This window comes from Clavelina lepadiformis, chromosome 2 (assembly GCF_947623445.1).
Source record: "Clavelina lepadiformis chromosome 2, kaClaLepa1.1, whole genome shotgun sequence".
NCBI classification, from domain to species: domain Eukaryota; kingdom Metazoa; phylum Chordata; class Ascidiacea; order Aplousobranchia; family Clavelinidae; genus Clavelina; species Clavelina lepadiformis.
The window spans coordinates 15,544,854-15,671,979 of record NC_135241.1 but is presented as its reverse complement, the minus strand read 5'-3'; the positions used below and the strand labels follow the sequence as shown (position 1 = coordinate 15,671,979).

The window sequence follows — 127,126 nt, the reverse complement described above, 5'->3', positions numbered from 1 at the left end:
CACCACCCTCGGCAGTTAAAATAGTTTTTGCATGTACTGCTTAAAGGTTTATTTTGCTGGCAACACAACACATTTTCTAAAAGGTTTTTGTGAAATGAAGCAAACATTTTTCTCCTCTACCTGTTTCTCGCCTTTCTCTCTGCCAATTGCACAATTTTTTCTCCTGTTGAAAAAGCCGCATATGGGTTAAGCATCAATTGAAACCAAGCTGGTACTTTCAACAATGCCTGGCAGCAATGCAGTTAAAAATTTCCCGCACAAGCGTGTCAGTGACCCATGTTGGCTTCTACACATTGCATGGTGATTTCGCTATAGAAAATATTTTTTAGGAAAAACATTAAACACAATGCATAGTGGTATTTTAACAGGTTGATTTTAATACTTTAGGTAATTTAACAGGGAAAGCAAACAGTGGAATGATCTAGGCCAGGGATGTCCAACCTTTTATTATAGTGGGCCGCATTGTCACTTGAAATAATTCAATGGGCCGCAGAACCTATTAAATTTCAAGAAAAATGGGTGCATAAAGTACATACTTTTGGAGTGAAAATGACTAGCGGGCCGCACAAAAATCTCAGGCGGGCCGCAGGTTGGACATCCCTGATCTAGGCTAAGAATGATTTAGCTTTCTAAATAAAAGTTCAAATATTTTTAGTTAATTAACCAATATGCCATAAATGGTGATATGGAAGCAAATAAACCAGCAGTAAAATAAATTTGGCAAAGTTTCCATTTCTTAGGGAATTCTCATTTTCAAGACTGCAGGCGAATGGAACACCCCATTAAAATCTTATAGATCCCCCTTGCTTGACCATTACATGTACTGTTTTCTGTGACGTTCTAACACTGAAACTAACCATTACCTGCTACCAGCAGCGCAACTAGCGAAAACCATTTGGGGAGGAAACAAAATAAAAGATACTAATTCAGCTTTGTGTAATTTGACAGGTCGAGTAGTTCGGCACTTTTCTTTCATCCCTAACAATTTTTTTATAAGTCCAATTAGGCATTTAGTGATGAATTGTGCATAAGTCAGAGCATATTAAGTGATGTATGAAGTAAGACAACTCAAGTGATAACAGCATTTTAATTGTGTGAGTTTGTAATGAGCGCATTTTGATGCGGAAGTAGAACTACAGTGGAAAACTGTTCAACTCTGGTTCAGGTTTGCATTGGATGCACGCATTTACTCCGTCTTTGCTTCGGGTTTAGCAAATCTACTAATGTATGGTTTGCTTCTGGTTTAAATAACATTAATCAGCTGCTTACTTTGTAATCTCTTCAATTATACTGCCCAAGTAACACTTCGTTATGTCAAAGACTATCATCAGATCAGGTGTGAGTAGTTCTTAGTTAAGAGATTTAAATTTAAGTGTATTATGTACAACTAACGAAACGTTTTCAATTACGAGAGCAAGTCAAAAATTTTCCACACATTGTTGTAGAGCACACTCTCGCTTTTCTTTTTGGCGCAACTCTTTTTTCGCGTGCCGACTGCTGTGTCATGTGATCATGTTCAGCTGATCTACTTGTTTGATCGGTCTTTACTACAGCTGTTGGTTTCAGTTGATAAAAATGGCCGCTCCACTAGCACAATGCACCAGTGAAGAACAACTTTTTGACTTGCCCTCATACCTTCCAATGAAGTTACTGCACTTTGAATTGGTTACGGCCGAGAAAGATTCAATTCCGGTTTGAGTTTTTGCCTCGATATCTTCAATGGTTTGAGTTCATAAAAATTTAATATATTGAGTTCTGGGTTCTGGTCTCGGTTCGGTTTCCAAAATACATTCACTCAAACCGTTTTAAGTTTCTGTACTGGTTCGACACCTGGATTTTGGTTGTGTAAATGAGTGTATATGGTTTTAAATACTGTATGTGAAATGGACGAAGTCATTTTAATTGTGTGCATGTTCTTGTGTTATTACATATTTCGGATTGCATATTTCGGCAGTTCACCTAATTTGCCATTAGAGGTTTTGAATTAACCAAATTTTACCAAACCAATTTAACTACTGTATTTCATTTCTATGTTGAAATATCTGGCACTGGACTCTGTCATTTCAATTTGTAATAAATGAACAAGGCAAGTTCAGATGTAAATTTATACCACGGTAAAATAAAGAATTATGGCGCCTGAACTATTTGTCATTAACTGCCATACTTTTCGATCTAGCTCATAGTTATATTCATTAGATTTAGTATAATCTCTTCATTATTTCACAATGAGTGACAAAGTTGCCACCACAGAGAGTGGTTCTGATTTGATAACTATCTTTGTAAAGACTCCAAAGGACAAGGTGGAGTTCTCAGTACCAAGTGGAATTCTCATTAAAGACGTATGGGATTGTTTGAAATATATACTGCATTATTGTCAAGTGTTTGTAGAAAATGTGTATAATTCTTAAACTAATAATGGTCACAAATGTGTTTACAAAGTTTTTCCATTGTATTGGCAGAATTATAAAATTTTTATTGATAAAGGCAGATCATGATATTCATATCATTGTATATTATTGCACGACATGATTATCTTGTTTAAAATCATCGCTTGTTTTTCTCCAGTTAAAAGTGAAAGTGTCTGAAAAGTTCAAATCAACAGTTGAACAGCTGGTCATAATATTCTCTGGCAAAATTCTGAAGGATTCTGAAAGCCTAAATCATCATCAAATAAAAGATGGACACACTATGCACCTGGTCATCAAATCTTTGCCCAAGAATACTCAGGCAAGCACTGGCGCAAATTCAAGCACAACCCAGACCTCTAGCTCTGGTGATCAACGGCAGCAGCAGCAACAACAACAAACTAATCCACAACCTGCTGCAAATCCATTTGGTAATGGACAATCTCATCTTGTTTGTATAGGTCATTGGTTAGAATGTGAGCCACAGTAATTGAAACAGCCAGGTTATTACTCAGTGGCGCTACAGTTCCCTTAAAGAAGGCATTTACGACACTTGCTTCTGTGCAGTGGTCCTGTTGAACAGTTTCAAACTCAGACACAGCCATAAATATACTCAAAAAACAAATAAAAAATACATTTGTTGCAAAAGACACTAAAACATGATCAATAACCAGGACTCCAGTGGCAGTGAGGAATCATACCCAAGTTGTGAATCATGTGAACACTTTTCTTCAGTCCAAAGATAAACATTTCGATACCATGTCTTAGTTGTAGCTTTAAATTTTAGTGTTTAACTTTCTCTTTCTTTTACTGTTTTTTAAACTTGTCATTTTGGCAGAACCAAAATTCTCACTGTTCATGACTTGCTTGGCCTATTTCAACACTAAGAATTTTTAGGGTATAATTGACTAACATACATGTGGATGTCTGACTTTCTTCATATTTTATAGACTTGTTTTCTGGCCTGGGCTCTGGACTTGGATCTTTTGGCTCAGGAAATATGATGGAGATGCAACAGCAAATGCAAAGAGAGCTCATGTCTAATCCTCAAGTATGTGGTAATTTAAGAAAAGAAATAACTTTCTGAAATAGTTATATTTTCTGCTGTGTTGCCAACAGAGCTTTTACAATTTTACAAACTAGTAACAAATTTCAGGCACTACAACAAATAATGGAAAACCCATTTGTGCAAAACATGATGTCCAACCCTGAGATTTTGCAGCAGATGATGGTGAATAATCCACAAATGCAACAACTTATGGAGGTGGGGTATCTATATTTGTTGTTCATTGCAATAAAAATCTGCTGTTACCTATAGGTTTACCACTTAACTATTTGCACAGCCTTATTTACATTCTATTCCACTGCAATTTATAATTCTATATTTGTACTTTTTTGTTGCAGCGAAATCCTGAAATAACTCACATGCTGAACAATCCCCAGCTAATGCGACAAACAATGGAATTGGCTAGAAATCCAGCAATGCTACAAGAAATGATGCGAAACCAAGACAGGTTTAAATAAATAATTATACCTTTTTATTTTTTTTGTTCAATAATTTCTTCCAAGGCAATTAAACATTTATTGTTTTAGAGCAATGAGCAATTTGGAAAGTATACCAGGTGGATACAATGCATTGAGGAGGATGTACACTGATATCCAAGAGCCAATGCTTAATGCTGCTCAAGACCAATTTGGGCAAAATCCATTTTCTGCATTGGTGGGAGACGGTTCAAACTCAAGTGATGGTAAACAATACTCTTTACATCAATCTATTTAATAACACATCAGATACATATATCGACTTTTCATTGTATGTGCTTTTATTTATTTGCTGTTGAATTTATGTTGGAGTTTGGTTGAAACAAAATTATTATAAAGGAATGTTACTGTATATTCTATAGGTAGGCTTACTGTCCTTACCAGTATAGTATTTGCGTAAAATACACCATTCTAAATAATATTATCATATATATGCTTTGAATTTTCATATTCATTTTGTCAGAACTGTCTCAACAGTCAAATATAACTGTTCAGAAAATATGGCAGAGAAATGCTGCTTTTCAATTTTTAACCAAAATCAATTATAGAAACTTTTTGTCTGCGATAAAGTATTACACTTGTCCTGTTGTCCATGTATATGCTTTTGAGGTGTATTTTTTACTATCAGCTACAGCAACAACTCAAACAATTGAGAACACGGAACCATTGCCAAATCCATGGAGTTCTGGAGGTAGAAATGCTTCTAGAACAACTGCACAATCTTCAGCAGCAACAACAACAACTAGTACTGCTAATAGCTCATCTACGGGAACCCCTGCTGCAGGATGTATGTGGATATATATATTTGTATACTTGCACTATAACTATGATTCAGCAATCAAATTATTTATAGTTTTCTTGATCACTGCTTTTTATTTTTTGGCCAAATTTTAGAATTTAATTACTTTTGCAACTTTGGCCTTTAGGCCAAAAATATATTAAACTAGCTAAGTATAACGAGGCTAAATTTTGTATACAGCCATGTTCAACACCCCGGCCATGCAAAATTTAATGCAGCAGATAACAGAAAACCCAAGTATGATGCAAAATATGATGAATGCCCCCTACATGCAAAATATGATGCGAAGTATGAGTGAAAATCCTGACCTTGCAAACCAGGTTAGTAAGAGTGTGTTTTTTGTCACATACATCAACATTCGACACCATTTTTAAAGTATCCAAAAAATTGAAATACCACAAAAATTATATTTTGTGCTAGATTTTTTCACAAAACCCCATGTTTGCTGATAACCCACAAATGCGAGAGATGATGCCAGCCATGTTACAGCAAATGCAGAGACCTGAAATGCAGACAGTTTTTACCAACCCAAGGGCAATGGAAGCACTCACTCAAATTCAAACTAGCATGCAAACATTGCAAAGGGAAGCACCTGGATTATTTCCTGCGTAAGTGTACGATTGCCGTAAATAGTTATAAGCTTTGTAAAAAGTAACATATTGTACATTGTTTTTACTTGCAACATGAATTTCTGTAGATTATACCAATTTCTGTGTTGTCATGGTAAATACTGATAATTTTATCCTGCCCTAATGCAATGTTTCACCTGTAGTGAAATGATGCTACGTTGTGTGTAATCTTAACTTACTTTTTTAATAATGGATATGATGTAAAATATTGGTCTAATTTACTCTGGGATAAGTCACTACTATATTCAGAATTAACACTAGTTTGCGAGCAGTCTTGTTATTAAGAAAGAACAGCAGGAGCTTTTACTTAGCTGTTATACAGAGAAATTATGGTAATATCAGTAAAGGTAATATCAAACTTTATGCATATACGAGCTGAAAAAATATCTTTTTTCTGGAATCTATCATAAAACAAAATCTGGTGCTGTTCATAAAACCAAAACATACTCTGAAGAAGAAGTTATCCTTTTTTAATATTTTAAAATGTTATTGATCATTGCTGATCAATAGTTAGAATTTGTTCAAAGTTATTTGCCAGTCTAAGATTACTAGCTGAAAGTTTACACAAATAACACAACTCATACCTTATTGAAGAGCCGAGGTACTTGGACAATTCCCGGGTCACTATCATAAAAAGTGCTGCTGATTGCTGTATAATGAAATCAAATTTTTTTGGATAAAAAGATTCGGTCGTGAAATAGAGGCGCAGCCTCAACATGCCCTAACAGAACAAGAAATTCATGTAACATCTGCCAGGCCTCAGTAATAATGTGCAACAAATGGTATTTAAAGCCATTTTACTTCAACAATGGTTTCTGACCAAATATAATTCAATTGAAGCTTTTTTGCTATATGCAACAATTGACACACTTAATTGTTCAAGGTAGTTATAGTTTAAATCATGATCATCCTAGTGTTTACCAATTTTATAATAATGAACATTTTATTGGTCGGTCATTTTGACCTGGCGTTTTAAGAGCAGCTTTTAAAGCAGCAAAAGAGGGTATAACTGATTTATATTCCAGTGTTTGGCATTCTATTTTATTATCTGTTTATAATCTTGATTAAGTGGGTGTTTGATAAACTGCGAGTTGGTTGAGTCTGGAAGTTTGCAGTCTTGTTGCAATATTCCCTTTGCCTAGCTTTTTAACCCACTCAGTTAGTGTCATTGGTGGATATCGATATTATAAAACCAAATTTTTGATTAACTGTTTGATAATCTAGACTTGGAAATACATTCGGAACGAATTTATCGTCTACAACCACCACTTCATCCACCACAGGCTCCAGTAGTACTACTACTGCTCCTACCTCAACTTCAACAACCACTTCTTCTGCAACTCATCAAGCCCTTCTCAGCCAAATGATGCAAACTTTAGCAACTGGTGGTGCATCCAGGCCACAAGTAAGATTTTCAAAATTATTTATAAGAAATTTGAAAAACATCCGTTTTAGTGGTTATAGTTTGTTTACTGAATACAAACTGCTATACAAATTGCTTGCTATTGTACCAATATGCTATGGCCCAAAAAATTGTAATTATTAGAAATTACTTTTGCCGACAATTTAAAAATATATACAGTATATGGGAATAATATTTACGCTCAGTAGAAATAATTTACTTATCCTGAAATCTATTTCGAAAACTGTGAATTCAATTGAGTTGAATTTAATTTCCAAAAGGAGCCACCAGAAACTCGTTATCAGGCCCAACTGGAGCAGCTTTCTGCAATGGGATTTATCAATCGCGAAGCAAATATACAAGCACTCACAAGAACTAATGGCAATGTAAATGCAGCCATTGAACTTCTACTGAAGTGAGCATTGTGACTGAATTGATTAATTTTCTTTGAGTTATTTTCAATACCGTGATCTCCTGCTTTAGTACGCACTTTGTTATAAAGCCTTCATCCCAGATAGGTTTGGGAAAAGTAAAGAAAATTCAAAAATCATGCGTTCAACCTTGGCAGCAATTTGTTAGTTGTAAACATGAAAACAGGCTAAGTAGACATAAAAGTTTGAAAAATCATCTTTGCTTTACATCATACCATTGTTTCCCCAGAGTGATACACTTTGCAGTCTAGCTTGACATATATTTCTAATACAAAACATGATGCTTCTTAAACATAAGTGGTGGTTTTGCCTGTGATTTACAGCGTGACTTGGCAATTAGTGACTATGGTGCCAGCTAATAGCGAAGATCGGCCAAAGTCCCAACCCTAGTCCTTAACTGGCAGATTACTGTATTTATATTGTGATTGATTCACCACAACTATTATTATTTGTTATACTATTTCCAATTATAACTTGCTACCACTGACAAATAGATCATTTTCATTTGACTTAAGTTTCTTTGCACATGGCAGTGAATAACATATAAAATTTGTCAGTGCCCGAAACTAAAGGCGTATACGCTAAAATATGCAACGCCGCGGATCCTGGTCGATTCAAGAGAAGCTGCGGAGAAACCACTGCCCATATATCAATGGGATGGGCTGTTGATTCTGACTTCAATTAAACTATGTAATTGCAAATGAAAATTTCCACCATTTGTATAGTTGGTGTTGATATTTGTGTATCATGACTTGTGTTTTACTTTGATTCACATTTGTTAAATGTGCAAATTGTTTTGGTTTAATTTGCAATAGTTTGAATTTTTCTTTCCTGAAATTGTTTTCATAAATTTGCTGTGGAATTTTCCAGGCATCGGGTAAGGATGAAAAAATATATATGGTGTTTGTTTTAATAGCAACATTAGTTTAACTGACGTTTGTCGAATGTAACAAGATGTCCTGCTTTATTCCTTAAATCTTTCTGCTGTAAATCTCTGTTAGGAAAATTGAATGTTTGAAAATTGAATTGTTTTAATACTTTGTAGGTTAGCTTCTCATACAGAGAGGTATGTTTGTGTAATAACGGATAAATGCATATTTTGTGCAACTTTATGCAAGAAATAGTAAAAAAATTACGTTTTTTGTAATTACTTTTTAGCGCCATGCTACTGTACATTTGTTTTGTATGTGAGTACTTGCATTACTCCATTGTTATATTTGTGAATAGCATAAAAAAGTCTTTGGTTCTAATTTGCTGGTGAAGTTTTTATTTTTGTGCCACCGTATTGTGCCCGGTTTTGCAAAGTTGAGCATTCTTCGTTGATCTGAACGCAGTGTGTTGTCTCGTCAGTATACGTCATCAAAAATAGTAAATGTTATTCAGCCGTGCGTTTTACAATCATGGTCAAAGCTTACTAGATTTACATTTTTCTTTGCTAAAAAAGAATGAGGTCAGCGCGATTCATGAGTAAAATACCGTAGTCTCCGCCTGAAGAATATTGTTGAGAAGTGGTCAACTTTCAGTACAAAAAGGCGCCACTGGGAGTTTTCATCATAACTTTTGTGGACCCATTGAAGGACAGAACCAATTAAGTTAAAAGGGTATTATGAAAACATATGCCGCTCAGGGCCATTAAAAACAGTTGTAGACTTTAAGAAAGAACTTGAAACAAAAACGTTGTGTTAACACTAATGTTACAAACAGCTGTACTTGTACACCCTTGATATTATCTAACACTGTATTACTACAAAATAAAATAGATATGAAAGTAGTTTTTTATAACAGTCCATTCTTACGAGTATTTGCAAAAACCGATTTCTGTGGATTTTTTTTGATAATATGGTCGTGATTTAAATTTTATCACTCTTTTAAAGAATTTACACTACAATGCTCTTGCCCACAGCGGTAAACATTGTTTTAGCCATCACGTGATTGAATTTTTTTCGATAGGTGACGCAATAGACAATCGATAGACAAACTGATCCCCACAACGAAACGTGATTCCATAACTTCAACTTATACAGCTTGGACTAAGTGCGGTGTTGCAATCTTGTGACGGCGTTGTCTTATCTCTTGTGACAGTTATACGATGCGATACGTCTATACGATAATTATGTCATAATTCCAGTTGCGCAGATGTTGGGCTACTTGAATTTTTTTGTGTTCTTGTTTGTTGCAGGTTTAGCCTATAGGCTAGCGTGGTCAACGTCCAGTGTTTGGGTTGTTTGTAAATGGTAATTAAGCTAGCTACCGCCTATTTGTAGCTCGGACTTAAAATCGTGTCACAAAATCTGTCGAGAAATACACATACAAAGATTGCTAGTGCAATGAAATTCTGTATAGTTTTATCTTTTGACAGTTATAACTTGTCTGTAGCAGTGGAACAGATAAGCAGGGCAGAGCCAATGACCTTTGCCTTTTAATACTGGGCTTCTACTACTTTCATTATTCGAGTCTTTGCAGGTAGTAAACACGATTCTTCTAACTGTATACCAAATTTCAAATCTCTACGTTCAAAACTTCAAATTCCATTGCATCAAATTCACCATCCTCAGAAAAACCTGATTTTTAAGCCTAAAATGAAATTTTAGTATTCAACCCAGTCCAATCCGGCAAAACTGTGATATCTTACGTTAAAAAAACAAGCTAGAGAGCCTTTTTTCACACAATTGCTCATAATTCCTCCTTTATGTTTCTAAAACTTTTTGTGGAGCTCCTTTCTCTGTAGTTTTTTGACCACTTATGTTTAGCTACTAGTTCATTAAAATAGACACAATTTAGTTACATCCGGTTACGCCGGTTACGCTGGACTGAGTGTCAGGTAAAACAAATCCACAATATGCATGCATGCGGAAGATGGTAAAATACCGAGGTTTTTTTAAAGATTTTAAATTTTTACATTGATCCGTATAAATTTTGAAATAAAATAAATAAGGCATTGCGCTGGTAAAATGTCTGTTTTATAAGTTATAAAAGCAAATTTTGGTGATCTTGTGAAAATAGTAATTATATATTAAATAATTATATATTTTAAAAAGTTAAATGCATTTTGTTCCAGTTCATGTAAAACTTGTATTAATTTACATAATGCCATGCATAAGGCCAGACATCTGATCAATAATTACAAAGATTGCAGAATAAACTAACAACATATTTCATAAAGAAAGTGACTATTTCACCGTAAGTTAGTCATGCAGCTCATTAAAGATATGCAGTTAGTCTAAATTAGGATAATGGATAAGAGTTGATTTTAGCTATTACGGGTTTATTTCTTCAAAGTTAGATTTAAATTAAAAGTTAAAGTTAGGAAAGGCTTCGATTACTATGTCATATAAGATCTAAGTTAGCAAGAAACTTGTGAAACATAGCTTCAAACAAGTGTTTTTTCGTGAAACAGTGAAGTTAGAAATTAAAAAGTTAGAATTCTTTTTTTTCAGTTTTTGTTTTATTTATGTTGTTTCTCTTTATGCCTACTTTGCTATGACTAAAATGTTGGCATGTTGTTCTGCAATTCCTGACTTCCAAATATTCTGTAAATTGCGTCTGCCAGTAGGATTAAAATGTTGATCTAAGTAGCTACATATTGCAAATTTTCGTGGGTGGGTGGTAATTACTTCACCCCTCTACTGTTCCTTGATTTGATACATGAACCGACGATATAGGTGGCTCAGAAGTTCTTCTATATATATCATATATGATGCTCCTACCCAGCTTCAAAAACCACAAAAAAGATGTTTTTTTGAAAGGCACAGCCTGCACTACAGGAATACAGAAGTGGAAAGCATATTATGAAGTGCATATATCACTTTTTTGCCATCCTATGCACACACTCAAAAAACTCTCTCGCATACGCTAGTTAACTGCGTTTAAGGTGTTATTGCACACCAACTGAGATGAAATCAGTCTACCTGCACCTATGTATAGGTTATTGTTTTCTGCACACATCAAATTTGGCCGCTGTTATTTGCTGTTATTTGCGTGAAATTTGCTTAACTTCTGATGAAATTTTTTATTTGCAGCATTTAACAGAGGTGTATATATGTGTATATAAATAAACCATGTCAATGGTTACTACAAATCGAACACATCGCAGAGATAAATCTAACAGCAGTCAGAAGCAGTCACACGTGAGATGATTATCATTTTATTTTTACATTTCAATCTAATGTTTATAAAGCTAATGTGCCAGGGCAAACCCAAACATAACTCAGAGAATATTAGCATATTAGAATATTACTTGAGTATATACAGGAATTTTAGATTTGTGATAAAAACCATATGTATGCTACATTTGAAAAATAGGTGATACAACTATTTCAAATTAAATACAGATGCAAATCCACAATTTATGTAAATAACCCGCCCTGGAATTTAGAAAGTTAGTCGCCTATGGGCTTGTGTTACTATAAGAATACTTGTTTCAAGCCCTGCCAATGTTTTCTGTGGCATAGACAAACACAAAAAACAGAATACATGGTAGCACTCTAAGAATTAACTTGAAAACCTAATTTAAAAGTAAGTTATCTTTTGGCAAGCTACCATATACTCCGCCTTTTCTATTATATACTGATGTTAACACGCTTCAGCTACAAACAGAATTAAAAAGTGTTCATTGTTTATTGGGTTTTCCATTGTGGAATTTGTCTAATTAAACATCAAAAAGCGAGGCCGTCACCTGTTTGTGTAATAATTATCAGACTTAACAATGTTCTTTTTCTTATTATACTTTGTGCCATGTCTACCAATATTTGTACGATATAGGTATAATTAACATTTCAATTTTCTTATTTAACTGGCCATTGTTTATGAAACAGACATTGTAAAACTCCCTATAAGTTTATATTTAAGTTTTTGGGTTCCCGAAATATGACAGCATAAAAAATCAGTTTCGCACAAACTGAATAAATTTGTGCTTGGCACATTTCTAAAAAGCTTGTAGGGTAATCATTGAAGTGTATTGAAATAATACAAAGTTAATGTAATCTTTCTTTTCATTTTAGGCGAGTGCAGAAGATGTACGACTAGCTCAAATCATCAATCCCAATGAAAGAGATGAGGATACTGAGATGCACGATAATGTTGCAAAGGTATGATATGTATAATATTAGTATGGAAGCTTGTATTGCATGCATTTTGCCAAATTGGAAAGTTTGCCCTTTTTGAACAAATGTAAAATCGTGCATCAAAGTTCAAAAGCAAGATACTGCATAAAATAGATAGAGCATGAATTTAAAATTTTCCAGAATGCAGTTTGCAAACTTTCCAATCTGGTGCTTTGACACTCAAGTTAGAGATGCAAAGGATGAGCCACAGTTTTTTGCAGCACATAACGCACCTTGTCAAAGTGAAAGATCATCCAATTTCGCTTTACTTGCCTACTAGGCATCCAGTTGCTGATGTGGCTACAGTTTTTGTTGTCACATCAATAACCAGCTGCTTCATTTAATGTTTGAACAATGAGCATCCAGTGCCACTGCAAAACAATGGCACATGGTGGCTGTCTGGATGGTGCCATTTTTAATGGTTTTCCCTGTGGGTTGCCCACACAAAGTAATGACTGTCTTGGCAGTAGTGTATTGTAATTAATGAAAAAAATTATATCAATTTGCCAACAGGAATAAAAATTTGGAACAGAAGTGGCAGAGATACAAAAATTCAAAACTTTGTAAAAGATATGTTAGATAGAAATTATACAGCATGTCTGCATTATCAGTTTTGAGATGACACACAAAGAATTAACTGTTATTAACTGTATTTATGTCAATTGTTAACAGTCCCACGGTTTCACAAAGTTTCAATCCAACATTTTCCAGGGACAGTCAGTTTTTAAGATCTTAGATGCCATCTACTCAAAAAAGTTAAGGATATTCTCTGAACAGCCAAATATTTTATGTGGCAAGCTTTGTTTCAAAAAATATATGACATTAAGACTTCATTATTTGTACACTAGTTAGTAATTTTCAAAATTAGTGTTGGTCTGAACTCTGAAGATTATGCCAATATTCTTTTTGCAAAATGATGAAATAATCGATGGTTAATGTGAACACTAGACTTATTTCATGTCCCTATTTGTTGGTAACTTATTGTACGTCTGTTTTGGGGGGAACATGGCTCTTACGTTAAAAATGTGACTGTGATGAAAGTAAATGATAGTAAAAAAATGCATCAATGCAAAATTTCTTGCATGCATATCTCAGAACAGGCCCAAAATCATGATGTAGATGAGAGGGAAAAGTAGCTTGCAATTACACTTTCTCACTTTAATAAAATTGTATTTCTGGACTCGGGTTATACACTTTGATTTTACGTACAATGAATCAAATGGACTTGAGATTCATGTTCATGCCTTACATGTAATGCACTACATGATTTATATTAATTTATAATGCAATACACGTGGCAGTATAATGCATTCATTGTCGTAAGCGTCCCAAATAATTTTATTTTTCCCCATCCCTACTGTTCAGTAATTGTATTGAAGTGCAACTTCTGGAGATTAGCTCATGCGAGTCAAAATATTAGATGCAGCACCTATGACATCAGCTACCTATGTATGTATGTATGTGTGTTGTTTAATTTATGTAAACAAAGTGAGGTTTTTACTACGTTGGTTGAAACACAAAAACTACATCAAGTCATCATATTCCTTAAGTTGAGCTATTTCAGTAAGTTTGTTTCTATGATTGGATACATATATGTATATATTATGCTGACTTTATTTTGGGCTTTTAGATCATTGAAGTCACAGGAACAACTGAAGACAATGCACGGACTGCACTCTATGATGCAAACAATGACACAAACAGAGCAATTGAACTTATTATAGAAAATGGATCTGTCGATCAGGTATTTTCTTTTCTAGTGTTGTCAAATAGCTAGTTTGGATAACATGTTTCATTGCAGTCAAGATTTTTTGTCAAACAGAAGGTTTGTGTATAGTGCATTTCATTTCGATTAAGAGTATTAGTGTGGTAAAGACATTTTACATCGCTATAATTGTGACCTTAAATATACGTTTAAAAAAGTAGATGACTATTTAATTAGAGAATTTAATTACTTGTTGGCAATAAAGTTAGATGGTACTACCAGTGCTGTGACTTTTGAGACTCTTGCTATTTCAGCAACTGAAAATTTTGCATTTTTCTTTTTCAGCAAAGTGAGTGGGAAACAGCAGGAAAGAAAAAAAACAAACAGACACACACTTCAGTTAAAAGCGTGGATACATTTGATGATGAAATTAAAGATGATACATTGCCGGCTATTGGCAACTGGGAACGTAGCACTTCCAAGGGCAGAGGCCGGGGCAAACCTCGTAACCGAGGTATTTATTTATTGGTTTAAACATTGTGACAATTGGAACCCCTGTATTTAATACCATTTAGAATATTTGTTTCCTCACCAAAAGATGGGTTTCCGTTTAATTTCATGTACGTGTAATTCCATTCCAAAAAGCAAAGTGTTTCTATAATTGCATAACATGGTCAATTCTGCCTACTGGCTGGAAGTGTTCATGCTCACAAAGCAATAATATATGCACCTAAAACATATGGTGATGAAATGTTTTACCTGGACACATAATGCTTTTTTGAAAAGACAGGCCTTTTCAATATAGAATTTGTAATAGATATGATGTTAATTTTTCTAAGAGATCTTTTTGTTGTAGAATATTTGCTATTTAAACTTTTTAAACTATGTAAATCAAAACTGTAGGAAAAAGTAATGACAATGATAGACGCAATGATGAAGACAGCAGGGGTGGATTAGAAAGCCGAGAACGTCAACGAGGGGGAAGAAGGGGAAGAGGTCGAGGAGGATCTTCGAGAGGTCGCCAACCCGGACGAGGACAACGTCGATTCCCGTGAGCAGTGTGTTTGTATATTGCCAATGCAAAGAGAACTCTGCAATCATTTCAGTTGTATAAAGGGATTAAGATTGCTAGGATAGATGGGTGTTGTAATCACATACCAAATGTAGTAGTACTAGTAGAAACAAGCGTTCAAAACTCAGCTCAAGCTCATTGAAACATATAATTGAAATTATCTTATTGCATATTATAAATGAAAGTATTATAATAAGTACGAATAAATACTGGATTGGTCAGTTAGTAAGATTTAATACGGAAAAATATATTTCGCCAGGAAGTGGCATCATCAATTTCAGGGTATTTTATATAAATGGAATCGCTGCGAAGTTAAAAAAACATAACTTAGGCAAACTGTGTAAAAAATAAATATTGAAAATTGGTACTAAATAAACTAAAATTTTGAAAAGGTCGAAAAGTGAGCACTAAAAATATATATAAAAATAAATACTCTATGGAGCCACCATGCATATTGTTAGTAAGCTTTTTATTAGTTTTAACGGTATCATCCCAATTTCATGAACAAAATCCTATTAATTTTTCATGGGAATCTTTTATTAACTCTCAGGAGATTTAATCAAAATTATGATGAAAAAAGTGGCAAAGACCAGAATAATTTTGATGACAAGTTTGGAAATTTCACAACAAGCAACACAGATCAAACGGACCCATCCAAGTTGTGGGCAACTGAGGATGAAGATTGGGGAAACCTGGAGGTTGTTCTTGAATTGTTAAGAAAACAGACATGTTGTGGTGATAAAAATAATTCACATGTAAAGTCTTTCATTCTGTTATTTGTACTGCAAAGGTGGGAACATGGTCAAATGATGATGCACAGAAGAACAAAGATAAGGTAAAAGATTCTTTTACTGAACCCTGGGGTACAGGCAGCTGGAATGATGACGTAAGCCAAGTTTTTTACTACTTTAACCCTAGAAATCTATATCTGTTGTATTGTGTTACATATGACCTTTTTTCTTGGAACAAGATCTTTCATTTCTTTTACAAAATTTTGAATAATGGCTTTGATTTAAGTTGCTGGTGTAAATTGTTGTTACTATCTTGCAGCACTCGTCACATTGTTCTTAACCGAAAAGTGGATATAACACCGTTTCAATGATTTTTTTTTCAATTTTGATTGATTTTTCACTTTCAACTTTTGACATGCTATTATCTCTGGTTTATCTTGCAATAGCTGGCAGAAACAAAGGTGTTTCAATCCCAAAACACCCAAATTTCAACTTCATCTTTGACTAGCCCCCTGGCTTCTCAGCAAAATCGCATTCAAAATTCCACCACAGCACCACAAATGGGTGAAAGAATTGATCTTGGCGCTCTGTTTAAAAAAAATCACCCCGGTAAGTTTTGTCCTGTCATTTTCAACTGACTATGCAGAATTGCTAGGCATGAATTGTATGGTTAGTAAATTTTTATAAATTTTCAGTTTATTTGGACAAGCAAGTTTTATGCTTAATTTTATATAGATGGTGGTAATGTGTATACGCAACAAATAAACAGTGGTGCATTAGGACAAGGAGCATTGCCATTTAATGGCTCGAACCAGCATACAACATCAGTTATTCAACAATTGCAGCAACAAGGGCAGGTTAGGTTATCCTACCTAATAGAAGTTGATGTAATCACATAATTGGAATAGTGTTTGAAACCTTTTTTTTTTACGCAGTCGAACTCGCTATTCAGTGACACGAAAGCTGTTAATGACTTGGAATCCCAGTCTTCACGACTTTTTGGTCCATTTGAAAGACAGGTTAGCAGCTCATCTGCAAATAATTCCACTGCCGTAGGACATTATAGCTCCCATGGATCTGAAACGTACGTATCTTAATTTTAATGCTATTGTACTGTTCGTTAAGAGTAATTGGCTGTCTGTAGAGCTGGACATAATTAAGGATTTGAGTTCCGTGATAACAGTGATGTCATATAATTTTGACGCAATTTTATGTTTCATTTATGACGTTTCAAAGAAAGTTCTCTTCGCATTACACCCTTGTGCCAGTGTTTTAGGCTGAAAGATGTCCTTGTGTGTTTCCCTCATTTTAAGCACAATGCTTGACACGGCAATATTAGTAAACATTGATCTTACATATATTAGCTTGATAACCTGTGCTTCTTCGATTAGACACAGTTGAAAAGTCTTTATAAAAGACTTGCTTAATCGTAATTCGCAGTTACATAAATATGTAAATAATTTTAATTACTTCCAGCTTTAGTTGTTTGTAAATAGAATTCCTTTGAGGCTTAATAGTTGATATGTTTTGCAAAGGATGGAGAACTTAAATTTTAAACAAAAAGCTGGAAACAATTTTCCTGCTAGAAATTTAATGTGTATGTCTATTACTATGAGTTCTTGCATTTTGATTTTGTACAGGTCCTACTCACAGTACAATGGAAAGTTAATGGCTGATAGCAGTGAAGGAAATTCATCATCGCTTCTAGGATCATTTGGGGAACAGTTCAAATCTGCAGAAGTAGCCACTTCCAACAGTATGCTTGACCAAATACCAGGCTTGACAAAGTCCGCATTCACATCTTTAAAGCAGGTGAGATGGGTGCAATTAGCACTTAGCAAGTATAATTAGCACTCATCTGATAGCCTGTCATCATCAACACAGCTTGCAGCCTATTACTTGTTCATAACTTTTACATACAATAATTTCTTTACCTTTTACACAACTTTAACTCCCATTTTAAATGTTACTTAATACTTTCGCAAACCTGAAATGTGAAGTTTTGTAGAATAATGATTCCTTGGCTGAGTAAAACTTAGTGAAGTTTATTAAATATTTTTATTTATTCAGTGTTTACTTGTTTATTATTGAAAACTTGTCTGTTTGTTTGTTACTCTGTAGAACGATTCACAAGGTATTCCACCAACGACTTCAGCCTATGACAACTTTTCTCAAACACAGGCTAGAGAAGCCACTGAAGCAGTAAAAGCTTCCGTAAGTAAATGTGTAACGTACATAAAGGGCTGCAAACTACCAAAATCATTTAATGTTACCATTTAATTGCATTGGAAGCTTGTTATTTTGAAGTTGAAAGTACCAATTAAATTGCTTCAAGTAAACCAAAGTTTCGAGTTACTTAAAATTAGCGGCAAATTCCATAAAATTGTTACTGGGTCATAATAAATGCAATTGTAGAAATAAATTGAAGCGCATTTTTCTTAATTTTTTTTTGAACTGAGGATTGCAGTGTGACAATGGCATTAAACGTAGGCCTACCTTCAACTGCTTTAGCAGTTTGTGCCTGGTAACCTCACCCACGGATCCGCTAGCTTACTAAGTTGTCATAAAGTACCGTAACCTTTCTGGAGTCTCCTTGTTGGTCCAACTGTTTTTTTTCCGCTTAGTTCAGCAATTATTTACATGCATTTTAATTGGTGGTTTACCAGCACCATTTAGGATGCTTTCAGTTGTCTGAAATTTTGAATTAAACGAAGTCAAGTTAACAAGCTTTCACCGTGAATAACTAATACTTGAATAACTCTCGTGTTCACAAACTTGAGAATAAAAACGAAGAGAATTTCAAATTTTTTGTGTGGTTTACTACAGCTTGGCTTACCTCCCATAAAAGCTGAGTCGTTGGATCAATCAGAAACACAAACTGGATCAACTAGTTTATCTCAAGCTGATGCACTTAGCCATAGCACATTGTCATTTGGTGCACCTCAAGTTGTTCGGCAACCAAAGCAACAACGCAGAAAACCTCTTTCCTCAAAGGTAAAATTTGCTATTGAGCATTGCATTCATTTTATTTGTTATTTTTCACCACCAGCGGTTGTCTAGTGCAGGGCTTCTCAAACTTTTTACTTCTGCAACCCCATTTTAGAAAAGAAATTTCTATGCGACCCCTTTATGGGTAGCCTATACGTTAATGATACTAAAACAATAAACGTCCAATTACAAATCTCAAATGGTATTTTTGTCTTCGGAAATATCATACAAACGCACACAATCCACCACAGTAACAGTAGCCTACAGTAATAAAAGAACCGCGTAATGGAAACAGTAAATTGAATAAATAATTAACGAAAGCAATTCAATTTATAAGAATTGAATTTGTTTCACAAACCCAAAATTACAGTTTTCGACCCCAAACGGGGTCACGATCTATGGTTTGAGGAACCTTGGTCTAGTGTATATTGCTGGATCGAACAGTAGTAGTCAAATAACAATAACAAGTCACGATGTTGCACCTCAAAATCTTGATTTGTGCTTTGATTTTCAGATACCTGCTTCTGCTGTTGAAATGCCTGGTGCCTGTGGTGGAAGTTATCATGAACTTTCTAACTTTGATCTACAATTTGGTGTAGATGATAACACGTCATCAACTGCTGCTAATGATTTTGGTACAACCAATGGACCAATTTCAACACCTGGTGTACCAGGAATTCAAAATCGCCTCTTCAATAACAAGTAAAGTCAAAATGTTTTCCGTTTTATAGAAGACTGATTTTTTCACCTTTTGTGATGTGTACACTGCTTAATATGAAATTTTTCTATTAAAACTAATAGATGATAGTGACAGATCATGATTGATGATATACTCGTTGTATTGATGTTTTGCAGTATAATATCATCCCAATCGTCTGTGGTTAGCAACATGTCCTCTGGTAATTTAGAAGAGTCTTCAATCTTTTCTTCGCAATTGGCAAGTCAAAGTCAACAGGTATAATATATTTCTTTTTATATGTTGACTGAAGTGAGCTAGTCAGTTATATGATAATGTTCTTTCACATTTTTTTCAATGACTATTGCTGCTAATTGTACTATTTTCACAGATCAGGACAAGTCTGGCTGACACCAGTTTACAGACACCAAGCACGTCTACCTCAGTTTCACTTCATGGTTCCCAGAGATATTTAGAAAGTAGGGGCGTAATATATCAAATTAAATAGTCATGTTTACTTTGTATTGTCCTATTTTGTGTATTGAGTACAAAATAACGGATACTCTGATTTGTTTTACTTAAATTAACATGAAAACTTTCCCATTGACTTTGGTTTATTTATTCAAACACCATAGCATAATCGAAAATTGTGATATTATAAATAGTAATTGCATGCAATCATGCATAAATGTCGTCTTCTAGGCATGAAACAAAACGAACCTTTGCGTGGACCTCCTGGGATTGCTCATCCAAAGTCCCTGTCGTCTTCCACTACTTCAGTTGGTGGTTTAAGTGGCAGCAATGGTCCGCCTGGTGATCTTTCATCATCAGGAGGTTCTTTTGCATCTAGTCGCATGGTTGCCGGTGGTAACATTTCATTAGGTGGTTTACCCCATGAATCCACGATGGAGCAGACACAGAGGTATGCGTTCAATTTATCCAGAAAGACCATTGGAGTGTTTCAGTAACAAGTCTTTTATTATATCTTACACGATATTATACTCCCTTACATTTTAGCAAAATGGGAAATCAATCTCATTTATATTATACGTCTACTTCATTGAGTCAGCAGTCACAGCAGCAACAGCAACAGCAAATGGTATCCGATCTCTCAAACTCTGCAGGTAGATTTTCACTTTCTCCAATAGACAATTTGTAGCTATTTTTCACACTTTTGAGGAATAGTAGAGCAATTGTTCAGTCAGTGGCATCTGCATTATTATTACAAAATATGCAGTTTTATAGATGCTTTAACAACTGCACAAGTGCAAGATAAATACATATTTTTGTTTTCTATCAACAAAGTGATGCACTACAGGGCAAGTGACAAGAAAAATATGTTGCTTGTAGTAAACAGCGTCGCACAATTGAAGATCAGCAAATGTTACCCTGAAACGATCGTCTTGTTTAGATTTTTTTGATATATATATAAAAAAAAACAGCCATAGTTGTTCATTGTTATTGGCAAAATCTTATCTTGTAGGCCGGAGTTTAAGGTCACCAGTGACAACGTCCAATATGTCAGGAAGTTTGCAGGCTTCTCCCATGCCCCATATTCCTGGTACTCCTTCGAAAGATGTAAGTAGTAGTTAGTTTTTAAAAACGTAACTTGTTTTATCACACAACCTCTAACCAATATTTTTTGTTTAAGTCTGGATCATCGTCATCTGCTATGTCTTCCCTTACAAGTGGTCTAGCACAATCTCATATTACTCCACATGTTGGAAGCACGCCAACAAAATTACAAACGTCTTCTGCTTCTGCTCCTATTAGTATCCTGGGTTCGTCGTCTTCTATGACAGGTGGAAATGGAGGTTATGGCTCAATGAATATTGGTTACAAGTACGTAAGCAAAATTGAAATAACTCGAAAGGAATCCTGTTTTAAGAAAAGCTTTTTTGTGAAATATTTGGTAATTCTTACAGCATGGCCTCATCTGGCCCATCCCAGCCTTCTTCCACACCAATAGCAGCTTCTCCAGGAAAACATCTTTCAAGTAGTGATCTCTACACTTCATCCGGCCTATCCTCCTCCTTGCATCACAATCATCAACAAACATCATCATCTGTTCCTAACTCCATTGGTTCAGGCTTAGGGAGTTCGATGTTACCCATGGCTAGCACAAGTATGTTGTCTAACTTCTTTTATCTTTCATGTTTTTAATGACGCTCAATTGGGTGCAAGTACCTTTTTAAAGATAACATCTTCCAGCTACAGTGATTTTTTTCTTCATTGTTTTCATAATGGAATAATTTCATCATTTTCCAGGTTCAACAAAAGCTTCGACACAGGTTAGCTCAACTTCAAAAGCTGGACCTCCAAACCTTACCCTTGGAGTACCACCTATTTTACCTAATCAGTATGGAATTCCTATGGGCCCAGGTTTAATGACTGCATACACTGTAAGTGTATGACTTTAGTAATACGAGCTATATAACAGGTGGTAAATGATGTAATGTTGGCTTAGTAAACTAAGGCTATTTGACTGGATGATACAACCTGAAGGGATATGCAACAACTGCAATTACATGACAAATGAATCTTTGAATATAATTTATATCCCCAATTAACATATTAAACCTATTTTAATTTTATTCTTCAGCCAGAGGCATTGTTTGGCTATCCTGATTCCCTGATGGCCATGCAATCTCGAGTGCATCAATTGGTAAATTAATAGTATTAGTTTTGACAATCAAAATCATAAACTGTTACTTGTAATTATAGCTGTGTATTAAAAGTACAAGTGATTACTGATGCTATATCACAGCCAAACTACTACGACATGTATAGCACAGGAAGTCAATCTGCAAACAATAATACATTAAATCGAGAATCATCCTCAAATACAGCCAGTCAAGGGTAAGCTCAGTTGTAGATCCTTCTTTACCTTTCGTATATTTGTGTATTTTGGTCATACTTATGCAAAACACTTTTTAAGCATTGTATGATTAAATTGAAAACCTAAAACTATACAATGGGTTTGAAGAAAATTTAGCCGTGGTGAACCAACCAGTCCTACATCAGTCATCGGAATAATTGGTTCTGCTGGCTCTGGTATCGCGCAACAACCTGTAGCAACCGGTCAACACAGTGCTCAAATGAAAGGTTTGTGCTATTCGTGAATTCCACAAACATTAGACTATTTTATTTGAAAAAATCGGCTCTGCTTGTCAATGCAATTGTTCAAGTGATGATATTTAAGACTTTCGCTCTCCTGACTGTGCAGTGATGTCGCAATAGTCTTCTGATGAACATTTGTAAATTGAACATGGTTTGACATGTTAGTAGCCCTTTTATGTCTTGTACCTGTTCAGTATGTTGTGATATCAGTGTAGAATAACTTTCTGTGCCTGACTCTTTTACCACTAAACGGCATGCTTTAAAACACACATACCTATTCTATCCAAATTCATCATCAATGCGAGCAAGGGCAGAAAAAGTATAATTATTTCCATGCTTTGCTTCAGTTTCTCAAACTGGCACACATCAGGCACAACCATATGTGAACCTGCCTACTGCGGCACCAGCTTATCCTGGATATAGTGGCCTGTACTATAACGCCTTCCAATATCCGCCGATGTTTGCTGCTGCAACTGCGGTAATTATGATTTTCATGATTTTGGCTGTTCTGGTACTGTATCTGAGTCCAACAATTTGCACTGTATCATTATTCTTTTTTGTTATCAAGATTTAAAACTTGCTTTAAACAATTGTAGGTTCCAAATGCAAAACATCAGGTGAATGCCACAACAGCATTTCAGCAACCGGGTAGTGGATTTGGTAATGCTTACTCAACAGGTTTGTAATGTGTTGATATCCTCGTCCTTCCCCTCCAGCATGTAACAGACATGGTATCGGTTAGGTTAATACTCAAACAATGTTTCATTTTCCAGCGTCAATCAGTGTTTCTTCAGCAAGTAACCTGCACGATTTGCAAGGACAGGGCTACACGAAAAGTCATATGGTAATTATTAATTACGTTCTTTTTTTGTTCCTGCTTCATTGATGAACGTTACTAATTACAAAGTTATCTGCTACAAGTAACCAACATGACATCCTCAATAAAATTTACCATAAATGCAATACTTTTGCAGCCTGCATATGATAAACAACAGGCAGCTTTTCACCATCACACCAACACCCCACCTCCAGCATTTAATCTTCAGGTACAAGTAGACCTTACTACTTCAGCAATTATTGAAATTGTGTTTGTTCATTAATATGTTATTTTCTAGACGCTGACTGCAGCTATGGCTGCGGCTAATACTGGAGCAGCTGGAACAGCAGGTGCTGGGCCAGGAATGAGTCCATACACACAGGCGCCGTTTATGACAATGCTCCCAACTCACCAGCCGTCTCAAATCCATCTTCATTTGCCTCAGCACGGTGATGTTGGTCAAAGTGTTGGATCACAGCGATCGCAAGTATGACGTGTATGTAACAAGAGCGGTGAAAATGTTGCAACTTTATCTGTGGAGCAGAACTAATATATCCGAATCCTTAGAGAAAATATTGCAGTGGATGATTTCTCTCTCTTTTCTGAATATTTTTTCGAACTCTTTACGATTGCTTTGATATAAATCATGTGGTCACAATACTTACCAGTTTTCAATGTTTTAGGCTTCCAATCAAATGGGAAAGGCAGCAAACAAAGGACCATTTGGCAACACAACTGGCCCATATTGGGGCAACTAATTCGCAAAAATGGAACTTACCTGCCTGATTTGGGTACTTGTCTATCTAATTCTCAGTTTGCTGTTGTCGTTTGAATACAATGTGATATTCCTACACCACACCTACCATCTTGTTTAATTGTGCATTTACAATTGTACATAGTGGCATTTGTCGGTGACAACAGTGTAATTTTGTAAGAAAACCTGTTAGCACACTCTTTTGTAGTAATGACTGTGTTTTGTTGTCTTTTTGTACTTCGACTGCTTATGTTAGCGGCATGTGTATTTCAAATAAGCTGGTTGTATCGAGCCCTGCAACTACATATAAAGTAAAAAATCTGTGAAATTGATCTATTTCTATTCTTTCCATACACACACGATTTCAAGTGCGCCTTTTCTATATTAATATAGTGAGATTGTGTGTTTTTTATAATGCGCCAATTGTGGCGGATATTAAATTTTCATTTTCTTGTTACTTCCCATAATCATTTGTTGCCGAATTGTCTATAATAATCCCTTATTTGAATGAATTTTCCCAGCTAGTCTATTCAATGGTTGCTAGTTCTATAGCAAACATAGGTACGAGCTATTGTCTTAGTTCGGATATGTTGCGTGCAACACAAGAGTGTGCTTGTATGAAAAACATTGACCAAGACTCTTGTCATAAAATGTCCTTTTACGCATGTATTTATTTGGTTAAGGTGGCAGTGCAACTGGCTATTTCTAGGTTTTTCTTTCATCAGTTTTCCAAGTGCTATCGCACACTGATATCTGTACATGTTGAATGTTGTGAACAACTCTAATCTCTAGGTATATTTGTGTCACCTGTACATAGAAGGTTGTTAATTTCTCACATTCTGCAAAATGTCAGATTCCAACAAATTATATCATGCAGGCTAGCCACTGTATTACTCACAGCCGTAAAAAATGTGAAACGTGTTGACAGTGAACACTTCGAATTTTCTTGTGCTAAAATTTGGGTATATTATAAACAGGTTCCATTCATTTACAGTGCTTGTTTGTAGTCCTTTCTTGCCAGTTGAACTAGGCCTTAAGTTGACATTTGTGTGTATGTGGTACATACCATCAGTAATTGTTAAAGTTGCTCTGGTAAGCAATTTAACTGATAACTAGTAGTGGGTGTGTAAAAAGTAAGTTACACCAGTTTCGATATCAGAGCATTTTTATTGTAGTATTGGCAAAAGCTTTGATTGCCTAGTCAGTGTTGGGGAAAAAGGAATTGGGTTAATTTCATTACTGGATGACTTTAATTTGGCTTCATGGCCTACAGCGCCATCATGTTTTGAAGTTGTGAAAAAGCAGTCCCTTAATGTTTTTATGACGTGCCAAACGCGTTTTGCCTCTTGTCAAGCTGCTCCTATAAGCAGAGATTTTGTAAACCTAAGCCTAAGTAGTTTGTTCTATAAACCGATGACTGGAACTGGATAAACAGTGAATTTCACTGTAGTCTGTGAAATATGTCAATTAATCAGCATAATGGCAATTATTATCTGTTGATCAATTAGTAGACCTTGAAAATTTTTTGCTGAGTTTTACAAAGTTCACATTTTACTTACTATAAAAAAAAATTGTAATCAAACTTTGTTGAGTTAAGTATGGATGTAAATATCATGTGGGTGCAATTCCAAGGGAACTCTACAAATCACATACCTTTACTTAGCATAAACTACACAAATGTTATTTGTATTGGGTACAAATATAGGGGTTAGTTCAATGAAATATTGAAAGTTTCTACCTAAATAGTGTGTAGTAAGTTAAAAAGCAGATGTATGCAAAAAAGAAGTAGTCACAAACTTGCAACATTTCCAATACTTCAATAAAATTACCTCAAAAAAACTTTGTTATTTCTGTAAAACAAAGTAATGTATTGAACTGAGCTTAACACGATTCTATGTAAACTACATACACAAATTATTTTCATTTGTAAGTAGGAGACAGGGAGCAAAAGTTTTCTTTACAGAAATAACTGGTAATAACGTCATAAACATCACATGCAAGAATTGAAACAAAGGCTATGCTGCGGCTAACTGCGTATCCAACAATGTGGTTCGCGGCTTAACTGAATAAATTTCTTTTGTCTGCAAGCAATGATCACAAGCCCATAATGCAAGTTCTTCCATTTTTAAGAGCTTCAATGCACTTTCACTTAGTCCAACACAAGTTCTGTGGTACCATTTATTACAGCTTGCTATGCAGCGTACGACATCTTCAGTCGGATAGTTAATCTCTTTTCTGCAGCTTTTGCAGACCTGTGGTAATTCGGGTGGTATTGAATGAGGTGCAACAGCAACAATGGAGTCTAAAGTGTTAGTACTATTAAGTGACTGTTTATCACTGCTATCACTGGAGCTCTTTTTTCCTTCTAGACTTGATTTTTTCTCTGATTTCTTTCGTTGTTTCACGTTGCCATCCAGGCTTTTTGGGGACTTGCTTTCACCACTTACATTTTTATTAGAGCTTGTTGATCCTTTACGTGCTGATGTAGGATTTGGAGATGGCAACTGCGCAGGAGGTCGTGTAAGAGCTTTCATCTGACCTGTATTCTGAAGCATGTGTCCTTGGTTTCCACTTGATACCATATGATTTGGGCCCATGTTTGTGGAATCATGCATCATGTTTTCTGGAGCTCCAGGCGATCCAAGTGGGCCTATTCCAGGCCTGATATTGTTGACAGCCATGCGATTTGATCCCCTAAAAGGTATTGGTCCTCCAAGATAATGCGGACGGTTCATGCCATATCCATTATTTGGAATATTTTGGTTATATGCCGGATGGGATGGAATGTTGTTGTTTGTAGCCATGGGATTTCCCCAACTGGGAGCACCTCCTGCATTAAAAGGCCTCATTCCTGCTCTGGGATTCCATCCAGGATAACCCGGACCCATGCCAGGAGACTGACCAGGCATTCGCATCATTGATTGGTTTGGGAACGATGTCATCATTCTTGGTGGAGGATCGTCAAATGGGTTGGATGCTACTAGATGTGTTGCTGCTGGGTTCGGAGGTGGAACAATATCACCAACTCCAGGAGAAGATGAAGTAACATCTTTTGAGGCCGAGGAACTTTTTCTTGACTTTTTTGATTCAGACGAATCCTTTTTCTTGGGCATTTTTAACTTTAATATTTAGAGTTTCAAACTTGTGGAAATCTGTAATAACAAACATTTTCAGTGGCACTGAATATTCACGGAATGGGATCAGATGGATTATACTATATTAAACCCATACATGCCAGAGTGCTTTCCTTGCGTTTTACGCAGTTGAGATAACTAACAATTTTGCACAGGTACAAATTACCCTCTAAATAAAACATAAAAAGCAGTCTGGAATACAGGATAGATGAGAAAAATAGGCGAATTAACCAACGTGCATTCCACCGTAAGACTGCATTGTTCAAGAAACGCATCAAAGTTATGTGAACAGTTAAGTTTTGTTAGTAATAGTAAGACTGAGATTCGAGTTATTTTTACATGGTTTGACCTAGATTTGTATGTAATTAATCTTGAAGTTAGGTTAAAACTTAAATTTAGAAAAACACTCCACAATATACATTGTTGGCTGTTGATATACAACAGATATAACCCAAGAAGAAAATTATATTTTAATTGTAAATTGCAGATGTTTTTATTACATAATGATCTTTGACTAGCCATGGTATATGCTTAGATGAAAGGTGAGCGATGTGCACCAGGTTGCACCTTTAACACACGAATCTAATTTGCTTTCTCTGGAGCACACACACACTTTTTTCAAATATTTTTTAAAAATAATATTTTGTTTGCTTTTGGCAAAGAGTTTTAAAACCAAACAGTGTGCAATTTCAATGCTGGAACACGCAGTGCGACTGCAGAACAATGGCACATGATGGCTGTCTGGTTGTTGCCATTGTTAATCATTTTCGAGTAGCCCACAGTTGAAAGTAGGGTTAGTTCGGATATCAATAATTTTTACTATCCGGATAATGGATATATCCGTATATTTAGAATTTATCTAACCGGTTAACCGGATAATAACTGCTAAGTGAGACAATCGATTTCACGAGGTTAGCATGAAAAATGGATTGTAAAATCATTACACAGTTTTATTGTAGATCTACGTAGTCGTACACGCGCAGTACGAGCGAATACGAGAAAAATCACGCAAATTTAATGTTCACTGCTTCTGCAACGCCCTCCTTATAAAGCACAATGCATCAATTAAAAGAATCATTCATTATGCTTTCTTTGTGACGTGATAGTAAATTTCACTCGTGCATTTTACGAGTACCGTAGTTGAAAGTATAAGACTAAGACAATAGAAGTGTGAACAAAGGTTTAATTGCGCTCAGCGGGAGTCAGCCTCTACGTAACAAAGAATGTTCAAACTTACTAAAAAGTGTAAAACGCATTAGCAACGATACTCTTTTAGCCGGTTAACCGGCAGAATTATATCCGGATATCAGATAGGAAAAAAAACTGCGGTTAATCGGTTAACCGTTATCCGGATAATCCAACCCTAGTTGAAAGCTAACACATAACGTGATGCCTTTACAGGAAATGGTGGCTATTAGGAACCTAATAATAATTGATATAGGATGAAACAAAAAAAGTTTATTATGAAATGTAGAGCGAAGACAAATCTCTGTTTTTCATGTACCATAACTTATTCAAGCACGATTTAAGCTTTCTTGGCTTTTCATGTCCATTAATGCATAATATTATCAACTGGCGTTTCTTATCTTTGCCGCGCCAATAATAACAAATAGAATGAATGAACAAATGAAGGTCATGGATTACTTTTTAGAAAATGGCATCTAGGCTTACAATATTGTATACTATCTGGTATACTATACTATGTCAGCTAGTGCCTAGCCTAAAGTAATGACTGTCTTAGGGTTATTAGATTGTAAATGATTGAAATCAATGGTTATCAGCTTGCCAACAGAATTTTGAATTTAGAACAGGTAAGGCAGAGATACATATAAAATTAGAATTTATTAAAGAAAAGTTATAATCAGAAATTTTGCAGCATGTCTGCATTATCAGTTTTGAGCTGTCACACAAAGAGTTAATTGTTATTGAGCATCTTCTTGAGTTCGCATATTGCATTCTGTGTAAAATATGCTTTCACATGCTGAACAAGCCCACCATAAGTATGATTACGATCTGTACAGGAAAATACAGCACACGGATGTGCAAGAGTAGAACTCGTCACACCAAAACTTATTCACGTTTATGCTAACCTTTACTTAATAACAAACTGAAGCTTCAACTTTCAGTACGTGCTGTCTCACCAAAGTTTGTGTCTTTGCATAAAAAATATCTCGTCAAAAGCTATGAAAAATAAGTTTGGTAACTTTATAGGACCTGCCCTACACTCTACACAACAAATCGAAAAACTTTTTCAGCTGTCCAGAGGACACGTATGTCATCCCTATTAATATTGAAAATACACAAACGGCAACGGGGGGCAGAGAGCAGTTAGTGAACCTTTAAGTTGGTAAGCTCATACAGATTGTACACTGTAGTTAGCCTATTTACTCGGCCTGCATCAAGAAAAGTTGGGTCTAGTATACAAGTGTACAACGACGGGTTGCCTTCGTATACTAAACTCTAGCTACTCAAATTGTAACGTCATCTGGTTGCGTACTTGTAGACCTATACTAGACCTGATATCTTATCTAGGCCTATATAACAGATCCATTAAATTTTATCAAGTTATGGAAGTAAATAAGCAATCCAGTGATACGGCAGGCTAATGCTTGACTTTTGGTTATTTTGGCTACGGTATAAGGTTGGGTTAGCAAGTGTGCGAATTCTGCTAAAAAATCAGTACTTCAATATTACTAAGTGACTATTTCAACGTAAGTTGGTCATTCATCCCATAGTTAAAGACAGCCGGGATCGTAACCAACAGAACGACTGCTGCTGTGCTGCAGCCTACTGTTTTCCTATAACGCCCTACTGTAGGTCCTTTCCGAAGTACCGCGCCGTTTTTTTGGGTGGCAAGATTTTTTTCGATCCCCTATACCAGGGGTGTCCAACCCGAGGCCCGCCGGAAAGTTCTGAGTGGCCTGCGCGGTATTTGTCGAAACCACTTATATTCTCAACTGAATCGCCTACGTAACTTATGGCGAACTTACATTTCGAGAAATTGGCGTTAATTGTTTTTTTACTAATTTCTGACAGCCACATGGAAAACTCGCTTCGTATTGCTACATCGTCCATCTCAACGAATATTGCCAAACTTGTTAGAGAAAATCAGTGTCAAACTTCACATTAAAATGTCGACGTGTAGTAAAAACTTTGTTAAATTTGCTATAACTTGGTATGTTTATTGTTTTTATAATTGTAAAAGAGGATAATACGTATTTCTAAGATTAGAATTTTGGTATGAGGGTTTTAATTAGAAATTAGCAGTAAACACTCAAGCGGCCCGCGCAATCATTCATAAATCGCATGTGGCCCTTTGGCGAAAAAGGTTGGACACCCCTGCCTTAAACCTACAGGTTCCTTCACCTACCTACACCCTGATAGTTCACACCTTTCTCGTACATGCAAATCTATTGTCTATAATCAAGCATTAACATACTTTCACATTTGCTTTTCCGTTTCAGACCGAGACCAACAACTACGTAAATTACACCGGAAATTTACGAAGCTCGGCTACGAAAACGATCTCTGAGAAGAGCAAATCGAAAAAAACAAAAGGAAACCGCGCCGTAAGCTTTTAGAATACGGACGTAAGCCTCAGAGTGGTATAGGACTCCACTCGTCATGACATTCTCTCTACTACTGTGACCCATAAAGCGTATAGCTAAAGATCTACAAGGCATCCTTAATGTTGACTCTACACTCAATGTTATCTTCCCAAACCAACCTCTAATAGCTTACCGACAACCTCCCAACCGCAGAAATCTCCTGACGTCGAGCAAATTACCCGACATATCTGAAGAAGTGGGAACATTCCGCTTCCGATACACTAGATGTCAACTGTGCCCTTACGTCTGCACAAGTGACCGAGTAGTCGGCCCTAATGGATTTTCGCATTTCACTAGACTAGTGGAAGATTTCAATGCAACAGCACTAACGTCATCTATGCCAAGTCTTCTCATACTTTTTTATTCTGCGACCCCATTTCAGAAAAGAAATTTCTATGTGACTCCTTGTTGGTTAGCCAACACGTTAATGATATTAAAACAATAAACGTCCCATCACAAATCTTAAGTGGTATTTTTGTCTATGGCGAAATCATACGAATTCACAAAGTCCACGAAAGTAACTGTACCGTAATTATCATTCGATATCTCAGACAGACAACATATAGTAAACAATTAACAGCACAAAATACGTAGCTACTTTCTAAAAATACCTGTACTTCTAATTCTCGTGTGAAGGTTACAAAAACTTTTATTGCTCATGTATCAAGCCAATTTGTTTCACGGCCCCAGAACTACATTTTGCGACCTCAAACGGCGTCGCGACCCATAGTTTGAGAAGCCCTGATTTATGCCATCTACCGTCTACTGCCCTAAGGCAGTTTACGTGGGAGAGATAAGATCAACCTTGAGGAAACGATCCACAGGTCAGAGAAGCGATATCTGTCATGAACATTGCAACCAACCGGGCCATAACATCAACAACTTACGCGTCACACTATAACGAAAACTAATTTCTAATAACCGCCATGGTAGCGGAATTGAGGAACAACGCACTAATTATCTCTTTAATTGCATTAATGACAGCCCAGAGATGCCGGTTTTATGGGACTTTATAAATCAATATTCATTTTTTGATTTTACAGTAATACAGCTTTATTCCTATTTTCTTTTTATTTATCGACTGGTTTTATTTTGTTTGATTTCGTTACGTCATTATTAAGTACCTTGTGATTGCTTAGACCAGTGTTTCTCAAACTTTTTGCGATCGCGCACCACTCATTCGTTTTTTTACTACACTGCGTACCACCTGGCTCCTGAATGACTTATTTTACTCAAATGTACCGGTATTTATAGTTATTACCGTTATTACTAAGTTATACCATAACACCAATGAATAGCAAGAAAACACAATTTAATTTGATAGATGCAACTGTTTCCTCTGCACAAGCTTAATTGTCTATCCGGGGCAACACATTACTCACAGCACATCGAAAATCATGTTCAGCGGTAGGCAGTACCACTTAAAAAGCTCTCGCGTACTGCTACTCGAGAATTTTTTTGGGGGTACGAAGAATGCTCTGACCTGACAAAGGGGAACGAGTAGCAAAAAAGGTTGGGAACCCCTGCTATAGACCAGTGGTTCCCAACCGCGGCTCCAAGCTAGCTTTCTTGCGGCTCTCAATGACCCCTGAAAATCCCACAAAAAAATAAAAAATCTATTTGTAATAATTAGGGCGATTATTTTTTGACTTGTCAAAAAAAGTATAAAATTGGTCAAATTTTATAGCGTTAGGTCAAAATTGTTTACAAATGTTTCATTTTACATCTTACAGCACCACCTTGTAGTCTACTTCAGGGCTTCCCAAACTTTTTTGCTCGCGACCCCTTTCAAACTTCTGAAGTTTTCCGCGACCCTTCACGTTTAAATTGATTAGCAGTGCGAAATATACCTTTGTCATTAGTGACATTTATTGAGATGCAAAGACTGAATTCAAGCAACCAGTACTCAAAGCCTACTTACTACTTTACACATATGTAGGCCACTGGAAACAAAAAAAGCACACACATTTATTCAGTGTGATTGGTGCGACTGCTTTCTGCTACAAAGCAAGTCCAGCCGTGGCTCAACATCTGCTAATGCTGGTCTCAAAGCGGTTTTAATGTTGATTAGGCTGGAACGATATTTTGTTTTGATTGTATTTTGTACTTCGTGTAAAATTGGTATACGCTCTGCGACCCCTGACGTTCGTAACGCGACCCCTTGCGGGGTCGCGACCCCCAGTTTGGGAAGCCCTGGTCTACTTTATACTGTTGTGAATGGTCGATTGTCTAATTATTGTGAATCATAAACTGCCTCCTGAATCCTAAACCACAATTTCGCCTCGCTTTGACAAAGTTGTTAAAGCTCAAAGCCAATGCCAAGTTGGACATTAAATTGATTTGTGTTATTTTTCTTGTTAGTGTTGCTATTCGTTGGTACATGATTTCATGCTTTAAAATTTTCGTTAAAATTACTTGAGTGTTTTCATGCGGCTCCATACGTACTATGAAGTTTGAAATTCGGCCCCAACACCAAAAAAGGTTGGGAACCACTGCTATAGACCCTTTAAGTTAAACTGAAACGTCATAAGGCATTGTTAACGTAACTATTTGCCGGCTTTGAATTGTCTGGTACTCTGGAACCTTTTGTATTCCACGTACCCCAAAAAATCTTTTGATGTGTTGTCGCACCCCCTATAAGCAATGTTCCCTCTAAGCTGCGCGCGTGCGCAAATGCGCACTGCTGACTCGGTCTCCGCGCACAGAAAATCTGTGCTGCGCACAAGAAAAAAATCCAACCTTAAATTGAAAATAAAATAAACGCATAATAATGGCCACAGTGCGCACGTGGAACGTTTGATGTTGCTCACAGTGGTCCAAGGGACCGCTCAGGGAGTTAGTGTGTTTGCTCAGACTCGTGAAAAATTAGAGGGAACATTGCCTATAAGTAGTGATGTATTAACGATTGCATTGATGGGAAGACAAAAGTTTTTACAAACTGGGACTAACAACCCCGCCATCGACCACACCGGTCAAAATGCTGGAAGCGCAAAAGTTTTGGTTTTTCACGCACCAAAATTCGCTTTAAAACGCCGTCGAAATAAAATGTATACTCATATCTATATATACAATAGCGCCAAATAATTGCTAATCCCGAGGTTTCGCACTCCTGGTTAGGAACCACTGCATTAAAATACGCTCCACCGAAAATAAACATGGAAAGATAATAATTAATTAATGCAAATTTGTCATTTCCAGCGGTAGTTAATTTTGAGAAATTCCTGGTGAAGCCACTTTTGCTTTAACTCAGCTCCAACGGCTGAATTTTCCACAATGATTGTTGAAAGCCAAATGAGAATATCCATAAAAGAGAATACCTAACGTATGAGAATAAAAAAGCTGGCGTGCAAGTTGATGAATTTTGTGCATTTGTGTGTTACACTTCTCACTATGGATTATATATATCGGTCTATATAATTACAACCTATAGCTTAAACCCAGTCTGCAAGTACATTGCAGCCGCCAACCTTCGCTTTATAAGGTACCAGTATCAAATAAGGCCCACCTAACACTTTTTTGAAAATAACTCAAGAACCACAAATGAGAATAGACTGAAAAATCGTATTTTATTAGTGAGGGTATATGACTACAACATATTAAAACCACAATACCTGACAACCCCCTAAAAAAATTTTATAAAGAAATTAAAAATACCAAAAAATGGACCTTATTAGGAGCATTATAGGCTCCTAATAAGGCCCACCAATTTTGTGAGTATTTTGATTCAAAACATAGCTGAAAAATCGTATTAAGCAAATAAAACAAGACAGCAACCACCAATTTGTGCAAGACAACGACCAACAAACGTGGGTTGAAAACTTAAAGGAATGTGACCCATCAGCATAGGTGCAGCAGGCGGGGGGTCACCGGCCCCCCTAACCGTCATTAAATAGGCAATTTTTGGGCAGTTCAAAATTATTTGAGCAATTTTTGGTACTTTTTCTGGAATATTTTGTAGCAAAGACCTTTTTTCTTTTTTGGGGGGATCAACCATCAAGGATCTTGCATGGGCCTTATTAGGCGCATGTGGTATCCACGAAAAAAATGTCACATTTTTATTATCAGAAAAATTTTAGCAAAAAAAAGTGCATTATCCTTTTCAATACTAAGTTGGTTGTTACATGAAAACTTCAGCCGGCTGACAACAGTTCATTTAACCGGCCAAATTCTCACTTACTTTTTTTCTAAATTAACAAAACCACCTTAACTGCAAATATCAAATTTTTGTTGTGCTCTAGCGAATCGGTTGATCACGTGACAAGGATGAAATCTGGTAAACCATCATGAATTTATATTAGTTTTTATACAGGGATAACATTTTTCATTTATTTGCACGGGTTTGCGAAATATGAGCAATGGGCCTTATTAGGGACCGGGCCTTATTAGGCTCAGGTACCTTACTCAAACGTTTTCGTCCACTTTGGCCAACAACGGTCCCGACCCACGACTACATTTTTTATTAACGTGTAACCGCGTGTATTTGTCCCATTTGGCCAATCCAATAACTTACACGTAAAGGTTTTCACTTAGTTCAAGTGCTCACGTGCCAATGGCCCAAAATGTAGCTCAGAGAGCCCAACGCTTCTCTTGCGTCTGAGTCACCAGCCAAATCGCAAGATTGTGTAATATGACTTTTGGACAACTTAAAATTACGTTTAAATTTATTTGTGAAAGTACGGTAGCCTATATATTTTATCGTTATAATACAATATGGCTATACAGCTATTATTATATACGTAGGCGTAGGCTATATAGCTAACTTATGGCTAGAGCCAGGACCGGCCTTATAAGCCAATGTGATCGATGCAACTGCGTTGGGTTCCTCGCTTTGCATTATACGGTTACTCCAGAGTCCAGAAGAACAGTTTTGATCGCTTGCGTTTTCAACAACGAAAATGGTGACAGCAAATACTTCTTTCATAAAATGTATTAAAATATCAACACTCAATTACAATATACAAAAATATAGCTTAGGCTATAGCATGATTAACACAAATTTTCTTTGTGTGGGCCTACAAATTGTTTGTTAAATTGTAAATCAACGTTTTTTTCAATATTCCACCTAAAAACAGAAAAAGTATCTAAGTTATTCTTCAAATGTCGTGAAAATGGTCTAAAATGTTAGCTCACATGAGAGTGGTTCCAAATTAAACATACACTCCATAAGCGGTATAGCTAACTTTGCATTAGGAACAGTGGTTTGATTTACCTAAACTTCGAGTATTTTATACACCTCATTTGCTTCGGGACCACCTGTTCCATTGGAGAAGCACTGTGTGGATTCTCCATATTTGTTGAAGGTTTTAAGTGCATTTTTTGACATGGCACATTTACCTCCATCCTAAACGAATAAAACATAATTATCAATTATTGTAACATGAGTGAAGACTACATTTTTCGATATTTTTATAATTTAGTCTGTCAACAACCTGAATTATGAAGAGTTGAAATAGGAGACATTGCTAATAAAGATTTAATGTGCACTAGCTGACTAGCCTATAGTTTGCTATGTCGTAGTTTATACAGCCTATTTCAGCGTAGTTAATAAGTCTAATTATCGTTAATGCAAATTAATTTAAAATGAACGACCAAAACAAACCTGCAAAGCGAAAACTTGGTTCTTGTATAACCTGGCTAATAAGGAACATTTAAGCAGCGGTACAGTTCTTGTCTTATAATCGCCGTCCAGTAGCAACGAAGTACCTTCGATAAAAGCAATTGCAGGATGTCCAGGTTCATCTTTCCAGCAGCCTAGTCTTTCGTGTTCATCTGATGAAAGAAATAGCTCAGATTAAATATATACAATAGGTTAATTGTCATTCAATCAGCATCAGTATAACTTCGTGTCAGCTTGGTCGCTTATAGTTTAATTCAACTATGTTATTAGCAGGTTTCAAGTCACTGAGGAAATTTACCAAAAGTAAACTATCCGCCAACAAGAAAGTGAGCTACAAGCAAATGCGAAATAAACATTTATATGTGTCTTCATACCAAGTTGAGAAACTCTTTTGGAAAAAAGCTTTTTTGCAATCCGTATTTTTCAAAAATTTTACAAAAGTAAAACAAAGTCTATAGCCTATTTGAAATATCAACTTTATTTTTCAGGATAGATATAGCCTATCCTATTTCCAAAAATGCGAATAAAAGAAAGCTACGAACATGTTTACTTTTACAATAACTGTATCTTGTTAGTTGATTTAGTAATTTATTGATAAAGCATTTCCAGTAGTTACATATTTAGTTAAAAAATTTTAGTAACAAACAACAGTTATTTACCAGTCTTTAGTTCCTCCTTTCCACTTGTAATACAAACTAGAAGTAGTGAACATACCACAAAACGTAACATTTTAACCGTGGTATTGCGGCAGCTATGCTTATAACTATCTCTGTTGTTTAACATTAATTTATAATGTATACTGTTGTACAGTTTAAAACAAGGAAAATCAATAATTTAAAAACTTTTTGCAAACACTGCGACGTTTTAACGTGACTATTGCTAACTTTAATGTCAATGCTACATGTATATCTTATTTAACCTGTAGGGGAGAAGCTTCAGCTTGCTAAAAAAAGTGCGAGCAAACATTAAGGGTATAAAGTTTGTCTAGACAAACAAGGGCGTCAACGCAGTAATTTATACCATGAAATTCACTTGCAACTTACCAAGAAGTCTTTATGGAAAACATTCTTTCTTTTTTACGACCTTAGTATGTTTGGCAATAACTTCGTAATATTTGCGCAATTATTTTTAGTTTTTTTTTTGTAACTACTTAATAGGCCGTAGGTACCTGTAATTGGCAAAATAAACTGTGTTTGCCTAATATGTTTAAGTTCCTTTTCACGTCAAAACCGAATATTATCTATTATAGCCTATTATTTAAAGTTGGCTGATGATAATCTCAGAGACTGGAGAAGTATGCTTCAGAAATGAACCGCTTTAACAATGAAAAAATATGTAAGAAACTAGTATAGGAGTAGGTTTATGTTTCGGTAATCCATCAACATTTTATTTTCACATGAAATGAACCCGATATTTTTTCCAGCACCAAAAGGTACATTTATATGACATTTAAATAATTTATTTTAAAAAAAAGGGGAAATGCAAACAAACTTACAGTAGCCTATTTCAGCGTTTCCAACTAGCTATCTTTGAAATAATGTAGTAGTTTTATAAAACCATGCGTTGTCATGGTAAGGGCCAAAACGTTTAAGACAAGGCTGATGATGATAAAACTGATTATGTGATAACGAGAACAATAAACGTAATAGTTCAGAGAAAGCAAAGGGAGAAATTTGCGAACTTTGGATTACTTGAACAGCAGATTGGTAATACATCAACCATATTTGATTATTTTCCAGTCAAAATCGGAATATTGTTCTGATCTAAGATGACAAAGCTTAGCAGCAGATCAAGAACTGCTAGACCATCTGTAAAATCAAATTCGCATATAGTACAACAAAGGTATTAACATTGTCCCTTAAACGGAATAAAATTCCATTTACAACAGTGCTTGCAATAAAAAGTGTTTTGTTTAAAATATCAATCCTCTGTATCACGATGACGTCAAGTAGTCATCTACACAATATAAAAGTCGATGTTTCCAGAACCGTAAAGCAATAAAATACGACAAAAAAACAACTGTGTGACGTATATTTCAGGTAAACGAACAAGAGCTTTCCGGTAGAACACAATTTTTGGAAAATAACCTCTTGTTAAAATCTGTTTTGCGCACTGATGAAGTGCTAACGAAGAAAATAAATTGGGGTGTTGTTTTCACCTACGATTACTAAAAAGTCCAAAGGAATGGTGACGCCAATGCACAACTATCTTGTTTGCTTCAGACTTTTTTCCAACGTGATCGCGCGCTATGTTGTCTAGACTCTAGAGTAGACATTTAGCAACCGAAGCATAGAATGTGTTTGCAAAAGGTGTTTTATCAGTACATAAAAGGTTACTGCCTACCTGATCTAAATACGAATCGCTCGCCAGCTAAGTTGATGAAATAGAAGTGCTTTACGTTTATGCTGCTTGGCTCTTGCGAAATCATTTTCCAGTCTTTAGTATAGTACTACGGAACATTTATATTTCAGGTGATATCAGTGTGATCCAATTTCGACTGTGCGTGTAAACTGCGGGCTCTAATTCTCAACTTACTAACCTTGAGCACTGTGACAGTGCAGATAAAAATTGTTTGTAACTGAGCGCACACTGTGGCCTAATTTATGCAACGTCTGACCGAAATTATCATCTTAACTAACATTGGTCCATACTACATGCTAACAATAGCAGTTTATTGACAAAATTACTGATCAAAGTTCATATATCATACAGAGAATAACAATAAAACGTATCGGAAACAATTCCGAACTTTCGAAATACCAAAACCATGTACTGATGTTTGCGCATTCATATGAAATTGCGTGTAGAAGCTGGTAGTTTAAATTACCTGTCGTTGATTACAGGTTTCGTCATAAGCACATTCGAGTTAATGTTACGTGCTGCGGAAAATGATATTGCAGGTACAATAATAGTCTTTTATGGGGGCATGTTTTCTATAAATATTACACTTTTCAATGTTCAGTCTTGGATATGGTAAATTCCAGTTGTGCTGATGTAGATCTTTATTTCTTGACGATATCAACGTACGGATAATATGCCAACATCAAGAAGCTTTTGTATATTACGTGCAACCTCTGGGTTCTTTAGATGCCTTTAAAAGGTACACGTTATTAAAACAGGTAAATAGGAGAAAACTATGATCTAGCCTAAAAAACTTGAAAATAGATAAATAAAATGTGCCATGAAAGAAGCTGGTATTTGCTTAATACAACGTAAGCACCGAGTCTACGGTAGTTTAGTTGATACGGTATTTAAAAGGTTTATCCTAGGACTGAAGACAGCCTTTGCACGACTTAAATTGGGCAATGTTTCTTCACCCTTTGAGCCTAGTTAACACGCCTGTCTGCGTGCGAACCAATAAACATCACAAAGAAAGTTTTAAAAACAAAACCTTTACCAATCGTCAGTCGTTTATGAAAATTACGAAGTGATTTTGCTTAGATAATGGTGATCAATTTAAACAGAAAGAAGTTGTTACTTACTCCTGCAATGCTTTAGGATCTCGCTGGATTTGGTCAAGAATCATTTTCATAGCAGGATCTCTCATAATTCTTCCCACTTCAGGATCAGACATCGCCCTCTTTTGCACTTCTTCAGGGTTGTTGCGATTTTGGTAATCATTCTACCAACGAGAAAGATAAGGTAAAAAGATGGATTAACTCAACCGGAACAAAGAATTTATGCATTGAGTACACAATCTGCTGTTATTTCATAATTTTAAACACACCTATCTACAAATATCCCTTTTCTTCATTTCACTACCATACACCAACTAACATGTAAAATTTAGGTTATCCTTTAGCCTCAGAAATTTGGGTAATCCTTAGGCCTCAGTCTCACTACAGCATATAATCGGCGGTTAACTGATTTTTGCTCTACGAGTGGTCAGTGCTGACTGGTCAGGAGAAAAGTGTTATATAACTAGTTGAGGTAACATTAGTTATAGTCGCAGTGCCCCAGTTGGAATTAGTTAGTTCCGGCATGCAGCTTTGCTTGAAACAGGAGCAAGCCATCACCATCACCATAATGACGTTGCAGACAAGACCAAAATACGAAGTAAGTAAGTAAGAGTACTTGTGTACAAGTACTGCAACCTAATGAGAGAGCCTGGTCTTTTATTTATGATTGAGATCATAAATAACTTCTATCTGAAGCAAACAGGTAGCCATAATGTGTGTAAAAAGTAGGTACAGAAAATGTATCAATCCACTTAACCACACATGTTTACTGGCCAACTAAGGTCAACAGACAACTAGTTACCATATATTGCCAAACTGGTGAAATGCTCCCCTTTATAAATCACTCCCCATTGAAATGAAACACCAGGCTACATTCAATTGAAAAGTAGCAAAACAAATAAATATTCAAATAACAATTTTTTTGACGACATTATTAAATTACATTACAGTAATTTACACTTTTAGACCTTCTACTATTGTTATTATACAGTACTTGAAAAATGTAGATTGAGAAAAACAGTAACAATGACAAAACAATTGATTTTACCCGTAACTGAAAACCAACGTCTGGTAAATAACCCCCCATGATTAAACAGCCAGAGTCACTGTGACTTGCAAAACTGACGCCAGATCGGTGAAAGTGCAAAATGCAGACTTACGTGTAAACATCTTCTGCAACCATCAGTTGCCTCAGAGTTGTTTGGATCAACTTCGAGTGCTTTTTGGTATGCATCCACAGCTCGCGAGAACTCCTTCATGGCCTCCAATGCTCCACCTTTTCGGATGTGACCCTTAACTAAACAGTATACGTAAAATGACAAGATGATATGATTTGATGATCACAGGGTCAGAGTAAAACTTGGTAATTTAAGTACAAATTACAGTACAAGAAAATAATTACAAGCTTACCTATAAACATGAAAAATGTAAGATGTATAAAGTTTGAAACAGTAACAACTTGCATTAAGAAGACTGCTATGACTTACTAAAATTAGGATCCTTTTGCACGCACTCATCACAGTCTTTTAAAGCGAGTCGAAATTCTAATAGCTTCATGTAGCATGCAGCTCGGTTCGAATATAGGGTGGCGTTGTCTGGGCTTCTCTTGATTGCTTCATTATAGCATTTCAAAGCTTCAGGATATTTTCCTACAAAACATATAATCTAAACAGTTGGGGAATTTACAAAAGTAAGGCATTTTTACAATACAAAATTAACCTGAGGATTGAATAAAAAGAAGTGAATCACATTACTGCTAATGCAATCAATGACATCAATGGCACTAAATTTCAACCAGGTAAATAAGAGAAATAGGATTAAAAGTTATTTTATATTGTCCAGGGATAAAAATCAGAAATGAATTCCTCTTCGATTAGACTTGCAGTGGTATAGCAATTCACTCACCAGCATTGTAGAAGTCATTGCCCTTCTTCTTTTCCTCAAGTGACAATTCTGGATTAATGTAGGCTAAGCGCTCAGCTTCAGCCATGGCCTTCTCACATTGCTGTGCTTTTGCAAGCACATCTTTTGTCCGTTGTTCAGCCAAAGATTTATCAAAAAATTGTTTTGCTGAAGCATAATTCTTCTCTCTCATGTAAGAATTTCCGATACGAGCAAATGCCCTAAAAACATTTGTAGTAAGGCATTTGTACAGGCCTTTAGCTGGTCAGTAGTGATGGTTTCTCTACACTTTTGAAATAAGGTTTCATGGCGGACTCAGGTTGAAGAAACACAAGTTGAAATAATGTGCAGTGAAGTTAAATTAAGAGTTTAATCCAGCTATGTCCAACCAAACAATTTTAACCAGGCAAAAATAAGGTCATTTAATAAAGAGCAGGGCACACATCATACAACTTATTCCACTTGACTAAGTTTAACGCAAAGTATAAGTGAAAAAAATTTATGTTTTTAAATAAAGCAACTTTAAATAACTTGTGCAATACTTGAGCACATTGTTGAGTATGTTATCAAAGTAAGCAATGTACAATACTTAAGAGCTCTACACACCTGCAGAGGTGTGAATTACCACATCTTTTTAGGTATTATGTGTTAGTAATGAGTATAGCAAACGAACTCCATCCACGAACAGCTACATGTACTATTCTAGATGAAAATGGTTTGTTTTGGTCAATCTCTACAAGTCTTCTCAGGTATTGCTTGCGGCATATTAAATCAAAGAGTATTTGTGATAACATAAAACCTCTAAATGAGCCACACAAATCCTTCAACCAGGCGGGATGCGTGTTGGATGAGCTGATACCATTTACGTCCTATTATGTATACGGGATCTGTGCAAAAAGTATCCGACCTTATCTCTTCCCACCAAAAGTAGTGCCACCTGCACCAAGTTTTTTTGGGCATTGTTAGGTCACTATTATTCCGTACGTGAGAATCATTTCAAGGCGATCGGCCTGTGTTAAGCATTCATTTCATTCTCTCTGTGTTAAGCATTGAACGCAGGTGTGCTCGGTGATTGTTTTTCACTAAAAATCGAATTTCAATGACAGAACGCATCGAACAGAGGCATTGCATTAAGTTTTGCCAAAAGCTTGGTGATAGTCAAACTGAAACAATTCGAAAGATTCAGCAGGTTTTTGGAGATGCGACCTTAAGTCCAACTCAGAAAAAGGAATGGTTTAAATCACTTTAAAGATGGCCGAATGTCAGTGGAGAGCAAGCCACGCTCAGAGAGGCCATCGAAACGAGGAGGTGATTGAGAAGGCCAGCAAATAAGTACTGGAAGATCGTCGTTTAACAGCACGAGAAATCGATGCAGATGTGGGAATAAGCATGAGATCAGTTCATTCCATCTTAATCGAGGATTTACACCTGCAGAGAGTGTCGTCAAAATTCGTTCCCAAGCTGCTAACAGAGCAACAGAAGGAACTTCGGAAGGAAATTGCCCAGTACATGTTGAAATGTGCAAACCATGGCCCAGAATTTATGAAAACTAACATGAATTCAGAATTTATGAAAACCACTCTAAAAGGGACATGATTTCAGTCACAAGAAGACATTATAGAAAATCGACGTAGGGAGCTATGGAACATGCCAGAGGAGCAATTCAAGAGATGTTTCCAGAAGTGGAAAAAACGCTGGGAAAAGTGTGTGGACCTCCAAGGGGGTTATTTTGGAGATTAAATAAAATTTGTAAAATTCATTGTGTTGTGTGCTCTATACCAAAAGGTCGGATACTTTTTAAACAGGCCTCGTATAATTACAAGCTCTACAGTAATAATGCAACGTACTTGGCTATCAAAGCATATCCTGCTCTGTGTTCTCTTCCAACCTCAATAGCTTTATGACATACTTCTCGACATTTTTCCAACTCATTTTGCTCAAAGTAAACTGCAGCTTTGTTGGTTAAGAAGGCCATATTAGTGGGATCAAGTTTGGACGCCTTATCATAATGCGCTAAAGCACTTTCAAAATCTTTTTTCTTGTATGCAGCATTCCCAAGCCCCTTTTCTTCCAAAGACTGCAAAGAAATTCAAAATCTTGTGATATTAAAGTAAACTTTCTTTATTCGCTCAGTAATTTAGAATATTGTGCAATAAATTTGATCAAAACACGGTAGAAGTTGAAAAACAAAAAATATTTTTATAAAACGATCTCTCATGAAACTGTAAATGTACCTCCTGCTCATGCGAAGGTTTTTCCTTCGAAGGTGGTGGTGTTTCAGATTTTGGAGCTGGAGGAGCTTCTTCAGATTCCATGGGTTCATCTCCATTAGCACCGCTCATATCCAAGTCTACCCCTATCAATACACTGAGTGTGTTCTGCAGCCTGGGATCATTCAGTTTACTGGAAACAAAAATATTTTCCATAAATATACTGATAAATGTATCAATTTACTAGTTATTCATTCATTTATTAATTAATAAACTTATCTTACTGGGGACATTTTTTAAACAAGCAAATATGATATACCAAAATGAAACTGGTACACCACACTAGAATATACTAAAACAGAATTTTCCAATACACAAATAACCAAAATAGAGAGAATAACCCAACAATCAATCAATCATGACAGAATTTACTCATAAAAATGGTCTTTGTTGAGCATTTCTGTGAATTTTTAGCAGCACAAAAATAAAGTTGCTGCAATTTTTTATTGGGTGGGGTATGACACGGAATATTGGAAACTGCTTTGTTGGAGCAGACAAAAGTGGGGTTTGACAAACATTCAATAGTGTGATGTAAAAAATGTTTACACTGCTGTGGGTGTAGTAAAGATAATATTATACTGGTTGCCTGAGATAGGCTGGTGACAATTTGATAAGACGACAATAAAAAAATGTAATCGTTGCCATTTTTACAGATGCATGAAGCAAAACGCAAATGACAACTTACCAACAAAGATAAGCAAAACTATTTTTTTTCACTAACTAGTGATTTGGTTTGATCAAGGATCATTTTGACTTAAAAATACAAAAAAATGATCTGATCTTAATGACTTTATTGTATTACGAAAAAATTGTTCTTTTATTGACTTCACAACTTCATTAATATTTGCCCTACTATCATGAAATCTCAAACCTACAGTTCTTTCACTATTTTCTTTCATCAAAAAATTAATTTTATGAAAAAACATGCCCTACCAATTGCAAATTGAAAAAAAAAATATATGATATAACTTTAGTTTTACTCAATTATTTTTTCAATTGTTTGGTAGACGTAATCGCCCCAACCCTGTTGAGAACCACTGTACAAACTATGATGTACAGGTCTACTCTTAAAAGCTAAATATTGCAATTATTTTGTATGTATATGTAATGCAATCATATAAATTTATTATAAAACAATTACAAAAACTTGATTTTACTTTTATCACCAAACTTTACTATAGAGGCAGTAAAATATATTCCATGCCTGCAAAGACACAACGTACCTAGCAAGCAATGTGGGTTGTTCATTAAGTTCCTGTAACATTTGCTCATAACTCGGATCTTCAAAATATTTGCTAGTTTTGGGATGAAGCTTAAGTTTTCTTTTGAGTTCATCCAAGTTGGAAAATGGATTGATTGGTTGACTTCCCGCTGGACCTTTGATCAAAAAATCCTTAAATATTAGAAATGTTTAAATTTGATTATGACAATAAAGTACTGAATATGAAAATTTCAAAGAACTATTTATAGGCAGACATAGGCTGGATATTTTTACTTTTGAATACAGTTAGGGAGTAGCAAAAATTTCATTGCTAGTCCAGCCTACTTGATCTAATGATGTATATTAAGTAAAACCTCTCGATTTTGGTCCTTCCTATAGTCGTTTTTGTGGTATCAAGGTGGACTGATGATAAATTTGTCAGTTATAGCTAGTACCTGTTGTTCGTAACAATCTACCTGTAAGGTGTTGATTGCACTGTTTAATTCCTTGTTTAAGCTGTTCATTATCGGAATCGTATTTTAACCCTTCCTCATAGGCAAGCTTTGCCTCTTCAAACCGATTGAGAAATTCCAGTGCAGAACCCTTCCGAGAGTATCCCTAAAAAATACCATGTCAAAATTAAGTACAGTATAGTTAAGATAAATCTGATTTCCCAATACAAAGTTATGTTAACCTTTTAAGCTGATTTTTTAACAAATATCAACTTTAAAATCCAGGTACAGTATTATCACAAACATCAGAAAGACAGGTTGCTTTTCTTGCAAGCTTTACAAAAGTTAAGAAGGAAAAAGCTAAAACTTCCTAGAAAAAGGACTTTAAATAGGTAGTTGCCAAATGGTGAAAAAGTGTGGATATAAAAACAAACACACCTTGGGCCATTCTGGTTTTAGCTGAATGACTTTTTCTGCATCTTCAAGCGCTTCAACATACTTTTTTTGCTTTGCATAAGCAGCAGATCGATTGCTGTATAAGACATGATTCTTTGAATCAATTCCAATGGCCTGGAAAACAAAAAATGCAGTTTTATATTCCCATGTTAATGCTAGAGTGAATGCATTAAGTGAATGAATGCTAGAATGGATTCTAGAGTAATGCATCAACTCAAGACACCTCTGTCAGAATTTTTTTTTCATTTGAATCTGCACACCCAGTTGTGGCAAAATCCCTATGTATGCCTTATGAAGTACCAACTTTGGATAACTTCAACTAAACTTTGGGTAACTCAAGCTAAGTTCAAATGAGTCCCTTCAACGTTAAGCAGCTTTGAGCAGATTTTTAACTGCGCCTTAAAAATACAAATTAAAAGACATCTGCCTTCTTGATGTGAACGACCAGTTTAGCACAATGCTGACCAGTGTATTGGCTACAAAGTTCAAAAAGTATTGCTAACAAAAGTTCCAACGTATACAATGGAACTTGGAAGCTGATCAACTCAAAATTTTAAAGAGTTTAAAACACCCAAACAAGAAATGCCTGTTGCAAAAATACTAATTGCACAAACTTTGAATAACTCAAAGTAATGCAAAGGGCCCTTTTGGCTTTGGGCAACAAGCTTTCATTGCAAACTAAACACTCTAGGTTAATGTATTGTATGAGTTTGGCAGCTGTTTAGACTCATGCAACGATTTCTCCTCAGGCTGCTATCACTGGTACTCTGACAAGGAAAGTATTTGTACTGTAAAAACAGTTTCAACCATTTTGCTCATTTAACAAATTTTTTAACAAAATTTAACAATTATTCAGTTTTAAAAACATGTGCAATTGTACATCACATTAGACTAGCAAAAATAGTTATCATATAATTCATAACCGAGTCCTAGTTTCATGTGCTTCAATTAGCTTAACAATATAGTTGATTTACATGCATATTAAATTAAACTTGCATGTTTGTAAAACAGGCTATGATCATAAACTATAATCATTATTTCTAACAACTAAAGGCTAGATTTCTTTAATATAAATGTTACATAGCAGATATTGTTAATCACCATATCTTCACAAACTATAGTATTATAAATATTACCTGAGAGTATAACGAAATTGCTTCTTTTATATTATTCTTTTGAAGTGCAGCATTACCTTTATTTTTGAGGTCTGTTACATCTCCCTGTATAAAAAAACAAAGCTGTTTTCAATCGTAATTTCATTGCATGCTTTAATTCAGGGCTTCCCAAACTGGGGGTCGCGTAACGAACTTCAGGGGTCGCACAGCGTATACCAATTTTACACGAAGTATAAAATACAATCAAAACAAAATATCGTTCCAGCCTAATCAACATTGAAACCGCCTTGAGACCAGCATTAACAGATATTGAGCCACGGCTGGACTTGCTTTGTAGCAGAAAGCAGTCGCACCAATCACACTGAATAAATGTGTGTGCTTTTTTGTTTCCAGTAGCCTACATATGTGTAAAGTAGTAAGTAGGCTTTGAGTTCTGGTTGCTTGAATTCAGTCTTTGCATCTCAATAAATGTCACTAATGACTAATGTATATTTCGCACTGCTAATCAATTTAAACGTGAAGGATCCCGGAAAACTTCAGAAATTTGAAAGGGGTCGCGAGCGAAAAAGTTTGGAAAGCCCTGCTTTAATTGATATACCATATATGCTGATATATTATAGGCCCACCCGGGTGACACATCATATAAGCCCATTACTGGTTTTTGGGTCTAAAATATTGTTTTAGCCTATACTTGCGGTATAAGCCAATACCATGTTTTGGCCATTGACTACAATAGAATAATTTCACCTCATACCATGAAGTCTCAGTTAGTGAAGTTGCAACTTTATAACAATGCATTGTGCTTTTGAACAAAAGATGCCATATCATGTAATCATTATCACAACACAACTTCCTGTAAAATTGCACAGATAGATAGATGAACACCATGTAGTACGTTGTGTGACAAGCTTGGTGATGCAGTAGATAGTATCTGGCCAATAGCAAAGCAATCCTGCTTCAATTCTCAGTTGCGTTATCACTGTAATACCCTTCGGCAAAGCATTAGGTATGCTTGCCCCTATCCAGTGGTTTGGGTGGGCCCGACCGGAAAGTATGGTAGTTTTCGACAAAAACTGGTATGTGCAATAATGCCAATTTTGGCACGAATACCTCAATTCTTTGCTTATTTGTTATAAACAGGCATTCAATGAACTAGTCTTTCTTTGTTTATTTAAGATAAACCGGCGTGACAACAAAAAAGTTGGCGTTCACGTTGATAAATCTCCGTGTGTGCAGGTGCCACACTTTCCACCATGGTCGATGGACAGTTCCAATTTCATTCAATGCAATATAAAACAAAATTATGACAACTGGGAATTGTAGACAAGTTATGTAGGTTGTGCAAACTGGCATCGTAAGAATTCAGGCTATAATGTGTTGTACACCACATAACTCTGTTGTACACCACATAACTCTGTTGCACACAACGTTTTCGTTCCATACGGGCTTGAAATGAATGTTTCCTTAAGATTTGTGTTGTACCAAACTACTAACTAATGTAAACTGTAACTGTAACATAAATCTATTCAACATCACCATAATGAAAACATACCATTTTGATGACTGATATTGGACTTATGATCTTCCGAATTCCACAAGCTGAAAAGGAGTGAAATGTATCCAAGCAATCTCAAATTTAATATTACTAATTTTACAACAGTCACAAAAAGCACTGAGTTAACAGTTTTAAACTGCAATATCAAAATATGGTTTTGAGTGTTGATCCAATGATTCGCTCTGAAAAACAAAATAGGTGCAGAAAAGCTACAGAATATAACTAGTTATTAGGTTTTAATCTTGTTATAGCAAAACAACACGAAAATTTGCACACAGATAATCAACGGAGTAAAATTTCGAAGCCCGGAAGCTTAAAATGGGCAAGGTGTTCCATGTATGGTGATGGATATAAATAACAATGGAAGGTTTGTATTGCCACCAAACCAAATAAATTACGTACATTGACAAAGATTATTATTAACTAAAATAAAACCATACACACATCATTATACTATCACAAAAAATCAACAATTAAATCGAAATAGGGGGAATGATAAGGACATGCTTGGGGAAGTTGCTATAGGGATCAAAATCCTGTTTGTGACCAGGGTGACAAGATTGCAGAATAGTCTATGGCCAAACAACTAAAAATGACAAGTGTGGTGGTGCAAAAATGTTCAGACACAATAGAAGTGCGCACTTAGATTGCCAATTACACCGTAATGTACACAGTTCAGTTTGGCTTATTCAATCTTTCAACCAATTCAAAATTGAGTGCACAGAAGTTCTGTCCAGGTCATTAAGTGCAAAATAATTCATCTAAGTGCAGCACTAAAGCTCATGAAAAGTAGCATACAGATATGTCCGTTGCACAATGTAGCTTTCGGGTGCACAAAATGATTCAAAAAAGGTTCTACTTTGTAAGCTAAGTAATTCCCAAATAGCAATATTTTAAACAAAATAGTGATAAAATTCTACTTTGGTAAATGGTTAGCCGTTTGAGTAATTGGTATTTTCTTACTTCAGTAAACGGTCCGATTGGAAAGAAAGCACTGTGGTGCACAACATAGCTACTTGGTGGACAAAATGGTTGAAAAAAACTACTTTGTAAGCTAACTAATTCCCAAAGAGGCGGTACATGGTGAACAAGGTGGTTAACATGTGGTACACACTTGTTCATACCGGTGCACACTTTTCGTCGCCTACTGGTGCACACCAGTGTTTTAAAATTACACTGTTTGGTGCAAAAAAGAACTTACATTCCATACTGGGTAAACGGTGGCCGGTGAAGTAGACACTTATTTTAGTGAAACAAAGGGAACAGTGATCATCACTATCACACAACTAGTGGTTTGGTTACGACAAACATCTACTGGGGATTCTGCTGAAACATTTTGTTTTTGAAGTCATTATTTCACCGAAAGTAGGTCATACAGCACGTAGTTAAAGATGGGAGAACAGGTAAGCAAATAGTCGATATAAGTTATTTAGGGTTTAATTTAGATTATTACCATTAGAGTTAGCATACATTTAAATTCACTGACTAGCGTAATTGCCGTTTACCGTATTGCTAATTTCCTACTACGGCGACCGGTAAAATAAGTGTCTACTTCACCGGCCATTGTTTACAGAAGTAAGAAAATGGCAAATGCCTAACCGGTTAGCCGTTTACTGAAATAGCTTTTTCCAAATTCGGTACCCGGCAGCCGGTGAAATAGACGTTGCCTTTAAATTAGGTTAACAAGAAGTAATGAAAAATAATTTTAAACGTACGATTTTTTCTGGTGAAATAGTAGCCGTCCTCATTTTTTGTAAAACTGCAATTCAACAAGTCAACCTGAAACCAATCCATATTCCTACAGCACTCAATTGCAGAAAGTAAAACACAACACATGTTTCTAGAAATTTCACAGATAACTTGGCAATAAATCATAGTTATCATAAATCGCTTCATAAAATAAATAAAATTAGTCAAACGTAAAATACTGCAAAAAATAATTGGGGTAGTTTCTACTATTTTTATGTATTTTGTATTATTTTCAATTAACAGAAAATTTGGATACATTTAACCTTAGTTTTACTAATATATTTATTATTACACATCCATCTTCAAATTTTATGATCTTTGTGCTATCTTGATCAAAAAATCTAAAAGTCATAGAAATCATAGACTTAACAGAGGTCTTTGCAAAATTTGTCAGGTTTGGCAACATTACCTACCGGTACATTAGGAAGGGAACGAAATGGGGCCCATACGTCATCGACGCACCGATTGGGGGGAGGGGTTACCGATCATGGACCATGCTGTTTAGTTTACCGCTTTTTTCGTTTGTTCATTGTGTGTAAGCATATTTTCGTTTTATTTTAAATCTGTAAGTGTAAAGTTTTATAGGCTACACTAGGCCTATAGTTTCACCACCTGCACTGACGAGTTTTACCAACTTGCACGCCAAAAGTTTTTATCTTTATGCCGATTAACAATAAAACAGCAAAGAAAAGCTGGTTATTTTAACGTTAATTTATAATAAATGCAGCGCAGAAATTCGGCTTCTGCACCAATTGCTCTTACGCTCTATATGTTATAACTATAAGTATAGCTTATTACGTTGGCGTGGGGCAAATATTAGCAATACAATTTTTGACACATTTATCTGGCTCAGTGAAAGCAGCAAACTTTTCCAGTAAGGGAATTAAAGCTTCATTATACGCCATCACACCAAAATTTGCATCTTTGCATGCACGATTTCTCATCGAAAACTGCTGTACTTTCCAGCAGTTGGTCCTAGTGCGGTGCTGTATCGTTGTTAATGCATTTGGGCAAGGCATTAACAACACTTGCTCCTGTTCAGTAAACCATTCTAAATTTATAATACGATATAATACTAATACTGCCTTGTATGGTAATAAAATGTGTGACTATTGGAACTTGCACAAAAGCTAGTTTGATAATCGGACATCATCGCCTGCCTATCGGTGTGCCGAGTTTAAGTCATACAAAGGCTTTCGGTTTTTTAAAATTGCAAGCATTTTACTGTTTCAGGCATTGGATTGAAAAGATTTCGCTCAAGTTAATAGCCTGTAGTTCTATGATGTCATATCGAACAAGTCCAGTCGTATAGCTCAATGTGCTGTAAAATTAAAGCTGGACAACATTTTTTCAAAATTTTTTGTGTAATGTTTAAAGAAATTTATATGCTTTACTGAAGGTCCTTCGACGTGTCCTGCAAACTCACTTGGCTTCTTTGCATTTTTAAGTATCACACTCCAGAAATAAAGCTAAATCTTTCAAGACTATATTGGCTCTTGTTCCACTACAGTTGTTACTGTAGAAAATACTTTGTATACAGCACATTACTTTAGAAGACATTTAGCATCTTTACAACATCTTTCTTCATGTGCTGAAACTCAAATTAAAATTGAGTGGACGGATGCCTTGGTCAAAGAATACCAGTCTTTTGTTTCAGGTTTTCTTCCTATACTCTAACTACCAGATTCATAGGGGAGTGGTTAGAGTGCTGAGCCCGGAATAACGCGGCTTGCGTTTGGTACTCAGTGGAACTCCTCTTGACCTTTTTATGATTCTCCTGGGCAAGGCATAAATGGCACTTGCTTCTGTTCAATGGTCCTGGTGAACAGTTTCAAACTCAGAAACAGCGATAAATATACGACATAAGAAAGTAAAAAAAAAACTGTGTGTGTTTGCCGAAACTTGCACAGAGGCTAGCTCAGCAGTTGAAGCTTAAGCGATGAAGAATCATAGTCTAGTTTAGACCATGTAAGTCTGAAGATAAATTATAATATCATACCCTACCAAGGAGTGATGGATTTTGCATAAGGGAGTTTGTACACGGTTGGTATGACGTGGTTGAGGTATTTTCAAAACTACGATACTACTCCATAAAAAATATCCAATATTTAAACAAATGGCTTAGTGAGATGATTTGTAGAATTTTAGACCATGAAGATTTTCATAAAAACAGGACAAAAAGAATTATATTTAAATAGTTTTATTTTTAGTAATACGTCTGAAATACTTTGGAGTAATCCATCTTACGACAATATTTTTACATTATGCAACAACTATTTTTCTTCTCTGTTTTTTAGATTCATCAAATGTAATATGAGTGCCTTATCATTTTCACGTTTTATTTTTGTGAAAAACAATATAGGTGTACATGTTGCTAGAAGATGTTTATCATGCGGAGTACAACGTTACGCAAGTATGGTGTATAAGGGCAAAACTCAACCTAATTTGTTACCAGTAATTGGTGCTGACTGTCTTCTAACCAACTTTCTTGAGAAAAACATTGTTTCCACATTTTCAAGATGGAATGGAACAACTGTTGATGCAAACAATACTGGCAGCCAAGAACATATTGATTCCCTTTTAAAGAAGAACAAAGTGGTTGTTTTTATGAAAGGCATACCTTCACAACCTATGTGTGGATTCAGCAATGCTGTAGTACAAATACTTCGAATGCATGGAGTTGAATATGATTCGTATAACGTCTTAGAAGATGATGCACTAAGATCTGGAATAAAAGAGTACTCTGATTGGCCCACCATACCACAAGTGTATATGAATGGTGAATTTATTGGTGGGTGTGATATATTATTGCAAATGCACCAAAGTGGTGATCTTATTGACGAATTGAAGTCTGTGGGTATACGTTCTGCATTACTCGACAAAAAATGAGTACATGTCATTGTAATGTGACTACAAACAAACATTTTGTCTATGACTAAACATACAACATGTTTAATATTTGATTTCATTAATGAATATTTTTTGTGACCATCTTGTATCCATTTGTAATTACTTAAATTTTTTCAATTTTTGGATATATGTTATACCTGTATAGGCTGTATACATATTGTGACTTTGAGTCAATCAGCTATGAATATAACTCAGAAATGAATACCATATGAATCTCACCTAAATGGCATCAATCTTTGCACTCTCCTAAGTAATAACATAGAAAGATGGAACCTTGCATTCTTTGCCTTTTTGTTTTTATCTTGTCAAAACATTTTCATGTATTTTACACCATTTTAATTTCAAGTTTTGATGAGGGAATGGCACACTGAGTAACATACATGTAGGTAAAAACGAAGTAAAATAAAATGCTTCTATCGGCATTCGTTGTAAATTGTAGTGACTGCTACTTCTTAGCATTGAAAAATAAATTTGTCTTCACCCATTTTAAATTAAAAAACTTTTCATTAACAGCATGAGCGACTTACTGAGTTCTGTCATGCTACAATGGATGGCTTAATGCAGTCATGAAATTTGAGTTGATTTTAGAAATAAGCATCTTTGTGATTTAATAGTACATAATTAAATTATTTTTACCTAAACCATTGTTACATTGAAACTGAGCCATGAGGACTTCAGTCAATTTTTACAAAGGGACTAAAGTCCCTTTGTAGAAAATAACATAAAAGACTTGATTTGAGTTGCTCCTAGTTGATTATATTTTAGTGTTATATAAATAGTAAAACAATTTTTTCTTTTGTCCAAACCATTGAGGTGTAACTTAAAATGAAGTTTGTTTGTCTACGAATGCATTCTGGGCTGCAAAACTGGGAAATTTTTCAAACATTTTAAATGTTTGTAGTTGACAGAAATAGTATTTTTGCTTTCTGTTTCACTTGGCTTCAGATATCAATCATCTGGATGCCATCTGCCCCATTGCAGTTTACGAGGAAGAGATAGAATCCACTTTACGTAAATCTATCAAAGCTCAGAAAAACAACAGCAGCTACAAAATCAATAGTTTGTGTATCACGGCGGTATATACGTAATTTGATCTCCAACAAGTGCCTAGATCACAAGATTACAAAATCGAGAAACAATGTAGGCTACTGTGGCGGCCGGGCCACCACATTGGATTATTTTCGTTTATTTGTTTAATTTAAATTCTTTCGTACTTTAAGTTTACGTTGTTTAGTACTGCTAACAAAGTTTTATCTGTTGGCCTGCAGGCAGCCACAGTGGTGATCCGACAAAGCTCGATTTTTTGTTTGGAGATCGATGAAGGAACGCCTACTTCTTTGCCGGTAACGTCACGGTTCGACATGGACTTGTAATGAAAAGTGGTATATGGTACCTTAACCTGTAAGGTTTACCCACTTCAATACAAAGTCTGTCTACTTGTATATATCTTAACAGTGAACTTGGATAGACTTCAGCAATAATAACACGGGAGAGACAACTGTATAATCTGATTATATTGAAGCTTCATTGAACGAATAAATCAAAATAGAACATTGTTACAGCAACAGCATAAAGACATGTTGCGGCGTTGAACATACGACTGATAAGTGATAATTCGTAATGCACGCACAGTAACAGGGAAGCAATCGATTACGTCACGCAGTGTTATGCTTCGCTGATTCGATAGATGAGAATTCTATGTCGTACACAATCTTATATTTCATTAATTCATATAATTATCACAGACTCGCCTTCTGCTTCGCCGGTATCGTCGCAGTCCAAAATCGACCTGTTTCGCTCAGCGCGGGATTTATATAGTGGAGTGCCCTGGGGCCCAACTTTGGTGGGGGCCCTATCATTTAAGCGCATACTTGCTAAGCTTAGTTCTATATACTCCCTCAAAACATTTTCTAATTGGTCTAAAGCTAGCTATTGTTACACTACGGTAAAGATTTGGGCAAAAACTTAAATAACAACATCGGCTTATAAATAAAAAAGTATCGGTAACTAGCAGCATGAAAGGAATCCACCATATACGCCTATAATCTTGCGACTACATGACCGAAATATTACGGGCAATAAATTGATTCTATGTGCCAACCTTGCCTGAAAGTAAAGATCAACTGCCAAGCATATGTTATTACCGTTGTTACGCAATTATTGTGATTATTTAGCGACAAAATAAACTTTGGCTCAAAAATCAAGAAATCCTTAAAAAAGTATTTTTCTTGTGTTTCAAACTGCAAAATCTTGAGTGGAAGATAACAAGCTTATTTTTTGAAGAAATCGTACTCCGTACTCACAACAATCAGGTCAACAAGCAGTGATATATTATGAATTGAACGTTGTTAAGTTCTGGTAATAAAATTTTATCAGTTTTTCATTTGTTGATTGTTCTGCTGAACACGTACAATGCTCAGATATACTTGTCCCGTTCAACCACATGTGCGCTGAAATCAGATATACGTTGTTTCGGGAATCTTCGTCTTGCAACTATATCACAAACAGCCGAAGTACTATTGATATGCTGAGATGTTCGATTCATGGGACTTTCTATTTAAATTTGTCTTTTTCGAGTATTCTATGGTATTTTGTTTGTCTCTTTATCTTCGAGATATCGAATTTTTGCCGTAAATTTAGACCGCATAAAGATTTAGCTCGGTGGTTCACTTCTGGTGCTACCAAAGCATTTATGGTCCACGTGTTTTTTTAAGCAAACCTATGTGAGCACCCTACTGTAGTTTTTACTCCAACAATCTGTTTATGAGATTACATTGCGACAAAATTCAAAGTTGTAACTCATTGCCTAAGGCAAGCTAAGGATTTCTTTTGTCGATTATATGAGAAAACAAAGGAAACAACCATCCTAACAAATTGTTGGGCAAAAAAAGTCATATTCATAATATTACTTACTGTAATTCTTTTGGTGCCAAAAAATTATAGGCAGTGCCGTGAAATACGAAAGTAGGCTTCCGTACAGTTTTTCCTGTGAATACTTCATACTACTGTGAATTTATATGTGATTCAGTTCGTGTAATTAAACTGAGTCATTGCAAAATATATTGTGACTACAATTTGAATGAAAAATATAAACGTCTTAAAATTTAATAAAATGTCATCAATTTCCTTTGTTTTATATGAAAAATTAAATGAGATAGGCAGGAAACGTCAAATCCAAGATTACCGAGATTTAGGCTGATAACTTGATAGTGCAAAAAATATAATCTTCAATATTGAAGAAAACAATTCTCTGTATATTACTAGCAAACATATTTTGAAAAAAAATTCTCTTAACTATCGCAATATTAAGGGATATTTTGATGTACCGGTATTCGAGGATTTTAATGGCGTAGAAGAAAAACATGGCCCACGAAGACAAGTCACTTGCTTTTTTTTGCGTTTGCAAGTTGCAATAGAGTACAAGTGCCCTTAGAGGTCATTTTACTTCCGCTATAGCTACTATATGTCCTCTTTTAGGAGGATCTGTCCTCTTTTCTAAAGAAAAATGAATTGTTCTTTGAGGACACTGAATAATGCCCAAATGTCTTCCTTTTTTGCATTTTGCGTTTTCTTGCTTATATTTTCAACAGATTTATATTTTTCTATGACTTTTCGACATGAGGCCTAAGTCAAGCCAAATGACTTTTTGGCAACAGCATGAGGTCTAATCATTTTTCTTATCATTGTTTTAATTTCGACAACCATAAAAGCTAAATAAAGCTAAGTAATAATGCCAAAGAGGAATACTGTGTTTTCTGTTGAACTGCGGCAGAAGTATTTTTGTTTCAGAAAAGGACGTAGTGATTTTAAAGCTGAATGCATTACTTGTGCATATGCGTATAATTATCCAAAAAGATATGATAGTTCTTTAAACGTAAAACTCTATTTGCATTGTACTTGCTGGTGAAATTTTCCTCTTTTTGGGCGATGAAAATATGGTAGGCCTAACTTCCGCGGACTCCTGGAAAATGCTTCACAGACAATCGACCCCCGTTGAGAATCACTGATTTACAGTAGCTGTTTTGCATCTTTGGGTTGGCTTGACAGCAATAGTTTCAAGTACAACTTATTACGTCACTAAGTGCATTATAGTTCCTTGGATGCAGTTATGTGTAAAGTCTGTAAGTTTTGTTGTTGTTTCCTAGCAGACTTGTGCACAGTAACTTGGAAATTGTTTTATCGTCTTAAAGTTATCCATTATATTATAAAAGTTAGTCTTGTGGAGCTACGATTTCAGCTATTGCTTTTATTATTTTAACTGTAGGTAAAAGTAATATAGACCTTGTAGTATAGACCTAGTAGTATAAACCTTAAAAGTAGTATTGTTGCGATGTTGAAAAAGACTTTCGTTTATACGACTTCATTAACCGACATCAGTGTGAAGCACTCTGCCCGCTGGGAAAGTATTTCGGAATAAACTGCAATTACCACTTGGATATTGGCGCACGCAAAAGGAAGGTTTTTGGATTAAAACCAAAATTTTAAAATGGTTTAAAAGTTTTGGATTAAATCTTAAAACCTTGTATTTGTTTATATTTGACAACCAAATTGACCATATAATCCAGCTCTGTCTAAGTGAAATGCTTTCTGGAATAAAGATGACGTCATTTTTTTAATGAGGGCCGCACATTGCATAACTTATTAGACTTGATTAAGTTTAACACAAAGCACTGTATAAGAGAGAATAATAATCAATTAATCATTTTTCTTGTTCTCTAAGTTGAGTAATGCTTGAGCACATTTTTATAACGACTCGCTTGCAGCTTCAACTCTAAAGAGTATCACGAACGCAAAGCCCACGTGACTGGATAATATTCGACATTTTTTAACATCTGGAAAGGTCCAAATTAGCTACGTCTCCTTAGGTGGAATTAGCGAGTGGTAGATAAGGTCAATTGCTACGTTATTCTAGAATCTGGATGGTAATGCTGCTTTCATTGGAGTGGTTATCATCAGGGCCGGATTTAGAGGAAGGCCTGGGCTTCACCAATTTTTTGGCTCGCTGCTTTTTGCCAAAAATATACAAAAAATACAGTGACGTATAAAGTAGAAATGTTCATCAAAGTTAAAGTTTTGTCTATTATTTTTTATTCTTTAGTTTTCCAAGTAGCCTAATGGAATTGCATCGAACGGCGCATCTAGGACGCGGTGAGCAGACGTGTGGATTTTAGAGACAGCTTTTTAAATTTTTTTCCCTGCTCTTTAACACAATAATTCAAAATATGATACTACTTGTTAACCTGATTGCCATAAGCACAGTTTGGAATATTCTCCGATTAATAAACTTTACATCTATCACTTACGATTTTACAGTTCAAAACAAAACAAAAATACTTTTTAAATGAAATTTTGCTTTTTGAGCCGAAAAGTTGGAGCCAAATATGTAAAAGTTTGTTTTGTCGCTATATAATCACAATACTTTTGCAGCAATAGTAACGACATAGGCCTACTTTTGGAAAAAGGCTTATACCCTCATTATTTTTAGCCAAGGGAGGCACTAGAATCCGTTTATTGCATATATTATTTCGGACTTGTAATCGCAAGATAAGCCTATGTATTCGATTCCTATGTAGTGATACTGGTTACCGGTATTTTGTTATATTTAAGCTGAAGCCGTTATTTGAGTTTTTGCCCACAAATCTTTACCGTAGTTTGACAACAGCCGGTTCTAGTCTATTATAAAATGTTTTGATGGAGTTTATAAAGCTGAACTTACATAACCACGAATTCGACCTCTAACTGGGCTGCATGCAGGTCGTAGGTAGGACCTATAGCTGGTATAAACGTTCATTTAACTAAACGTGTTGTATGTGCATACACGAAACACGTTCCGTGAAAACTTTTGCGAAAACGTTCCCGTGACATGAATTACAACAGCATAAAATGAAATAGTTTAACAATTTAAGTATTAAAAATCCTTGCACATACAAGGACTAACAGATAGGCGATATTTCCATGTAGCTTGTTTATTATTTGCAATCTACAACGTATAACAATTTCAGGTACTCTTGTGTTTAAAATGTGCAAGTTCTGTTTCGGGTTTGGTCAAATCCTGGACAGTGTTATTATTCTTGAACTACATAATACCGTTAATTTATTGTTCTCATATTTTAATGTTGGCCTAAATAGATTTAAAAATACCAGTGACAAATAAGTAACTTAAAGTATATTAAACAAAATTTTGACTCTCAAATATTTATGTTGCCCATAAAAAGTCATTGTCTCATCTTTGGAAAAGCAGACGTCGCCGAGTCAGTCATACAATAATTATTTATTACCCATTACATAAATAGTTTTCCGTACATAGCTTAGTCATCTTCTCTGCCTCACCGATTGTCTGCAATTTAAAACAGACCTCATTGAACAAACATGTGTATTGAGTACATTAATGTCTTTGTCTCCGTGCTAGTTCATAAAGCTTAAGCAGAAACTATAGGTCTATAGGATATTGTTTGATTACGCACCTTATTAGTTTCCAGACGGCTTTTTTGTCAGCCTTCTGTTATGTGCTAGTTCCATCGAAAACCTTTACAAACTAGTATTTCGACATCACGTTGGATAATACGTAACACAATATGCTTTTTAATTTAACTGGCGTCTTCCTGATGCGTATTGTCTTTGGAATGATTGCGTCATTGTAGAACAGAATGTGTAAACCAGCACCAGCAATGTAGATAAGACATCTGTAGATAAGCAAATGTTGGATAGATAAAGCAGGAGTGAAAGACCATACATTACATTGTTCTACAAAACCACAAGGCAATTGTTTTTGTGCGTTATCTTTAGTACCATGCCATGTGGAATACGAGGTTTCCGTCGGTGATCAACTGATCTTTTTTGTAATTAGTGACATATTGACATCATGGGTATCAATTCAAGACTTAAAAATTGTATTGTGCTAAGTGCTTCTAGTTCTATGTATAGATCTTCGCTCAGTGAGGTAAGCTAAAAGTTGAACCTATAACTAAGACAAAGTAAATGACACAAACAATTAAGGTGCAATGTATAGGCTACATTTTATGATGATACCTCTTGTGAAGTGGAATTTCCCGGACTATAGGTAGTGAGATACAGCCAGAACTGTGTACAAGTACTAATTTTATTACTCGAGTACAACTACTTAGTTTAAAAACTTTGTACAAGTATCAGGCCAAGTGGCAAGTACCAAGTATAGGCTACTCGAGTACTTCATTGTATTTTAAAAATTACGGTATAATTTTTTATTTTCTTCGTTCTTACACATAGTATGCCAAATAATAATTAATCAAAGCATTAGTAGTTAAAAAACATTACGGTCACACTGTATTATTGCACTTATAGTTTGATAAACCTGTTTAAGAAAGATTAATAGGCAGTAAAAAAATTATTAACTATAAAATTGATAAACAAGTACCAATTCAAGTCATTTTAAGTACGATTTAGTACTGGAAAATTAGTACAGTACTTGATTACCACAAAAATAGAACTCGAGTCAAGTACTTCGCTCGAGTGAAGCAGTTCTGGATACAGCTCATGGTAAGTACTTACTACGGTTTTTAAGTCAGTGTTTCTTAACATGGTAAAATTTTGGTGAAGTGTGTGAACTCAAGTTTAACAAACAAATATATGTAATCACTTTTTGCAACCTTCATTTCGAAATTGAATGGAACGAAAATGCAAGTATATCTGTTCAATACTGCACTAAGAAGGAGGGCAACGCAACACCCGCATGAACCCAAGTGTTTTAAGTTTTTTCATGAACCGAATGTGTGGGGCCATAGCCTTTTTTGCATGTTCATTCCTTTCCGTTCATCGCAATCCCTTCTTTGTGACCACTTTTCGGTTATAAAGTTATAATATAACGTGCGGCGTACAAAAAGCGAGTGTATGGCGTTTCAAATCATTTTATACGACGTTTCTAAACTGTGCATCATAAATTGCTAGCTTTCATACGTTTGAATATGGCAGGGCTTCTCAAACTATGGGTCGCGACCCCAAATGGCGTCGCGTAATGAAATTTTGGGGTCGTAATGAAATATTTTAATTTAGTCTAGTGCCGGTAGGTTGTAGTCTTGCCATGATGTCAATCTGAAGTGGCCAAGTTTTTCAAAAAATCACATGGAAATGACTGCATTTTAGGGCCGTTATGTAAGCGGTCCTTGATGACTTTACAACCAGCCCGGCCTGTGCACATGGAAAAAGGCTATTAAATATTTTTATTGTCATGTTAATAGGCTATCCATTTCCAAGAAATGTGTTTTTTAAGGATTGACCGCAACCGTTGGTGTGAAATGTCGAACGATAAAATATAACCAATCGTAACAATTGATGCATTGTTACGCTATGATTGCTGTAACGTGCTGACCAAAAGTAACCTTACCGCTCGCATTACGATTTCAGAGAAGGAACCTAGGCTAAAGTTTAAAGCAGTTTTTAATGTCATGTTTTTAATGTCACTCATTAACGTGAATGTCCCCATAATGGAGTCGCATAGAAATATCTTTTTCAAATTGGGGTCGCAGAACAAAAAAGTTTGAGAAGCCCTGGAATATGGGAATACATTTCGTTTCGAGACGTTCCAAAACTGTTTTTGAGGCATAAAAATCCCGACTTTTGCACTTTGCGCATTTTGGGCGAGGTCCGAGGTATTAAATGCAATTCTAAATACGCCACTGATGGTGGTGATGATGGCGGAGGGACAACTTTTACAAACGAGTGCCTGCGTCCTACGAGCTTACACATTTTATTTTCCGTTTATTGATAAGCCAATTATATGTGAAGGAAATATTAAAGAAATTACACCGCGCGGGAGACAAAGATAACTGATGATTAAATTATATCCATGTTATAATAGAAAACCACACGCATTGAAACAAATAAGTCGATAAATTACTGACGATCTTCGGAAGGAAAAGCAAGTGTAGATTATATAACAGAGGGTGATTTGTCAGGGAACCTTCATTATTTTTACATTAATTATAGTGATAGGCTACACGGTAAAGTAATGGACGTCAACTGTAGCATCCGATAGGTCTTAAGCAAATTAAGACGATGTGTTGGTCGTTGTTTCATCTTTCTTGTCCACCGCATACATGTCATTCGCGATTTATGCTATCCCAAACATTTCGTGTCGTCTTGAAATATTTTACGCTGACACTATATTGGTTTTGTGGTACATCTTCTTTATAACTCAAAAAATTTGAACAGTAGATTTATGCATCACCGCATCGCAACCCGCAGGTCAAACACCCTGTATTTAGACTCAGGCAAACAAGTGCCATTAATATTACTTTCACTTTGATTTTTCGCACGTCTCATGCGCACCATGTCAAACCATAAGACTAGAAAAATATTTGTTTGATTTGTTTTGGTCCACTTCCCTGTGATCTATTTACTTAATAACAGACGTTTACCTTTGCTATAACGTGGCACGTATTTTTTTAGCTCATTTGTTATATTTTGTAACACTATTTGATGGTTACATAACAGGTATAGCCTACCACGAAGATTAATCTTTTTATAGGCTTTACTCAAAAGAAAGTAGTGGAACAAGTGTTACGTAACATTTCATGCTTTTCCCGTCATTATAACAAGGAGATTAAGGTTTTACGATGTTGTTAAAGTCAACAAAGGAAGTTTATAGTGAACAGTGCGACGCGGTCGTTGCACTGTTCATCCGGGTGAGAATGTATTTGGAACAATTGAGGCAATATTTGTACGACGTTATGAGCTTTTCACTAAGATCTTCAGATAAGTTTACTTTGCGTTGGTTTTCTATTGAACGTTTGCTAGAACGATCCTATTTTTGAATAACACTTCATAAAATTCTATTGAATTGAGGGTTTGACAATGTTTTGCGAGATGTGACACTAACTCGATTTCATACCTTTAAGTCGTTTACATTGCAGAGCAAACGACACTTGTTAAAAATTTTTATCTGCAAGATTGTTACAAAAGCTGTGCAGTTATGCCACCCAGAAAAAACACTGTGCGTCCGAATTTCGACTTCGCAACCATGCAGAGAAGGCGAAAACTAAAATCAGAAAAATCCAGGGATAAAGAGGCAGATAGGATCCTTAGATTGGTGCTAAAGCGGACAGGTGGAATTAGGATAGATGGAGAAAACCGAACGTTTTCCTTGAAGTTTTCCGGTCTTCAGCTTGAAAGCTTGCCGATAGAAATTTTTGAAGACGAATTTTTGTACGAAAAATGTGAACGCTTCCTGGTCGGCTTAGATCTCTCCGCCAACAACCTAAAATTTTTAGATAAGGAACTTGGAGATTTCGGGCAATTAAAAACTTTAGATTGTTCAAAAAACAGGTGAGTAACATATGTTGTGAATTCATTATCTAAATTAAATGCAATATAGTACGTTTTTCGAAAGCTTCAAAGTAAAGTTTTTGTGCGCATGTTTTATGTTACTTGTATTTTATACGCGCTTTTATCAGTGATTTTAGTATACGTTAAGCATCGATCGCTATTCCTTGTTCAGCCTCTTAGTCTTCTGGTATAATGAACTAAAGTACTTTTAACTTGAAGTTGGCTATAATTTTCAGACTCCGTCTTCTACCGTCGACGATTTGTAAATTGTCTGCTTTAACCGAATTGAACGTCACTTACAACGTTCTTATCTTGCTCCCACGCAACATCCACAAATGCTCGCAACTGACAATGATTCGAGCAGCTCACAATAAAATACGCGCTCTTCCACCGCAGATCGGGTTTATACCTTCCCTTCTGATGATAGATGTTGGTCACAACAGGATCAAGTACAATAGGACCTTCTTGTATTGTAAAACTTACTTGGGCATTCTTACTGGTTGTTTGATTGTTTATTTCCATTTAGGTCGATTCCAAAATCTGTGTACTACATCAAAAAAGTCTTGAATGTGTCCAGTAATCAGCTGGGCTGTCTCCCTGAACCCGATACGAAGAGACCTCGTCGCATACGATGCATCGAAGCTTCCCACAATCATATTGACCACATTTCATTAAAAATATCAAGCTTACAAATGTAAGTGAAATATAATGTTTGATATATGTTGTGATGTTTGTAATACAATGTAACCTATCATTTTGTTTGCTTTATATTGATTACCGGAATCAGAGACAAAAGCTTCCAAAGTTTTAGTTAATAACTTGTTTTGTATCTTATGTATATCTTATGAATATTTTTCTTTTTTACGTCAGGCTTCAATCTCTTAATCTCTCAAACAACCATCTGGTGAGTCTTCCTGAAACAATTGGCAATTTACAGCAGCTAATTGGCTTGGACTTATGCGAAAATAGATTGGAGCATCTTCCTGAGAGCGTTGGCTCTCTGGATAAACTGCGTTTGTTGGATTTAAGAAAGAACAAATTGCAAACATTGCCAGAATCTATGTCCAAGTTAGAAGACCTTGTAACATTAGACTGCGCTGAAAATTTAATTGATTCCCTACCTGAAAATGTGAAAGCTCTCAAAGCGCTTCAGGTAAAAAGTTTCTTCAGAGTTTTGACTTTTTAAGTTTGTTTGCATTAAGTGCAAGAAATCAAATCTGATATTTATTGCAGAGTGTCGACTTCTCAAAGAATCAAATTCGTCATATTACGGATATCTCCGGAATGCCTGATCTGGTGACAATGGATCTGTCGCATAATTGTCTTTCTCACATTGACAATATAGACGAAATGCCTGTCCTGGCTAATTTAAACCTTTCTGACAACCAGCTTGAGGAACTTCCTGAAACACTTGGCAACCTCTGCTCTTTGGAAAAAATACAAGCTGCTAACAATCAACTGCAAAATTTACCGCAAAGCGTCGGGCGCTTAAGGTTTGCTTCTTTGCATTGAATATTTTCGCACGGTTTTACGTTGTAATGAAATGGTTGTTTATTCGACCTTAACCTGTAAGGTTGACCATTTCACTTACAATGTTTGTCCGTAGAATTGTTTATTGCGCTCGATGATATATGAGTCTCACAATTGTTACACAAATATCACAACTGTATATACTGATTATATTGAAGCTTCTTTGAACGATTACATTTAAATAAAACATTGGGACAGCTACATAATAAAGTCGACCACTTTCTAGGGTTGACTTAGTAGACTGTCACGCATTGAACACTATGAATAATAACACACGCAATATAGGCATGCACGGTATTTTTGTCACGACTTAATACGATAAGCAGGAAGTAATCGATTACGTAACGCAATGCTTTGCTATGCCGATTTCCGTAAACAAAACAGTATAATTTAATATCTACTTATCGTTACAACGTTATAGATTTCTTAACATGCAGCTTGGCTATAGAAAAATGCTAAGAAAAAATCGTTTTGCTCCATTATACATCAAGCTTTAGCCCATTAAACGCATAAATGTAGCTAAACGTGCTAAAGGTTTGAATGATATGAATTTTATCAATTACACATACAGTTGTACCTTGTTTTCAAAATTTTCAATACAGTAGTTTTAAAGAGCATCCTAATTTTTTGTAGGTCGGTGAGAGAGATCGATGTCACCAATAATCAAATTTCTTCATTTACAACATCTTTGAGGAAATTAGGAAAATTGAAGTCCTTGCAAGCTGGAAATAATGGTCTTACGTCATTACCTCAACCTTTCTGCTTTCTTCGCTCCCTGCATGAAGTCGATATTTCAAACAATGAATTAACTTCATTAACCAGCTTTGGCCCCTTCCCACGTGGTATAAAGCGTCTCAGAGCAAATGGGAATTTATTCAAAGGCAAGTTTAGTTGCAGATTAAAATTAACTGTCTAACTACACTTTCTAGAGAACAAGCCTTAGTAACTTCTTCATAACTGCCACACTTGTAATGTTGTTTGTTTCATTCATGTGGTGTTTTAACAGAGGGCATTCCGGGAAAACTATTCAGTGAGCTTAAATTACTGACCGTTTTGGACCTTTCATCTTCCAAGATCACATCACTTCCAGACAGTGTCGGACGACTTCGTCTCCTTCGTGAGCTTAACCTGGAAAACAACCGAATTAGCCATCTTCCGGAAACCTCTTCTAATCTCTATTCGCTTATGAGATTAAATATTTCAAAAAATGACATGCAAAAGCTTCCAAGTAACGTACTAAAGTGGCGACACCTTGCGGAGCTTCTTGCCTCTAATAACAGGTACTTTGACATTGCCTTTACGCAGTTTTGCATTCTGCAAGTACCACCACACAAAATCGTGATATTACCTCATTATTATATCCGCTGCAAATTCCGAGCTTCAAACTAAGCAGCTTAGTGCTATTGTTACCCTCTCCAGTTTTGTTTGAATGTAGACTAAAGCAACTGCCAGAAGATTTCAGCCAGCTTCCAGAGCTTTTGAAACTAGATGTTTCCCACAATGCTATAGAGGAAGTGGAACCCGGGATTTTTGTCATGTCTCGATTACAGGTTGAAGTCATCACCAAGTTTAAGTATAGCCTTGGGCTACCATACGTCTTTTTTGAGGATTTGTCCTCCTTTTTCATGACGACTGAATTTTCCTCTGAGGACGCGCTAAAATCCTAAAATGTCCTCCTTTTAGACAATGACATTTTTCATGCTGCTGTTTTTAATTCGAATTGAAAACATCTGGCAACAAATGTAGTAGATGCTTGTTGTAATTTCTAGATGTATTACGATGTTGTTATGTTGATCTGGTAAAGCATTCAGAAAATACTAATCTCTATCGGCGCCAAAGCATTTAAATGAGTTTATTATCATACCATGTGGCATGAGCGTAAACGTTGCATTGTGCTATCACAAACACTGTGTTATAAAAAAACAATATAAGATGGCACTCTGGTTAACTTTTAACAAGGGTTAATTTTTTAGGGGTTAACTTTTATTTTTAATTTTTCAACAAGAGCTTTCGCAAGCATAAACGTGCTTCATCAAGCGTGCTGGTCAATCGCATTTCGTGCTTTTTTTGGCATGAAATATGATTTTGCAAAGTTAGATTCTGTGTTTAAAACGTTTGTCCCTTCCCTTCAAAGAGATTTTATAAACGCCACTGTGCAAGCATTTGGTGGCGAAACGTGTCCTCCTTTTGAGTGACGAAAATATGGTAGGCCTACTCCTTGTAGGCCTATAGCCCAACAACAAAATCAGGCGTAATTGCAATGTAGCTTATGTTTTGTTTGACAGGTACTGCTTTTAAACAATAACCGCATCTCCAAGTTGGAAAAAAATTCGACAGAAGCACAATCATCTCTTAGAGAAGTTGATCTCTCAGAGAATTGTTTGGAAGAGATACAGACGGAATTGGACAACCTATCGAAGGTAAGAGCTAGACATAATCAGACACATAATCAGGGAATTTCAGCTATATGTATGTAATTTTGGAAGGAAGTTGTTATAGGCAAAATATTATTTAGCAACGGTGGAATTTCCATAACACACTCATTGCGTATTTTCTTAACACCAAGTGTTCTGCTTCAATAAAGTTTGTTAGAATTTTTAAAACTTAGCTTCAAAAGACTTTTTTAACAAATATCAGATTCACTATTTCAATGCATCAAACAACAATTTATTGGAAATACCACATGATATACACAAACTGAAATGGGCGTCGTATCTTAATTTTGCTGGAAACAAGGTTGGTTTCGTTATTAATTATCAACATGTAATTTTTGTTTTCAGTAGCCTAGATATACAGTAAATTTCTAATTCTTAATTAGTGGCCTATAGCCTTTGAAACAGACAACCAACTTTAAGTGTAATTGACATGAAACATTTACATAGGTACAAAAACTTCCAAAAAAAATGGATCGAATGAAAGCACTGAAAGAATTGGATCTTTCTCACAACCAAATAGAGCAACTTCCACAAAACATGAAAAGATGCAAGAATCTAGCAAAAATCAACATAACTGGTAAAATTATGCAATGCTGTCGTAAGCTCAACCGTATACAGTAAGCATTGAAGGTTTCGGTGTGTAGCCTTGTAGGCTATTGTATAGTAACCCGTTATAACTAAAATTGTAATCACATCAAATTTCTAATAGCTTGATCAAAGTCTGTTTGAAGAATTTTATTTACGCTCCTTAGGAAATACGGTGACCAATTTCCCGCAAGGATTTTTTAAGATGAGAAAGTTGAAGGAAATCCTCGCTGAAGAAAACCCATTGGCAGAGCCAATTCCTGAAAAATTTCGACCTGCCCATCTCACTCCGGTCACAGAGGAAGGCGCGCTTTACATGGGAGAAGTTGGCTTACAGGCGGTATTTTTCAAAAATTCATTTTTCCTGATTTGGTTTGAAACTTACGGATATTCGACTTTTCAGAATTAAAGTTTCAGATGCAGGATGTTGCATGAAGGCTGATTAATTTACGTTATACATCCGTTTAGAGCGTAACAGATGTTATGAAAGTTGACGCAGAAGTTCAAACAATTTCGAAATCCCAGCTCAAGCGATCTACCAGCAAAAAACCAGCAGCAAGAGAAACTGCTGAGCCGAGGAAAGTGATCAAAGAAGAACCCGCTAACAACGAATCAACTGTCGCTAAAGTAAATGTTTTGTTATTAGTTAGGTTTTTATTTACTTTGTTTTAACTGTATTATGCACATTCGTCTATTTTTTTTATTAAAAAGAAACGACAAGGTAGAGCGACAGAAAAGGCCAGCAGAGCAGCGCTTAAGCCGAAGGACGCTACGCGGGATGCGGTCGTAGTTCCTTCGGCCGGAGATAAGTTGCTGCTTTCTGTTAGGTCAGGAAATAATCCTCCGGAAGAAGGTGGAATTAACAGCACAGATAACCCTGAATATAATCCTCAAGGAAGCAAGAAGGCTGTTCCTTCGAAAACCAAAGATTTACCGAAATGTGTCACTATGAAAACTGGTAAATCGGACAAGCGAAAACAAAGCGGCAAAAAGGTTCGCTTTTCCCTTACTAGAACCCAAAGCACTCTATCCAGCCCTCTTATAAGTGCCACGGGATGAAATAATACAGTTATCAATATAATCTTCAATTCGACTTATAACGGCTTGATCCTGTTAGAATGTTTTGCCACTTTGAAACACAGCTTCCGATAAATTATATTGTTTTGTCGCATGTTAACCCCTTCTGGGTAAAAACATCCAGTTTTAATTACAATATAAACATAATCATTGTAGGTCACATAATGATACATGCATTGTAAAACTTTTTGTACTTTTTGGCAATGTAACTTTTCAACTTGTTTTAATTTTTATTACAACAGTATTTTAGCTGTCGTACATATTATTTTAATCTATGTGTTCTAATGCAACCCATAAATAGCACTTAAACAACAGAATATATACCATAACGCGCACTGTGAACATTGTACAATAAATTGAAATGGAGGATAACGTGGTTGTATTTTAGATAAAATGCACACAGCTACATGGGGTAGGCGCAATATTAATTTCCAATATCTAATGTGCAATAGAACAGAATACAATTACTTTGTACGGTTTTCCAAAAGGAACTTTCTTTAACACAGGTCAAGCGTTAAAATGCATTAAACATTACACGTGCATCTGTTAAGTGCAGGGTATAGCATCTGCCCCCCAAAAAATGACATAGGTCAATAAAACAGTTTATACAAAGTATGCATAATTAATTGAATGCCCATCACTAACCCTCACAACCTTTCGATAAACAGCAAAACAACTAGTAAAATACAAGTTAAAATAAAAGTTTACCCACTAAATGGTTGCAGATATTCCTACATATTGTAATAAGATTTATACACATAACACTATAAACAAAGATTCTACTTTAAACGTACCTTAAAAATATTTTTTTGAAATTTTTTCTTTTAAACGAGAAATATTTATGCTCAGAAAACAGGAGTGATCATTACTGATGTGTTTACCATACAACCTTGGAAATTAGCAGTTAATGCAGCCTTTACAGAACAACAACGTTATGCTTTGCAGCACAAACTGGTGTCGGTGTTAGTATTGAATACACTGAAGGTTGATCTCATGTCACAAAAAATATTTTCAACTGTCAGATTACAAAATACTAGAAATTATGAAAAACATATGCAAAAATATCTATAAAATATAAAGCTGTTTAAAACGAATTAAATGTTAAGAAAAATGTTTAGAAATTGCAGCATTATGGTTTCCAAGATGGTCTTTCAGCATTTGTAGCAGCTGAACCAGGTCGCTGGGCAGACTTTGAACGCAGTCTGCATACGAAACAAAATTTTGCTAAATGTCTCATTGCAAACATTTTTCTACATTTAAAAAATTTGCAACCGTGCATGTGAAACAACATCACTCCAATCATGCAAAAAATTGTGCAACAACATTTTTACCTTGCAGAATGTGGTCTGCTTCCAGCATCACTTCGAGCAGAAAGAGGAACTTTTATTCCAGTTGCAGAAAGTGTATCCTCATTTTCTATGAAATCTCTCAGATGAGCTCTTCTGAATCTTGCAGAACCTTGCAGGCTGTGCTCTAAAAATTACATGATGGTTGCAAGTTCTAGCAACTGAAACAAACTGAGATTAACTACCAGTGCACGAGGAAGGCCTCCTCCAAGCTTGTCTAGCACTGGACGGTCGTCCACTTTCCAAAGCAGCTTGCTGTGAAGCTCTTGCAAGTTGAAGAGCTCGCTCAATAATCTCATCTTTGTCCATATCCTTTTCTATTAAACAAATGTCATACACATAAGTTCAACACTACATATTTGTACCAGGGCACAAAAAAAACAAAAAACAAGTTTCTTACTGGGAGAAAAATCAAGCTTTTGTCTGATATTCGCATCAGTTAGCGGTTTTACACTGGGAGTCTTGATAGATGACCCCGGTCTTTGCTTAATAACTGGCCTTGCACTGCTTGTGCTGTCACGTGGAGTTGGAGGAATATATGGATCATCATAGATACCCTTAATGCAAAAGTGAATAATGATATTGATAGTCTAATATTTCCATCAAAAAAACATGTAAAAAGCTTATTGGTCAAACAATAGATCCTGAGAAATGCAACCAACAAAAAACTGCAGGGCTTGAGTGGTCAAACTGGTCAGATTTGTTGTGAGACAGGGTTTGTCTATAAAGACTTGACTGTCTACAGTTTAGATTGTTGTAAAATGGTGTGAAGGCAAATAAACAAAGCGATTCGACATTTAGGACCAGGATTCATTTGCATATAAGATCAACAAAACTGGGACTGAAAATTGTAGTCACAAAACTGGGGCAGTCTCAATGTCAGACAGACACAAACAAAGGCTCCGTTGTAGTTCTTTCCCAATTTGCGCTTTTACAAACAATTATCAAAAGTAATGTTAGCGTGGGTGTGAAGAATTGTCTGGGAGAAGAAGAATCCGGGAGAACACAGTTAAAGCACACTAATGTAAATGATCAAAGCACAGTTTGCATACAGCTTAATTAAGCTAGGCATATACCTAGCTTACATAAGGTAGCATTTACTATACTTATTTTAAATATAACCTCATGTAGTCACTACTGCTTACCAATCTCGATCCAGGCCTTTCATTGGAGGATGAATCAGATCTTGGTGTGTTTGGTGAGGGGTCTTTAACTTGTGGTGACCATAACAAATGTCTTGCATTTTCGTCCTTGTCATCCCATGGGGGTTTAAATGAAGGCTCTTTTGGTTTAGGTCCAAACAATGTTTCATCAACATACGTAGGTGTATGGGTTCGTAATCTATGAACAAATCAATGAACTTGGCCTAATAAAGACAATTAATTTTTAAATGTTATGATTATCGCCTAGAAGAATAAAACGTCCAAGAAAATATTCAAGCTAAGGGACTCCTATAAACCTTTAATGCAATATTTTCACAACAATTTAAGGTATCATTACAAAGGATTTTTAAAATTTCATAATTTTAAACTTGGCCCTACTTAAGCTCAGTTCAGACAAGTAGTAATCAATTATCAAATAAACTTACAAATTGTAAATCATCAGACAAACTTGAAAATTTTGTACGCTACATCATGATGTGCTAAATAGAATACCAGAATACCTTCAAACTCATATGCCCCAAAACTTGGACAACTTGGATTTTCTTTGGAACTCAAATGTAATCAATGACTAAACATACATATGGAACACTCTTAACAAGTATATTTTACTTTAAAATCAATCCCTTGCAAATACATAGTATTTTCAGCATTTTTGTTGCATTTCTTACTTGTCCAAAGCTGCATTGCTAACACAATTCAAGTTGGATAGGTTTCGAAAAAGTCAAGTGGATATTTTTGGTATCATATATATTCTAGTAATGCATCAATTCACTTAACATTTTTTCTTACCAGAGACATTTATTTTAAAATCAGACTATTTAGAACTTATAAACTTGGAGCAACCTCCAGAACAAATTAAGTTTCAGTTAGGTCATGAAATAAAAACAACAATATTTTAATTTGGGCAACACTTGAGTGTTTGCTGTCAAAAAGCTGGATTCAGAATAGAAGTACCCAGTGCCTAGATATTTCCAAACGTTGTGGATATATTAAATTTACAGTGAGTGGCAAATGCAAAAAAGTTAACATTAAACCAAGAAAAGTTGTCACTAAGTATTATATACTGGACAAAGATTTTTTCTATAATATTTATATTATGGTTAAGCGGAGGACTAGTTTGAAATTTTTTAAATATATACTAAGTGGGGGATGGGGCATGCCCAAAAACGTTTACATAAGTCCTGGGTTTGTGAAACTAGCAATTAGATTGATATAAAATTCTGATAAGTCCTTACCGATACTTATTTGCTGATCGTGCTGAACGTGGTGTATTCGGCTTTGACTTTGACCTAGGTTTTCCATCCTCTTCAGTGTGAAGCAAACCTGTGGAGTACATTGCAATCATTTTTTTAGAATGATGCTGCTGAATAAGATATTGAGGTGTTACAATTACAGTATAAACACACATACATACATACACACACATAAGAAACAATGCGTATTACATAAATTATGAAGCAAAAAGCCTGCATAAATGTGTCATAAAAATAATTACAATATCTGTCAAAGTATTTACCATTAAATGACTTAAAATCAAAAGGAGTCCATAGCAAGGGAGCACCTTTCCTAGTTGGACTTATAGCCCAGGGTGGATCCCACTCTTTATCTTGTGGTAAATGTCTTCTTTCACCTTGTTGAGTGAATCGAGCTGGTGTTCCAAACAATGTTTCATCCACCTCTGACATGTATGACTTTGTGTGATACAAGTTCTTTTTTGGTGGAGGCAAAAGCTGTTTACCCATTAAAGTTAAAGGCGTTTTACTTGAAGCCATTTATGTTTTTGTTTGTTCTTTGACTGTATGCCAATGTAACAACACAATTGTAAAAAGAAGTTTGTTATAGTGATTTAAAATTGGCTGTTGGAAGCTTCAGTTTCATGCTTCTTCATAGCTTCTTGGGAATCAGCTTGCATTTTTTCCATTTTCTCAAGAGTGATTGATTTTAGTGGCATAATCTTCGGCTTGCATAACACAATAGATGGATGATCTTCTTGATATAGTTGGCCAGCTTTAGGAATTACTTCTTTGAAAACATGAGATTTAGATGATGACATAACTCTGTAACCTTAAATGCTACAAAAAGCAAAATATTATCGTAATAAAAAGTTATGACAGGATAAAAATCACAGTCCTATTTGGATAAACAGACTACAAATGTTAAATGGCAGTATAAGTTCATTGATTGAAAATGGAAGGACTTGACATAAAATGTTTTAAGTTCTTTAAAGTTGGCATACAAATAAATTCATACCACTATAATTTTAACTGTTTTGTAAGCACAGAAGAAATAGGTGGATCGCAAACGGCTAAAACGCATATATCATTTTATTGCATACAAATGCAATTTTATTGCATGGGGTGAAGGTGGCTTGACAACCGGCTGTTATCAGCGCAAAAAACTTTCCAGCCGACTTTTAGTGTGATTGTTCACTTGCTTTCTGCTACTCATGTTTTGTAATGTCAAAGTTCGTAATTGTCATCTTTTTCAGGGTGGCTGTTTCCAGTAATCCTAATTTTTACATCCCGATGACGTAATATGTCGTCACGAACAACATAGCCCTGTCTTTTACTGCCAATCAGCAGTCCACACTGTACACTTTGATACACTGTGGGAGTACGTTAATAGATCTACTTATACTCAGGCAACTACCTTAATCCAGGCAACATAATAACACAGGCTATACCACTTTCATTGCAACTTGCTTGAATAATAACTGACGCATTTTGCAGTGAAGAATGTTTGTTGGAGTTTACGCATGATTAATGAAGCGAAGCTGGAATAAAAGTATTTCCCAGATTATGAACCAAAAACCAAAACAAAAATATCTCAGCAACGTTTGTGCCCAAAGTTTCTACATTAGCCTTATTAAAAAAATATTTAACTTAAAAATTTTAAATGTAATGTCGCAATGTAAAACCATTATAGTTTTAAATACCTTCATAATCACTATGACAAAAAAATGTAAAACAACTTCTATAGTGCACTGAATAGCGTCGTCTAGCGAAGATTGTTTCATAGGAACGCATGTGGTGGTTAAGGTTAACAGCTGATCAAAACAGGCCTAACAACTAACAAGTAAAACATGGTAAATTTGCTCAGGAAGGTCGAAGTCGAAAAGGAAGGTTACATTGATTTTTCTTGTTGTGCAGGGCCGAATTAAACTGATTCAGTAATCAGTGCTCCTAACACGTCCAGTCTACCGGTCCGTCCAACTCCTAAGACTTCCTTAAATGTAGTGCTTGATGCTGCATAGTGCATGCTCTTTGTAATTATACTGTATAAACAGGTATATTGACAAATAATACGACTGACGTCATCAACTACCCCAATTTATGCAATGGCGTTGTTTGAAACTCGGAAGTGTAGATGTAGTCACGATTTTGTCATTCAAGACTTTGTTATCAGGAAAATTGTGCATTTAAAAAAATTGGACATGTCACTTCATCTAGGCTATGAGTACGGCTAACCTGTAGGCTGTAACGCTCTCACCTGGATAATACTAAAATATACAGGTTTGAGTGGTACCATCAAGGGGTTCAAAAGGTACCACTTTGTTCAAATGGTTTAAAAGGTATCACTTGATTCGAATTGCTCGGGTTGTACAGATGTACCGGTATATGCTTTGCGTCAAGTGTATATAGTATATGATGGGTATATTAATGTATTGGAATTAGCTAAATTCAAAGGCTTTATTTGTCCTTGAGAACTTCTTTTGCCTATTTAACTCTTGACTCTGTTGCTTATGCTATCCCGTATTTGTTTCTTCCAACCAGCACAACATTTACAAATGTCCAAATTCTTATATTCCAAATGTAGACATACTTTAAGTACATATTACAAGACATTTATGCATATATATACCATTTTCCAAAACATATTTTCAGAAGAGAGAGCGATTTACTAAAACATTCGTTTTTATCCCTTTGTTCTATATCCAATGAAATAAGGCCACCAGTTCAATGTCATATAAAATTGTCTCAGAAAAAGATGTCCTTTCTAACCAATCACAATCTAACAGCAAGGTTACATCACGGAGATATGTCAACAAGAAGACATGTAAATTCGCAAAACTTAAAGCAAAATTATACGACAAGCACTTCAAAAACCACATCTGTCGTTAAAAACTCAGCAAACCATTTTTCATTTCAAGAACTATCTAACCTTTATTAACGCAAAACTATAATCAGGGTTGCCTTACCGTCCTTATTTCTAAGATTTGTCCTAAAATATGTAATTTGTAATAAAACAGTCTGCATAATAATATGTAATTAATAGAATAGGAGTATTGGACCTCATCCTGACCTCAAATCTACTTTACCATACAGTATGGTGCTATTTTTTGGGTTATTCTCAACTACCAATTTTGTTTGTATTTAGAACTTAATTGATAATAATAAAGTAACTGTGAATGCTGTATTGTGCTGCATTTTTACTTTCAAAATATTTGACTTTAAACAATGGATACTGGTGTATTTGAGGAAGTGGCCAAACAGCTAAAGGACAATCCACAGTTAGCAAGAATGCTAATGGAAGAACAAAAGAAATTGGAAGCTCAGGTATAACTTTATCTAGTAAGTCTCTCCTATTTTAGTGCCTTGAATAAACAAAAGCTTTACTGATTAATTTTTCTTTTAACTTGTACACTGTGCATTTGAGCAGGTGTTTTGTGTTAACTGCACAAATGAAACGTTATCAGTGATTTCACGGTAAATAGATAAAAACACTATAAATCTACATTAATGTATGAGTCTGAAACATTCCATTTTTTATGCATATATTTGCTCTTTCTTTACTTATGTTTAACAATTTAGTATAAAAAAATGTGACCATTTAAAGATGAACAAAACAAACAAAACTTGGTATCATTTGTGTAGCACAAGTAGGGTTTGGACGAAATTAAAATTACTCAAACCAGCTGAGTCTGAATCTTTATCATAAAGATTCGGCTAGGGAATTTGGACTCAGTAGGTAATCACGTAATCTTGCATGTTGAAGATAAAAGTGGAGCTTGAAAGCACATTTACTAGCAATAAAATTTAATTCATTTTTCATTAATTATAAATCAATGCATAACTATCTGGCTATCAGTTGCAAGCTAACGTTACAGAATCTCGGTTTTTAAATTGAAAGATTGTCACCACGGGTGCCAACTTAGACGGTCCAGACTTTGGAAAGGTGCTGCGCTTTCTAAAATCTTTGGGCACGTTAAAATGCTCAAAGTTTTTCTAAATTAAATTCTTGACAATCTCTGATTGGTTTCTTAATTTGTCAATCTAAGCACAAAGCTTTTTTTCTGGAAATCACTTTCTAGCCCATAACGTCTAACTTATTTACAGTATAAAGTCCTGTTTATTCATAAAGTATTTGTACTTAATAAAATTGTGTAGAAATATCTTTTAAGCAAAACAAAACTCGTATATTTTTGGGCTTTGGCTAAGTCTAAAAAGTAAAAACTTTTTTGTACATTAATGGATCCTTTTAATTATGGTTTAAAAATTATACCGTGAAATTTTGCAATTGCGTATACAGTCAGAACTAGTTAATCCGGACCACTTTTTTTCGTCATAAAATGTTAGATATCCGGATTATCGGAAAGCAAAAAATCAGTCAATCTTGCAAATGCAGCACCGTGTTCAAAAAGCAGTATGCACCTTACTCCAATTCAAAGTATGTGTAGGAGTTTAAAAAGAGAAACTGCAACATTATTACGCATAGATAATAATCGGCTATTGTTTTCGTCAACTAACTACTGTATCTAGGACAATCGTGAATCATTTTCGCATCACTCTTAATAATCCGGTTTATTGGATTTTATTGCTATTTATTTAGCACATTTGTACTAAAACTTTTGTGTCGGAGTCGAACAGCGGGGTTTCCGGATTAAAGGGGTAAAAAGCATAGGAAGAAATCCGTTCCCGGCAGTTTGTGTCAGATAAAAGGTAATCTGGGTGTTCGTGGTTCGGATTAATGAGGTCTCACTGTACACGCACCTTGACACTGCAAGCCTGCTGAACAACATGCTGCATGTCCTTATTTTGAACCCTGAAACTTCTATTTTAACTCTTTGGCGAGCGTTATGTTCTCTGTGCAAGGCACTTCTAGAGAAAGATGCCGAATTAACCAATAGTTAACCAGATAATCGTGTGGTAAAACACAATTTATCGCACCAGGTTTTATTTTGTCCGTTTTACATCTCTTTTATAGACATGGTATTGTGGCAAAGTTGTAAATCTTTATGTCGCACAAAGAGTAGTCCGTTATGCACTGCAATGGGATTGTTCTTTTGTAAAAAGTCCATAGCGAAACTACAATGCAGGGTCTAGTACAGCCAACACGAGACACTTTGTGCCAGGAATGATTAAATTGCATTGCCTCGCAAGTATTGTTTATATTACAATCATCGTTTTAAACAAGGACGAAAAATCAATGAAAACGAAGTACTTCAGAGCTTGAATAAGTAACCATAATAAACCATTGTCATCTTTTTGTTAAGAAATTAAGTCAAATGGTAAAGTTGCAAAAACTTTCATCGTGCTAAACATTACTATGCTAAGAATTCTGTGTTGTAAACAGGGTAACTTTAATGTCGGCCAAAAGCAATTCAATTACGTTGCCAGTCAACAAATTTCAATAACACAACAAACAGACTTTAACTTCAAATTTTGTTATTTTAAAAATGCAGAGGTGCACTGTTTATCGTACCCATGGTATTTCGACCTATAAGACGTAAAATGTTTCAACTTAATATTTGTTTTATTTTTTTAGGTGCAACTTAAAACAATTGTTAACAAGCTTTCTGTATTATGTTGGGATAAATGTGTTGATAAAGTTGGAACAAGCCTTGGCCGACAAGAGACGTGCTTGGCAAATTGTGCTGAAAGATATTTGGATGTTGATCAATTTATTCGACAAAGAATGTCTGGACAAAAGAAATGACCTTATTTTTGCTTGTACAATTATCTTAAGATCTTAATCCTTTCCTTTCCTGGTATATGTTGTGAAGATGCAATTAAAATGTGTAGAAAGCTAAGTCCAGTACACATATTGTAAAATTTTGTGTTAACATCTACACTGAGTCAAGAAAGAGTTCTCATAAAAGCTTCAATAGACATCTTCTAATGCAAACTGTTTAATAAAATATGTATTAAGTATTTTCAAAATGATGCACAGTGCTATGGATTACATAAATTATAAATGCAAGGTAAACACAAAAGTTTTGTAACCACAATTACAAAAACACTGAGGATAATAGTATGACATTTAACGATAGAAAAAACGCCTTTGGCACATTTACTACACAGTCAAACGTGTTATAGGTATTTCACATATATTGCTACTTTTCTTTACAGGGAACAGGTAATATTTACACCACTAAGAACACAAAATTCAAAATTTTCTGTGGGAATAGGTATATTAGTTATAACCGTATTAGCTGAGCACATGTCACAGTTATTTACTCTATAGGTTGTAACTGGACATTTGTATGATGTTGGTTTTTCAACTTTCGTTTCTGGTGATAGATTCTTTTGTGTAATACTGTAGAAAGCAATTTGAAAGTTAGTGTACAACATGAATTGCTGAAGAAACACTATTGAAAAATTGTTCTATGCAATGCTTATTATTCCTTGAGTTTTGTGAGCACAACATCAATACAATGGCAAAAGTTTCACAGATCATTGTTATTTTTTAAAGTATCATCAGAGGTAGATTTTTACATACCGTGTTATGGATTTTCTCTCAGTCACAACTCTTAGCATTGGCAAGGGATGAGGTTTTTTTGATCTGGTTTCAAGCAACATGCCAGATTTTTTGTCAAAAACGGCCTTGTGAAGGTACAAACCTTCAATGTAAATGGTAGCATATGGAATATTTGGTGGCAAATCCTGCCTTGAAGGATTGAATGCTTTTGAACATACAGCGGGAACAAACTGGAAGAGTTCAAACATAATTAAAATGTAAGTTACATTTATATCCTAAAATCACATAAAAATTATAACTAGTTTACCTCCATGGAAAACGCATATTTATTGAAGTCTTGATGACCAGCTCTAGCAACAGCAAACAAAATGCTTTGAAGAAAAATATCTGGACGAATGAACACAGCTAAATTATAAGTGGACAATGTCTGTGTCGCGGATGAAACTCTCTTGGAACCCAGAGAACTTTCCTGCAAAAATTTTTTATTAAAGATCTAAATGAACAATCCCCTTTTGAAATGAAAAGTATCAAAAAAAACATTGCAAGCTCACAAAGCTAAGAGAATCCTACAACAAGTAAACTAAAACACCAAAAGTATTACCGAAAGTTTCTTATCTGTTTGAAATTCTGAATCAATTGCAGTTGTTGAACCTGTTGCCATGTTCATATACTTGCTTAACAACGTTACACGCTGATCCAAATCATTAATCAACTTTGAAAAAGTAACGGTATCACAAAAGCAAAGCAAATCAGGATACGATTGGTGCCAAAGTTTAGGAATCTGATCATGAGAAATGCATTCCAAGATGCTCATCACATCTATGGCTGACTGTAAAGAAAGAGGAACAAATGGAATTTAGTATTTCTGAAACAAACGCCCACAAAGAAGGATTTATTACACATTAGGGATAATTTTGAATTTTACCTCATTTTCCCTTTTGATCACTGAAAGACACAAAGTAAGGTCTGATTGAAGAATATGGTAAATCATGTTAAACCTCTCCACTTCAGCAGAATAGAAACCCATCATCACAGGAGATAAGATTTTGTTGTTAAGCTTTGGTTTTGCTGATTCTTTCACCTGTTAAAAACACAATGATGAAATGAAACATACAACAGCCCATAAAACTGAATAACATAAAATTAATAACTCGTTTATGTATATCGAGTTGACTGGAATAACAAAATACTAAAAGTGAGACTACTGTGACCAAAACAACACTACAGTAGGGAAAAACATGCAGCTACCTGGACAAGTAGATTTTCCAAAATTCGTTTCACTTGAACTTCATGAGCCGAAATAACAAGTCTACTATCAGTATTACTGCAAATCTCTCCAGCTTGCAATAGCTTGAATGTACTAATAGCTTGCAGTTTGCTGGCCAGTTTCTTACTAAAAGTTTGTGTGATGGCATTTTCTGCCGATGTATGCAAACCCAGACTTTTAAGACCTGGTTTCTGCACAGAAGTGTAAATTTTCCGTAAATATATTTTTAAACAAAATGTGTTCAATTTAATGCCTTTGAAATACATACTTGTAATAAGTAGTTGAAAACATGGTTTAAGTCATCACTGTGCCGTATTAGTGTGGTAATTTCAGCAACTAAGTCACTATGGCTCCCTTTTGTATCCAGAAAGATGCATTGATGGACAATTTCTTTCAAGATTTCCAAATCCCTGCAGATAGACGGGATTAAATTACAATTTGAATTAACTTTCACTTTATGGTAGACACACAATGACAACATTTCTGACATCACCTAGGCTCTGATATGTGGCGCATAGGAACCGAAGAGCAGAGTCTTTGAGATACATTTTCATCTTTAGTCAGCATAAGCACACCAAGTGCATCGACAATCTCTCCGTCAGTCCATGAACATGACTTGGCTAATGACGACTTTCCAAAGTGTGAACGTTCCAGTAAAATTCCATGCAACATAGAAAGTTGCATAAGCAATCGTTTTTGTTCTTCAGTCAAACCATTTCTATATGTTAAAGCTGCTCTCACATTGTAAGGGACCTCTACGTGATTTAAAGTCATATGCTTAACAGAAAAGGCGTTACTAGATGGCACTGTCTTTTGATCAGCAGCGGCTGCAATAAGTGTGTTGTATGTTTTTTTAACAAGATCTCTATGAATGTATGGGGTTTCCAGCACTAAAAATTCCGCATGTTCAACCAAAATCTTCGGCAAAGCACGATTGATGTCATCATGTCTTCGTGTTACCAACCATAAACGAAACTTTTGGTCACAGACTAATGAAGATAGGTTTAAACCTTCAGCAGACACGGATACTGCAGGGGTAACCTTATTTTCCAGTTTAACTGATTCATCTGTCGTTGTTGAGATGGATCTTAAAGCAGATTCGCTTTGATGCAAAACTGTCTCATCAGATTCCACAGTTGAATCCACAATGGTTGTTAAAGTTGTAAGAAGCTCAAGAAACTTCTTAGGCCATTGGCTTGAAAGATGACAGTCATTCAGTACTAGCCATCTTCCTTGTGTCATGCACTCCTCTAAAACCTCACCAAGGTTATCATCAAACGGTGCAGATCTGTTATGTAGAAAAAAGCACCCGTTATAATGAAATGCATTAATAGATTTTTCAAATAGTATGATTTGGTGTTAATGGGGTAGTTACAAAGGATTAGGTGAACTAATGTTACCATTAAACAACTTGCTTTTAAATGAAAATAATAAATTAGCAAGTTTGTGCAAAATTACCAAAAGATTATCACCAAATTTGGTTGTATAAAATGCCATTTGGTGAGCATAACAAAATCTTAATTCTGTCAACGTTTTGTTAACTCAAAGCTTCATCAGCTAATGTCGGTTAGCTGCATTGCGGTGAAAATAAAATTTACATACATAAAAATATTGCAACTAACCATATAGGATAACAAAACGTTGGCAGAATAAAGATTTTATTTATGTCGACCTTCAAAATAGTGTTTCTATGCTATGCCTTGTGGCAAATAGTACATTTTCTAAAGCAAGGTTTTGTCTTCATTCCATTATTTTAGTTCTTTTTACCAAAATTTTATCAAAACCAACCTTTCAACAACTTGTATGCCCTTTTGCTTTGCAGCACTAAGTAGATGATGACTTGGTAAAAAGCATGACTCTGCAAAAAAAAAGTCTATCAAACTCTCCAACAAAGATCTGATTTTAGTAACTAATGACATGCGATGGATAGCAGCGTCACTGAAGTTAAAGAAATTGGTACAAGCTCTCTACCTGTGGGCACTGGAGGCAAGAGCAGTACACAAGGGCAACGGTGATTTAGCAATGAAAATGTCTCATCAAAGTCAAATATGTTTGGCTTATTAGCAACACCACCAAGAATGCTCGAATTAAGATCTTCCAAAATTTTTGAAAAAAGTTCTGGTTTAATTGTTTTCCAAAGGAGCGCTTTCTGTCCAAGGGTAAGTCCTGGAACAAAAACCTATTATTTTAATAGCTAAACAAAAACATGTGTATATGAAGAAGTATATGTGACATTGCACATTAACCATGTGATATGAATGACATAGTATAACTAACCATGCAATTTATTGCAAGGGGCATGACTTAACAAAACAGGTGGATTATCGAGATATTCCTGCCAACGATTTGGCTTAGTAGACATCGAATAGCATAAGCCAGCGAAAACTTTGCTGTGCCGCTGCTCAAGGCTTATCACATCATTCCAGACAGCATCACTTATCCACAATGGTTTCACAAGCTTTGACAAGTTAGCGTGGTGGATATGTTTCCCATACTTGGCGCTCTTTAAATATGATAAATGCAATCTGCTGTTTTTTTTATTATATTGATTTGTACACAACTATGAACAGTTTTGTTCTAGACTTGAAGAATTGTAGTAACTACCGGTACATAATAAAATTTAAAATGGAATGTCTTACTGCATCGTTATCAAAACCCAAAAGCTCATTCCTTTCATCGTTTGTAATTTTACCATCGAGAACCATTTTCTCAACAGAAAGAATTGAAATGAATACAAGGAGATCTTCATGAGGAAATTTTCTTGATAAAACTGTGAGTACGTGTTCGGTGAAGCTTTGGTTTAACTCAATAACTCTTGACTGAAAAACATTTATTGGAATGATGTTTGCTAAATGAACAACTTAACCCATTGCAAGTAAGCTTAGGTTAACATTAATTTTAAAACAGCAGTCTGCTATACACATTTTCATGATTGTGTTAAGTAAAACAGTCTATTATTTTCATATTGTATTGTTACCTTTTGTAACGCCCCGCCAGTTCCTCCAGCACTACCGCTGCTGATGTTTCTACTGCCACGTAAACGTGATTTCACGCATGTGCTGAACATTGCAATGAAGTGAGACGCTGTTGTATGATAGAGACACTGATTCAAGAGTGAAGCCTGCTCTAGTGCTCTATATAGCAATCGACCATGTTGTGCTACTTGTGAGAGATCAGTTTTTTTCTGCAATGCAGTGCATATAAGCATTGTGTTTAACAATTTTTATGTTTCTGCACCTTTGAGATAAAAAAAAAAAACACAAAACATCAGAGCTTTATTTGTTTCTCAGTCCTAAACCATCAGTATGGTACTATGATGTATATAAAGCAGGGGAAATGTGCATACTAAATTTTCCAACATAAAATCGTTAAAACAGAAACAAACCTTCATCAGCTTTACTTCCATTGCTAAGGTTTCTTTTAAGCTTCCTGTAGTGGTCAACGAATTGCGTTTACAGGTTTGAAATGCTGGAAGTATATCATCATCAGACAATAATTCCTTCTCTGCATTGGCCACCTAATAAAACACAAAAAACATAAAGAGAGGATGAATTTGAGCAATGTTTACATAAAGCATTTCTATCAGCAAGTTTTAAAAGTGTAATGTATTTGTAAAATAACAGAGAAAATTTCTCTATCTACTGTACCTTGAGAAGAAGATTGTTTTGCAACTGCCCAAGTTGTTCTTCAAGATGGAAAATGTCAGCTTCCACAAGCCGTTTTTGTGCCTCGAAATCTGATCTTTCTTGACGTAAAACAATTTGCTCCAGTTTCTCCTCCAAAGCAGACAGATCCAAAGCCATATCAGTAACAGCTAATTTGTTTAATGGCATCATGTAATATTTGTTGGTTCCAGCAAGTAAAACAGACTGAACTGGAAGACTGGTACTCAGAAATAAACGGAAGTTTGGATGTAAGGTACTGATATTCAGGTAATTTTTCAAGCTGTCTTTTTCAAATAGAGGGGTCTTTTGTGAAAGAGCTTGTTCAAGATTTTTAACTAACACCATTGCACCATTGAAAGCTGCACTTTTCAACAATGATGATAACTGTGGATCATCACTTTTGCAAATCCATAACTGATCCAATGGGAATGACAATGGGGTCTCCGGTATGCTCTAAACCAAAAATAACATACAAAATTACTTAAATGTCAACAATGACATGTAATTAAAAATAACATGTAACCAGAATCGGAATCTCTATATCAGCGTGGTCCAACTACTTTTGACTTACGGGCCACTTTACAAAAACGTGACAACTTGCAGGCCACTATTATGACGTAATAGACAAATGGATGATGTGATGCAATGATGATGTCGCAATTATTGGATTATGCCAAATTTCTGACTGTTGCGCAATAGCCAGTATTAGGGTTCCAATTTAAAAGATACATAACATGAAAACTGTGGAATATTTAAAGGAAACAAAAACGTCCGGAACACTAGGTACATATCAGCCTTTAAGAAGCCCAGTTGTACTGACGAGACCTGATAGGTTGAAACAGTATAGGCCCTGCTGTCTACAACTTTGAATTAAATTTTTGACACTTTTCATCCAAATGCTATGCTTGTTCTAATTGAAATAAATTAAATCAATACTGTGAAAGCTCGCGGGCCGCGGGCCTGTAGTTGGACCACGCTGCTCTATATCATGTGACATTTTTACCTCAGGTGCACTTTCTTGAACAGATTCTTCCTCATTTTCTACCAGAATTTCTTTATTACTTTTTTCCTCATCACCAGCATCATCTTCGAACCTAACTTTCGACTCACGAGTTGATGTCCTCGAAACAACTTTTTCAACAACTGATGTGGTAGATGCGCTTACTGTGATTGTTACCTACAATAAATGTATTTCCATAAAGTGGTTCTTTGTTTTCATATCAATTTATTGTCTTCACAAACAAAAGAAATTCAATCTGGCTCAACCTGCATTATTAAGTACATTGAAAATAAAATAAGATGTTGTATAACAAATTAAAAAAACACGGAAGTGTGAATACTTCAGTCTCCGTTAAACTTTCTGTTTCCATTTCGTTCTCATGGTCAGAAGATAAAGATGATTCATCCCCAACATCTTCAATAATCCCGAGGCTGTCTGCCTGACTAGTTGCTGTGGTAGATGGCCTTGACTGCTCAAAGGACGTTGCAGAATCTACAAAGAATTTCTTAGTTCAACTATTCTCTTTAACAACCTGTTTGTATTTCAACTATCTTACTGTAAAGCAAAGTGCAACTAAAGAAGTAATGTCAATTTACAGGTCTACAAAATACTATAACATTTGCAAACCCCATGAGCTACCACACTATGTTATGTATAGAACATGCTTTTTTGGTGTACCAAATCATGTACCTGATACAAACTCCGAAATTTCCATGTCACGTCTCAAATTCTCAAAAATAATTTTTAACCATACTTCAGCTTGGTTATCAGGATCATGTATGAGGCACCAAGAAATATCTTGATGCAAAGCAAGGGCATGTATTCTCATGGCATTTTGTCTTGCATGTTGGTTTCTCAGCATATTTTTTCTGTGCCAGTTCCTTTGTTCACTTCGACTTGACAAAATATCTCTCATCGTTAGGTTATCACGCACCTGTAATTATCATAAATCGATATGATTGTATTCCATTATTTCCATACACAATGCGACAAGTATAACATTCAAATTTCATCTTTTCTTCATCAAAGATTTTACTAATTGTTTCAACTGCATTCGATCATGTCTACATAAAGCAATATAACATTGATGTACCTTCAATAAACCTCTAGTCTTGACACCATGCGTTGAATTGGAAGACGAATAGTCCTCTTCTACATCGTCATTCCAAATTGAGTCTGTTTCCGTCTTGCTTTCAGTTGATGCACTTCCAACACCAGAATGCCTATTTGTGTTTGCTTTTTCACTTTCACTTAATATTTCCAAAGTTTGAGTTTCGGCATCAATGTAGCCCTATTGAAATATAGAAAAGTATTGGAATTTTATTTCAAACTGCAAAAAAAGTAAAAACATGCAGTGCTAATTTTAGCGATAGTTTTGGATACTCAAACATACAGTTTTGATAATTTTCATCCAATGTTTCAGTGCTAGATCACGCTGTTCATTTCCAAGTAAACCATAATATGCTACGCAAGCGGCGGTGACGGCACTATCTCCAACCGCTGATTCAAGAAATGACTGAGCTTTTCCCTTTTCTTCTCTCCAATCATTGATATGATCATTCATATTATTCATTAGAATTTGTGCCTTAAGTTGGAAAAAAATATTTCTGTGCGAATTTGTAAATTCCAGAGAGTGGTATTAAGTAGTGCATTACTTTATTGATCATATCTTCTAAAGTCCTCAGCCTCTTTTCATACTGCTTCACCAGCAGACTGGCATTTTTATGTTTCTGGATCTTAGAGTCTAACTCTTCCTTAATTTGGTTGCATCTGAAAAATATTGATAAACCACTGATGTAAATAAATTTCAACAACAAACAATGTATAAATCTGTATATTACCTCACTCTTTTCGAACCAAGAGTAGCTTGAGCAGTTTTAAGTTTGGACTCAGCTTCTCGCTGTGCTTCAATCTTAGGCTCCAGGTATCTAAGTGCTTTAGCATAACAATATATTGCATGGACCCAACGGCAGACCATTGAAGCAGCCATGCTACCTTTCTTAACATGCGCAACCTGAAAACACAATTTTTTAAATATCATATATAAATTCACGTAGATATATACTGTAAATAGTTACCAAGTTTTTCAGGCTGCTAACTGGGATAAATTGATCAACCTCACATAATATTGGATTACAAAGATTGCGTTCTTCATCGCAGACAAAAATACTTAATTACATGTCAAGGCAATGTTGTGACATGAGTGCTCAGTCAGTTATTACAAATCAGGAGGATTCAGTGTTGTGTTGTTCTACGTTGTATCGTATTGTTTATAATGTTTTTTTATAAATCCTTATTTTCTTTATACATTTGATAGTTTCAGCAAATTAGATTAAGCATAACAATTTAGCCTCGAAATTTATACTTAATACAAACACCAGCGTCTGGCACATATATTTCACATTGTGACATCATCGCTAACACCAGATTTGATATAATTACTGCACTTTATAATTTTTTCACTTTTTTAGAGTTGAGGAAATGATCACCTGAAATGCTGGAGCTTTTACAAAATGTTTCATTTTCTGAAATATGTTTTCTGGAATATGATCTTTGTCATAAAACTGAAGATCTTCAAAGAACCTGATATAAAACAATAAATGGTTATCTTATCGACAGTGGTAAAATATTTCCTACACATTTCAGTTCCATGAAGTTAAAATTTATAGGTCAAACGAACATATACTGCATTATAACAACACAGTGCATAAAAATAAATGAAATAATCTGTAGAATTTGCTCGTATAATGCGTAATTTATTATAGTAATAAGCCTTGTGTATAATTTATTTGCAAATTTGGTTTGTATTTGTAAACTTGCATTTTACTTTTGGGTATATCTCACTCACTTATCTTGTGAAATGAGAGCTTTCCCGTTTTCCCAGTTAGCAGGTAGAACTTCAAACATGTGACAGAGACATGTCACCACAGTAACTGCGCTGGCTGGAGGGTTTTGATAGCGCTTTATTTCATCGATGCACTTGGGCGATATGGAATTGACAGCTTCTAATGCCGCAGCATACATAGGATTCACCTGAATACAAATCATGAACATATTAAAGTTGCATGATACAATGTTTTTTTCACTTTGAGAATTGTCCAGTTTGCATTGAAAGATCACCATAGCTAAATATTAACCAACAGGATTATTATATAACTCAATGAGCATTCTAGAGCAGGCACTGTAGTTCATTACCGCATCAAATGCTACATCTGTCTCTTGTTTTAGTAGGTCCAATTCTGCTTCCAGTGTTTCAATGTTCTCTTCTTCAATTGTGCAACGTTCCCTAGCTTCTGCATACTCCTGTCTTTCTGCTTCAACATGTTGCTTCCAAGATCTTTCAGTCTGGCGAGCATCTTCCAGATGCTGAATTAAACCTTCACGATCATCTCGGAAATCTCGAAGTGAATTTTCTGCTTCACGAATCTTACGTAATGCTTGCTCATATCTTTGCATTAAAATTTGACAAAGTTATAAGCCCTAAATAAATACAATAGAAGCTTTACTGAATTAAATTAACATGAAAATTTATAAGTTGTGCAACGTTAATAAATATTTCAAATATTTAGCTAAGCTACACACTTATAACAAAAAACTTTTTCTTAAATATTAATTGATTAAAAGGTTTTAAGTTCATAGCTTAACTTGAACACCTTTTAATAATTTTCATTTGCTCGGACTTCACCATCTTCACTATACTAATAAATAGTTGAGCAGTTTGCTTCACAGTCACAGGGTTCAAAATTAAGTCAGCACCATGACCAAGGGATGCTATGACACAAAAACAAATTCAAAATGAGCCTTACAAATACAATAACCAATTGAAATCTTCAAACAATTTTTCTCAAACATTTTTAATGTTTTTCTTTGAAGAATTTACACCATAGCCAGGGTTTGGGGTTATTTGATTGATCACCTGAGGTTCTTGACATTGCATCACAGTGAACATATGCTAAGAAATAGCAAAGTCGATTCAACTGCAGATCTGGAGATGTATCCATGGACCATGGTATTGTGTGATAAGGACCTAAAATTTTAAAAAATCCAGGAAAAAATGAACAAGGATGGCCAAGTAAACTGAACTTCATACCCATAATTATGCTGAAGAAAATTAGTTTGATGAATAAATTCCATCTTGTAACTAGTCCAAAAAAACCTGAATTTGTCGCTATGTGATCCCTCTCCATGTCAAAACTTTCAGTTATAAAATGCTCAGCTACCATTTGCCAAGAAGAGTGATCCCAACCACGATAGAGATCAATGCATGAAAATCTTGTCAGCAAGTCAGGATATCTGGACATAAAACAGTTTTACCAAATAGCCTACTTATACTATAACTAGCTATTAATGACTACCATAGATTCAAGTAGTAACTAAATTACTTACCTGAAACTATAATGCCAAAACTATATGTCTGCAAAATTTATAAAAACTGTTTTTGCTACGGTGTTGCACGAACCTTTTCAAGAATTGATAAAAGGATTGAATTCTGTCATTGTTATGAAATACAACCCTATCTGTTCTTTCTCGCTGCAGAATTGAAAAATCATGTGGGCCTATCACAAGAATATAATGTAAAGCTTTGATGACATACAAGAACAAAATCTCAATGTAATGTATTTATCAATGTACTCAATCTTTTTACTCACCTTCTAAGTCCGGATATGTTGCCAATATAATGACATGAAAGTTCTGAATAACCTTTGCAAAGTATTCTTCTAATTGCTGGTCTAACTTTTCTAAAGAGGTCATTCGGCCACCCTCTGCAGAAATTGCAGCTTTAGACGAAGGAGGTGCAAATGCCGTGACGATAGTGGCAAGTTCTTTTTGCGAATACAAAGCGGGGCAACGACCTGCAAAACAATATCATTCTGCATTATAAAAATTCAAATTGTTGCAAAAACGAATTGATGTTCTTCACCTTCACGAATGACGGCACAAACATCATCTATGCATTGAGGATCACTAGAAATATCATCATGTAATACTAAAGCAACTTTCTTCTCATAAACTCCCGCTTGAAAACTTGCATCTTTAATAATTCTATACAGAATACAATTTTACTAATCAAATTTAATTGCTCATATTTTGTTTTTTGTACTTACCAACTAAAACTTAATAACTAAAAGACCTAAAATACACACTGTCTGAGTTGACTTTGATATGATGTCTCTTTGTCTGCATCCCCAGTGTGCATTGAGGATGTTGTATAAACCTTAACATTGTTCAAGTAAGTAACAAGCTTTATAAGTGACTGCCTCCCAGTAAAACGTGCTGATGATAGCAAGAGAGCATGACCACTACTTTTCATATACAAAATGCGAGAAAGTCTTGCAGCGTGGCGAACTGCTTGACCAAAGAATACGAGATTCATATGTTCCGTTTCCGAAGCATCTAAAATAAACAGACCATATTTATTAGAAGTATGCAATTAATTTCGCTTTGTGAATAAATGCTTAAAGAATTGCATTACCAACTAAATAATTTTACTAACTTCTATTGAACTCTTGTAAGCCCTGTTTCAAGGCTTCAGCTAACTGGCCTTCTGTGCTTTCTGCATATGGATCTGTGTATTTTCCTAGTGCAGCTGAAAGCAAACCACGGCTGAAAAGAATAGACTGCATTTCTTCATTGTAATGAAGAACCTGAAAAAATAAAACAAAACAAAAACAATGAACACAAGCCAAAAATAGGATCAAATATATATAAAAACATATAAATTATCATGCTATTTTCCTGTTCAAAAGCTAACCTGATCAAGTGGAATAAGAGGTCCAGTGACATTAGTAGCAACATCAGTATCATCAATGAGACCAGGCATAAATGTCACTCCAAGTTTGGCACCACCTGGTCTGGACGGCTTTCCACCTCCATGCTGTGCCCTGGTAGGTTTTGAAGTATTTTGACTCTCGTCAATTCCAACTGAAGGGTGAACTGATTGATCTAATTAAAAACAGTCATGGCTACAACAACCACAGTCTTCTATGTCTATATGTTTATGCATAGATATTGTTGATAATATAGTTAAATATAGACTTAGTTTAGCAAACCACTAACATGTATTTAAAATAATTTTAATTCAAAACATGTACAAAGTAAAAAAATTGTATACTGTGGTTACTGCTTTATAAACCTGCTGTTTATAAGCCCAATTTAGTCAGGTCTCAATTCACATGATTTGTTACTGCAGTAAGATATTCTGTCTTATAAGTTTAAAACCCAGGTCTACAAGGCCATTTTTGAAACGTAATTCCAGAGAATTGAGGACAAAGATGGAGTGATGAAGATTTTCAGCTCAGTGTGCTTCATGTCAAATTCAGCTACGCTATGCGTCATTTCTTTACACACTTCTGACACTCTTTTAAGTGGAAAAATTAATTTCTGATCCAAGTGTTGCATAAAAAACTTAGTTATGTATACTAATTAATGTTTTTTCATGGTTTTGTGCAGTAAAATACAGTACTACCGGTATATGTCAATAAATGTTGCTGGTTAAAATTACAGTATAAACTTGCTGTTTTCTGCAGGTATTGTGAACATGGTACAGCTATCTATACTTGTATAGGGACTGGAGCGACAAAAACTCACTTCCCACTTAATATGCCCAAAATGGTCTAGTACCGGGGTGGGCTTATAAAGCGGTGACCATCGTACAACACAAAGTAGCAAAATGTGTTGAAGGCCACACCTCGAAATCCAACCGCAGGTGTCTTCTTTTCATCGAGATTTAGTTTAACTGAAATACTGGATTCGGTTTCTGTCGAATCTTCTATGGTGGTTTCAGATTGAAATACTGTAAATGAAATATTTTCTATTTTTGTTACTAACCTTAGCAAATGTTTCACATTACTACTTAAATGATACAGTATGCATACAAGCGAACAGAAGGATACAGGCTCTGCTGGAAGGACATTGGTACATAATTTTATCACGTTTTAGACTTAAAATAAAAACCATCTTTAAAGAGTTGCTAGAATTGACATACACAGTAATTTATTAATAAAATATACTTCTGCGTGTTTATGTCACCCAACTCATTAAATCCATAGTTAAATATATATTCTCAAATTTAACTCATAACATTATGTTATACAAAACTGGAGAACAGCAACTGGCAGATTGTATCACCTGACTCTAGTTCAGTTGTATAACCAGTGACAGCAGATTGTGTGTCATCTTCAGTAAATGCTGTGTTCGCTCTGGATTCATAGTCTTCAGATGTTGTTGTATCTTCATCTAATGCTACTGTTGCTGTTTCACTTTTGTAGTCATCCTGTAGGACCGACTCTTTAGTTGATGGTGTGGATAAAGGTTCTGGAAGCCCTTGAGTATAGAAATGCTTTGAAAATAGGATATTATAACTGGATCTTAAAATGAGCAACAGCTGCCAAAGCCATGTGTTGATAACAGAATTAATTACAAATGCTGACATAACGTATGCAATTTGAAATGATTTGGCAATTGCAAGAAACACAAGTCAACTGAACAGAAATGTAATGTATTGAACTGAGCTCATGAAATTACCTTTAACGGTATTGGACAATATACTTTGGCTTTGGTCAGATATGTTTGAATAGGAGAAGAGTGCAGAGCTTTGCTGTGAAGGAGACGATGTGGAGTTATTACTGATGACTTCAAATGATGTTGCTTTCTAGGAAAAAAGGCACATAATAGATTGGTCAAAAAAGTAGAAGTGATCATAAATACAGATGGCAAAAGGCTAATAGATTAAATTACAGTTAATAGCCTTAAAATATCGTAGGATAACATACTAAAGTAGTAATAGCTAACTTTAACAGCTTTACGTTACTTTACAATTAAAAAATTAAACATGAATCATGGCACCTGTACATCTGAAGAGAAACTTTCAACTGGAATCTGGGAACGAATACTAATTTCACTGTCAGTTTCCTCTAGTTCATTATCAGTCTGTTGTATTGTAGATGTGTCATATTCAGACAGGCTTTCTTGCTAAAAATTATTTTATTACAAATTACTATTAAAATGTTTTGGCGGAACCAAAAATTGCATACAGAAAAGTAAACTTGCATATGAATACATCGCATGAGTACAATGTACAGGTTTACATAAACACACACACTCACACACACACACAAACATACACAGAAAAATAAATATGTACATATATTTATTTCACTGAATACCAAATGTACCAAATTATCTGTGTCATCATCCTGGATTTGAAGCGACTCTGAAGTTCCAGAGCTGGATAACATTCTTGGAATTGGTGTGGCACCACCAGATGGAATAGGGGTTTTCACAATACGAACTCTCTCTATAGCCGGCGATGTTGGTCTTTCATCTTTGCCTATTGCATGCATAGTTTGTGTATTGTGGCAGAAAACAATGTTAGTGCATTGCCAAGAACAACTTGTTAAAATAGTGGAAAAGTTTTTATCTAAAACCAGTCCTACCGGAGCAAAAATGATTTTTCAAAACATCAAAAAGAGTATGTGATAACCACTTTCTGTCGTTGTCATCAACAAGACGATCATGGAATGTTCTCATGCATTCGTGCAACCATAATCGAACTACCGTCCTCATCATAGGTGGAACACTGCCTACTGACACATCACCTAAAGAAAATAAAGCAAGAACTACCAATTATTCTTTTACCATACTTGTACACATCTGAATATTGGACCTGCCAAAGTTAAAGGTAATAAAGAATTTAGATTTTGCTTCTTGAAACCAAAAACTGCACTCACCCCAACCTCTGTTAGCTCTAAACCTGCCAACTTGTCTGCCTCCTCCTGGTCTCTTTGGAGGTTCTGTGCCACCAGCTCCGCGTTTACGCATGGGGATTGGACGCCCTCTTGTTCGAGGAGTGAGCAGAAACAAACCCTGTAACATATCTTTCAATAATAAGTTGATATGCAACAAAAGATATGTAGATGTCAATCAAAATCGATCATTGATAAATGTTTATTCACACTTCACCAACCTGCATTATTTGGCTTAAGTCATGCAATGAGAAAATATAATGTGGGTTTCTAGGAGATGGTTTCAAGTAAGATTTTATCATGGTATAAAGATCAAACGCACCAGAAATGATTGCCTGCATGTACCGTATTGAAAATTGCACCAGTTATCAAAATACAGATAAGGTGTGATCACAAACATTTTAACTAGCAAACCTCTTAATTTAATAAGAAAATGCACCTGTGAAAGATCATAATGTCTAGCAAGTGAGTAGGCTGGAAATTCCTCTAACCAAGATTGGACAGCATCGTGATAAATGCTGAGTATAGACTCTTTTGTAGGCTATGTAGCGTGATTGTAATATAGCATTATTAGTATGAAATTTGAAATATAACACAAAAATGAATTAAATTGTAAATTGGTATTTTACAAATTACCTTCAAAAAGTGCAAAGTAACAAAACGTCTGGTAAGCCGCGGAGATGTAAGATGTTGTCGATGTCCAAGTCCACTTCCTAATTCACTTGGCAAGCCACAAGCTGCAATAAAGGCCATGTCTTGTTCCATTGACTTAAAAATCAATCTTTCGTGATCATATGTTCCATTTAAGCAAATGACCTAGAATAGAAAGACAATATATGTTTTAGCATACAATTTTAATACTATATAAATTTTACAAGCTCCATACAAAATTTATAACCTTTTGTGAAAAGGAAAGAAAACACTATGCTGCACCTGTCTCAGTAATTCCAAAGTTGGTTGCACAATCCTGTTCTGGCCGTGTGATTTGTCAACAATTGCTCCAGCACAGGACAAATCGTCAAGAAAAAACAATGCCTGATGCTTTTCCAGTGTACGAGAAGCTATGATTGCATTTGGATGCGCCATCAGACCAAGATTATGCTGTTTGATAGTAGGAGAGGCTTTTGTTTCCAACAATTTTTGAAATAGTGACGCGCTGAGTCCTATTTAAAGAATATATGAAATCGAAATGAAATAATATATGTAATATATGAATTGAAATAATATATGATAAGCAAGCAAACACAGTTCTTCGTCTCACCATTTGTATGGTTATTGTAACGCAACCTTTATTCACAAGATTCTATATAAAACTTACTTCTACAAAAGCGATTCTGTACCTCACTAATAATTGAGATTGTGTAATGGCCAATACATTACTTACCAGGAGATAACGAAATTTTTGTCAATCCAAGTTCAGTTTGTAGCATGTTGTTAACAAGACTGGTTTTGCCGCAACCAGTTTCCCCAGCTAAAAGAACTGATTTTTGGGACTGAAGCAAGATTCTTGAGAGATAAGCATACTTTTCCATCTAATAATTCAAAACGAGAAATAAGAGGAATATCTGTAGATAGCGGCAATTTATACTTATACCTGATGCAGTGGGGTGTAAGATGTTCCATCATTCATGACACCTCGAGGTCGAAGATCAATCTTATCTTCCCAAAGTGTAAAACGACTGAACTCATCATCAACAAAATAATCATATACAGTTTCATACACTGGGAAACTCAGGGTGTGTCTGAATAAGATTTCAATAGTCAAAAATACAACGAGTAAATAAAAATAGGATTCGGCAATGACAATGCCTATTTAATGAATATGACTAAATATTACTGGGTCATAGAATACTTTAACTACAGTACAGCATTTTAAAACATTATATTATGTTTCAAGTTTCAAGCTGTGAATAATTATAATAACAACGAATTGCTTTCATTATCATATTCAAAAACACTTATGGAGAAAAAAACTTTTAGAAGCAATTCAAATAACCTTGCTTTCCGGAAAGCATCCCTGACAAAATCATCAAACATGGGCATTTCATTTTCAAGGAGATTACCCCCGAATGCCCACACAAACGCAAATCCAAACAAGTTCAATGAAGTTTGATGATACGAATCAGGAATGGCATCATCTAAACCAGATCTTGCACTACTACCACGAGTTGGAGTTGACTGATTATCATCTGGAGATCCTGATGCACTATGGGATTGCCTGATCAAATTAGAAACTTTTCTGTTATTAAAAAATGTAATTAAATAGATGTTTATTATGAGCAATAAAAATGGCATGAAAAGTAGATCATGACACATTGAATATCTATTAAGGGTTTCCTACATAGATAAGTTAAAAAAGGATTTGATGTTATACCTTTTATCTATAGTAACATCATCGTCTTCTTTGGTGTGGCCGAGATAATCTCTTGTCATGTGGCGTGAAGTTAAGCAAGCAGTAAAGATGGATAAAAATGATGAAATTTCACGAACTCCCATCGCAGTAAGACCCTTTTCCTGTTATATAATTCACATGGCGGCCTAACAAATGTTAAGCCTACAAAAGTGCGCAAATAAACCCATGCAAGCAAGAAATACCTTATAGGCATGGGGAATACCATGCTCAAGAACTGAAGATTTGTGTTGAGACAAAAAGTTTAGTGTAGAAGGTACCAAATCTTCGATAAGTTCCTTCCACATTCTAACAGATTTTCTGGCAACTGCAAACTTTCCGTAAGCATTATCAAGCCAGGATGAAGCAATATTCCGCCAATTCTCATATAAATTGCAATGGATAACCGCACACCTATCAAACATGAAAAATCATTCACATTTAATAACAGCAGCTTAAAAGCAGCTACATGTATTTATTTTAAAGTTCAACTGCATTGATAGCATCATTAACAGTATAATATATTACTGTGATAAAACTGCTGGAGATGCTGAAGCAACATCAGCTGTTTCAAAAAGGATATGTGTAGTTTTAGGAATAATAACTTCATCCATATCACACATGCGAGATCGATGATGGCCATCCAGAAGGGTTCGAATATTATCAACCCAAGCAGGTAAAATTTCACCATCCAACACTAACCATTTATGCAACCTAAAGTATATGTGTCATGAAATGTGGTAAATACAATGAAGGGTAAGGTTAACTAAACACACCTATTTCCCCAAAAAATTACGACAAAAAAATATAAATTAAACCTTTTATTACCTAGAAACTGGATTGTCAGTTGTTATCTCAAATGATCTATCAGAGGACTGCAAGGTTTCACTTGGAGCTCCTTTAGGCTTTGTATTGTTTTTTTTACCAACTTTATGGATGATTGTGCATTCCTTTAGTAATTTTACCAACAGACCTATGAAAAATTAAAAAAATCAATTCCAAATTATTTTGTTTTTTTATTTATGTATTTTATTATTCGGCATTTCAGTTTAAAAGCTGATTATATAGTGAAAATATGAAGCAATATTTATGTTTGATAAATAAATGGTTTACCTTGTTTCCAAAGGTTTGTCTTGCTTTCATAAAATCCAAAGAGTTCTGGAGCTCTATAAGCATTTGGAAAAACATTTGTGATGTCGACCGAGTAGGTAGACTGGTTAGAATGCAGATCCCGACTGCTCTTGCCTGTTTATGGATTAATAAACTTAACACTCAGGTTAATCTACTACTTAAAATCTATTTTCTAAAAATAATATCATGATACCTTCAAAAAAAGGTAAATGCACAAATATGTCAGTTTTGCAAATGTCTAGACATTTTTTGATAACAATAAATATTCTTGCCTTGAATTCCAAACGTGCTAAAGTGCGAGTTAGAAGAATGGATCACCTACAAAATGTAAATTGAGCAAAGACTGTTAATTTGATCCATTACTAAAATATATCTTGTTTTAAAACTATGTACAAGTAAAAGATGAATGCCAACATCATAAAGTATAACCTGAGTTGCAAGTGTTGTTGAGCTCAGTGATATGTCAGTGAAACTACTACTGCCTTCAATTTGGCTGTTCAACGAATTTAATGCCTTTGAAAGTATCCTTTAAATAACATTTTAAAAACGTTATATTATAATGTTTACAAGAGCTAGTTAACAAAATTGCTTACAGCAATTTACTCTAATAATAATATGTTTCTGAGCAAAGACAGCAATTCTACTCTGAAAACAACATGGTGCTACCTGTATAAGGTAGTTTTGCCAGAACCTGCTAAACCAGCTATGACCACTGCTTTACTTTGATTGAGAGAAGTATACAACTGCAAAGCTTTTTCAACAAATTCTGATGAGGGGTGTAAACCATCGACTACCATTTGCTTCTGCACAGCATCTTGAATTGAAAAACATATGGAAACAAAATTTGCCATTTATAATTTTGCCAAAAAAATATTGTAAATGTGATAAATACGTGTCAACAACGTCAACATACTTGCTAGCTGTTGATGTGCATCGCTTGAAACAATTGGTCTAGCACTTAAAGGAAAAACACTGCGCAAATTCTCCTTAAGCCTGGTGACACTGTATGTGCTGAACAAATTAAAATTGGATTTACAAGAAACTTATTTCAAAAGTTTGCGTAAATTTTACAGTAGGTCACACAGAATTGCAGTGAGAGCTGTGGTTATAATTTTTATAAAATTAAACTTAATTGAAAATAACCTTGGGAGCTTTGAAGGCAGTATTGCTAGAATAGCATCAACTATGGCAACTTCTTCATTGTGATTAGCTAAGATCACTTCGGATCTACGACTCGACCTGCTAATACTTGTAGTAGAAGAAGTAGCTGACGGTGCACGAGATACAATTGAACCGTCACTATCTGATACTGATTCAGCGCGACTACGTTGTTGAGAACGAAGTTTGACGCAATTACTCAAACCAATTAAGATGATAAGTTTCAAAGTCGCCAAATTAACTTGCGCCATCTGTCATAATAAGACAAAAATATCATAATTTACAAGCATGAAGTGACAAAAATTTTGAAAAAAAAACATTAGGTTTGTGAAAAAAATTGTACACATTTATGTATATTATACAAAAAAAAGTTTTACCACAGCAGAAGAAGCTTGTGGACTTTTTCCTTTGCCATCAATTGAAACAACATCAGCATTTGAATTGATTACTTCATACATTTTATAGAGTTTTACTGACAAGTTAATGAAGTCACAAAAACCAGCGGCTTGTAACCAAACCTTGAAAAATAAGTAAAATCATGCTTCTTAGAAACTTAAATTCTCAAAGCATAAACAAAGCCTATCAAAAAATAATGTTAATATTTTAGACATGTTAAATAATTCATGACTTCCTGAAGTTTTACCTCAATGAGTTTTCGAACGTCAGGTTTGAAGAAGCAGGTTGGCCGATAACTTAAGCGCAGATTGTCTGGTACATTTGGAAAGCGGCTGAAAAATGTATGTCAATAAATTTACAACAAGATTAAAAGCAATCTACAATCACTGAACACGAATCAAAACATAAATCAAACTATGTCTGGTAAAGGAAGAAGTCCAGGAAAATGTCTAGGAAAAAGTTATATTTACAACAATTTTACCTTTCATATGCAGCAAATGTTAAAAATACTGAAAATCCACGGCGAGCTTGCAGTAGGTGTCCATCAAATATCATGCTTCCCATAATTTGGTCCATAATTGGTTGGTCAGTACTATCAGATAAATACTTATCAGCTTCATAATCTTCAAAAGAGAACCTTTTCAAAGAATCTACGTATGTTTCTGACACTTGTGGTTGCCATGTAGATTTTGGAGTGCTCTTGTGCAAGGTGGTGACAGAATTGCTTCTCTGAAATAATTGCAAAAACGTACATTAAAAAAATTACTCAGATTTTTATTACAACTCAAGTAAATAGTTTTAAACTGAATGCATCTGCAATGCAATTGATAGTTTTTTTACACAATAAAACAATCTACAGTAATAGAGCACCAGATTAATTCCAAGATTTTTTCATGATGTGCTATCAATTTTAACTCCAAATAGCAGCAGAAAGGTTATTTACAACAGATACGTACCATATGCAGCACAATCAGCTTTGTACCTCACAAACATCAACTACAATATTTGTAAAAACTAGAAACAAAAAAATTATTTTAGCAGAAAAGAAACAAAACATTAGCTGTACAATCAAACCTTTAAAAAGTTATTTCCATCCCTGCCATGTATGCTGTACTGAGAGTTGTATGAATTTTCTATTGTTTTGTATGTTTGCTGGATCTCCTTGATGTGCTGAGATAGTATAGACAAAGATGATGCTGGCAACCGTTCAGCTTGCTGAAAGCATAGCCATGCTCCTGTTTCTACCATTCCACACAAGCATCTACGTAAAATGTTTTATCAATTAGAATTTGACATTTAGATTATATGTCATTATTATTACTGACTATTTCATATAAATTATAAGTTAATGTATAAAGATGAAGCTTTTATAGAATCCGCACGGTTAATATTGAACATAATCGTGGACAACATAATTATGGACAACTTAATCCACTTTGTATGAAAAAATCCAAAAGCAGTTAAAAATGTCTAGAAGCTTGCCTTTTCATAACATTTATAGGTAATTCTTCACAACAGGTTATATTAATCAATTGGCGTCCGAAAACCTTGGAAAGTTCAGAAATAACAGTGGACTTTCCGACTCCAACTGGACCAAAAAGACCACCGCATTGTCCGAGCCTCATGGATAAAGCAAGATCCAACATGCATCTGTAAAATTTGGAAACTATGTATCTAAAGGCAACCTGCATTCTGCATGTCAATAAAAACTACCATAAATTAACATTTTGTGAGAAATTTCCTTCCCAATAGACACAAAACTAAAACTAACTATTAATATCACTAACACTATAAAATTATATGTCAGTTTGAAAATGAGGAAAATAAATGTAAAAAAATGCTTCAAGAAATGTGGTATCACAAAAACAGGTAAAAGAAACCAAACAATATCAGTTAAAATCCAGTAAAAGTCAATCACCTTTCAGTGACTGGTGTTATAACAGTTCCTGTGCATACACCAATTTTGTTGTTATCATTTGCAAATGAAGCATATTCATATCCAAATGGTTCTTTGTAAGAGATATGTTCAACATAACAACCACCTACAGACGTTACTGAGGAAAGATCATAAGCTTCACGTTTCACATATGATTGTTTCTTTTCAACACCCACATTTGAATAATCCACAATTTCAGCAGAGAGCCTATATAAGAGGAAATTTGTCACAACTAAGTTATCAGAACCGGCTTTAGGCCAATGCGAGTGATGTGACTGCATTGTGTCCAGCACCTTTGAGGGCCCCACACTGCTTAGCACCAAAACTCAAATTTAGCTTCTATTTTGTGCAAATCACAGTGCTATTTCTAATTTGTTGTTGGAAGAGAATATTTGGTTGGAAATACCAAAGCTTTGATGGGAGCTGATGTGCAAAGAGTTGATATGTGGTTAATGTTGTTAATATCATTATTCCATTAAGTTATTTAAAATTGGCAAGTGGCCCCCGCCATAAGTTCTTTCGTAGGGGCTCGCATTTGCTAAGGCCGAAACTGAAAATTATTATGCAGTTTTGCAATTAGTGTAAACATTTAAGTCACCATCAACAGTTTTTTATTGACTAAGTATTTGAAATTTCAGGTGAATTGAGGTCTCAGTAAGTAAAACCGCTTACTTATGAGCCATATATCTTTCTATGTGAAGGACTAAGCTTGTATAAACAAGCGAAAATATACAAATTCATATTAATGATTGCCTTGATTATTTCAAAGAGATATAATCATCAAGCAACGTGGTCACTAAATTTTTCATCTCACTTTAAAATTCTTTGCCATTCATAAGCTTTAGGTGATGCAACTGAACTCATTTCCAGAGACTTCAAAATATCTTTATAATATGCTGTTTGAGTAATCAGCGATGAAAGTAGAGATTGCAGCCTCATCCTTAAAATAGACTTCTCACAATGTGAAGCATTATGCTGCAAGGTTTGACTGAAATATGTAAAATTGAGAGATTGAAAACACTATGTAACATTATTGTTAACAAAAAATGAAGCAAGTAGTATGTTGTTACGTTAAGTAACAATTTATATTTATAAAACACTACCTAAGCTGTTTATATTTGTGAATGGTAGACTTTTTAGCATTTTCATAATCTACTTTCTTTCCCCCATTCTTAAGCATTTTCCAAATGTCACGATACCATAAAATGGCATCTGTGATGAGTACAACTTGGCCAGTATATTTCAACATCCAATGCCTGAAAAAAAGTACAGGAATAAAGACTTTCATGAAAGTGTTGAACTTGTTGATAAACAATTCACTTCAAATCGCCTATCTTGTAAAAAAACTAATGAATCTGATTGATTATATTTCAGCACACAAAGTAATAAGCATAAATGAACAACACATTATAATAACGAAAATAAACTTTATAAATCTGAAATAACCTAAAATTTTGACTTGCAAGTTCTTGGTGTCTAACTTCAAGTTCAAGAATTTCATCCAGCACGTCACTCACACAAGAAACTGAAAGAGTGGATAAATCGTGATAAAGCATAACAAAATTATCACCTCTGGTAAAACTCAACACCTTAGGCTATAGCTTATAGTAAAACAATTGCATTCATTCAAAGTATTATTTTTAGGACAATGCCAATAAGAACAAAAATCATTGTCATCCCGAGTTAGCTTACCATTCCTCATTCTGTCTTCAATGGCCTGTTTTATCTGGTTGGAAATTGCAGATTTGATGCTATGCTCTAACGACTTAAACCACATGGTTGCATCACTATGTGCTACAAGTGGAGTGATGGGAAGGTGTTCCTTACGACTTCCAATTAAATGAGTCACTTCGAGTCTGAAAAACATACATTTGCATGCACACAAAACGTTTCTTATGTGGTATACGATAAATGCATCAAAGTATCATGACTTTTACACCACCGTGGAAGGTGTACAACATTTATGAGAGACTTGCATTCAGAAACAGAAAAATACTACAAATGGAAAAAAGTAAAATATATTCTAAGATATACACCTATGTGAATGTAGTTCCAAATCAAGTGAAGACGTGGTGTGGTGTAAACGTCCATTTACAGAACGTGGAAGACTGAAAACAAGGGACTGTACACCTTTAAAACATTTCTTCACAAATGGGACAAGTGCTTTAGGTTGTTGGGAAATACCAAGCAACTGTATGCAATCATCATCACATAAAAAGTACATCCTAAATAGAATAAAACATATTAGACTTAAAATTTTGTCTGAAAAACTATTAAAAATTATCCATCATTGGAAAAAATAAACTAGACAAATGAAAAGACTAAATAAAAGATAATTCACACAAATAATGATTCCTGCAAGAAAATTTTAACGATGATGGTATATTGTTAATGTTGGTTAAGTTGTTGAAAGACAGTTAAATAAAGATAACATTGAAGCTACAATCTAATTACATAAATTAAAAGAGAAAACAATGGTAAGCGTAGTTTGAAGTAATCTTACATATACCTGGGAAACTCAGAACGAAAGACACTGAGTAGTGATGAAATATCATGAAGAATTTCCTCTTCATCTTTGATACAAGACAACAGATGCTTTCGTAAATTTTCTCCCTGAAGTTCACGCCATCCTTGCTGGCCATGTCGTCTATATTTGATAAAAATCAATATATAAGCTATACCAGTGATTCTCAACCTTTTTATCTTGGCAGGCCCCTTTTGGTGGCCTCAACGCGGTCACGGACCCCTCCAAAGTTTTCTATTTAAAATTTTAGTTTATAGCTTAAAGTCTTAAACGGCAACGGAATGTTTCATACAGTAGAATTTGCCTAAGTTGAGAATAACACCAAGCTATGTGGACATTTTTATATTTTCAAAGCGAATACATGTAATGGGATTTCTGCTGTTGCATATCAGAAGCAAGTCTTGAAATACACGGTTGTGTTTTCGAAATTGCTGGCTGCATATCGTCTTCGACATTTAGTTGGTTATGAGCCTTGGATTTGATATGAATGAGAGCATAAAATCCACTTTCACAAAGGTAAGTGGAGTTGAATGGAACAATAACATGCAATGCTTCCATCGATGTGTTTGGGTACGACTTCAACATGGTGCACCAAGACTGAGAAAGTGATTTTTCCATAAACAGTATGTGACTGGCTGAGTCATTCCTTAAATCCAGTAATTCATCTTGCATTTCCTCTGAAACAGTAGCTATGTTTACCACAGGAGAAAATAGATTTTGTGGAATGGCTTTAAACCCTTCAGCCAGATTAGGAGAATACTTCTGGAATTCTACTTCAAGCAATCGTAAATGTTCATTAATTTCCTGTTTGATTTGTGCACAGATACTCGCAGCTTTAAATCCATAAAGTTTTTCAAACATTACAAAGTTGCCCTGATGACTTTTCAATTCCAATTTTGTATCTTTTCTACAAAGCTACACAAAGTGTCTTAAAATGTTGGGTGTTGCAAAATGTTTGTATTAGGCCGTTGCAGTCTCAAGTTAAACTTAATCAATTGTTTAGTAATATCACCGAAATAAGCCAGACCATGTAACCATGTTTTGTCACAGAAGAGGTTGTTCAAGGTATCTTTCTTTACCATTTCCAAAAACAGTTTGATTTCAACTCTCAGCTCAAAGAAGTGATCAACAACATTCCCTTTCAACAAAAAAAGTCTCATGTTCACAGTTCATTTCTTTGCAATCTGTTTAAATAGACGAGAGGTGGTGACGCTCTTCTTGACAAAATTGACTATTTTTACTACAGAATCAACGACTTTCTTCAAAAAAACTTGGAAGAGTTTTGCAGGCGAGTGTGTATTGATGTATCATGCAATGTACTCCTCTAACTTGAGGAAATTTTTCTTTAACTTTCATTTGTAAATCATATACATACGCCACAGAGTTTTTCGCACTGCAAGTCTTCCGTTTCAAAAAAACTTAGAGATGCTGCCCATCACATTTTGAGAGGTGGCTGTAGTTTCCAAAGCATTACAACAGAAAAATTCCTTTTTGAGGTCTTCCATATGTTCATATCAGACAAAAAAACAAAAGCTGCAAGCATGATGCAACATCTGTGGATTCATCGAGTTGTATAGAAAACATAGGAGAACATTTGATTTCATCCATAACTTGCTGTTTGATGTCTGTTGACATAAGTGAAATGTGTCTTTTTATTCTGTTGGTAGATAAAGAAACCTGCCTTTTTCTTTTCGTTTTTTCACCCAAAATCAACTTCACCATCTTCAAAGCACAAGGCTTTACAATTGTTTCACTTATCATCTGAGGCTTTTTTGCTTGAAACTTTAAAAGCCTGTATGCTACCAGTGCTTTGCTGTTGAAAATATCCCCATCATCCAGTTTTTGCTGTTTCACATACAATTCATGCCTTTTGAAAAAAGACAAGTCTTTTTCCATATGCTCTGGGTGTTTCTGCTGCATGTGACACTTAAGCTTTGATGGCTTCATTGCTTCATTGCTGAGAATAGCATAACGTAAAACGTATTGCGGTTTTTCCTTGCTATGATCTGACACTGAGGTAAAGTCAATTTTAAGATAACTTTTCAAGTACTATCTTGATTTAACCATACTGGGTAATTTTTAGAAAACAAAAACTACTTTGCAACTACTTGCTAAAAATTGTAATTTATCAATCATGTTGCAAACTCAGAAACTTTCACGAACCCCCTGAAAACGCTTTGCGGAAGGACCCCCGGTTGAGTACCATTGAGCTATGCTATAAAATGCATATAGAAATTCTTCACTGTTTGCAGGCACAAATAAAACATTTGTTGATGAAAATGACACATCCGTTTTGTTAGTAGTTGGGTTTTTGTGTTACGTTTCGTTGCCTATAAACACTTTTTGACTCTTTGTACAAACAACCTCTTTTTTATTGGGCTTAAGTGCCATCATCCCACTTTCTTAACATAGCTACACAACACTTTTCAAGGTCATAAATTTACCTATTACCAGTACTAGTATCGACTGTTGTTTAAGCTGTATACAATTTGTCTTTGCTTATTTTGCTTAATTCCATTGCACATTTAAAAGATTAAGTTCCTCCATTACAAAAAACACATCAGTATTAAACAGCTACACCAACCTGGAAAGAACTGACAAAACCTTTGGATCTTGTAACATTGTCTGAATAAAAACTCGATATTTTTTATCCACAATCTCAAATCTCAGGGCTTCATTTTGAAATTTTTCCACAAGATTGGGCTCACCACGTAACACTTTATTTAGGTACATCCATTTGCCTTGACAGGACACCCATAAGGTTATAATTTCAACAATCTAAAATATCGGAAAATGTTTTTAGCATATATCACTATTGTACAAAGACCTCAAGTGTTACGTTAACTAGACAGCCCTAAGGAATATAATAATGTAATCAACATCCTGTTTATAATACGCACTTAATATGCTAGCATTCATATTTATTTTATACATTCGAACAGAAACCTGTTGCAAAGTGTCACTCCAGATTTCTGCATCTGCTTTGACTTCTGCAGCATGATGTGACTGGAGCATGCTTTGCAATCTGACATGACTTTCAGACAAGTCCTTCAAAAGATCTTCAACACCCACAAGTATATAGGTCTCACTGTCCTTTCCCTGTCAGATACAGCAATGATTATGTTAACAAATGTCTTATGGAAATCCATAAAAATTGTTACCCTATTTAAGAACAGCAACAAACTTGTGGCAATATATTGTACCTGTGGCACTAGCTTAGATTTTCTCCGAGACATGAATTTGCGACGCATATATTTAGAAGTAGCTTGGGACTTCACCTGTCCTGTAGCAAAATGTTTAAAATAAAAAGTTTAATGCAATTGCATAATAATATATCTAAGTTACATACTTGTGCATAATGCTTGCATTATGTGATAAAAACACAATAAATTTACTGCACATGTGCACTACCGTCATCAGGTTCATAATCATCAGTGGCAGGAGCTTTGACCATATAGATATGCTTCGCAAGCTGAAACTGACGATTTTCCCACTGATTTTTTATTTTTCTAATTGTTTGTTCAAGGGCATATTCTGCAGATGCGTTTTGGTAAACCTAATATTAAGTATAAAAAAATAATTGTTTTAAACTATTGGTTCTGTTGTAAGTTATTCTTTACAGAAATTCCGTTCTTATACAAATGAACAGTAATCATAAACATCAAAATTACAAGATGTTACAACAACTTCATTTTGTTACCAACCTGGTTAATAAGATCAGCATGGCTTGATGGCTTATATGTAAGCAATTCTTCAACTGTGAATGCCCAACCTTGTTCATAGGATTGGCCCATTCCAGTAAAAATTTCCTTCCAGTGTCTAGTTTTCATAGCATCTCGGGATAGACGATGCAGTAAAGGAAGTTCTTGTAAAAACTTATCTAGGGTCTACCAACAAAATCGCATAAAAAATCAAGCTTATATGTAAACAAAGACAAAGTCTGATAACTATAACCAATAATACAATTTTTCAACAGAATCTAAAATCGTAAATACTTGTATCCATGTAGTAAGCACTGCATCATCATTTGAGAGATTTTCTTTATACACTTCACTCAATTGCTTCCATTCAGAAATTTTATTCATAGCATTTTCAGCATTAAATTTTCTAATAAAAGTAAAAAAAACGTAAAGCAATCAACCAATTAGTTATTCTGCAAGAAAATATTGCAGAACACTTACCTGAACATTGTTGCCTTCCAGTCATCCATAGTGTAACGCGACACATGAATACATTTCAGCAAATCTCTCCGCATATTCATTTGCTGGGCATGCATGTGTAAATCTTGGAGCGGGTAAGGTTCACCGCACACTGACTCGTGAAATCGACTAAACTCAGCTAACTTGCTGTATACATCTTGGAACTCCACAATGTACTGTCCAATCAGGTCCAACATCTAGTTATGAATATCATTTTAAAACGAATAACTAACAAAAAAATTATGTTTTGGAGAGGTAGACATCTTCTTGTTGATAACAGCCACCAATAACCAAATTCAAAAACAAAATTACAAGGTAATGTATGCGATGCTCTGCCTGTTGCTATATGCACGCACATTCGCATTTTTCTGTACACTGAATATGTTAAGATATATTTCCACTGCAGCTTTTGCTTCACAAGTCATCACTAACATATAAACATAAATCTTTGCGTTCAATAATTTTGTTACTAAATAGTTTTTACTACCATCATCCAAGCATTACCAATGATAATTTCTGAACATTCACTGGTTACTTGGATAGTCACAAGGCTACCATGAATTGCATGCGGTGATGTGAAAAGAAAGAAAATGTTTGCTCTGGTGTGATTACTTGTTGTTGCGCTGATGTGTGGCAATCGCATTCAACATACTGTTGTGATTGAGCTTGACTGAACTCACTAATAACACTATAAGGGATGTGTGGCTAACTCACACCCCAAAAGATGTCAAGAACTTTCAAGTATCAAGTATATTCATTGCTGAGCTACGTAGACTTTACGTTTGTGGTAATTTTTGAATCTGTATCAGCAAGCGAGTTGCTACACTACTTGTAGGCGAACCCAATCACTACAGTACAAACAAAATCAAGCTATACTGAACATAAATTACGTTACTGCAGGTAGATACAAAAGACGCTTTTTTTGCAAAGCACATCCTTTGTAAACCTACTCTTACAAAGCTAAAATTAGTAGAAGTATGCAAATAACATTGCAAAGAATAAGCATGTCTGTTTACTTGAATTATTATAAATCTTACCTCCTTGCAGTCAGACTTAGGATCCATAATATCACCACTAGATGCCTGTTCAGCAACAGATAAAGCTTTCGAGTAATGAACTTGAAAAACTTCATCGATTTGTTTTAAAACTATTGGTTTCTGGTTGTTAACAAAACTAGTCGCATCTTTTAGCTGCAAAACGAGATAAAAAATCAACAAATAGCTCTTAGAAATAAATTTTATAGATTTATTCAGTCATTAACCATGCTTCAATTTTTACTTGGAACAAAAATGCTTCCCATGATGATTTTACTCTTTCATCCAGTTTTTCTTCTTCTTGAGTAAGTTGCCTATAGGTCATTTTGACAACTTCATACAAAGACCTGGAAATATTGTAATAAGTTGATATTAAAATGGTCATGACTTCAAACTACCAAGAACGACCAAGCTCTCTAAGCATGTCAATTGACACTCACAGAAAAATGCTTTACATACAGTCTAAAAAGTGACTGTTTACAATGTCTGCTTAAATGAATAAAAAGTTTGTTTATACGTAAAACTCCCAGCAGTCACATAAATTTAACATTATAATTGTGAAATAATTATAATAAATTAATTATAAAAATTAATTAATTATAAAAATTAATTAATTATATATATAATTAAAAAAAATTAATTGTGAAATAGTTTCAATGAAGAATACTGCTGTTCGGCAAATAGACAAGTTCAATACCTCAAATGCATCAGTTGACATGCTTGGTCTTTCTAGTATTAATTATAACTTTAATGCATAATACTTACAGCAGCTAGTAATTTACAACAGGAATACAATTGGTAACGCACTTATGTAAATAGTTGCAGCAGGTTTTTGTTTCTCATTACAAACATTTTCAATGCTGACAAGTAACAACGTAAACTAAAAAAGGCCAAATGTAAAGAAAAAAGGCTGTGAAGTCAGAGCAAGAAATGATTTGTTGCCAGCATGAAAAGCAAAGTTACGAAATCGTTAACACGTCAAGAACATTGAAGGTTGAAGGAAGCAAACAAAAAGATTAAAAACAGATCTTTTCTTCATAATATCTGCCCTGCTCTGCTTGCGCTACCATTTTTAGAACTGAAAACGTTTCCAGCCAGAAGCAAGACGTCTGCTTGCAACCATGCGTAAAACTTACTAGTGATTTTAATTCATTGATAATTAAGCATAATCTAAAAGAAAACATAAAAAGCATACCTAACATATGAAACAGTATTTGCCATTTGATCTTTGTGTTTAATTGATTCGGTCACTTTTCTGGCATAGGCAGAAAATGATTTCATGTTAGTTTCTTTAACATTTAGGACTTTCAAAGCTTCCTTTATTTCTTGAGTAACATTCTCTGAGAGCTGCTTTGCATGTGTCACCGCCTAACATAAATTAAATTTCCATATAAAAACATATAGACCTAATAAAAATACTGCATTATGAAAACTACAAGCATTGACATAACGTATGAATGTTTATACTCATGCACAATATGCTAAATGATAAAAATACTGATTTTTCAATTAAAAGATTCTTTTAACTTCTTTTAATTTTACTGCAGTCCACACGGCAACTATAATCAACATCACTAAAGAAAAATAAAGTGAGAAAAGCATAAATCAATCTAAAGTTTATCAGATCAGTCAGATTTTTATTTCACGCAAAAATATAATTTTTGCACCAAAAAATTTTTTTTTATTCAAATAAAAGATAGATGATTCTATTAGAATAAGAAACCTATGATGCTATTTCTGGTGAAATATAAACTGTATGATTCAATAACATTTACATTTATTTACACTGTGAGCTTATCAGTTTGGATCATTGATTTTCCAACCTTTATAAAAGCTAAAGAGAATGAAAGGCTAACAAAAAACTCATAATAACCTTACCATAGTAATCAGTTTCTTAAAAATTGCATTAAGAGCGGGGACAAGAACAACATTGGGCTGTGTACATTGAACAAATAGAAGCTTGTTTGATGTCAGTAATGCACGATCCATATTTTTAATCTAATTCAAGAAATTAAAAGAGACTTGATCATTCCTGTGTGAACAACAGTTTGCGTATAAATTCATCAAATACGTACTACTGGCTTTACATCCTTTTAAGAAATTAAATCCAACACCAGAAATTTTTTCATGTTATAGTGATGAAATGTATATCTTTTCCAAATCAACAAACCTTTTCAATCCAGTGCTTGATTAAATTTAGTTGGTCCTCAAGTTGCCTAGCTGAACGACCCTTCCATTTTTCAAGCTCCAGTTCATTCCAAGTTGAAGTAAACTTTCGAATGTCATTAAGCCAGGCGTATTCTTTACAGAAATCATTTACTTCAGACACAGCGATTTTGACCATCTCTGTTTGCTTAGCAATGGCAGCAGCAATCTATATGATTAACGTTACTAGAAATTTCATGCAGGTAGACTTTATCACTGTGTTGCTAATATATTTTAGCATGAAAATATTTCAAAGAATATCAGGTTATATGTAGTAAATTTTAAATTAAGTACAACCTCAGCATCCTGCAGCATTTTTTCTTTGAGCTTTGTTTGATCAATCGGACTAAACTGACCCATTATTGCTTGGCCACCGACCATCAAGCCAAGCGTTCCGTTGCTTGGTGCCTTGACCAAATCAGGAGTCTTTACTCCATCTTTATTCTCATTTTTTGTTGGTTTGCCACAAGGTAAAACATCGGGGCTAGTCAAACCTGATGACAATATAGATCAAAATAAAAATCACAAAAAGACTAAGCTAGCAAATACGTATACACATGGTGTGAACATCACTAGAATCATACAAAGGCAAATGCAAAACATTGCCTATTAACTTCATTTTGACAAACACAAATGTGACTCGTCCTTCTACCTATGCCGGTGTCGGTAATTAACTGTAGGTTTTCAGGGTCCAAACTTGCATTCTCCAAAGAGTTAGTTTGCATCTAAATAAGTGAACAATCATACAATCAAACCACATAAAATTATTAACATTTAACGAGTAAGTAATATGGATTATTACCTAACAAAAGAAACGATAAGAAACAACTTCACCTGCATTCCTTTTTCAATGTTTGGCTGAATACTGCTGCTACTTTTTACTGATTGAAGATCAGAATCAAAACTCGTAACTGAAGACTGATCAGATATATCTGGTTCTCTGGACGATCCAGAAGAACCAATGGAAGGTGGAGCTGACCTGGGCCTTTCCGGGATGTTCATGGCTGAAAAAGAGTGCATAGAAAACACGCCATTGCACATCACTTCAAGTATGTCCTCAATTGCTGCAGTCATCACTGATTTAAACCTAAACAACATTTAAATATTAGCACAAATAAACTTGGTGAAAATAAAACAGAGAAATATGTGACAAGTAATGAAAACATTGTTAGGAATATATGAAAGCTAAATGTACTTCTCTAAAGATGGTTGCATTTCTAAGCAGTGTGTCTTCCGATCAAACACAAATTTTGTCACAAACACGGATGTCATTACTTCTATGTCGTCAACTTTAGAACTGTTTGTTTCTGATTCACAGGAAAAATAAATAAATTCATTTGTATGTTTATTTGAAATTGAAATGTGTATGTGGATAAGACAACTACGGCATCAAATACAACTTAAATTCATCAAGGGAGTGAAATTATTTAATAAAAGTAACGTTGTGCGTTTTAGTTTAATTCAACACCTTTTACTGTAGTGTGACTGCTGGCTACAAGAGAAGAAGTTTCGTCAGCAACGTCTTCATCTTCATCTTCATCTTCAACAGACAGCACAGATGAAACAAATCTGAAATATAAAGCTGGTGGTAAACAGACTTAATAACAAAAAGAAAACCCAAAAAAAGTGTTTGCATCTATTGATTAAATAAGGTAAGGATTAACCACTCCGATAAGGAATAAATTACTCTGTAATTGCTATCCTTGCTAATGCTATAAGATGGACTGATATGGCTTGATCAACCAACGTGACAAATGATGGTAACTGAGATGTTACTTTTCTTGCTTGAACCAGATTTTTATCCCTTGCCAAGCGCTTGCGGCGTTGGACATAAAGTGATTCTTTGCTGAACAATGGCTTTGTGTGCTTTGCCTAAATGAAATGATGTATTGTATGGTTTTATTTTTCTTAAAAGCTTAAATAAAAAAGGCAACAAGTTAACAATATACAGATATAAAATTTGTGGTGTACTACCTGACGTTCATAGTACTTTAGCTGTTCAAAACAGGCCTGTTTAGTGGTATCAACAACTTTCTTCGCATAGCGAAAAAACAGTTCCAGGACATTTTGTGCATCTAATTTCAATCTAAATACAAAATAGGCAATTTAAAATAAAAAAGTCGATCAGCCATAACATTAGTAAGACATTATAACCTGTGTATGTCAGCTTCCAAATCACCAATGCCATATTGAAATTGTTGAATAGGCTTTACAGGTAAAAACTGAATCTCTGAGAGCTCATTGATTAGCCGAAATATGTGCAGAAGTGCTGAGCCAAATTCAGGAACAGCATGAAGCAAATTATCTTTAATTTCCCTTCTGATTTTGTCATATTTTCTCCATTTGACATTAGCATGCCATCTAAGCACCAATATATAAGTTGTTAGTTTTGTAATAGCAGTTTGCAAAGTAAACACCATCATTGCAATGGCAAAAACCGAAAGAGAAAAATTATTTTTTGCAAGAAAAGTACAGTAATTTAAAGTCAATAAATGTTTATGTATCATAATGAAAAACCTTCTAAAAGCTTTTGTGATAAGGTAATTTCTGAAGAAGGGAATTCCATTAATTGCTGTCCATAGGACAGCATTTTTGTTCCATTCAGCAAGGGTGAATGTTTCAGAGTGGTGTCCATCAGGGAATATATGCAACACTCCAAATGAAGAAAATATAAAATGCTCAGGATCAATGCATTCTCGTGGCACTGATATCAAGTCATAGGGTCTTGAAGTAAAAACGTTGTAATAACATGAAAAGATAAACAGATACCCAAGAACTTCTACACTGTACAGATACCTAGAAAGTAAATTTATCAAAGGATTTTAAAACCAAATGATACCTGTGATATCTCACCTGTAATGTCTATTTTTTATCAGGTTGAAGTAAATAAACTTGACTCTATGCATATGTTTATGTTTCAGAAATAATTCTACTGCTTGACGGCCACTTATTGATAAACATTCTTCTTTTTGTTTGTGTTGTTTCAATTCTTTTGCAGATTCTTGCATGTCCTCTTCATTAGAAACACTTGAGCTGTGGATTAAGTGTAGTTTTACAATATTACCACATTATTTTGGTAAAATACATATTACAGTATAGTACATATTTTTCAAGAACATAAGTAAACACATCGATTAACTAGGAAAAAAGTTATAATATCGTATGTAAAGCATTTTACCTGGCATTTAATGACGATTAAAAAAATGTGTATAATAGAATATGATAGATAGTAGATATAATAGATAATAACAAAGTCTGATGTGACCTAAGATATATATTGGTGACCCGACCCCAAAAAAGTCTATATGATATGATACCTGACAGCATCCTCAACAGTATTTTCAAACATAGCAGGAAAATCTACATCAATCGCAGCAACAGTCATGTTTTGTGTTTCTTTCCAGCCAGATTCCCTTGTAATAGTTTCTAATGCGACATTTCCGATGCATTTGCTAATGAAAACAAGCACATCTATCACTGATGATTAAATAATATTTAGTATAGTGCTAGCATTTTTCTGCATTTGAACTAAAACAACAACAAAAATTTAATGTTAGAAGTTTATTCTAAAAAATTCTCGTTTCATCCAACCTTATATTGCTCAAATACAAAGGCTTTGGTTTTATAAAATTAGCCGGATCTTCACCAGTTCTAAGCAAAGAATAAGGGTTGTTGCCATTAGGTAAAGTAAGACTTCTTTCCACCAGGCAAGGCTCTGCAAATTTTGTAGTTTAGGCATATGATTCTCATGGTGGAAAACAATTTACGTATATACTTTAAAAACTGCACCACACGCTTCATAAAAACACTGTAAAACCTGGTTGACGTGATTTTAAGGTTACGGCTGGGGACTGTGACATCCCAGGAATTTTTTTGAACCTTGTAGAGTTTATTCCAGACCCTTGCTTTCCACGAAGATCAGAAATGGTGTGTGGAAAAACCTACAAAACCGTGTGTCTAATCTAGCATATATCGTTATTACTTAGCAATAGTTTACTCATCATTACAATGCCATGTTAAATAAAGAACTAAAATTGCTTTACATTAGCTAAATTTTCAATCACAGGAACATCAAAGAGTCTTTCCATATTAGAGTTGTAATAATGATAGATGCGCTCAGCATAATGAGCCATTGCAGATATGCGAAGGAACTCATTATATGGTTGAATCAAAGCAAGGGCATGATTTAATTCCAGCCAAGTCTGCAAAAAAAATACTGGATCTAAATTTATTGCAAACAAAATTACATTTTTTTGAAATTAAAACTATTTGATGAGTACCATATTGAAACAAGAATGGAATGTGTATAATATTTAAATTCAATAATTTGGTAGCACCTTCAAACAGTGATGATAACAAGGTTTTTAGTCGAGTCATTAGTCAAGTTTAGTTCCAAATCATAATGCAGGCCAAATCACAGCAAGTGGATTACAATACTATGTTGCTAACTTGCTATCAAGAGGATCATGTACAATTGTAAGCTACATATATAATTTTTGAACAACTCAAACTAACTAACTACTACTTGTTTAATAATGCAATCGGTTCCATTATTATAGACTAAGTTTATAAATTTCTTCATCAATTTAAACAAGCAGACTAGTTCAAAAATCAACAGAACTTGAGTTATATGAGTCAAATTAAAAAATTCTACAAAATATTATTATGCGTTTTAATGACATAGGCCAAATCAAGTCCAAGATCACATCAATCAATCAATTATAATTAATCAACCAAAAAGACAAACTGATTTGAGTCCAAGTAATTTTTTACATTATTTCAGGAGATTTGTATTTGTCTATATCAGTGGTTTTCAACCTGGGCGTCGCGACCCCCAGGTGGGCCGTTTGCCTTTTCTCTGGGGGTCGCGAAGACGACAATTAAATACCAATCACTATTACAAGAATGCGAATTAATGACCATAAAAAATTAACTGTAATGATATTAGTGAATATTGTTGACAGCGAATGTTCAAACAGTTGAATAAAAGTTGAATGTTCAAACAGTGAACAGCCAGGAAGCAAGTTGCAAGGTAGACAATTATTTTTGCAGCAGATGATAGCCTAGGCAAGCCAGTGTAGGCTTACTATTGAGTTCCCGGTATCAATCATAGGTAGCCTACGGTAGCTAGCCGAGCCTGGGGAAATTTCAAATGCGGCTGTTAAGAGCAAGGTAACATTTGCTGAGTACTTTTTACAACAGAGTGGTATCTAAATTTATGTTATTTTTAATTATATTTTTTGTGCTATTGCGCATACACAAATGTATTGCATATGCCTGAATCAAAATTTTTGGAAGGGGGTCGTTAGTTACATTGGGTTGTTAAAATGGGTGGCGGTATGAAAAAGGTTGAAAACCACTGGTCTATATCTATATTATTTCCACTTCAAAAAAAATGTGCCAACAGAAATACTGCAAAATTACCTCTTTCTTTGCATTTGGCTGAAGCGCGGAGATCATTAACTTTGTGAGATCTTTGGACAGTTCTTCAATATCTTCATGATGAGGTTGACCACTATAAGTTATTGCATAGTCTATTTTTTTTCTTAATGGACCATTCCACTGTCCTCCAGGGTGCCACGTTCTGCAAAAAAACAAATCAATTAAGATGTATCATAAATAATACAACATTAAGTAGACAGATAATACAACATTAAAAAACTGAACAATAATTTAAGTCGAAACACTAATAAGAGTATTACTACTACTACTACTACTGGTAACAAACAATTAGAAAAACTAATTGATAAAAAAATTTAATTTAATTGAAAAGGTCTAAATAAAAGTCAATCTACCGCAGAGCATTTCCATTAGATCCATAAATTCCACTTGGCTGAGATATACTTGGCAACTTTGGAGAAGATGGAATAAACGGCACATTATCTTGATAAGATGTCATTGTTTGTAACAACAATCACCATTAATAAATCGATGTCATTATTCTTTGCAGCATATTATGCAAAATTTACTTAGGAAAAATTCTTAAATTAAGGTGAACATCACACAATTAAATAATTCCTGTTACAAAAAATAGAATTCATTCTACTTTTACGTATAGCATATACGGTTAGTTATTAAAGTTCAATTTCGAAAAGTAACTGACATACAGAGCAACTTCGACCAGAATGCCTGAAGTTGCCTAACTTTGACCAGAAGTTTGTCTCGCAAGCAGAAAATAGACATTAGACTTTTGTACCTACCATAGTGGAAAGTTATTGTGGAAATCATTGCAACTGCACCCTTGAGATTTTTCAAGACTGTGTTTGGTGCATCCGAATGTTAACTTTAAGGAAAAAGTGTGTTTTCTAAAAGAAAGAAGACATTCACTTTTGTTCTTCTGTTTTTATCTTTCTTAAATGAAAATGAGCACAGTTGATGTCTTCTTTTTTTAGATATCGCACATTTTCCACTAAAAAAGAGGGCCCACAGTGTTTAAAATGAGGTTGCAAAATGCATCTAGTTGCACCTATTTAAGCATGGTCAACCCAAATTTTGGACATCTTGCACCCCAGAGATCTTGTCGAAAAGTGTCATGCTTTCCATCCTGGTACATACACAATGTAACAGCACAATACGAGAGACAGATCCTTGGCATTGCGAAAACCTACACTTTTGAAATTGTGACTACAAACAAAAATTCTGCAACTGTTTCATCAGTCGCAAAACAAAATTGGCACCTTATACATTAAAAATTAGAGCTTGACTATTTCACTGTAAGTAGGCCACGCCTGTTGTTAAAGATAGGCGGTTAGGTTAGGAGAATGGGTATGCAAAAAGTTGATTTTAGCTATTTAAGGTTTTATTGGAGTTAAATTTAGGTAAAGTTTAGGTTACTATTTTATAACATTTAAGTTAGGTTATCCAGAAACTGTTAAAAATAGCTTTGAATGCACATTTTTTCCAGTGAAATAAAAGCGTCCAGATGAAACATATGCAGCAACAGAAAACAAACAGTTAATCTTCTTTATCAAACTTCCATATCTCAGCAAAACTTCCAACCAATCAAAAACGAAAGTTGCTGCTTTATCAAATTGAGGCTCCAACATAAAACTTGAATTCACACAAAAACGATTAATGTCAGTGGATTTTTAGGCCATAGTATATACCAACTTAAATATTTGTGTTGTGCATAAAATAAACTTGCAGAAAGGATGAACACAAACCCAACAACAAGTCTGAAGTAGCCAAACATTTCCACGAACATTCTAAATACAAAATAGACTTCACTAAGCTGGATCAACAACTTTTCAAAATCAGAAAATTAAAACAAAAATCGAAAGATCTAGCTTATACAGCAGACAACTGCCACATAATGTCGACATCCAAATTGCTTCTTTATTTCTTTTTACCACTTTTATGGACTGTTTTATCTTGAGTTCGGCAGTTTTTATATAGTTAGCTTTTCTCTCCGATAATCTGCCTTTGTACACCTAGCAACACTAAACTGGTATTTTAAAATATTAGGCCTACTTGTACCTCGCCAGTTGAAGAAAAAAACAACCAAACTTCAAAATCCATTCAGATTCAAAACTGAAATGAATGTTTTATTTTTCAAAAATCGCAAAAAAATCCATCGCGTACATACCCTTAATGCAATATTAAAAAACATGGTACATAAATTCGTTTCGAATTTCAAAAAAAAATACCAGTAAATGCCGGCAATTCTATGCTTTATCGCATGAGCTGCTAGCCTTGTTCTGCACAAGCGGCAAGCGCTGCAAGAGTCAAGGTAACCAAGGAAACATGCTTTAGTGGAAATCAAAACACATGTGGCCACAAGATGACACTAAACAAAATCTTGGCGCACTTATTTAAGTTTGCCATTAACTGGGCGGAGCGAAAGTTAGGATGCTAACCGTTGTAGTTATAGCACAATAAAACAAATGCTCACGAACAATTAACCAGCAGAAAAAAGTGGCAAAGCCCAAGACTTTAAGACAGGCAAGATAACAATAATAGAATTGTGCTATAAGATGGTAAGTTAGCATGGCCACCAAACCGACAAAATAATTCCTAACAAACGTAAGACCAAAATAATATAAACAATGAAACAACTACACTGTTGGAAGATGTAAAGGACATGTTCGATAACATTAAAAACACAGACATTAATCGTCGAAAGAAATATATAAAGTGACATGGTTTGATTGAAATGACAATGAATATTTTTGTTTTTCAGTTAATCTTTATTTTAAGTACCAGTATGACAAATTTTACAATTCGCTTGTGCACTACTTGTGTGAAGTATTACACAAGAAACATATCTGTCATAAAGTCCGCATATGCTGGCGGTAATTGTTTGAATATGAGCGAGAACGATTGAAGGTTGATAACTTGTTTTACTTCTGCTTCGATGGATGAGTTCTCATTTCTCAAATTGCGTGACTATGCTGTTAGTTGCTTGATTCTGTCTATACAAATTACTAAATTATAAAGTTCCCATTTTATTTATTATAACACAAAGGTTTTCACCTTCGGGCAAAGCTTACTGAATGTTACATAGCGCTGTAATAACCAGTGAAATCGATCACATGAAAAGGAAAGATTGTAAACATTGCATCGATATATATATGGCACACCAGTGCAAGCGAGGTAATTTATCTGACGTCATTAAGGAGAACTCAAGTCTGGTAAACAACTGAATTACAAGATCCCAAATTAAATTTCAAACATCTCGAAAACAACTCGTGATTCGTGACGTAATCGTCACACCAGAACCAAAAATTTGGCAATAATTTTTATTAGCAAACATTTCAAGATTATTTATAACTTATTCTCAATGTTCAATATTCGGTATCGTTTACTTTACAAATTGCTTAGTCTATTGAAAATGAGTTAAGAATAAACTCGAAACGTATGCTAACAAAAGTGATTGGTAGTTTTTAAGGTCACTTTGATCCTAACTACTATTATTGTATCGTTTATTTTTCGCCATTAACTGTGCAGAGCGGAAGTGTCGATGCTAATCGTTATAGTTATAGCACAAAGAAACACATGCTCTCGAACAACTAATGAAGAGGAAAAACTGGCAAAGCTCGTAGGCTTAAAACATGCACGATAACAATAACACAATTGTTCTACAGGCTAACATGGTGGGTTAGCATGACCATTGGTCACCAAACCCAAAAGATAGTTCCCAAATTTAAAAAATTTGTATAAAATATTACAAACAATGAAAAGAATGTTGGGAAATGTAGAAGACATGTTTGCTAGCATTAATGACATTGTTATCAACAACTGAAATGAAATATACGAAGTAGCGTAGTTTGATTACAGTGGCAATGAATATTTTAAGGGCACAACAAATGGATGATGAAATAAAACTTCACAAAGAAACTCCATCCCAGAGACTGGAATCCCGTTTCTGTGGCCATATGAGGAGGCGGGGTCCTAACCGAAAGCTGCAGCCTGCTGTTTTCCAATAGTACCCTGCTATTGGTTGCTGCTCAATGATTGACAGGCTGCTGTTGGTGACGTAACACCAAGGCTGCTGACCGTGACGTAGCCGATAGCAGCCTCCCATTGTTCGAGTAGTAGTACTCTGCTTCTCTTATTAGAAAAAAAGTGAACAAAAGGATTGTTTATATTCATTCAAGTACTCAAAGTTTAATTTATATTAACAAAGTAGCCTGTGGATATTGCAGCACACATTGATTTGCTTATAGTAAAAGTGACATTTATTAACTTACCACCACAACGTCGGATGCTTTTGTAGTGCTTTGGGAAAAGATCTTTGAAAATAACAAGCTCAACAAGCTGATTAACCATTTTATGCACTCTTAATCCCAAATGTATCACAAAGAACTTTCAAATGCTGACTTGACTTCTGTAAGTATACAGCACATAGTGCTGTAGCGGCCTGGGTGGCATTTTTAATACCATTACATAATTCTTGGAAAAGAGCTTTCCAGTTATTTTTAATACCATTACATCATTCTTGGAAAAGAGTTTTCCAGTTAGTGATTTGAGTTTTTTAATACCATTACATCATTCTTGGAAAAGAGTTTTCCAGTTATTGATTGGAGTTTTGTTTTTTGATAACATTGCAATTATCGTTGGATATTTTTGAAAACTTGCTCTGAATAACTTCGTGTGAAAACTCGTTTTAGTACGTTATCAGGTCGTTTCAAAACGCGCCAGTTTTAACTGAATAAAACCTCCATTGCCAACGCATTCTATGCTCGAACTTCTACGCGAGAAATCGCCAGACGGAGAGATACAGAGAGTTGTACGACAGTACTACGCTAGTCATGGTGATTGCAACTCAATAGACATCTTAAAGCAGTGATACTACTATGTTCTTGATTATGCGTAATATTGAGAAAGTGTACAGCACCTACAATAAAAACCTTTTCTAGTAAACTATTTCTGTTGTAATATAAAAACTTTCGGCTGACAAGAGGTTAGAGAATTCTAACCGCACGCAATAATAGAGTCAGACAATTAATGCAACAGGTAAATTAAGTCAAAATAACATAAGTTAAGACCGATAAACTCTGCATCTGCTGCGTTAACCTCTGCAGTGCAATAAAATTATAACACAGACAACCAAAAATTTGCAAGTTGCAACGCATAACAACATGCAACATCATACTAACAACATCCTCATTTTAGCCTAAGTCTACATAAGAAACCAAATTTTTCACTGCCCACAGTCAAAGGCGAAAAACAAACAATATAAAAAATAAAGGCTGCCGCACTCTTTAACCGGAAAAAATCGTGCGTCGGAAGCTATTTTTCACAGTGTCTTGTTAAAATAACACACTATACAACTATGCACTAACCTAAATCTACCTTCTGATGTACATCTAACTCCAATAAAACTTTAACTGGCTAAAGTAACCCTAACCGCCTATCTTAAAAAAAACAGACGACTTCACCTATCCATACGTTGAGGTGAACTATAGTAAATTAATAACTAAACAATACAAAACAACAACTTGCCAACTATTGAGCACAAACCAATAGCTGGTTATTATTTGAAAACGAATTGTACTTTTCCTTACAACCCCTGCCTCTCTAAACCACTAACCACCAACTCCCTGACGTCACCAACAATAGGGTGGAATACTGATCGGCAACCACCTGACGTCACTGATAGCAGGGTGCTGATGAAAAACAGCAACCTGCCATTGGTGACGTCATAAAGACATTTTAGCATGTGCTCAGTTAGAACTCTTATTGCATGATGTTGATAATAATGACATTGAAGATTAGTTAGATTACAGATTGCTTTCTTGGCGCCAGATTTTTGCAGAGATATTACGGTGGCGTTTTAGGCTAGGCTAGCATCGTCATTTCTCTTATGTTTTGTGGATTTAATTAATTATAGGTTTGTTGTTTTAAGCCAATTTTCGACTTAGTCCCTTTTCCCGTTAATTGGTAAACGCTAATAAAATGTTGTACATGAATTTTACTGTATGTATATACTTAGTCTCTTGGAGATTAATGCTCTCGTTTTTGCATATCATGTGTCCTGTATTGTGTGAGTGCATATGACAAATACTTATATTTCAATATATTACTTGCATGTCAGAGAAACAAAACGATTGTTGTTATATTTCAGATAAAATGGGTAATTTATTTGCTTCTAAAAAGAAACCAGTTAGTAGAATAACAGAACAAGACAGAGCTATTTTAGAGTTAAAAAAGCAGAGAGATCAGCTTCAAGGTTATCAAAAAAAAATTGAAAATGAACAAGAAAAACTGAAACAACTAGCTAAACAATGCTTGAAAAATGGCGAAAAAGATAAAGCAAAGTTAATCTTGAAAAAGAAACGACGACAAGAGACATTACTTAAACAGACGGATGAACAGATTGACAACCTAGAAGTAATGGCTAATGATATTGAGTTTGCCCAGTTGGAAAGTAATGTTGTGCAAGGTCTCAAAGTTGGAAACGAATCCCTTAAAGCCATGCATAAAATCATGTCTTATGAGGACGTTGAAAAGATAATGGATGAGACCAGGGAAGGAATTGAATATCAACAGGAACTGGATGAGCTTCTTAGTGGTTCTTTAACCCCAGAAGATGAATCTGAAGTTTTAGCCGAGCTAGATGAACTTCTTGGAGTAGAAGCAAAACAAGTGGATCTTCAACTTCCAGATGTGCCATCTGAAGCACCTCCAGTTGAAAAGCATGCTGAAAAACCCAAGAAACAACCTACCCCTGTTGCTGCTAGCTGACATTACTACCTTTGTCTTGAATTCATGACTCATGGCTGTCATGAAAAATATTGCATGCCAGATGTAACATTGAAAAAAGGATTCAAGTATCATATTTAATCTTGTACCGGTACGGAGTTTCTAATTATATTTTGTCAAAATTGAGTTATTTATTATATGTATTTTTTATGACTCAGCTTTCAAAGTGCTGTTTATAGTAAGTTGAGGTATGCTTCTAAAAAAGTCTCTTGTTACAACAGGACATGAGGAAGTAACTTTCGGGTGCTTCCAAAATATACAGATTTGCCTAGGCGGTTATCTAAATTGTTTGGATTGATTATTATAGACAGACGAATTGCTGTTTTGGCACAGCATGCTGAAATGTCAATATTGGGAAATGTTAGAATTTAATTCGTAGACAGCTTATGAATAGATGCATCTGAGTTTTTAAGTGGTTGTACATCAAAAAATTTGTACTGGGGCTCTTTTTTCCATATTTTTTAAATTCTGTTTGTTCATTTTAGTTATAAATTCGATCATATAAGAGCTAGTAAAACTATTAGTTACTGTCTACTGAAATCCTACATTGTTTGTTAAAATTATTTTACGATTGAACTAATAACTATAGCCATAAAAAATTCGAACAATTCAAGCTGTCCAAGCATGTGGTTCAAGTGAAGTTCGCAATATTAATCATGCTCCAAGCATACCAATGCCTTAGGACCCTTGTGACTTTCCATTAAAATTACATCAAATTGTGATTTTCCATAACTCTTAATATACTTGGAAGTAATGCTGAAATGATATAGTTTGTTACTATGTTTGCATAAGTATAGTGAACTGATATGATTACTTTAGTACATTTGGTGATATACCATTAGTAACCTTTGTGTCGTGTTGTTTATATACTTACGTTGTGCATTTCATTTTAAAATATTACTACAATTATCTTCCCTTGGATCTTTGGTTAATGTTATATTAAATTATCGTATCTTTATAACTGGCACTTTACTGGACATTTTATTGTTGTTAGTTGAAACGAACATGTAACTTGTTTCATGTATGATTCCACTACATTATACAGTGTTTCAGCTAGTGTTGATAATTTTGTTTCACTCTTGTGTTTGTAGGGCTTTTTTGCTTGGAGAGTGGTAGCACATAATTCTGTTTTCATTAACCATATTATTAGAACAGTATACAATGGAGCAAACAAACATGGAGCCTGTTGAGTGCACTACAGCATCACCAGAAGTTTCTTCGACATCACGTGCAAGAAAATTAAGCACCAGCAACTTGGACGTGTCAGAAATACCACCTAAAAAGAGACGACGTTCTTCAGTTCGCAGACGATCTCTTGCCGAAACATTGCATTGTCTCATAGTTGAAACGAACGAAAGTGAAGATGTGGAAATTTTAAATCCGAACAAGAAAATATGTGAGCAATCAAAACATCATCTAACTATGTCAGAGGAAACAGCCAATATTTCTTCGACATCAACTACAAATAAGCAGGCACCTCGTGTTCTTTTGATGCCCGAAGGTAATTATGCTTTGGAAAGGCTTTCTGTGTTGAATAATGAAGCGAAAACGTGGAAAAAACTTCTAAAAAAATACAAACGAAAAGAAGTAGATGCTCGATTAAAGACCATGACAGGTTTCAAGGATGATGACCTCAAAGCTGCCCAGAATATAGATGAAGATACTTTGCTTGGTTATAAAGGATTATCAGAGAAGGTTGATTCAATGGAAAAGAGATTTCTCACAGCAGCGAAAAGTGTTTCAAATTGCATACATAAAGCTCATGCTATAAGAACACAACAAGATGCATGGTTACAGTCGGTTCTAGAAAGGGAAATGCAAGAATCCCTGCAGCAATATGCATCAATTGACCCAAAAGATATTTTATGCGATATACTTAAATATGATCAATTGTTACTACAAACTACTATCTGTAAGGTGACTTCTATTTGAGTTACCCATTTAAGAATTGTTTATGGAAAGCAAATACAGTATATTGGTGTTCTAAAATGTTTTATTAACTTTGTTTAAAAACATTGCTTGAAGGTTAAGCAAAGTGAAAACGGTATTGAACACATATTTCCATTGATTTTTCTAAGGTCATTTTGTTTCAGAAACGTAGTTAGTTGAGACTTCGTGTGTGTTTTTTATGTTTACAAATCATTTTAGATGTCACCCACTTTAGCAATATAAATTTCTAGACCTTTACGCTTCTGTGATATCGGTATATTCAAACTGTCGTATGCTAGTATTGTTGTTTTACATACATTTTTCATTTTCAACCAGTTTGAATGCCTAAATGCCATATATGTAAAGTATGTAAGTGTCTTCTAAAAATAAAAAGTTATATGTTGGTTTTTGTGGCATTATTTAAAACTCTTCTATTTGTGTATTACAAATATCAAGCTCTGTTATCAATGCAACATAAGTTGGCCTATAATATTCTTTGGTTGGAAAGCTCAAGTGTCCACATTTTTCTTTAAATCTGTTTTTGAACATAGAATGGTCATAAGACGAAATCTGGTTAATTGCATATCCAATTTGTTTAGACATTTTTATGCGATTATTCAGTGTATGCGTTTAAGCGATTAGCTTTGGAGAAAACGTTAATCATGAACAAATGACTGTGCATTCTACAAAACTCCATTCTAACGAATTCATGCAAACGTCGACACGTATAAAATAAACCATTAGGTACTGCTTATAAGTTTCTTAAAACAAAACTGTCGAGTCAAAAATAGGACAAGATTTACCTGCTAGACCTAAAGGGGCCGTATATTTTACAATTTTGCGATTTCAATCAAGTATTGGACGTTCTACGTAACGGTTTAAGAAAGTGTGTTCGGCCAATCAGTGTCCGGTATTCTTTTTGAGTACGGGGATGATTGTCCCTAGTAAACAGCTGTTGAAAACAATGGCCATGGTATTGCCCCCAACATAATTGCAAGCACACAGAATTGCATCCACCCGCATTTGCACACGTTCGGGCTTTGGGACTGCAAGAAACAAGTTCTGTAATATATCAGAAATTACGATACGTATGTAGGCCTGCTATGGATAACAGTTCAATGATTTAGGTAAACATATTTAGCCTAACAGGTGGGTTATACGCATAGATATAATATAAACATTATATCGTTTATGAACGAATTGCAACCACACGCAACTGCAGGATTTGCAGCCATATGGAATTGCACCCACATGGAAGCAGAGACGTACCTAGGGATTTAGCGCCTTAAAGTTTTAGACTGTCCATTCTCCGAAACGAGTTTTCCAACAGCAATTTTTCATTGATCTGATATGCGCTTGAACCTTGTTTGAAGACCAACCAATTGGGTGGCGTCATGTCACATCGTTCGCTCCTCACACAGTTTTTTGAAAACGGTTTCGCCAATAACTCATTAATGAAAAAAAATAGAGACATTTCGTTTACATTTTCGGAATCAGTGTATTTTTAGAAAGTAAGCTGAAAATGACTGCAGTACTCTCTAAAATGAACTTTTGAAAAATAATAATTGCTTAAAAAGTACAAGGACAGACAAAAATTGCTTGGAAAAAGGTA

General features: G+C 35.0%; 13 protein-coding genes across 15 annotated transcripts; 6 read left to right on the top strand and 7 right to left on the bottom strand.

Annotated features, from left to right (window-relative positions):
* Positions 1-603: 603 nt before the first annotated feature.
* On the top strand, positions 604-8,596 carry LOC143445653 (ubiquilin-1-like). Its single transcript, XM_076944907.1, has 12 exons — positions 604-2,339; positions 2,566-2,836; positions 3,356-3,456; positions 3,562-3,669; positions 3,810-3,919; positions 3,999-4,153; positions 4,576-4,734; positions 4,927-5,066; positions 5,167-5,354; positions 6,600-6,780; positions 7,059-7,192; positions 7,766-8,596. The coding sequence occupies exons 1-12, from the start codon at positions 2,226-2,228 to the stop codon at positions 7,776-7,778; spliced, it is 1,674 nt and encodes a 557-aa protein (XP_076801022.1). The 5' UTR covers positions 604-2,225; the 3' UTR covers positions 7,779-8,596.
* Positions 8,597-11,225: 2,629 nt separating this feature from the next.
* On the top strand, positions 11,226-25,160 carry LOC143445296 (uncharacterized). 2 transcript variants are annotated; one of them, XM_076944303.1, is made up of 31 exons: positions 11,226-11,335; positions 12,209-12,295; positions 13,941-14,054; positions 14,361-14,529; positions 14,919-15,066; positions 15,638-15,785; positions 15,878-15,973; positions 16,265-16,427; positions 16,554-16,675; positions 16,754-16,902; positions 17,459-17,630; positions 17,940-18,032; positions 18,645-18,812; positions 19,321-19,508; positions 19,662-19,761; positions 19,874-19,961; positions 20,185-20,404; positions 20,500-20,606; positions 20,966-21,060; positions 21,134-21,324; positions 21,408-21,607; positions 21,751-21,884; positions 22,085-22,147; positions 22,250-22,341; positions 22,469-22,587; positions 22,950-23,080; positions 23,199-23,280; positions 23,376-23,446; positions 23,577-23,648; positions 23,718-23,906; positions 24,103-25,160. In XM_076944303.1, exons 1-31 carry the CDS (start codon positions 11,267-11,269, stop codon positions 24,175-24,177), a joined length of 3,915 nt encoding a protein of 1,304 aa, XP_076800418.1. In that variant the 5' UTR covers positions 11,226-11,266; the 3' UTR covers positions 24,178-25,160. The 2 variants fall into 2 exon arrangements, with proteins under 2 accessions (XP_076800418.1, XP_076800419.1); XM_076944304.1 differs by having other exon boundaries at positions 23,718-23,915.
* Positions 25,161-25,845: 685 nt separating this feature from the next.
* Positions 25,846-28,101, bottom strand: LOC143445297 (pygopus homolog 1-like). Its single transcript, XM_076944305.1, has one exon. The coding sequence runs from the start codon at positions 27,284-27,286 to the stop codon at positions 26,189-26,191; it is 1,098 nt and encodes a 365-aa protein (XP_076800420.1). The 5' UTR covers positions 27,287-28,101; the 3' UTR covers positions 25,846-26,188.
* A 7,723-nt stretch (positions 28,102-35,824) lies between these two features.
* On the bottom strand, positions 35,825-37,417 carry LOC143446293 (uncharacterized). Its single transcript, XM_076945877.1, has 4 exons — positions 37,192-37,417; positions 36,515-36,684; positions 36,125-36,256; positions 35,825-35,977 (listed from the first exon to the last, which is right to left on the bottom strand). Exons 1-3 carry the CDS (start codon positions 37,313-37,315, stop codon positions 36,125-36,127), a joined length of 426 nt encoding a protein of 141 aa, XP_076801992.1. The 5' UTR covers positions 37,316-37,417; the 3' UTR covers positions 35,825-35,977.
* A 1,766-nt stretch (positions 37,418-39,183) lies between these two features.
* LOC143446148 (stress-induced-phosphoprotein 1-like) lies at positions 39,184-50,758 on the bottom strand. Its single transcript, XM_076945661.1, has 13 exons — positions 50,657-50,758; positions 48,939-49,123; positions 47,408-47,491; positions 46,254-46,385; positions 45,840-45,981; positions 45,386-45,539; positions 44,127-44,295; positions 43,740-43,969; positions 41,896-42,113; positions 41,478-41,639; positions 41,151-41,287; positions 40,015-40,154; positions 39,184-39,623 (listed from the first exon to the last, which is right to left on the bottom strand). The coding sequence occupies exons 2-13, from the start codon at positions 48,939-48,941 to the stop codon at positions 39,551-39,553; spliced, it is 1,644 nt and encodes a 547-aa protein (XP_076801776.1). The 5' UTR covers positions 48,942-49,123; positions 50,657-50,758; the 3' UTR covers positions 39,184-39,550.
* A 347-nt stretch (positions 50,759-51,105) lies between these two features.
* On the top strand, positions 51,106-54,022 carry LOC143447087 (uncharacterized). The gene has a single exon (XM_076947022.1). The coding sequence runs from the start codon at positions 52,842-52,844 to the stop codon at positions 53,577-53,579; it is 738 nt and encodes a 245-aa protein (XP_076803137.1). The 5' UTR covers positions 51,106-52,841; the 3' UTR covers positions 53,580-54,022.
* A 9,524-nt stretch (positions 54,023-63,546) lies between these two features.
* On the top strand, positions 63,547-69,508 carry LOC143445901 (uncharacterized). Its single transcript, XM_076945290.1, has 14 exons — positions 63,547-63,899; positions 64,136-64,348; positions 64,426-64,593; positions 64,770-65,052; positions 65,133-65,392; positions 66,063-66,310; positions 66,436-66,709; positions 66,865-66,979; positions 67,715-67,849; positions 68,067-68,165; positions 68,312-68,441; positions 68,617-68,789; positions 68,918-69,076; positions 69,161-69,508. The coding sequence occupies exons 1-14, from the start codon at positions 63,547-63,549 to the stop codon at positions 69,506-69,508; spliced, it is 2,958 nt and encodes a 985-aa protein (XP_076801405.1).
* A 78-nt stretch (positions 69,509-69,586) lies between these two features.
* LOC143445902 (uncharacterized) lies at positions 69,587-73,807 on the bottom strand. 2 transcript variants are annotated; one of them, XM_076945291.1, is made up of 7 exons: positions 73,552-73,807; positions 73,271-73,358; positions 72,018-72,213; positions 71,273-71,429; positions 71,058-71,189; positions 70,858-70,999; positions 69,587-70,728 (listed from the first exon to the last, which is right to left on the bottom strand). In XM_076945291.1, exons 1-7 carry the CDS (start codon positions 73,805-73,807, stop codon positions 70,656-70,658), a joined length of 1,044 nt encoding a protein of 347 aa, XP_076801406.1. In that variant the 3' UTR covers positions 69,587-70,655. The 2 variants fall into 2 exon arrangements, with proteins under 2 accessions (XP_076801406.1, XP_076801407.1); XM_076945292.1 differs by having other exon boundaries at positions 73,597-73,807.
* A 74-nt stretch (positions 73,808-73,881) lies between these two features.
* LOC143445903 (BBSome-interacting protein 1-like) lies at positions 73,882-74,128 on the bottom strand. The gene has a single exon (XM_076945293.1). The coding sequence runs from the start codon at positions 74,086-74,088 to the stop codon at positions 73,882-73,884; it is 207 nt and encodes a 68-aa protein (XP_076801408.1). The 5' UTR covers positions 74,089-74,128.
* Positions 74,129-76,394: 2,266 nt separating this feature from the next.
* On the top strand, positions 76,395-79,704 carry LOC143445312 (putative mitochondrial import inner membrane translocase subunit Tim8 A-B). The gene is made up of 2 exons (XM_076944334.1): positions 76,395-76,591; positions 78,801-79,704. The coding sequence occupies exons 1-2, from the start codon at positions 76,493-76,495 to the stop codon at positions 78,969-78,971; spliced, it is 270 nt and encodes an 89-aa protein (XP_076800449.1). The 5' UTR covers positions 76,395-76,492; the 3' UTR covers positions 78,972-79,704.
* On the bottom strand, positions 79,162-117,393 carry LOC143445311 (dynein heavy chain domain-containing protein 1-like). The gene is made up of 98 exons (XM_076944333.1): positions 117,177-117,393; positions 116,806-116,965; positions 115,425-115,583; positions 115,199-115,322; positions 114,973-115,096; positions 114,699-114,833; positions 114,235-114,414; positions 113,899-114,105; positions 113,536-113,742; positions 113,356-113,467; positions 113,069-113,253; positions 112,850-112,950; positions 112,577-112,688; positions 112,216-112,468; positions 112,034-112,106; positions 111,679-111,875; positions 111,347-111,550; positions 111,055-111,174; positions 110,372-110,544; positions 109,421-109,523; positions 109,180-109,332; positions 108,125-108,339; positions 107,939-108,050; positions 107,648-107,830; positions 107,355-107,499; positions 107,147-107,226; positions 106,890-107,042; positions 106,528-106,721; positions 103,929-104,066; positions 103,456-103,644; positions 103,112-103,275; positions 102,866-102,944; positions 102,523-102,675; positions 102,234-102,407; positions 101,402-101,626; positions 100,966-101,133; positions 100,558-100,744; positions 99,965-100,212; positions 99,731-99,815; positions 99,465-99,605; positions 99,073-99,338; positions 98,843-98,940; positions 98,596-98,743; positions 98,359-98,455; positions 98,202-98,247; positions 97,912-98,043; positions 97,627-97,771; positions 97,327-97,512; positions 97,005-97,212; positions 96,784-96,923; positions 96,406-96,627; positions 96,004-96,151; positions 95,794-95,941; positions 95,343-95,572; positions 95,046-95,225; positions 94,849-94,950; positions 94,631-94,744; positions 94,395-94,530; positions 94,101-94,262; positions 93,840-93,994; positions 93,511-93,636; positions 93,190-93,316; positions 92,794-92,988; positions 92,354-92,458; positions 91,418-91,608; positions 91,160-91,310; positions 90,810-91,059; positions 90,587-90,708; positions 90,315-90,518; positions 90,125-90,221; positions 89,822-89,958; positions 89,582-89,692; positions 89,319-89,436; positions 88,861-89,113; positions 88,514-88,698; positions 88,155-88,248; positions 87,507-87,679; positions 87,321-87,435; positions 87,059-87,250; positions 86,759-86,956; positions 86,356-86,599; positions 86,006-86,157; positions 85,669-85,842; positions 84,648-85,118; positions 84,386-84,517; positions 83,978-84,184; positions 83,640-83,819; positions 83,278-83,503; positions 82,972-83,166; positions 82,789-82,858; positions 81,494-82,288; positions 81,269-81,410; positions 80,982-81,191; positions 80,659-80,814; positions 80,335-80,562; positions 80,041-80,202; positions 79,755-79,963; positions 79,162-79,571 (listed from the first exon to the last, which is right to left on the bottom strand). Exons 1-98 carry the CDS (start codon positions 117,278-117,280, stop codon positions 79,379-79,381), a joined length of 16,572 nt encoding a protein of 5,523 aa, XP_076800448.1. The 5' UTR covers positions 117,281-117,393; the 3' UTR covers positions 79,162-79,378.
* Positions 117,394-120,386: 2,993 nt separating this feature from the next.
* On the bottom strand, positions 120,387-121,309 carry LOC143446405 (uncharacterized). Its single transcript, XM_076946022.1, has 2 exons — positions 121,071-121,309; positions 120,387-120,930 (listed from the first exon to the last, which is right to left on the bottom strand). The coding sequence occupies exons 1-2, from the start codon at positions 121,147-121,149 to the stop codon at positions 120,707-120,709; spliced, it is 303 nt and encodes a 100-aa protein (XP_076802137.1). The 5' UTR covers positions 121,150-121,309; the 3' UTR covers positions 120,387-120,706.
* A 1,307-nt stretch (positions 121,310-122,616) lies between these two features.
* Positions 122,617-124,676, top strand: LOC143446509 (charged multivesicular body protein 6-A-like). Its single transcript, XM_076946166.1, has one exon. It carries the CDS (start codon positions 122,911-122,913, stop codon positions 123,565-123,567), a length of 657 nt encoding a protein of 218 aa, XP_076802281.1. The 5' UTR covers positions 122,617-122,910; the 3' UTR covers positions 123,568-124,676.
* Positions 124,677-127,126: the final 2,450 nt, after the last annotated feature.

What these genes read in the sequence shown, in the direction of transcription:
- LOC143445653 (XM_076944907.1), top strand. Translation starts at nt 2,226, where the DNA reads ATGAGTGACAAAGTTGCCACCACAGAGAGTGGTTCTGATTTGATAACT. An exon ending in GCACCTGGATTATTTCCTGC is followed by an intron (nt 5,355 to 6,599) that starts GTAAGTGTACGA and finishes TTGATAATCTAG; the next exon opens with ACTTGGAAATACATTCGGAA. An exon ending in GTGGTGCATCCAGGCCACAA is followed by an intron (nt 6,781 to 7,058) that starts GTAAGATTTTCA and finishes AATTTCCAAAAG; the next exon opens with GAGCCACCAGAAACTCGTTA.
- LOC143445296 (XM_076944303.1), top strand. Translation starts at nt 11,267, where the DNA reads ATGTCAATGGTTACTACAAATCGAACACATCGCAGAGATAAATCTAAC. An exon ending in AATTGCAGCAACAAGGGCAG is followed by an intron (nt 16,676 to 16,753) that starts GTTAGGTTATCC and finishes TTTTTTACGCAG; the next exon opens with TCGAACTCGCTATTCAGTGA. An exon ending in CTGGTACTCCTTCGAAAGAT is followed by an intron (nt 21,061 to 21,133) that starts GTAAGTAGTAGT and finishes TTTTTGTTTAAG; the next exon opens with TCTGGATCATCGTCATCTGC.
- LOC143445297 (XM_076944305.1), bottom strand. Translation starts at nt 27,286, where the DNA reads ATGCCCAAGAAAAAGGATTCGTCTGAATCAAAAAAGTCAAGAAAAAGT.
- LOC143446293 (XM_076945877.1), bottom strand. Translation starts at nt 37,315, where the DNA reads ATGTTAAACAACAGAGATAGTTATAAGCATAGCTGCCGCAATACCACG. An exon ending in AAAGGAGGAACTAAAGACTG is followed by an intron (nt 36,685 to 37,191) that starts GTAAATAACTGT and finishes TTCTTTCATCAG; the next exon opens with ATGAACACGAAAGACTAGGC. An exon ending in ACCAAGTTTTCGCTTTGCAG is followed by an intron (nt 36,257 to 36,514) that starts GTTTGTTTTGGT and finishes TTATTCGTTTAG; the next exon opens with GATGGAGGTAAATGTGCCAT.
- LOC143446148 (XM_076945661.1), bottom strand. An exon ending in GTGCAATCAACACCTTACAG is followed by an intron (nt 45,540 to 45,839) that starts GTAGATTGTTAC and finishes TTTTGATCAAAG; the next exon opens with GTCCAGCGGGAAGTCAACCA. An exon ending in GGATATGCTTTGATAGCCAA is followed by an intron (nt 42,114 to 43,739) that starts GTACGTTGCATT and finishes AAATGTTTTTAG; the next exon opens with GGCATTTGCTCGTATCGGAA.
- LOC143447087 (XM_076947022.1), top strand. Translation starts at nt 52,842, where the DNA reads ATGAAGATTTTCATAAAAACAGGACAAAAAGAATTATATTTAAATAGT.
- LOC143445901 (XM_076945290.1), top strand. Translation starts at nt 63,547, where the DNA reads ATGCCACCCAGAAAAAACACTGTGCGTCCGAATTTCGACTTCGCAACC. An exon ending in AAAATATCAAGCTTACAAAT is followed by an intron (nt 64,594 to 64,769) that starts GTAAGTGAAATA and finishes TTTTTACGTCAG; the next exon opens with GCTTCAATCTCTTAATCTCT. An exon ending in CTTCTTGCCTCTAATAACAG is followed by an intron (nt 66,710 to 66,864) that starts GTACTTTGACAT and finishes GTTTGAATGTAG; the next exon opens with ACTAAAGCAACTGCCAGAAG.
- LOC143445902 (XM_076945291.1), bottom strand. Translation starts at nt 73,807, where the DNA reads ATGGCTTCAAGTAAAACGCCTTTAACTTTAATGGGTAAACAGCTTTTG. An exon ending in TGATTTTAAGTCATTTAATG is followed by an intron (nt 73,359 to 73,551) that starts GTAAATACTTTG and finishes TGTACTCCACAG; the next exon opens with GTTTGCTTCACACTGAAGAG. An exon ending in CGATCAGCAAATAAGTATCG is followed by an intron (nt 72,214 to 73,270) that starts GTAAGGACTTAT and finishes ATTTGTTCATAG; the next exon opens with ATTACGAACCCATACACCTA.
- LOC143445903 (XM_076945293.1), bottom strand. Translation starts at nt 74,088, where the DNA reads ATGTCATCATCTAAATCTCATGTTTTCAAAGAAGTAATTCCTAAAGCT.
- LOC143445312 (XM_076944334.1), top strand. Translation starts at nt 76,493, where the DNA reads ATGGATACTGGTGTATTTGAGGAAGTGGCCAAACAGCTAAAGGACAAT. An exon ending in AAAAGAAATTGGAAGCTCAG is followed by an intron (nt 76,592 to 78,800) that starts GTATAACTTTAT and finishes TTATTTTTTTAG; the next exon opens with GTGCAACTTAAAACAATTGT.
- LOC143445311 (XM_076944333.1), bottom strand. Translation starts at nt 117,280, where the DNA reads ATGACATCTTATCAAGATAATGTGCCGTTTATTCCATCTTCTCCAAAG. An exon ending in CAAATGAAAATTATTAAAAG is followed by an intron (nt 89,114 to 89,318) that starts GTGTTCAAGTTA and finishes TTTAATGCAAAG; the next exon opens with ATATGAGCAAGCATTACGTA. An exon ending in CTGGCGGGGCGTTACAAAAG is followed by an intron (nt 83,820 to 83,977) that starts GTAACAATACAA and finishes AATGTTTTTCAG; the next exon opens with TCAAGAGTTATTGAGTTAAA.
- LOC143446405 (XM_076946022.1), bottom strand. Translation starts at nt 121,149, where the DNA reads ATGGTTAATCAGCTTGTTGAGCTTGTTATTTTCAAAGATCTTTTCCCA. An exon ending in AAGCATCCGACGTTGTGGTG is followed by an intron (nt 120,931 to 121,070) that starts GTAAGTTAATAA and finishes TTTTCTAATAAG; the next exon opens with AGAAGCAGAGTACTACTACT.
- LOC143446509 (XM_076946166.1), top strand. Translation starts at nt 122,911, where the DNA reads ATGTCAGAGAAACAAAACGATTGTTGTTATATTTCAGATAAAATGGGT.